Here is a 144,179-nt window from a genome sequence, read left to right as displayed (position 1 = left end):
GGTTGCTGCTGCCTTTCCAGGCTCAGCCACTGTAGCCAGTACTGGTCAGCGGCGAGCAGACATCTCTGAGACTAAGTCCTGCTTTTCCCCTTCTGAGCATGCCTAGGGTAAGTCCTCTCATTGGAGGTCGGGGGGTCACATGCTCAAGTACTACAGCAGCTCCCATTGGTCCTCTAGGAAGGTCCTGAAGTGGCTCAGGTACTGTAGCAGCTCCCATTGGTCCTCTAGGAAGGTCCTGTAGTTGCTGCAGCTATAAAAGGTTTGCATGGTCGCACGGCCATTCGCTAGTATCAACAAAGTTATGCGTTCTGCATCAGTGTGGTCATATGTATGTGGTTTCAGGGTTTGGCTGAAATAAGTCCCTAGAATACCGGCACCTCCGGTGAGGAGTTTTGTGTGAGTGGATTCAGGGCCCGGCTGAAATAAGCCCCTAGAATACCGGCACCTCCGGTGAGGAGTTTTGCGTGTGCTATTCTGACTGCATGACCACTGTTTGCTCTATTTGGTATCTGTGTTCCTCTTGAGGTTAACAGGGCACAGCGTTCTCTTGTCTTAAATGACTCTGTGAAGTAACAGAGTTCACTTATACCGCCATATAGTACCGTCAGTTACTAGCAGCGGGTTTTACTCCTGCACGGTGGACCCCGGGTTGAGAATACACCTATTACTATATAAATATATATTTGGTGCCTTCCGCCAAACCATAACATAATACTAGCAAACGGGTCTGGCTAGTAAATGGCAGATAAACAGCAATCTTTGCGGTGCATCCAGCAGCTGGAGGGTAGGTTGGCGGCTCTCGAGCGCTCAACCTCAGCAGTGGATGTTACCGCAGTTGCTGTTCAGGCTGCTAGTGTGGCTGCAGCAACCTTGTCCACTGCCACCCCTGTTCTGACTCTTTCTCGCCTCCCACTGCCAGAGAAATTTTCTGGACATAGTAAATCTTGTAGGGGTTTCATGAGCCAGTGCTCTATACATCTCAAGCTTCTGGCCGCACGTTTCCCCACAGAGCGGGCAAAGGTGGGATTTATAGTGACTCTCCTCTCGGACAGGGTGTTGCAGTGGGCTACGCCGCTGTGGGAGCGTGGCGATCATGTGGTGCAGAGTGCTACGCTGTTCCTGAGCACTCTGAAACAGGTTTTTTTAGGACCTCGAGTCACCCATGATACGGCGCTCCAACTGTTGACATTGACTCAAGGCTCGTCCTTGGTCAGCCATTTTGCCGTCCGCTTCCGTACCCTAGCATCTGAGCTGGAGTGGTCGGGTAAAGCCCTTATCCCTATATTTTGGAGGGGGCTGGCTGACCACGTGAAGGACGCTCTGGCCACTAGGGAGATTCCCGCCATACTGGAGGAGTTAATTACTGAGTCCACTTGTATTGACCTCCGTTTTCATGAGCGGAGGTTAGAGCGAGCCCATTGTAGGCAGAGGTTTTGGCTGGCTCCCATCTTCGCCAAACCTTTGGAATCTCCGGTCCTGGTCCCTGAGTCACATGAGGCCATGGAAGTGTCACGAGCGGGATCTAAGTCCCGCACCGCTCGTGCACTCACGGCCTGTCATGTTTGCCAGCAGTCAGGACATCTTGCCACCAGATGTCCCCAGCGGTCGAGGAAACGTCAGCGTCTAGTGGTAGTAGGTGGAGGTACACTAGACACGGCGACATTTGCCTCCAAATTGTCCTTTAAGGGGACAATTACTATAAGCTCATTCTCCCACTCGGTAGAGCTCTGCGTGGATTCTGGGGCGGATGGCAATTTTATTCTGCCTTCGCCCAACGTCATGCAATTCCCCTGCTAATGCTAGCTCAACCAGTTACCGTATGAGTGGTGAATGGGTCGACACTGCCCTCTCAGATAACACACCAGACCATCCCTTTCACTCTGTCCATGTCACCATCTCATCAGGCGATTATATCTCTGCTCGTCATTCCTGAGGGAATTGATGAGGTCCTGTTAGGGATACCTTGGCTACCGTACCACTCTCCTCATATTGAGTGATCCACAGGCAGAATTTTGGGATGGGGTGAATCTAGTCGGGGTAGATGTCAGAGGGAATGCGTTCAGGTTGCTCCTACTGAGGCACTCGCAGATCTATCCTCTCTCCCCAAGCAATATTGACCCTATGCTGACGTGTTCTCCAAAAGGGCTGCGGAGACCCTTCCGCCTCAACGCCCCTATGACTGTCCTATAGACCTCTTGCCTGGTGCTGAGCCTCCCCGGGGTCGCATCTATCCGTTATCTCTCCTGGAGACGGAGGCAATGTCACAGTACATCCAGGAAAATTTGGCAATGGGATTCATTAGGAAGTCAGCGTCACCTGAAGGGGCTGGGTTCTTCTTCGTGCAGAAGAAGAACGGGAACTACGTCCATGTAGAGACTACAGGGGTCTTAACGCCATCACCGTTAAGAATAAATATTCCCTGCCCCTGATATCTGAGCTCTTTGATAGGCTTCGGGGAGCAAGGGTATTTACCAAACTAGACCTGCGGGGTGCTTACAAGCTGATTCGCAACTGTGAGGTGGACGAATGGAAGACGGCTTTTAACACTAGGGATGGGCACTATGAACATCTAGTGATGCCCTTTGGGCTCTGTAATGCCCAAGCCGTTTCCCAAGACTTTGTAAATGATATCTTCCGGGATATGCTTTCCACCTCTGTTGTAGTCTATCTGGATAATATCCTCATCTACTCTCCAGATATTGACTCCCACCGGAGAGATAATTGCAAAGTCTTCAACCTCTTACAAGCTAATTACTTCTACGCCAAGTTAGAGAAATGTGTGTTTGAGCAGGAGTCGTTACCTTTCCTGGGCTATATCATCTCCGCCCAGTGATTGTCTATGGATCCTGCCAAACTACAGGCTGTGATGGACTAGCAAGAACCCCATTCTCTTAAAGCGGTGCAGTGCTTTATGAGGTTCATTAACTATTATCGCCAGTTCATTCCTCATTTCACAACTTTGGTAGCTCCCTCGGTAGCCCTCACCAAGAAGGGAGCAAATCCCAAATTGTGGTCTGTGGAGGTCTCCAGGGCCTTCACTTCTATTAAGTCCCATTTTGCTAGCGCTCCCATCCTACATCGCCCCGATGTAGATAAGCCGTTTATAATGGTTGTGGATGCCTCTTCCGTTGGTGCTGGAGCAGTCCTCTTTCAAAAGGATGCTCAAGGTCGGAAGCATTCTTGCTTCTTCTTTTCCAAGACCTTCACACCAGCGGAGAGGAATTATTCCATCGGGGACAGGGAGTTGCTAGCAATGAAGTTGGCCTTCTCTGAGTGGAGACATCTTTTGGAGGGGGCTCGCTTTCCTTTCCAAGTATTCACAAACCACAAGAATTTGGTTTACCTACAGACAGCCCAGTGGTTAAATTCTCGCCAGGCCAGATGGTCCTTGTTCTTCTCCCGGTTCCATTTCACCCTCCATTTTCTTTCCGGGGAGAAGAACATTCGTGCAGATGCTCTTTCTCGCTCCATTGTACCATCTGAGGAGGAAGAAGAGGAGCCTTGGCTTACTGTCCCTACCAAGAGTCTGAGAACTGTGGCCCCGGTTTCGCTAGAGTCTGTGCCTCCAGGCAAGACTTTTGTACCATCCAGTCAGCGTCCGGAGATTCTCTCTTGGGCTCACTCATCCAGGGTGGGTGGACATTTTAGGTCCAAAAGGACATCTGTACTACTGGCGAGGACATACTGGTGGCCGCATATGGCCCGTGACGTCGCAGACTATGTATACTCCAGTGCCAAGAACAAATCTCCTCATCAACGGCCAGCTGGGTTGCTTTACCCCTTGCCGGTGGCGGACAGGCCCTGGGAAATGGTCGGGATGGATTTTGTGGTGGGCTTACCCAAATCTCGTAGCTGCACCATTATTTGGGTGATCACCGACCATTTTTTCAAAATGGTGCACTTGGTGCCTCTTCCACAGCTACCTTCTGCACGGGCACTGGCAGCGTTGTTTATCAAACACATCTTTGGCCTACACGGTATGCCAGACAAAATTGTCAGTGACCGGGGTCCCCAGTTCGCATCTTGATTCTGGAGAGAGCTTTGTCATCTACTCAGCATTGAGTTGAATCTCTCCTCGGCATATCATCCCGAGACGAATGGGTTGGTAGAGAGGGCCAACCAGACTCTGGTCACATATCTATGTCATTTTGTTTCTGCCAGGCAGGATGACTGGGCATCCTTGCTACCGTGGGTGGAGTTTGCGCTTAACAATGCCATGGCCGACTCCACCGGTCAGACTCCATTCCTGCTTAATTACAGCCAGCATCTGCGTGTCCCTGTGCCCATGTCTTCCGCCGACTCCAGGCAGACTGGGCTGTGGAGGAACGGGACATTTGGGACCGCACTCAGGGTGCCATTCAGGCCTCCAAGGAGAGAATGAGGTCCTCCGCTGATACTCATCGGCGCCCCGCTCCGACCTTTGCTCCTGGCAACTTAGTGTGGCTCTCCGCCCGTAACATCAGGCTGTGTGTTAAGTCCACTAAGTTTACACCTCACTACTTGGGTCCCTTCAAGGTCCTCAAACAGGTTAACCCTGTGGTCTACCATCTGGCCCTTCCTCCACGCCTAGGTATCACCGACACCTTTCATGTGTCCCTTTTGAAGCCCCTATACATGTCCCGGTTCTCCGAATCATCTGCCGGGACATCGGGTTCGTCGATTATGAGGTGAATGCTATTTTGGGGTGCAAGGTGGTACGTGGCAAGAGATTTTATTTGGTGGACTGGAAGGGTTATGGCCCAGAGGACAGGTCTTGGGAACCTGCTGAGCACATTTGAGCTCCACAGCTCATTGCGGCCTTCGAGTGTAGAGAGGTCCAAGGAGGTGGGCCCTAGGAGGGGGGGTAATGTTAGGGGACAAGTTCCCACCTCTGCACAGGGGGAATCTCGAACCATTTCCGCTGCGGTCTCCCATTCTTCTCCAGCCGTAGTGGAGCCTGCTCAGCGGAGACATCGGTCCCAGCGTCTGGCTCAGCCTGATACGGTGCAGATGGTTACTGCTGCCTTTCCAGGCTCAGCCATTGTAGCCAGTACTGGTCAGCGGCGAGCAGACGTTTCTGGGACTAAGTCCTGCTTTTCCCCCTCTGAGCATGCCCAGGGTAAGTTCTCTCATTGGAGGTCGGGGGTCACATGCTCAGGTACTACAGCAGCTCCCATTGGTCCTCTAGGAAGGTCCTGAAGTGGCTCAGGTACTGTAGCAGCTCCCATTGGTCCTCTAGGAAGGTCCTGTAGTTGCTGCAGTTATAAAAGGTTCGCATGGCCGCACGGCCATGCACTAGTATCAACTAAGTTATGTGTTCAGTGCCAGTGTGGTCATATGTATGTGGTTTCAGGGTTCGGCTGAAATAAGCCCCTAGTATACCGGCACCGCCGGTGAGGAGTTTTGCGTGTGCTATTCTGACTGCATGACCACTGTTCGCTCTATTTGGTAAAGGGGTTCCTCTGTGAGATTAACAGGGCACAGCGTTCTCTTGTCTTAAGTGACTCTGTGAAGTAACAGAGTTCACTTATACCGCCATATAGTACAGTCAGTTACTAGCAGCGGGTTTTACTCCTGCACGGTGGACCCTGGGTTGCGAGCGCACCTATCTATATATATAACTGTCTAAGGGTTTTTCCGTCTGTCTGTCTGTCTTTCTGTCTGTCTGTCTGTCTGTCCTGGAAATCCCACGTCTCTGATTGGTCGAGGCCACCAGGCCTCGACCAATCAGCAACGGGCACAGCGACGATGATGTCATAAAGGACGTAAACATCTCACGTTTCTGATACAGCGACGGGCACAGTATCGACGTAGATGTCATAATGGTTGCCATGGCGATGATGATGTCATAAAGGTTGCCTCGACCAATCAGCGACGGGCACAGTCTGCCGCGAATTCTGGAATTATCATTGTCCATATACTACGGGGACATGCATATTCTAGAATACCCGATGCATTAGAATCGGGCCACGGTCTAGTTACTCTATAAATATATATTTGGTGCATTCCGCCAACCCTAACACCTACTTTCATATAATGTGCCAGAGTGCAAGAAATGGGTATCTTGCCCACAGCTGCCTCCCCGCACAACATAACAGTTTATTAGCCCTTAGTGGCAGTGGCAACATTTTCTTTCTGAGGTATGAACCTGTCTCAAGCTGTGATAGGATAAAAATACCATTTATTTAAAGGCAAAGTCATTAGGAAGGTGATTATACAATGTTATAAAAATACATATACAAGATTAATATACAATATACAGATATATGATCATGTGCCTATACATTAAAAATGCCAGTAAGGAAAGGTATTGGAGAATGACAGTGTGCAGAAAAAGTGCAGTAATTAGGCAGGTAAATAACAGGGTAAAAAAAAAAAAAATCACATTCATTAACCCCTTCACCACCTTGGGTTGTTTAGTTTTTGAGCTTCCATTTTTTGCCCCCCTTCTTCCCAGAGCCATAACTTTTTTATTTTTCCATCAGTATGGCTATGTGAGGGCTTGTTTTTTGTGGGACGACTTGTAGTTTTGAACGACACCATTGGTTTTGCCATAACGTGTACTGGAAAACGGGAAAAAAGTATTCCATTATTTTTGAACATGTTCACTAAATGCTAAAACTGACATACTCCAGGTCATGACGAGTTTGTATATATTAAGCATGTAAAGGTTCTTTTTATTTATATGGTAAAAAACAAATCCAAAGTTTCTCTAAAAAAAAGGTCGCAATTTGCCGAGACTTGTAGCGTTTCCATTTTTTGTGATCTGGGGCTGGGTGAAGGCTTATTTTTGCATGCTGTGCTGACATTTTTACTGATACCTGTGACGTCAGAGAAAGACGAAAAGAGAGTGGACCCTCTGGGTCACGGTACTGATACACCCAGGGGCGAGCGAACCCGAGATGACAACCCCTATACAGGGATAGTTGGGGAGCAGGCCCAAGGGGAACAATACCGTAACAGCCGGTACCAAGAGGGATGGCTCTGGAAGGGACAGGAGAGGAAGGACGGAAGCGGAGGGGAAAGATCCTGGGAATGAAAGGAAAAGGGAGCGGGGAGCAAGGGAAGGACCAAGGGAGACAGACTGGGAAAACGGAGGGAAAACAGGAGGAGAATAAGCCTGTGACAACAGACCAGACCGGAGCAGAAAAGGATCTGAACCAGACAGGGCCCAACGAACGTACAAACTGCACACAACAATCAGGCGCCTCCATTAAGGAGGAGACGCCTGATATAGCCCAAAGAAGTACCTGATTGGAGAAGACAGGAGCAGGGAGGATCCGAAGTGGTTAACTGGAGGAAGAAGTGCGCGCCCGCGTCCTAGGGCGCATGTGCGGAGCAGGTACAGGACGGGAGGAGAGAGGAGCGCGCACACCACGCCGAAATCCCCGAGCGGCAGGAAGAGGACGCGGTGAACCGGCGCGACGCTGAGAGCGGCAAGGAGAGAGAGCGGGACTGACAGAAGAAGCGGCCGCAGCGACAGAGAAGGCCGGTACGACAATACCATTTTGGGGTAGATACAATGTTTTGATCGCCTGTTATTGCCTTTTTATGCAATGTAGCAGCAATTAAAAAAATTTAATTCTGGAGTTTTGATTTTCTTTCTCGTTGCGCCATTTACCAATTGGATTAATTATTTTTATATAAAATTTTATAAAAATTATATAAAATTTATTTTAGAAATCGGGCATTTCTGAATGCGGCAATACCAAATATGTGTATTTTTTTTATTATTATTGCTTTATTTTGAATGGGGCAAATGAGAGTGATTTAAACTTTTATATAATTTTTTTTTTATATTTTTAAACCTGTTTTTCACTGTACACTTGCTTCAAAAGTCTCCATGGGAGACTAGAAGCTGCGATCATCCGATAGAAGAAATGCTCACTTGCTATGAGCGCTGACCACACGGCATACATGCAATAACATGGAATTAATTTTGGATGGAGTTAGGCAGAATCACTGTAATTGATGGCATCTGTGTACTACTATTTAAGGCCGGTTTCACACGTTCATTTATTTCTGGTACCAGAAAAAAACCGGTACCGGAGATATCCGTGTCTGTGAGTCCGTGTGTGTAATACTTGCGGCATACGGATGGCCGCCGGGGAAGAAGCGCTACAGTAAGCACTGTTCCCTGCCAGCTGGTGCTGAAGCCGTCTCTCATCATTCTCCCCTTCTCTGCTGGCAACCGGCGTGAGCAGAGGAGAATGATGAGAGTCCTAATAAAGTCTGAGCGATGACAGTAGGTGGGGTCTTTTGGGACCCTTACTCCCATCATCTAACATCTGCTGCCGCTAATAACAGTGACAGCAGGAGCGGAGGATCGGGGTATCCCTCAGCCACCACCTGCTATCTAATGAAATAAATGAATGAAAAACCTGAGATGGGTTCCCCCCTATTTTCTTAAACCAACCAGGCAAACCCCCCAGCTGTCAGCTTCAGCAAGGTTGGTGATCAGGAATAGAGGGGTTCCCACGCTATCTTTTTAATTATTTAAATAATTTTAAAAAATGGCGTATGGTCCCCCCCATTTTTGACAACCCAGCTGTGGCTGGTATTTTTAGGCTGGTAAGGGGCCGTGATATTGACCCCCCTCCCCAGCCTAACAACAGCAGCCCACAGCTGCCCAGAAAAGGCACATCTATCAGATGTACCTTTTCTGGCGCTTTGGCCGGCTCTTCCCACTTGCCATGTAGCAGGGGCAAGTGGGGTTAATATTTGTGGGGTTGATGTCACCTCTGTAATGTCAGGTGACATCAAGTCCACGACTTAGTAATGGAGAGGTGTATAAAGACATCTATCCATTACAAATCCTATAGTTACGGTATATGTTAAATAAAGATACAGCCAGAATAAAATCCTTTATTTGAAAAAAGGACACAGACTGCTTTAATATTCTAAATTAAACCATACTTACTGCAACACCTAATTTCCCGAAGCCCTCGATATCCTATAATAAAAATAAAATGAAAAAAACAACAATATACCATACCTGTCTATCGTTGTGTCCTAAGCTGTAATCCATATCTGGGGGCTAAATAGTTTTCAACCTGGACGGTGCCAAGAAGCGACCGTTCAGGCTGAAAACCACTGGTGAATGAGCTGCTAAGAGCACAGCATCATTGACCAGCGGTGACATCATCACTGGCATTTTCCATGGTCCTAAGGTCTCCGCAGTTCAGCCGGGCCTGCTGAAGCTGACAGCTGGGGGTTGCAGCCCCCAGCTGTGAGTTTTGCCTGGTTGGTTCAAGAAAATAGGGGGGAACGCACCTTGGGTTTTTCATTCATTTCATTAGATCGCAGGCAGCGGCTGAGGAAAACCCCAATCATCCGCTCCTGCTGTCACTGTTATTAGTGGCAGCAGGTGTCAGATGATGGGAGTAAGAGTCCCAGAAGCCCACCTGCTGTCATCGCTCGGACTTTATTATAACACTCATCATTCTCCTCTGCTCGCGCCAATCACCTGCAGAGCAGGGGAGAATGATGAGAGCCTACTTCAGCACCTGCCGCCGGAGAACAGCACTTATATTAGCGCTTCTTCCCCGATGCCGATGCGTGTCACACAGAGGACATCAATGTGTGCTCTCCGTGTGCACGTGGGTGGGACGTTTTGCCGCCCGTGCTGACAGTAAAAACGGACATGTCAGCGTGTTTTGCTCACGGACACACGGTCCGTTGAAACACACTGACATGTGCACAAACCTATTCATTAGAATGGGTCTAAGTGTGTACGTATCTCCGGTACTTGTGGAAACTGTCACCACATGTACCTTGAGACACGGACGTGTGAAAGAGGCTTAGGGCTCACACTCATATGTGAGAAAAAAACGGTCCGTAATCTGGACTAAAAAAACAGACGAGTGGCATGCGAGTACAATGTGATTTTCACACCTAGCATCCGATTTACATCCGAGTGCATTGCGATTGCAATGCGATTTTAACATGAGTTTTTACATACAGCAGTTCTCTATGTTATTTACACATAGTTTTCAATGGAAATATTCATCAAAACATACACACACACACACACACACACACATATACAGTACAGACCAAAAGTCTGGACACACCTTCTCATTTAAAGATTTTTCTGTATTTTCATGACTATGAAAATTGTACATTCACACTGAAGGCATCAAAACTATGAATTAACACATGTGGAATTAAATACTTAGCAAAAAAGTGTGAAACAACTGAAAATATGTCTTATATTGTAGGTTCTTCAAAGTAGCCACCTTTTGCTTTGACGACTGCTTTACACACTCCTGGCATTCTCTTGATGAGCTTCAAGAGGTAGTCACCGGGAATGGTCTTCCAACAATCTTGAAGGAGTTCCCAGAGATGATTAGCACTTGTTGGCCCTTTTGCCTTCACTCTGCGGTCCAGTTCACCCCAAACCATCTAGATTGGGTTCAGGTCTGGTGACTGTGGAGGCCAGGTCATCTGGCGTAGCACCCCATCAATCTCCTTCTTGGTCAGATAGCCCTTACACAGCCTGGAGGTGTGTTTGAGGTCATCGTCCTGTTGAAAAATAAATGATGGTCCAACTAAGCGCAAACCGGATGGAATAGTATGCCGCTGCAAGATGCTGTGGTAGCCATGCTGGTTCAGTATGCCTTCAATTTTGAATAAATCCCCAACAGTGTCACCAGCAAAGCACCCCCACACCAGCACACCTCCTCCTCCATGTTTCACGGTGGAACCAGGCATGTAGAGTCCATCCGTTCACCTTTTCTGCCTCGCACAAAGACACGGTGATTGAAACCAAAGATCTCAAATTTGGACTCATCAGACCAATGCACAGATTTCCACTGGTTTAATGCCCATTCCTTGTGTTCTTTAGCCCAAACATGTCTCTTCTGCTTGTTGCCTGTCCTTAGCAGTGGTTTCCTAGCAGCTATTTTACCATGAAGGCCTGTTGCACAAAGTCTCCTCTTAACAGTTATTGTAGAGATGTGCCTGCTGCTAGAACTCTGTGTGGCATTGATCTGGTCTCTAATCTGAGCTGCTGTTAACTTGTGATTCCTGAGGCTGGTGACTCGGATAAACTTATCCTCAGAAGCAGAGGTGACTCTTGGTCTTCCTTTCCTGGGGCGGTCCTCATGTGAGCCAGTTTCTTTGTAGCGCTTGAAGGTTTTTTGCAACTGCACTTGGGGACACTTTCAAAGTTTTCCCAATTTTTCGGACTGACTGACCTTCATTTCTTAAAGTAATGATGGCCACTCGTTTTTCTTGCCATAATACAAATTCTAATAGTCTATTCAGTAGGACTATCAGCTGTGTATCCACCAGACTTCTGCTCAACACAACTGATGGTCCCATCCCCATGTATAAGGCAAAAAATCCCACTTATTAAACCTGACAGGGCACACCTGTGAAGTGAAAACCATTTCTTGAAGCTCATCAAGAGAATGCCAAGAGTGTGCAAAGCAGTCGTCAAAGCAAAAGGTGGCTACTTTGAAGAACCTAGAATATAAGACATATTTGCAGTTGTTTCACACTTTTTTGTTAAGTATTTAATTCCACATGTGTTAATTCATAGTTTTGATGCCTTCAGTGTGAATGTACAATTTTCATAGTCATGAAAATGCAGAAAAATATTTAAATGAGAAGGTGTGTCCAAACTTTTGGTCTGTACTGTATACAGTTAGGGCCAGAAATATTTGGACAGTGACACAAGTTTTGTTATTTTAGCTGTTTACAAAAACATGTTCAGAAATACAATTATATATGTAATATGGGCTGAAAGTGCACACTCCCAGCTGCAATATGATAGTTTCCACATCCAAATCGGAGAAAGGGTTTAGGAATCATAGCTCTGTAATGCATAGCGTCCTCTTTTTCAAGGGACCAAAAGTAATTGGACAATGGACTCTAAGGGCTGCAATTAACTCTGAAGGCGTCTCCCTCGTTAACCTGTAATCAATGAAGTAGTTAAAAGGTCAGGGGTGGATTCCAGGTGTGTGGTTTTGCATTTGGAAGCTGTTGCTGTGAGCAGACAACATGCGGTCAAAGGAACTCTCAATTGAGGTGAAGCAGAACATCCTGAGGCTGAAAAAAAAGAAAAAATCCATCAGAGAGATAGCAGACATGCTTGGAGTAGCAAAATCAACAGTTGGGTACATTCTGAGAAAAAAGGAATTGACTGGTGAGCTTGGGAACTCAAAAAGGCCTGGGCGTCCACGGATGACAACAGTGGTGGATGATCGCCGCATACTTAATTTGGTGAAGAAGAACCCGTTCACAACATCAACTGAAGTCCAGAACACTCTCAGTGAAGTAGGTGTATCTGTCTCTAAGTCAACAGTAAAGAGAAGACTCCATGACAGTAAATACAAAGGGTTCACATCTAGATGCAAACCATTCATCAATACCAAAAATAGACAGGCCAGAGTTAAATTTGCAGAAAAACACCTCAAGAAGCCAGCTCAGTTCTGGAAAAGTATTCTATGGACAGATGAGACAAAGATCAACCTGTACCAGAATGTTGGGAAGAAAAAAGTTTGGAGAAGAAAGGGAACGGCACATGATCCAAGGCACACCACATCCTCTGTAAAACATGGTGGAGGCAACGTGATGGCATGGGCATGCATGGCTTTCAATGGCACTGGGTCACTTGTGTTTATTGATGACATAAGAGCAGACAAGAGTAGCCGGATGAATTCTGAAGTGTAACGGGATATACTTTCAGCCCAGATTCAGCCAAATGCTGCAAAGTTGATTGGACGGCGCTTCATAGTACAGATGGACAATGACCCCAAGCATACAGCCAAAGCTACCCAGGAGTTCATGAGTGCCAAAAAGTGGAACATTCTGCAATGGCCAAGTCAATCTCCAGATCTAAACCCAATTGAGCATGCATTTCACTTGCTCAAATCCAGACTTAAGACGGAAAGACCCACAAACAAGCAAGACCTGAAGGCTGCGGCTGTAAAGGCCTGGCAAAGCATTAAGAAGGAGGAAACCCAGCGTTTGGTGATGTCCATCGGTTCCAGACCTAAGGCAGTGATTGCCTCCAAAGGATTTGCAACAAAATATTGAAAATAAAAATATTTTGTTTGGGTTATGTTTATTTGTCCAATTACTTTTGACCTCCTAAAATGTGGAGTGTTTGTAAAGAAATGTGTACAATTCCTACATTTTATATCAGATATTTTTGTTCAACCCTTCAAATTAAACGTTACAATCTGCACTTGAATTCTGTTGTAGAGGTTTCATTTCAAATCCAATGTGGTGGCATGCAGAGCCCAACTCGCGAAAATTGTGTCACTGTCCAAATATTTCTGGCCCTAACTGTATATATACTAGAAATAGGCCCGATGCTATCGCATCGGGAGTGTGGTGAAACTGACATACTGCACGGGTAGAGTGTGCAGTTGTGGCTGTTACTAACTGCGCCTGCACAAGCGACACTGCTGAGGTGCCTTATGAGATTCGGGGACAGCGTCCGGAAGTCCCAACTGGCGAGTATTATATTAGATGAATTACCGTATTTACTCGAGTATAAGCCGACGCGAGTATAAGCCGAGGCACATACTTTTGCCACGGAAAACTGGGTAAACTTAGTGACTCGCCAGCTATGCATTGTCCCCTCATCACTGTCCTGGTATTAACTGTCCCATCATACCTGTCCTGCTATGCGATGCTCCCCTGTCCTGTCCTGGTATGTGTCTCCCCCGTCCAGTTCCTGGTATGTGGCTCCCCCATCCTTTCCTGCTATGTGTGGCTCCCCGGTCCTGGTATGTGGCTCCCCTGTCCTGTCCTAGTATGCGTGGCTCCCCTGTCCTGTTCTGGTATGCGTGGCTCCCCCGCCCTGTCCAGGTATGTGGCTACCACGTCCTGTCCTGGTATGCATGGCTCCCCCGTCCTGTTCTGGTATGCGTGACTCTCCATCCTGTCTAGCTATGTGTGGCTCCCCCGTCCTGTCCTGGTATGTGGCTCCACTGTCCTGTCCTGGTATGTGGCTCAACCGTCCTGTCCTGGCATGCGTGGCTCCCCAGTCCTGTCCTGGTATGTGTGGCTCCCCAGTCCTGTCCTGGTATGTGGCTCCCCGTCCTGTCCTGCTATGTGTGGCTCCCCCGTCCTGTCCTGGTATGTGGCTCCCCCATCCTGTCCTGCTATGCATGCCCTCTCCATCCTGTCCTGGTATGTGGCTCCCCGTCCTGTGCTGCTATGTGTGGCTCCCCCATCCTGTCCTGGTATGTGGCTCCCCCATTCTGTCTTGCTATGCATGGCTCCACCATCCTTTCCTGGTATGTTGCTCCCCATCCTGTCCTGCTATGTGTGGCTCCCTCGTCCTGTCCTGGTATGTGGCTCACCAGTCCTGTCCTGGTATGTGGCTCCCTCGTCCTGTCCTGGTATGTGGCTCCCCCATCCTGTCCTGGTATGTGGCTCCCCATCCTGTCCTGGTGCATGGCTCCCCTGTCCTATACTGCTATGCGTGGCTCCCCATCCTGTCCTGGTATGTGGCTCCCCATCCTGTCCTGCTATGCGTGGCTCCCCCGTCCTGTCCTGGTATGTGGCTCCACAGTCCTGTCCTGCTATGCGTGGCTCCCCCATCCTGTCCTGGTATGTGGCTCCCTGTCCTTTCCTGCTAAGCGTGGCTCCCCCGTCCTGTCCTGGTATGTGGCTCTCCAGTCCTGTCCTGGTATGTGGCTCCCCCGTCTTGTCCTGGTATGTGGCTCCCCCATCCTGTTCTGGTATGTGGCTCCCCATCCTGTCCTGGTATGTGGCTCCCCTGTCCTTTACTGCTATGCGTGGCTCCCCCATCCTGTCCTGTTATGTGGCTCCACATCTTGTCCTGCTATGTGTGGCTCCCCCATCCTGTCATGCTATTCGTGACTCCCCCATCCTGTCCTGGTATGTGGCTCCCTGCCCTGTCCTGCTATGCGTGGCTCCCCCGTTCTGTCCTGATATGTGGCTTCCCATCCGTTCCTGCTATGCGTGGCTCCCCGTCCTGGTATGTGGCTCCCCTGTCCTGGTATGTGGTTCCCCTGTCCTATCCTGGTATGTGTGGCTCCCCGTCCTTTCCTGGTATGCGTGGCTCCTCCGCCCCGTCCTGGTATGTGGCCCCTCTGCCTTGTCCTGGTATGTGGCTCCCCCATCTTGTCCTGATATGCATGGCTCCCCCATCCTATCTTGCTATTTGTGGCTCCCCTGTCCTGTTCTGAATGTGTGGCTCCCCCATTCCTGTCCTGGTATGCATGGCTCCCCCGTCCTGTCCTGGTATGTGGCTCCCCGTTCTGTCCTGGTATGTGGCTCCCCATCCTGTCCTGGTGTGTGGCTCCCCCGTCCTGTCCTGGTATGTGGCTCCCCCATCCTGTCCTGGTATGCGTGGTTCCTCCGTCCTGTCCTGGTATGCATGGCTCTCCATCCTGTCCTGGTATGCATGGCTCCCCTGTCCTGTCCTGGTATGTGGCTCCCCCATCCTGTCCTGGTATGCGAGGCTCCCCCATCCTGTCCTGGTATGCGTGGCTCCCGGTCCTGTCCTTGTATGTTGCTCCCCCGTCCTGTCCTGCTATGCGTGCCTCCCCCATCCTGTCCTGGTATGTGGCTCCCCATCCGGTCTTGCTATGCGTGGCTCCCCCGTCCTGTCCTGGTATGTGGCTCCCCATCCTGTACTGCTATGTGTGACTCCCCTGCCCTGTCCTGGTATGTGGCTCCCCATCCTGTCCTGCTAAGCGTGGCTCCCCCATCCTGTCTTGGTATGTTGTTCCCCATCCTGTCCTGCTAAGCGTGGCTTCCCCGTCCTGTCTTGGTATGTGTCTCCCCAGTCCAGTCCTGGTATGTGGCTCTCCCATCCTGTCCTGCTATGCGTGGCTCCTCCATCCTGTCCTGGTATGTGGCTCCCCATCCTGTCTTGGTGTGTGGCTCCCCCGTCCTGTCCTGGTATGTGGCTCCCCCATCCTGTCCTGGTATGCGTGGTTCCTCCGTCCTGTCCTGGTATGTGGCTCGCTCGTCCTGTCCTGGTATGTGGCTCCCCCATCCTGTCCTGGTATGGGGCTCCCCTGCCTGTCCTGGTATGTGGCTCCCCTGTCCTGCTATGTGTGGATCCCTCGTCCTGTCCTGCTATGCGTGGATTCCCCTGTCCTGCTATGTGTGGCTCCCCCTGTTGTATGCATGGCTCCCTCGGTCCCGAGTTGCTCAACTCCCCAGGTCCTGCATGGCTCGGCTTCCCCGATCCCACATGGCTTGGCTCCCCCGATGCCGCTTTGCTCAGCTCCCCCGATCCTGCATTGCTCAGCTCCTATGTCCGCATTGCTCAACTCCCCTGGTCCTGCATTGTTCAGCTCCCCTGGTCCACATGGCTCAGTTCCCTCGATCCCACATGGATCGGCTCCCCCAGTCCAGCATTGCTCAGCCCCCCCGATCCCGCATTGCTCATCTCCCCCAGTCCCACATTGCTCAGCTTCCCTGGTCCGCATGGCTCAGCTCCCCTGGTTCTGCACTGCTCAGCTCCCTCAGTCCACATGGCTCGGCTCCCCCTCTTCCCCTGGTAGTATGAATAGCTCACATTGCTCCCCTACCCATCATACTCACCCTCCTCGCACCTGAATCTGTGTTGTCCCGGCGGCTCTCCTCTCCTCTGCTCAGCAGTCACATGGTACCGCTCATTATGGTAATTAATATCCACTCCATTCCTATGGGAGTGGAGACGCGTCCATATTTATGACCTTTATGAGCAGTACTATGTGACCGCTGAGCAGAGGAGAGGAGAGCTGCCGGGAGAATGGAAATGCAGCAACGGAGCGTGAGTATGATGGGGAGGGGGGGCAATGTGAGCTATGCACACTACCAGGGGAGGGGGGAGCCGAGTCATAAGGGACTGGGGCAGCTGAGCCATGCAGGACCGAGGGAGCCGAGCTATGTGGGATCAGGGGAGCCAAGCCATGCGGGACTGGGGGAGCTGAGCTATGCGGGACTGGGGGAGCCGAGCCATGCGGGACCAGGGGAGCCGAGCCATGCAGGACCTGAGGAGCCAAGCCTTGCGGCCACGAACTGCACCTGCGCAACTGACACTGCTGCGGTGCCTTATGGGATTCGGGGACAGCGGCCAGAGGTCGCAACTGGGGATTATATTAGATATATACAGCTCTGGCAAAAATTAAGATACCACTGCACAGTTTTATAAAAAAAATCATGTCTGACAGCCATTCTATTCCAGTGTCAGTTGAATTCCAACCAGAGTACACCTCATTCTACTTAATCCCTTAACCCCCAAGGGTGGTTTGCACGTTAATGACTGGGACAATAATTACAATTCTGACCACTGTCCCTTTATGAGGTTGAAAGTCTGGAAAGCTTCAATGGATCCTGATGATTCTGACAATGTTTTCTCATGACATATTGTACTTCATGATAGTGGTAAAATTTCTTTGATATTACTTGCGCTTATTTGTGAAAAAAAAGGAAATTTGGCGAAAATTTTGAGAATTTCGCAATTTTCCAATTTTGAATTTTTTTGCCCTTAACTCACAGAGATATGTCACACAAAATACTTAATAAGTAACATTTACCACATGTCTACTTTACATCAGCACAATTTTGGAACCAAATTTTTTTTGTTAGGGAGTTATAAGGGTTAAAATTGACGAGCAATTTCTCATTTTTTCAACACCATTTTTTTTAGGGACCACATCACCTTTGAAGTCACTTTGAGGGATCTATATGATAGAAAAAAACCAAGTGTGACACGATTCTAAAAAACGGCACCCCTCATATGCTCAAAACCACATTCAAGAAGTTTATTAACCCTTCAGGTGTTTCACAGGAATTTTTGGAATGTTTTAAAAAAAAATGAACATTTAACTTTTTTCACGAAAAATTTACTTAAGCTCCAATTTGTTTTATTTTACCAAGGGTAACAGGAGAAATTGGACCCCAAAAGTTGTACAATTTGTCCTGAGTACGCCGATACCCTATATGTGGGGATAAACCACTGTTTGGGGGCATATGGCAGAACTCGGAAGGGAAGGAGCGTCGTTTGACTTTTCAATGCAAAATTGACTGGAATTGAGATCGGATGCCATGTCGCGTTTGGAGAGCCCCTGATGTGCCTAAACATTGAAACCCCCCCAAGTGACACCATTTTGGAAAGTAGACCTCCTAAGAAACTTATCTAGATGTGTGCTGAGCACTTTGACCCACCAAGTGCTTCATGGAGATTTATAATGTAGAGCCTTAAAAATAAAAAATCATATTTTTTCACAAAAATGATCTTTTCGCCCCAATTTTTTATTTTCCCAAGGGTAACAGAAGAAATTGGACCCCAAAAGTTGTTGTGCAATTTGTCCTGAGTACCCTGATACTCCATATGTGGGGGTAAACCACTGTTTGGGTGCATGCAGAGCTCGGAGGGGAAGGAGCTCCGTTTGACTTTTCAATGCAAAATTGACTGGAATTGAGATGGGAAGCCATGTTGCATTTGGAGAGCCCCTGATGTGCCTAAGCATTGAAACCCCCCACAAGTGATGCCATTTTGGAAAGTAGACCCCCTAAGGAACTTATCTAGATGTATTGTGAGAACTGTTAATCCCCAAGTGTTTCACTACAGTTTATAACGCAGAGCTGTGAAAATAAAAAATCCTTTTTTTTCACAAAAATTATCTTTTAGCCCCCAGTTTTGTATTTTCCCAAGGGTAACAGGAGAAATTGGACCCCAAAATTTGTTGTCCAATTTGTCCTGAGTACGCTGATACCCCATATGTGGGGGTAAATCACTGTTTGGGCGCATGGCAGAGTTCGGAAGGGAAGGAGCTCCGTTTGACTTTTCAATGCAAAATTGACTGGAATTGAAATGGGACTCCATGTTGAGTTTGGCGAGCCCCTGATGTGCCTAAACATTGAAACCCCCCACAAGTGACACCATTTTGTAAAGTAGACCCTAAGGAACTTATCTAGATGTGTGGTGAGCACTTTGACCCACAACGTACTTCACAGAAGTTTATAATGTAGAGCTGTAAAAATAAAAAAATCATATTTTTTCACAAAAATTATCTTTTTGCCCCCAATTTTTTATTTTCCCAAGGGTAACAGAAGAAATTGGACCCCAAAAGTTGTTGTGCAATTTGTCCTGAGTACGCTGATAACCCATATGTGGGGGTAAACCACTGTTTGGGGGCATGGCAGAGCTTGGAAGGAAAGGGTCGCCGTTTAACTTTCCAATGCAAAATTGACTGGAATTGAGATGGGACGCCATGTTGCGTTTGGAGAGCCTCTGATGTGCCTAAACATTGAAACCCCCACAAGTGACACCATTTTGGAAAGTAGACCCTCTAAGGAACTTATGTAGAAGTGTTGTGAGCACTTTGACCCATCAAGTGCTTCACAGAAGTTTATAATGTAGAGCTGTAAAAATAAAAAAATCATATTTTTCACAAAAATGTACTTTTCACCCCAATTTTTTTATTTTCCCAACGGTACCAGAAGAAATTGGACCCCAAAAGTTGTGCAATTTGTCCTGAGTATGCTGATACCCCATATGTGGGGGTAAACCATTGTTTGGGTGTATGGCAAAGCTCGGAAGGGAAGCAGCGCCATTTGACTTTTCAATGCAAAATTGACTGGAATTGAGTTGGGACGCCATGCCAGGTTTGGAAAGCCCCTAATGTGACTAAACATTGAAACCCTCCACAATTGACACCATTTTGGAAAGTAGACCCCCTAAGGAACTTATTTAGATGTGTTGTGAGAACTGTGAACCCCCAAGTGTTTCACTACAGGTTATAACGCAGAGCCGTGAAAATAAAAAATCTTTTTTTTTCACAAAAATTATTTTTTAGCCCCCAGTTTTGTATTTTCCCAAGGGTAACAGGAGAAATTGGACCCGAAAAGTTGTTGTTCAATTTGTCCTGAGTATGCTGACACCCCATATGGGGGGGAACCACCATTTGGGTGCATGGCAGAGTTCAGAAGGGAAGGAGCGCTTTTTGGAATGCAGACTTAGATGGATTGGTCTGCAGGCAACACGTTGCATTTGCAGAGTCCCTGATGTACCTAAACAGTAGAAACCCCACACAAGTGATGCCATATTGGAAGCTAGACTCCCCAAGGAACTTATCTAGATGTGTTGTGAGAACTTTGAACCCCCAAGTGTCTCCCTACAGGTTATAACGTGAAAATGAAAAAAAAAATTAAAAAAAAAATGTTTTCACAAAAATTATATTTTAGCCCCCAGTTTTGTGTTTTTCCAAGAGCAAAAGGAGAAATTGGACCCCAAAAGTGGTTGTCCAATTTGTCCTGAGTACGTTGATACCCCATGTGTTGGGGTAAACCCCTGTTTGGGCGCACGGCAGAGCTTAGAAGCGAAGGAGCGCCGTTTTACTTTTTCAACGCAGAATTGGCTGGAATTGAGATCGGACGCCATGTCGCGTTTGGAGAGCCCCTGATGTGCCTAAACAGTGGAAACACCCGAATTCTAACTGAAACCTTAACCCAAACACAACCCTAACCCCAACACACCCCTAACCCTAATTTCAACCCTAACAACACCCCTAACTCCAACACACCCCTAACCCTAATCCCAAACATAATCCTAACCACACCCCTAACCCTAATCCTAACCCTATTTCCAACCGTAAATGTAATCCAAACCCTAACTTTAGCCCCAACCCTAACCCTAACTTTAGCCCCAACCCTAACCCTAACTTTAGCCGAACCCTAACCCTAACTTTAGCCCCAACCCTAACATTAGCCCCAACCCTAACCCTAACTTTAGCCCCAACCCTAACTTTAGCCCAACCCAAACCCTAACTTTAGCCTCAACCCTAACCCTAACTTTATCCCCAAACCTAACCCTAACTTTAGCCCCAATTCTAACCCTAACTGTAGCCCCAAACCCTAACTGTGGCCCCAACCCTAACTGTAGCCCTAACACTAATTTTAGCCCCAACCCTAACTTTAGCCCCAACCCTAACCCTAAACTGAGAACCAACCCTAACCCTAACCCTAATGGGAAAATGGAAATAAATACATTTTTTAAATTCGATAATTTTTCCCTAACTAAGGGGGTGATGAAGGGGGGTTTGATTTACTTTTATAGCGGGTTTTTTGCGGATTTTTATGATTGGCAGCCTTCACACACTAAAAGATGCTTTTTATTGCAAAAAATAGTTTTTGCGTCTCCACATTTTGAGAGCTATAATTTTTCCATATTTTGGTCCACAGAGTCATGTGAGGTCTTGTTTTTTTGCGAGACGAGTTGACATTTTCATTGGTACCATTTTTGGGCATGTGACTTTCTTTATCGCTTTTTATTCCGATTTTTGTGAGGCAGAATGACCAAAAACCAGCTATTCATTATTTTTTTTATTTTTTATTTTTTTTGGCGGGGGGGGGGGGGGGGGGGTTTATACCATTCCACGTTTGGTAAAATTGATAAAGCAATTTTATTCTTCGGGTCAGTACGATTTCAGCGATACCTAATTTATATCATTTTCTATGTTTTGCCGCTTTTATACAATAAAAACTATTTTATATAAAAAATAATTATTCTTGCATCGCTTTATTTTGAGGACTATAACTTTTTTTTATTTTTTTGCTGATGATGCTGTGTGGCAACTCATTTTTTGCAGGACAAGATGACGTTTTCAGCGGTACCATGGTTATTTATATCCGTCTTTTTGATCGCGTGTTATTCCACTTTTTGTTTGGCGGTATGATAATAAAGCGTTGTTTTTTGCCTCATATTTTTTTATGGTGTCACTGAAGGGGTTAACTAGTGGGACAGTTTTATAGGGCAGGTCATTACGGATGTGGTGATACTAAATATGTGTACTTTTATTGTTTTTTTTTAATTTAGATAAAGAAATGTATTTATTGGTACAATATCTTTTTTTTCTTTATTTAGGAATTTATTTTTTTTACACATGTAAATATTTTTTTTTACATTTTTTTACTTTGTCCCGGGGAGGGGGGGGGGGACATCACACTATAGTGTCAGATAGCTGATCTGACACTTTGCAAAGCAGTGTGTCAGATCAGCGATCTGACAGGTACTGCAGGGAGGCTTCCCGACGCCTGCTCTGAGCATGCGCTTGAAAGACACCTCCCTGCAGGACGTGGAAGACCCCCGCGGCCATTTTTGATCCGGGCCTGCAGGGAGGAGGAGGTAGGAGACCCTCGGAGCAACGCAATCGCATTGCGTTGCTCCGAGGGTCTCAGGGAAGCTCGCAGGGAGCCCCCTCCCTGCGCGATGCTTCCCTGTGCCGCCCGAACGCTGCGATCATGTTTGATCATAGTGTTCCGGGGGTTAATGTGCTGGGAGCAGTCCGTTACCACTCCTGGCACATAGTGCCGGATGTCAGCTGTAATAATCAGCTGACACCCGGCGGCCATCGGCTGCGCTCCCCCTGTGAGCGCGGCTGATCATGCTAAACGTACTATCCTGTCACTGGGAATTAAGCCCCAGGTCACCTCGACGGGATAGTACGTCCAATGGGATTAAGGGGTTAATGTGCTTCTGATTAGGTGTTCACCTGAACTAAATCTTATTTAATGAAGGAAAATATAAAAAGCACTGCTGTGGTGTTCACAATCCTCTTGCAATAGGTCAAGCTGGATTGCAAAACAAGTGCTAGTAATATCCCAAAAGTAATAGGAATGAAAAAATAACTTTTAACCATGCCAACGGAGTTGAAAAGAAAAGTCTTAAATGAGGAAAAGAAGGGCTCAATTCTTGCTTTACTAGCAGAGGGACACAGTGTTGCCTCCATCCTTAAAATTTATAAGATGGCAGTCCATTACAACAAGATGAAGCAGCATACATTGGGGACAACAAAGCTGCAGACCGTCAGAGGACGAAAATGACTCTCCACTGACTGGCATGACCGTCATCTTATTCGAATGTCACTCAGCAACCACAGGATGACATCAAGTGATCTACAAAAGGAACTGGCAGCTGGGGTGAAGTGCACGGCAAAAACAGTTTGTAACAGGCTCCTAGAGGCAGGACTCAGTCATGTAAAGCTAGAAAAAAGCCTTTCATCAATGAGAAGCAAAGGAGAGCCAGGCTGAAGTTTTCCAAAGACCATAAGGATTGGAGCATGGAGGACTGGAGTAAGGTAATCTTCTCTGATGAGTTTAATTTTCATATTCACCCAACACCTGGTCATCTAATGGTTAGAGGGAGACCTGGAGAGGCATACAAGTCACAGTATTTTGCACCCACTGTGATATTTGGCGGAGGATCGGTGATGATCTGAGGATGCTTCAGCAAAGCTGGAATTGGGCAGTTTAATATCTTTGCGAAGGACGTATGAATCAAGCCGCATAAAAGGTTTTCTTGGAAAAACAGTTGATTCATTCTGCTCAGGCAATGTTCCCCAACTCTGAGGACTGGTTTTTCCAGCAGGATAATGGCCATGCCACACAGCTAGGTCAATCAAGGTGTGGATGAAGGACCACCACATCAAATCCCTGTCATGCTCAGCCCAATCCCCAGACCTGAACCCCATTGAAAACCTCTGGAATGTAATCAAGAGGAAGATGGATAGTCACAAGCCATCAAACAAAGTAGAACTGCTTACATTTTTGTACCAGGAGTGGCATAAGGTCACCCAAAAGCAGTGTGGAAGACTGGTGGAAAGCTTGCCAAGACACATGAAAGCTGTGATTAAAAATCATGGTTATTCCACAAAATATTGATACCTGAACTCTTCCTGACTTAAAAAATTAGTACTGTTCTTTCTAAATGATTATGATTATGAACTCATTATTTGAGGTCTGAAAGCACTGTTTTTTTTTATTATTTTGACCATTGCTTGGAACTTCGGAGACATGTTGTTAGCAGTTTATAGAATAAAAGAACAATTTACATTTTACTCAAAAATATACCTATAATAAGAAAAGTCAGACAAACTAAAAATTTTGCAGTTGTTTCTTAATTTTTGCCAGAGCGCTGTGTATATGTATGTGTGTATATATTGTAGCATGGCTAAAGGGTTTGTAGTCGATGGGAGGTATGTGCCACATAAGTGCCTGGTTGCTGTAATGTAGCCCGGAGTATTCCTTTCTTGCACATAATCTTGTATATGTGTTTCAGGACCTGTGGTGATGTCAGACCACATGGCTGATCATGTGATGGGTTACTGGGTGGGGTTAGCTCTTTATAAGACTGGCTAATCCTTTACACAGCAGATATGTGTGGAGGTGAAACCCTCCTGAGTGTGTTACGGCTTCAGGACTGAGCCGGATGAACTGGACACTTGCTTTTCTTTGCCTGAACCAAAGGCCCATTTTGCTTTCTGTTATTTGCCACATGGTTTATGAAGCAATAAACCCAGTGAACTTTAAAGGAACACGTCTCCTGAGTGTCAGCCGTCGCAGCTGAGTGAGTGGAACCCCTACAATTGGTGGAGAATGCGGGCAGCGTTCCCAGCGGAGACGTGAGTTTATTTTTGAATGTCCTGGGTCAAGGCTGTTGCAAGCCAGCAAGCATTGCCGGAGAAAATGGAGGACCTGCTGAAACACTTGGTCCAGATGCAGTCACAGCAGGAGCAACGGCAGCAGATGCAGCAAAACCAGCAGGAGCAACGGCAGCAGATGCAGCAGAGCCAGCAGGAGCATCAGCAGCAGATGCAGCTTCTGGCAACCGCCATCCAGGGCAAGGCGAGCGCCCCAACCCCAGGTTTGGCTGATGACACCCACGTCCGGAAGACGGTAAGACGCGCATTGCAGAAAATGACTCCCGGGGATGATGTTGAGGCCTTCCTGACGGTGTTTGAGAGGGTCGCTGAGAGGGAAAAACTTCCGCCAGAGCAGTGGGCAGAGGTACTTGCGCCATACCTGACGGGAGAACCCCAGAAGGCGTACTATGATTTGACCTTGCAGGATGCCAAAGAGTATCACAAATTGAAAGCCGAGATTCTCGCACGTTTGGGGGTGACACTGACTGTCAGGGCACAGCGAGTTCACTCCTGGGGCTATCACCGGGACAAACCACCTCGTTCCCAAATGTTTGATCTGTTGCACCTGGTCCAGAAATGGCTGCAGCCAGAATCCTCTGCGCCTGCACAGATGGTAGAACGGGTGATGATGGATCGGTTTGTCCATTCCCTCCCGAGGCCTATACAGTCTTGGGTTGCCGAGGGTGATCCCCAGAATGCCGACGAGCTGATCGGACTGGTTGAGAGATACCAAGGGTTGGAAGGCTCCTTTGGGAGGCAGCCCATGCCGTACTGGGGGTCCCAGAAGGCAGCTGAGTCCCAAAAAGGGGTGGTGCGTCCAAGGTCACAAAGGGCGGGGGAGGTGGTGCCCAAGGTCCCCACGGGTGATATTATTTGTTGGAGGTGCCACAAGCCAGGACATATAGCTGCCCGTTGTTCCCAAACCACTGAGCAGATGGACTGCAGCATGGGACGCCGTTGTTCATACTATGCGTATCCAGCCTGTAGTGTGAACTCTCCATCCAACGAGGGACCTCAAGCGTGTCCCGTAAAGGTGAACGGTCGAGCAGTAACGGCACTATTAGACTCGGGGAGCCTAGTGACCCTGGTGAGGGCCACTTTTCCTCTCCACCTGCTCCCAGGAAAGAAGGTCGGAGTGCGGTGCATACATGGTGATGCAAAGGACTACCCTATGGCCAGGGTGGACATTGAAACGGCATGTGGCACTGAGTCCCACATAGTCGGCGTGGTTCAGGACTTGTTGCACCCTATAATTATTGGCCGGGATTTCTGTTTGTTTTGGGATTTGTGGGGAAATGGTTCTGAGCTGCCTGGCAGGGAACCAGTGAACCCTGGAAGGGTATCGCCACACCCAGAGGCAGACAGTTTTCCTTTTTGTGTTCTGGTTGGGGATGAGGAGGAAGTATCCCCTACATCTGACATTCTGGAGTTAGAAGTTACCGGTGAAAATTTTGGGACTGCCCAACATAGGGACCCCACTCTGAGGGAAGCCTTTAATAATGTCACAGTTATTGACGGGGTGGTACAGGAGCCGGGGGCAGACACAAGATTTCCCCATTTTCTGTTGAGGGGGGAGTTGTTGTACCGTGTCACGAAAATACGGGAGGAGTTGGTAGAGCAGTTGATAGTGCCGGGTCCGTATAGACGGAAAGTGTTGGACATGGCCCATTCACACATCTTGGGTGGACACCTGGGGGTGGAAAAAACGCAGGAACGGGTTGTGCAGAGGTTCTATTGGCCTGGGTGTCACCGGGAAATAGTGAACTATTGCAGGTCCTGCCCTACATGTCAGCTAACTGCTCCTACTCCTCATTTCCGGAACCCCCTTGTGCCACTGCCCATTATTGAGGTACCGTTCGAGAGAATTGCCATGGACTTGGTCGGTCCCTTAGTTAAATCAGCTCGGGGCCATCAGTATATATTAGTCATCCTGGACTATGCCACACGCTATCCTGAGGCAATTCCCTTGAGAAATTCTTCCTCAAAAAGCATAGCCCGCGAGTTGGTCCATGTCTTTTCCCGGACAGGTCTGCCAAAGGAGATCCTGACTGACCAGGGTACACCTTTCATGAGCAAGGTGATGAGGGAGTTATGCAAAGCCCTGAAGATTTCCCAGTTGAGGACCTCGGTGTACCATCCCCAGTCAGATGGCCTTGTTGAGAGGTTTAACAAGACACTAAAGAGCATGCTGAGAAAAGCTATAGAGAAAGACGGTAGAGACTGGGATTGTCTCTTACCCTATCTGATGTTTTCCATTCGTGAAGTTCCACAGGCCTCCACAGGGTTCTCACCGTTTGAGCTTCTATATGGCCGACATCCACGAGGACTCCTGGATATAGCCAAGGAAACCTGGGAGGCCGAAGTCACACCCCACAGAAGCGTCATTGAGCATGTGGCCCTGATGCAGCAGAGGATTGCAAAGGTGATGCCTATCGTGAAAGAACACCTTCTCCAAGCACAAGAAGCTCAAGCCAGGGTCTACAACCGGTCTGAAAGAGTGAGGCAGTTCAATCCGGGAGACCGAGTTCTTGTGTTAGTTCCAACGGTGGAAAGCAAGTTCTTGGCCAAATGGCAAGGGCCATATGAGGTTGTCGAGAAACTTGGGGAGGTAAATTATAAAATTCACCAACCAGGAAGACGGAAACCATTCCAAGTTTACCATGTCAACCTCATCAAGCCATGGCAAGATAGAGAGCCGACAGCAACTCCGTCATTGTTAAGCAACCCAGAAGGTGAGGTTGGAGCGGTTACTATAGCAGAGACGCTATCAAAGACCCAGAAACAGCAGTGCCGGGAGTTACTCCAGAAAAACAGGGACCTGTTTTCAGAATTGCCAGGATACACGAAGGTCATAGAGCACGAGGTCCTAACAGAGCCACATGTGCGGGTGAATGTGAAACCTTATCGTATTCCTGAGGCTCGTCGAGAAGTTATCTCCAAGGAAGTGGAGCGTATGTTGAGGCTTGGGGTCATTGAGGAATCCAAGAGCGGTTGGTCGAGCCCAATTGTCCTGGTCCCAAAACCTGATGGAGAGTGGAGGTTTTGCAACGACTATCGGAAGTTGAATGAAGTCTCCAAGTTCGACGCTTATCCCATGCCCCGTATTGATGAGCTCATCGAAAGGCTTGGGCACGCCAGATATATATCCACCTTGGATTTGACAAAGGGGTATTGGCAGATCCCCATGGCACAGGAAGCCAAGGAGAAGACGGCCTTTTCGACACCTGATGGATGCTTCCAATATGCCCGGATGCCGTTTGGCCTACAGGGAGCTCCGGCGACCTTCCAGAGGGCTATGGATAGAGTCCTTGCACCCCATAAGGCCTACGCTGCTGCGTACCTAGATGATATCGTCATCTTTAGCCCGGACTGGGAGAGCCATCTGGAGAAAGTCCAAGCGGTGTTGGATGCTATAAGAGAGGCCGGATTTACTATAAACCCGAAGAAGTGCGCCTTGGGTAAAGAAGAAGCTAAGTACCTTGGATACATAGTGGGTCATGGAGAAATAAAACCCCAAATCAATAAAGTGGAGGCAATCCAAACATGGCCAAAACCAGTTTCCAAGAAACAAGTTAAAGCCTTCCTGGGAATCGTGGGATATTACAGGAGGTTCATCCCAAACTTCGCCACGATGGCTGCGCCTCTGACTGACCTGCTAAAAGGGACAAAATCAGTAATGGTTAAGTGGTCCGAAGAAACAGAGTCAGCCTTCCAAGAAATGAAAAACGCTTTGTGTAAGCAACCCGTTCTGATGGCCCCAAACTTCAAGAAAGAGTTTATTCTTCAGACAGATGCCTCAGATGTTGGGGTGGGAGCAGTCCTTTCCCAAGAACTACATGGGGAGGAGCATCCTGTTCTCTATCTGAGTAGGAAGCTGTCCTCATCTGAAAAGAACTACTCAGTCGTTGAGAAGGAGTGCTTGGCCATAAAATGGGCAGTGGACACATTGCGGTACTATCTGCTGGGACGTAAATTTAGACTGGTATCTGACCATGCCCCGCTTAGGTGGATGAGAGAAACGAAAGGGAGAAATGCCAGAGTCACCCGTTGGTTCTTAGCCCTGCAGGACTTCAGTTTCCATGTGGAACATAGGGCCGGAAAGCTGCACGGTAATGCGGATGCCCTATCGAGAATCCCTTGTTTAGTGGGGGAAAGTGCCAAGCCCCACGGCTTTAGGCAGAGGGGGGAGGTATGTAGCATGGCTAAAGGGTTTGTAGTCGATGGGAGGTATGTGCCACATAAGTGCCTGGTTGCTGTAATGTAGCCCGGAGTATTCCTTTCTTGCACATAATCTTGTTTATGTGTTTCAGGACCTGTGGTGATGTCAGACCACATGGCTGATCATGTGATGGGTTACTGGGTGGGGTTAGCTCTTTATAAGACTGGCTAATCCTTTACACAGCAGATATGTGTGGAGGTGAAACCCTCCTGAGTGTGTTACGGCTTCAGGACTGAGCCGGATGAACTGGACACTTGCTTTTCTTTGCCTGAACCAAAGGCCCATTTTGCTTTCTGTTATTTGCCACATGGTTTATGAAGCAATAAACCCAGTGAACTTTAAAGGAACACGTCTCCTGAGTGTCAGCCGTCGCAGCTGAGTGAGTGGAACCACTACAATATATATATATATATATATATATATATATATATATATATATATATATATATATATACATACCGTCTATACTCGAGTATAAGCAGAGAATTTCAGCCCATTTTTTTAGGCTGAAATTGCCCCTCTCGGTTTATACTCGAGTCATACCCAGGGGTCGGCAGGGGAGGGGGAGCAGCAGCTGTGTAATAATACTCACCTGCTCCTGGCGCGGTGCCTGGTTCCCCGACGCCGCAGCTTCTTCCTGTAGTGAGCGGTCACATGGTACCGCTCATTACAGTAATGAATATGGACCCCACTCCACTCCCATAGGGGTGGAGCCGCATATTTATTACTGTAATGAGTGGTACCATGTGACCGCTCACTACAGGAAAAAGCTGTAGCGCCAGGGAAACCAGGGACTGCGCCAGGATCAGGTGAGTATAACGCAGTGCGCGATATTCACCTGCTCCTCGTTCCACCGCCACCAGCCGCCGCGTCCTCCCCGTCCTCTGCACTGACGCTCAGGTCAGAGGGCGCGGTGATGCGATTAATGCGCGCTGCCCTCTGCCTGATCGTCAGTGCAGAGGATGGAAGACACAGCGGCGCCTGGCGGCGGTGGAACGAGGAGCAGGTGAATATAGCCGGGGGCCTGAGAGGTGAGTATGTGATTTTTTTTTATTCCAGCAACAGCATATGGGGCAAATATCTGTATGGAGCATCTTATGGGGCTGTAAGCAACTTTTGTGGAGCATTACATGGGGCAAATGACTGTATAGAGCATCTTATGGGGCCATAAGCAACGTTTGTGGAGCATTACATGGGGCAAATGACTGTATACAGCATCTTATGGGGCCATAAGCAACTTTTGTGGAGCATTACATGGGGCAAATGACTGTATAGAGCATCTTATGGGGCCATAAGCAACGTTTGTGGACCTTTATATGGGACAAATATTTTTATGGAGCATCTTATGGGGCCATAATCCGCATTTGTGCAGCATTATATGGGACATATTTTAATATGGAGCATCTTATGGAGCCATCATAAACTATATGGAGCATTATATGGGGCTCCTGATTCAATATGGATATTCAAAAACACTTAACCTACTGATGTCTCAATTTTACTTTTATTGGTATCTATTTGTATTTTTGACATTTACCGGTAGCTGTTGCATTTTCCACCCTAGGGTTAAACTCGAGTCATTAAGTTTTCCCAGTTTTTTGTGGCAAAACTATACTCGGGTCGACTTATACTCGAGTATATATGGTATATATATATATATATATATACAGTATATATATATACACACACAGTGCCTTGTAAAAGTATTTGGCTCCCTAGAACTTTTCAACCTTTTCCCACATATCATGCTTCCAACATAAAGATACTGAGTCACCCGCCAGGGCAGTGGGGTACTCGATACCGGGTCTGGTCGCACTTAAAGGGGATGTCACGGTGGCCGCGACAAGGTCCGTGGCCCTGGGCGCCCAATTAAAGGGGAAATGTCCTTTAAGGGAAATTGTAGTTTGTATTTGTGACGCCACCTGTGGTTCTCGGTCAGTAGGGACCAACGCTGCTTATAGGGGTCTTCTGGGGTGATGTAGCATAGATGGTGACGTTTCCCACAGGTGAAGCGGGGTCCCCAGGGCTCCCAGTGTGCTGGGCAGAGATGGTGTATACCGGCAAATAAATGGAGGACACAGAGTTGTAACGTCCTTACCTGGTTTACTGATGGTAGCAGTCCACAGTCCAGGGTACCAGGAACAGGTGGTGATGTGGTCCGGCCAGCCTGGAGGCAAAGGTGGATCCCTCTCCCAGGTGAGGTCCATAAGCCTTTGCTACTCGCGCTCGTATGCGAGGTCCTTGCTGCCTGCGGCTTTCGTACAAAGTCCTCTCTCTCCTGTCCTTGGACAGTTACCAGTATGGTGGGCAGTGTGAGCCTTTTTATAGGGTCTCTATCATGACCCGGGCTCCTAGTGTACTGATGCACCTTCAGGTGTGGGTGCAGGCATATTACATAAAGTCCTATGCCCTCTGGTTCTGCCGTGCGACTTGGAGTACAACACAGCCTCGGGCTTCCGGTGCCTGGTTCCTGCTTTTCGGCTCTGAGGGTACCCGGTCACAGTTCCCCACTAAGCCCCTTTCCTGCTCCTGTTGCTTCTTTCCTCTGATGCTTCACTACATTCAACCCCTCGGGTTCACTTCCTTTCCTGGAGCTGCAGCTCAGTCCTGGCTGCATGGCTCCACTGTCTGCTCTCTACTCCTCTCCCTTTACTGTCTGCTTCAGACTGATCTGTTTGGTCTCCCTGGACCAACTGACTAACTCCTCCTCCAGACCAGAACACTTAAAGCTGGGGAAGCTCCCTGAAGCCGGGTTCGGAGCTCCCCCTTCTGGCCTGGATTCAGAATGTGTTGTATGTAGGTGCGTTACCTGGTAAAGGGAATCCTCCTTGCCTCCAAACATGATATTGCCCTCCTCGAAAGGAAGGCAACATCACTGTAACAATCATTTACCTGAGGTGTTACACTACCAAATTTTTGGTGAAGAATCAACAAGTGGAACACAACTGTTAAGTTGAATGAAATTTATTGGTTATTTTAAATTTTTGTTGAAATTTAAAAACTGAAAAGTGGGGTGTGCAATATTATTCGGCCCCTTTAACTTAATACTTTGTTGCGCCACCTTTTGCTGCAATTACAGCTGCAAGTTGCTTGGGGTATGTCTCTATCAGTTTTGTACATCAAGAGACTGAAATTCTTGCCCATTCTTCCTTGGCAAACAGCTCAAGCTCAGTGAGGTTTGATGGAGATTGTTTGTGAACAGCAGTTTTCAGCTCTTTTCACAGATTCAGGTCTGGACTTTGACTTGGCCATTCTAACACCTGGATACGTATAATTGGGAACCATTCCATTGTAGATTTTGCTTTATGTTTGTGATCATTGTCTTGTTGGAAGACAAATCTCCATCCCAGTCTCAGGTCTTTTGCAGACTCAAACAGGTTTTCTTCAAGAATGGTCCTGTGTTTGGCTCCATTCATCTTCCCATCAATTTTAACCTTCTTCCCTGTCCCTGCTGAAGAAAAGCATCCCAAACCATCATGCTGCCACCACCATGTTTGACAGTGGGGATAGTGTGTTCAGGGTGATGAGCTGTGTTGCCTTTACGCCAAACTTATCGTTTGGCATTGTTGCCAAAAAGTTCAATTTTGGTTTCATCTGACCAGAGCACCTTCTTCCACATGTTTGGTGTGTCTCCCAGGTGGCTTGTTACAAACTTTAAACTACACTTTTTATGGATATCTTTGAGAAATGGCTTTCATCTTTCCACTCTTCCATAAAGGCCAGATTTGTGCAGTGTACGACTGATTGTTGTCCTATGGGCAGACTGTCCCACCACAGCTGTAGATCTCTGCAGTTCATCCAGAGTGATCATGGGCCTCTTGGCTGCATCTCTGGTCAGTCTTCTTGTTTGAGATGAATGTTTAGAGGGACGGACGGGTCTTGGTAGATTTGCAGTGGTATGATACTCCTTCCATTTCAATATGATCACTTTCACAGTGCTCCTTGGGATGTTTAAAGTTTTGGAAATCATTTTGTATCCAAATCTGGCTTTAAACTTCTCCACAACAGTATCACTGACCTGCCTGTTGTGTGCCATGGTCTTCATGATGGTCTCTTTGCTTCAAACAGAACCCTGAGACTATCACAGAGCAGGTGCATTTATGCGGAGACTTGATTACACACAGGTGGATTATATTTATCATCATTAGGCATTTAGGACAACATTGGTTTATTCAGAGATCCACAATGAACTTCTGGAGTGAGTTTGCTGCACTGAAAGTAAAGGGGCCGAATAATATTGCACATTCCACTTTTCAGTTTTTGAATTTCCACAAAAATTTTAAATAACCGATAAATTTCATTCAACTTCACAATTGTGTTCCACTTGTTGATTCTTCACCAAAAATTTACATTTGGTATCTTTATGTTTGAAGCATGATATGTGGGACTTAAGAAGCACAACTGTTTGACAATCAATTTCACATGCTGTTGTGCAAATGGAATAGAAAACAGATGGAAATTATTGGCAATTATCAAGACACGCTCGATAAAGGAGTGGTTCTGCAGGTGGGGACCACAGACCACTTCTCAGTACCAATGCTTTCTGGCTGATGTTTTGTCACTTTTGAATGTTGGTTGTGCTTTCACACTCGTGGTAGCATGAGATGGACTCTACAACCCACACAAGTGGCTCAGGTATTGTTGCTCATCCAGGGTGGCATTTCATTGCGAGCTGTGGCAAGAAGGTTTGCTGTGTCTGTCAGCGTAGTGTCCAGAGGCTGGACGCACTACCAGAAGACAGGCCAGTACAAATAAAATCAAGCTCACAGACAAAATATGGGTTTCATATGGTAAGTAATATCCCAGTGGTTTTATATATCCACCCATAAGGTACTGAAAAGGTTAGTGTATACTCCCAATACACATTTACAACACCAAAAAATGGAGTTCCATACACCAAGTAAAAATTGTATAAAGTTTATTGTAAATATACATAAATAATCAATCCTAAATTAGTAAACAAAGAAACAAAAAAGAGACCCTAGTAAAGAAACAAGTGAAACCTGGGCATAAGTATCACTAAAAATCACCATGGTATTAATAGTTTATCATTGCCAATCATATGAACTACCAATGCATCCAGCATGAATTATAACATGGTTCACATGCCTATCTGTATTACTCCTGGAACTATGTGTCATCAGTACCAAGTAATCCCCTCAGATTATCCTATAGATCAGTGCCATCGTTGAGAAGAGTAAGTAAATATTGACACTTCTAATGAAGCAGGAGCTTACCCATGGTGAGTGTGATGCAGTGCCCAGGGACCGGATCCACCCCTTGACACGCGTTTCCTGTAAGCTTTTTCAAAAAGGGATTGTAGAGGGGGTAGTAGGGGGGCAACAACCCAGCAGCAGAACCGCTACCTCAGCCTTTGTGCAAGGAGGGACAAGAGGAACACTGCCAGAGCCCTGTAAAATGACCTCCAGCAGGCCACAAATATGCATGTGTCTGCCCAAACGGTTAGAAACCGATTCTATGAGGATGGTCTGAGTGTCCGACGTCCACAGATGGGGGTTGTACTCACAGCCCAACACCGTGCAGGACAATTGGCATTTGCCACAGAACACCAGGATTGGCAAATTCGCCACTGGCGCCCTGTTCTCTTCACAGATGAAAGCAGGTTCACACTGAGCACATGTGACAGACGTGACAGAGTCTGGAGACTCCGTGGAGAGCGATCTGCTGCCTGCAACATCCTTCAGCATGACCGGTTTGGCAGTGGGTCAGTAATGGTGTGTGGTGGCATTTCTTTGGAGGGCCGCACAGCCCTCCATGTGCTCGTCAGAGGTATCCTGACTGCCATTAGGTACCGAGATGAGATCCTCAGACCCCTTGTGAGACCATATGCTGGTGCGGTTGGCTCTGGGTTCCTCCTAATGCAGGACAATGCCAGACCTCATGTGGCTGGAGTGTGTCACCAGTTCCTGCAAGATGTAGGCATTGAAGCTATGGACTGGCCCGCCCGTTCCCCAGACCTGAATTTGATTGAACAGATCTGGGACATCATGTCTCACACCATCCACAGTCATATTGCACCACAGACTGTCCAGGAGTTGGCGGATGCTTTTGTCCAGGTCTGAGAGGAGGACCCTCAGGAGACCATCCGCCGCCTAATTAGGAGCATGCCCAGGCATTGTAGGGAGGTCATATAGGCACATGGAGGCAACACACACACAACTGAACATCATTTCCTTGTCTTGAGGCATTTCCACGGAAGTTGAATCAGCCTGTAATTTGATTTTCCACTTTGATTTTGAGTATCATTCCAAATCCAGACCTCCATGGGATATTCATTTTGATTTACTGTACATTGATCATTTTTATGTTTTATTGTTAGCAGCAAATTGCAGCATGCTGTGATTTTTTTCTCAGTCCGATTTCAGCTGAGAAAAAAATCGGAGATGAGATGTAACTCATTGAATAACATTGGCCAGAGTGCAATCCGATTTTTTATCTGATTGCATTAGTCTGTTTAGCTCGCAAATGAGTATGAGCCCTTAGTAGTATAAATGTAATTGGCTAATTCTGAACATAACCACATGCCCACCTATTTAGACGGTGTTCACACTTATGCAGCCACATTATTTAAGTTTGGTTACTTTTATTCCCCCTCAAAATGATTTCTGTTTCTTTTTCAATGGATTTATTCACTTTATACGAGACATTAAAGGTAAAAAAAATGATTTGTCTTGGTATGGTTTATTTTTCCTTACAAAAAATAGCATTTTAACAGAAGTCAGTAAACTTTTTATATCCACAGTATACATTTAACCCCTTAACGACCGCCGATATGCCTTTTAATGGCAGTAGTTAAGGGTATTTAAACCACAGGGCCGTTAATTAACGGCGCTGTGGAAAAAGTGTATAGTGCCCCCCAGAGTCGGATTTTCTCTGGGGTCTCGGTTGCTGGGGGTAGCCGAGACCCCAGAGAACATGATTCGGGCCGGTTTTTACCGAGCCCCGGGTTGTGATCGCCGGTATTAACCATTTACCACCATTTAATTTCTCTGTCCTCCGATTTGATCGCACATCAGATGACAGAAAAATAGGGTCCCCTATCCCCCCTGGGTACCTCCTGCTGCTCCTCGGCCTTCGTGATTCCCCCCCATGGGCGCCGCCATCTTCTTCCGGCCCCCGGCAGATCTTGGGGTCTCAGCTGCTGGGGGTAGCAGAGACCACCAAAGAACATGATCCGGGTCAGTTTCTACCGACCCCTGTTTTGCGATTGCCGGTATTAACCATTTACCTGCGACAGCAAAAACAAAATCTGATGTGCCATTCAATGTCTCTGTCCTCTGATGTGATTGCACATCAGAGGACAGAGAAATAGGGTCCCCCTGATACTTACCAGTGTCTCCCGGTGTCCCTAGGTCCTTCTGCTTCCCCTCACGGCCGCTGGCGTCTTCCTCCGGTAAGAAAATGGTGGGTGCATGCGCAGTGCGCCCGCCAAGATCTGCTGGCCAGCACCTGGCAACAAGAGGAAGATTTTTCGTCTTGTTTCATTTTGGTCAGTGTGATAGACCCTATAACAGTGATCAAAATTAACCCCTTCCCGACCTTTGACGCCACGTAGGCGTCATGAAAGACGGTGCCAATCCGACCTGTGACGCCTATGTGGCGTCATGGAAAGATCGCGTCCCTGCAGATCCGGTGAAAGGGTTAACTCCCATTTCACCCAATCTGCAGGGACAGGGGGAGTGGTAGTTTAGCCCAGGGGGGGTGGCTTCACCCCCCCGTGGCTACGATCGCTCTGATTGGCTGTTGAAAGTGAAACTGCCAATCAGAGCGATTTGTAATATTTCACCTATTATAACTGGTGAAATATTACAATCCAGCCATGGCCGATGCTGCAATATCATCGGCCATGGCTGGAAACACTAATGTGCCCCCACCCCACCCCACCGATCGCCCCCCCAGTCCTCCGATCGGTGCTATGCACCGCTCCGTCCTGTGCTCCGCTACCCCCGTGCTCTTGTCCGCTCCCCCGTGCTCCAATCACCCCTCCATGCTCCGATCCAACCCCCCTGCACTCCGATCCACCCCCCCCGTGCATCATCCACCCCCCCGTGCTCCGATCCACCACCCCCGTGCTCTGTTCCACCCCCCCGTGCTCCGTTCCACCCCCGCGCACTCCGATCCCCACCCCCATGCTCCGATTTCCCCCCCCGTTCTCCCTCCCACCCCATCATACCTACTGATCCTGCCGGGGTCCGTCGGTCTTCTCCCTGGGCGCCGCCATCTTCCAAAATGGCGGGTGCATGCGCAGTGCGCCCACCGAATCTGCCGACCGGCAGATTCGTTCCAAAGTGCATTTTGATCACTGAGATATCATCTATCACAGTGATCAAAATAAAAAAAATAATAAATGACCCCCCCCCTTTGTCACCCCCATAGGTAGGGACAATAAAAAAATAAAGAATTTTTTTTCCTACTAAGGTTAGAATAGGGTTAGGGTTAGGGCTAGGGCTAGGGTTAGGGCTAGGGCTAGGGTTAGGGCTAGGGCTAGGGTTAGGGTTAGGGGTAGGGTTAGGGGTAGGGTTATGGGTAGGGGTAGGGTTAGGGTTAGGGTTAGGGGTAGGGTTAGGGGTAGGGTTAGGGTTAGGGTTTCGGTATGTGCACACGTATTCTGTTCCTCTGCGGATTTTTCCGCTGCGGATTTGATAAATCCACAGTGCTAAACCGCTGCCGATTTATCGCGGATTTACCGCGGTTTTTCTGCGCATTTCACTGCGGTTTTACAACTGCGATTTTCTATTGGAGCAGTTGTAAAACCGCTGCGGAATCTGCAGAAACAAGTGACATGCTGCAGAATGTAAACCGCTGCGTTTCTGTGCAGTTTTTCTGCAGCATGTGCACAGCGATTTTTGTTTCCCATAGGTTTACATTGAACTGTAAACTCATGGGAAACTGCTGCGGATCCGCAGAGTTTTCCGCAGTGTGTGCACATACCTTTAGAATTAGGCTATGTGCACACGGTGCGGATTTGGCTGCGGATCCGCAGCGGATTGGCCGCTGCGGATTCGCAGCAGTGTTCCATCAGGTTTACAGTACCATGTAAACCTATGGAAAACCAAATCCGCTGTGCCCATTGTGCGGAAAATACCGCGCGGAAACGCTGCGTTGTATTTTCCGCAGCATGTCAATTCTTTGTGCGGATTCCGCAGCGTTTTACACCTATTCCTCAATAGGAATCCACAGGTGAAATCCGCACAAAAAACGCTGGAAATCCGCGGTAAATCCGCAGGTAAAACGCAGTGCCTTTTACCCGCGGATTTTTCAAAAATGATGCTGAAAAATCTCACACGAATCCGCAACGTGGGCACATAGCCTTAGGGTTAGGGTTGGAATTAGGGTTGTGGTTAGGGTTGTGGTTAGGGTTATGGCTACAGTTGGGATTAGGGTTAGGGGTGTGGGGGGGTTAGTGTTGGGGTTAGTGTTGGAGGTAGAATTGAGGGGTTTCCACTGTTTAGGCACATCAGGGGTCTCCAAACGCAACATGGCGCCACCATTGATTCCAGCCAATCTTGTATTCAAAAAGTCAAATGGTGCTCCCTCACTTCCAAGCCCCGACGTGCGCCCAAACAGTGGTTTACCCCCACATATGGGGTATCAGTGTTCTCAGGACAAACTGCGCAACAATTACTGGGGTCAAATTTCTCCTGTTACCCTTGTGAAAATAAAAAATTGCTTGCTAAAACATCACTTTTGAGGAAAGAAAAATGATTTTTTATTTTCACGTCTCTGCATTGTAAACGTCTGTGAAGCACTTGGGGGTTCAAAGTGCTCACCACATATCTAGATAAGTTCCTTTCGGGGTCTAGTTTCTAAAATGGGGTCACTTGTGGGGGGTTTCTACTGTTGAGGCACACCAGGGGCTCTGCAAACGCAACGTGACGCCCGCAGACCATTCCATCAAAGTCAGCATTTCAAAAGTCACTACTTCCCTTCTGAGCCCCGACGTGTGCCCAAACAGTAGTTTAACCCCACACATGGGGTATCAGCGTACTCAGGAGAAACTGGACAACAACTTTGGTGTCTAATTTCTCCTGTAACCCTTGGGAAAATAAAAAATTCTGGGCTAAATAATTATTTTTGAGGAAAGAAAACGTATTTATTATTTTCACGGCTCTGCATTATAAACTTCTGTGAAGCACTTGGGGGTTCAAAGTGCTCACCACACATCTAGATAAGTTCCTTTCGGGGTCTAGTTTCCAAAATGGGGTCACTTGTGGGGGGTTTCTACTGTTTAGCCACATCAGGGGCTCTGCAAACGCAACGTGACGCCCGCAGAGCATTCCATCAAAGTCTGCATTTCAAAACGTCACTACTTCACTTCCGAGCCCCGGCATGTGCCCAAACAGTGGTCTACCCCCACATATGGGGTATCAGCGTACTCAGGAGAAACTGGACAACAAATATTGGGGTCAAATTTCTCCTGTTACCCTTGGGAAAATTAAAAAATTCTGGGCTAAATAATTATTTTTGAGGAAAGAAAATGTATTTATTATTTTCACGACTCTGCATTATAAACTTCTGTGAAGCACTTGGGGGTTCAAAGTGCTCACCACACATCTAGATAAGTTCCTTTCGGGGTTTAGTTTCCAAAATGGGGTCACTTGTGGGGGGTTTCTACTGTTTAGCCACATCAGGGGCTCTGCAAACACAACGTGACGCCCGCAGAGCATTCCATCAAAGTCTGCATTTCAAAACATCACTACTTCACTTCCGAGCCCCGGCATGTGCCCAAACAGTGGTTTACCCCCACATATGGGGTATCAGCGTACTCAGGAGAAACTGGACAACAAGTATTGGGGTCAAATTTCTCCTGTTACCTTTGGGAAAATAAAAAATTGCAGGCTAAAAGATCATTTTTGAGAAAATAATTTTTTTTTTTATTTTCATGGCTCTGCGTTATAAACTTCTGTGAAGCACTTGGGGGTTCAAATTCCTCACCACACATCTAGATTAGTTCATTTGGGGGTCTAGTTTCCAAAATGGGGTCATTTGTGGGGGATCTCCAATGTTTAGGCACACAAGGGCTCTCCAAACGTGACATAGTGTCCGCTAATGATTGGAGCTAATTTTCCATTTAAAAAGCCAAATGGCGTGCCTTCCCTTCCGAGCCCTGCCGTGCGCCCAAACAGTGGTTTACCCCCACATATGGGGTATCAGCCTACTCAGGACAAACTGGACAACAACATTTGGGGTTCAATTTCTCCGATTACCCTTGGCAAAATAGGAAATTCCAGGCTAAAAAATATTTTTTGAGGAAAGAAAAATTATTTTTTATTTTCATGGCTCTGCGTTATAAACTTCTGTGAAGCACCTGGGGGTTTAAAGTGCTCAATATGCATCTAGATAAGTTCCTTGGGGGGTTTAGTTTCAATAATGGGGTCACTTGTGGGGGAGCTCCAATGTTTAGGCACACAGGGGCTCTCCAAACGCGACATGGTGTCCGCTAACAATTGGAGCTAATTTTCCATTCAAAAAGTCAAATGGCGCGCCTTCCCTTCCGAGCCCTGCCGTGTGCCCAAACAGTGGTTTACCCCCACATATGAGGTATCGGCGTACTCGGGAGAAATTGCCCAACACATTTTAAGATCCATTTTATCCTATTGCCCATGTGAAAATGAAAAATTGAGGCGAAAATAATTTTTTTGTGAAAAAAAAGTACTTTTTCATTTTTACAGATCAATTTGTGAAGCACCTGAGGGTTTAAAGTGCTCATTATGCATCTAGATAAGTTTCTTGGGGGGTCTAGTTTCCAAAATGAGGTCACTTGTGGGGGAGCTCCAATGTTTAGGCACACAGGGGCTCTCCAAACGCGACATGGTGTCCCCTAACGATGGAGATAATTTTTCATTCAAAAAGTCAAATGGCGCTCCTTCCCTTCCGAACCTTACCATGTGCCCAAACAGTGGTTTACCCCCACATGTGAGGTATCGGTGTACTCAGGAGAAATTGCCCAACAAATTTTAGGATCCATTTTATCCTGTTGCCCATGTGAAAATGAAAAACTTGAGGCTAAAAAATTTTTTTGTGAAAAAAAAGTACTTTTTCATTTTTACGGATCAATTTGTGAAGCACCTGGGGGTTCAAAGTGCTCACTATGCATCTAGATAAGTTCCTTAGGGCGTCTAGTTTCCAAAATGGGGTCATTTGTGGGGGAGCTCCAATTTTTAGGCACACGGGGGCTCTCCAAACGTGACATGGTGTCCGCTAAAGAGTGGAGCCAATTTTTCATTCAAAAAGTCAAATGGCGCTCCTTCCCTTCCAAGCCCTGCCGTGCATCCAAACAGTGGTTTACCCCCACATATGAGGTATCAGCGTACTCAGGACAAATTGGACAACAACTTTCGTGGTTCAGTTTCTCCTTTTACCATTGGGAAAATAAAAATATTGTTGCTAAAAGATAATTTTTGTGACTAAAAAGTTAAATGTTCATTTTTTCCTTCCATGTTGCTTCTGCTGCTGTGAAGTACCTGAAGGGTTAATAAACTTCTTGAATGTGGTTTTGAGTACCTTGAGGGGTGCATTTTTTAGAATGGTGTCACTTTTGGGTATTTTCAGCCATATAGACCCCTCAAACTGACTTCAAATGTGAGGTGGTCCCTAAAAAAAATGGTTTTGTAAATTTCGTTGTAAAAATGAGAAATCGCTGGTCAAACTTTAACCCTTATAACTTCCTAGCAAAAAAAAATTTTGTTTCCAAAATTGTGCTGATGTAAAGTATACATGTGGGAAATGTTATTTATTAACTATTTTGTGTCACATAACTCTCTGGTTTAACAGAATAAAAATTCAAAATGTGAAAATTGCGAAATTTTCAAAATTTTCTCCAAATTTCCGTTTTTATGACAAATAAACGCAGAATTTATTGACCTAAATTTACCACTAACATGAAGCCCAATATGTCACGAAAAAACAATCTCAGAACCGCTAGGATCCGTCGAAGCGTTCCTGAGTTATTACCTCATAAAGGGACACTGGCCAGAATTGCAAAAAACGGCAAGGTCTTTAAGGTCAAAATAGGCTGGGTCATGAAGGGGTTAAAGAAAATTGTAAATAAACCCCTCCTTTATCACCCCCTTAGTTAGGAAAAAATAATAAAATAAAAAAGGTATTTATTTCCATTTTCCAATTAGGGTTACAGCTGGGCTAAAGTTAGGGATAGTGTTGGGAGTAAAGTTAGGGTTAGGGCTAGGGTTGGGGCTAAAGTTAGAGTTAGATTTGGGATTAGGGTTAGGATTGGGATTAGGGTTTGGATTAGGATTAGGGTTGAGATTAGGGTTAGAGTTGGGATTAGGGTTAGGTTTGGCATTAGGGTTATGGTTAGGGTTGGGATTAGGGTTAGGGGTGTATTGGGATTAGGGTTGAGATTAGGGTTAGGTTTGTGGTTAGGGTTGGGATTAGGGTTAGGGGTGTGTAGGGGTTAGGGTTGTGATTAGGGTTATGGTTAGGGTTGGGATTAGGAGTGTGTTAGGGTTAGGGTTGTGATTAGGATTATGGATCAGGTAGGGATTAGGGTGGGGTTAGTGTTGGAGTTAGAATTAGAGGGGTTTCCACTGTTTAGATACATCAGGGGTCTCCAAACGCGACATGGCTCCACCATTGATTCCAGTCAATTTTGAGTTCAAAAAATTCAAATGGTGCTCTCTCCCTTCTGAGCTCTGCCGTGCGCCCAGTGGTTGACCCCCACATATAGGACATCAGCGTACTCAGGACAAATTGGGGGGTTAGGGTTGGGGTTAGGGTTGGAGTTAGAATTAGAGGGGTTTCCACTGTTTAGATATATCAGGGGGTCTCCAAATGCGACATGGCTTCACCATTGATTCCAGTCAATTTTGAGTTCAAAAAGTCAAATGGTGCTCTCTGCCTTCTGAGCTCTGCCGTGCGCCCAGTGGTTTACCCCCACATATAGGGCATCAGCGTACTCAGTACAAATTGGACAACAACATTTGGGGTCCAGTTTGCTCCTGTTATCCTTGGGAAAATAAAAAAATTGGGGGATAAAAAATCATTTTTGTGGAAAAGAAAATGATTTTTTATTTTCATGACTCTGCATTATAAACTTCTGCGAAGCACTTAGTGGTTCAAAGTGCTCACCACACCTCTAGATAAGTTCCTTAAGGGGTCTAGTTTCCAAAATGGTGTCACTTGTGGGGGGTTTCCACTGTTTAGGCACATCAGGGGCTCTTCAAACGCAACATGGCGTCTGATCTCAATTCCAGCCAATTCTGCATTGAAAAAGTCAAACGGAGCTCCTACACTTCCAAGCTCTGCCGTGCCCCTAAACAGTGGTTTACCCCCACATATGGGGTATTGGCGTATTCAGGAGAAATTACACAACAAATTTTGTGGTTCATTTTCTCTTTTTACACTTGTGAAAATAAAAAAAAATAGGTTCTGAAGTAAAATGTTTGTTAAAAAAAGTTGTGTTAATTTTTTCCTTCCACATTGTTTCAGTTCCTGTGAAGCACGTAAAGAGTTAACAAACTTCTTGAATGTGGTTTTGAGCACCTTTAGGGGTGTAGTTTTTAGAATGGTGTCACTTTGGGGTATTGTCTGTCAAGTAGGCTCCTCAAAGTGACTTTAAATGTGAGAAGGTCTCTAAAAAAATGGTTTTGTAAATTTTGTCGTAAAAATTAGATATCGCTGGTCAACTTTTAACCCTTATAACGTCCTAACAAAAAAAAAATTGGGTTCCAAAATTGTGCTGATGTAAAGTAGACATGTGGGAACTGTTATTCATTAACGATGTTATGTGACATATCTCTCTGATTTAAGGGCATAAAAATTCAAAGTTTCAAAAATTGCGAAATTGTAAAAATTTTCGCCATATTTGCATTTTTTTCATAAATAAACGTAAGTAATATTGAAGAAATGCTACCACTAACATGAAGTACAATATGTCACAAAAAAACAGTGTCAGAATCAACGGGATCTGTTAAAGCGTTCCAGAGTTATAACCTCATAAAGTGGCAGTGGTCAGAATTGTAAAAATTGGCCTGGTCATTAAGAACCAAATTGGCTCTGTCACTAAGAGGTTAATGTATGATCTGACACACAAACAACTTAATCATTAATAAACACACTTGCACTGAAATTACATAATATAGTAACATAGTTAGTAAGGCCGAAAAAAGACATTTGTCCATCCAGTTCAGCCTATATTCCATCATAATAAATCCCCAGATCTACGTCCTTCTACAGAACCTAATTGTATGATACAATATTGTTCTGCTCCAGGAAGACATCCAGGCCTCTCTTGAACCCCTCGACTGAGTTCGCCATCACCACCTCCTCAGGCAAGCAATTCCAGATTCTCACTGCCCTAACAGTAAAGAATCCTCTTCTATGTTGGTGGAAAAACCTTCTCTCCTCCAGACGCAAAGAATGCCCCCTTGTGCCCGTCACCTTCCTTGGTATAAACAGATCCTCAGCGAGATATTTGTATTGTCCCCTTATATACTTATACATGGTTATTAGATCGCCCCTCAGTCGTCTTTTTTCTAGACTAAATAATCCTAATTTCGCTAATCTATCTGGGTATTGTAGTTCTCCCATCCCCTTTATTAATTTTGTTGCCCTCCTTTGTACTCTCTCTAGTTCCATTATATCCTTCCTGAGCACCGGTGCCCAAAACTGGACACAGTACTCCATGTGCGGTCTAACTAGGGATTTGTACAGAGGCAGTATAATGCTCTCATCATGTGTATCCAGACCTCTTTTAATGCACCCCATGATCCTGTTTGCCTTGGCAGCTGCTGCCTGGCACTGGCTGCTCCAGGTAAGTTTATCATTAACTAGGATCCCCAAGTCCTTCTCCCTGTCAGATTTACCCAGTGGTTTCCCATTCAGTGTGTAATGGTGACATTGATTCCTTCTTCCCATGTGTATAACCTTACATTTATCATTGTTAAACCTCATCTGCCACCTTTCAGCCCAAGTTTCCAACTTATCCAGATCCATCTGTAGCAGAATACTATCTTCTCTTGTATTAACTGCTTTACATAGTTTTGTATCATCTGCAAATATCGATATTTTACTGTGTAAACCTTCTACCAGATCATTAATGAATATGTTGGAGAGAACAGGTCCCAATACTGACCCCTGCGGTACCCCACTGGTCACAGCGACCCAGTTAGAGACTATACCATTTATAACCACCCTCTGCTTTCTATCACTAAGCCAGTTACTAACCCATTTACACACAATTTCCCCCAGACCAAGCATTCTCATTTTGTGTACCAACCTCTTGGGCGGCACGGTATCAAACGCTTTGGAAAAATCGAGATATACCACGTCCAATGACTCACCGTGGTCCAGCCTATAGCTTACCTCTTCATAAAAACGGATTAGATTGGTTTGACAGGAGCGATTTCTCATAAACCCATGCTGATATGGAGTTAAACAGTTATTCTCATTGAGATAATCCAGAATAACATCCCTCAGAAACCCTTCAAATATTTTACCAACAATAGAGGTTAGACTTACTGGCCTATAATGCTTTTTTTTTAATCAAAAAGTAGAATTAAAGAATTCACAACAACATGAAAAATGCAAATTTCTTGTGACTTCTAGTTTCCATATTATCCTACTGTGGCACAAGTATTTCAACACTTGTATATACTATATATTGTATATATATGCTGCCTCATCACTATCGAAGCTACCGCCTCACCAACACCGGAGCTACCGCCTCACCAACACCGGAGCTACCGCCTCACCAACACCGGAGCTCCTGCAACCCTCAACCTACTGTCTCCTTCCCCATAATCCTGTAGAATGTAAGCCCGCAAGGGCAGGGTCCTCGCCCCTCTGTATCAATCCGTCATTGTTAGTTTGTTTACTGTATGTGATATTTGTAACTTGTATGTAACCCCTTCTCATGTACAGCACCATGGAATCAATGGTGCTATATAAATAAATAATAATAATAATAATATACAATTTCTTGTGTGTAAACAGTATGTTAATAGAGAGATACACTTATTCATTTAATGAAACGTCCTTGTTTATTGGCTACATTTACTTTTTGCCTTCTTGCATCATTTTGCTCCCAGCAGGTCAGATTATCACAAGTATCACCATTGTTTATGTCACACACATCCCATAAACAGTGCTCCAAGAGGCATTTACTAGCATAGACCTCTATCAACAGTTCCATGCAGTATTTTTCTTCCATGTCACTGCTAATCTGAAAGTGCAGGAAAAAACAGATCTAAGGTATAGAGTTAAAAGCAAAAGCCAAGGTTCCCCTCAAATGGTAATATACTTCAGTGTAAACAGCAAGCTTCATTTGCTACAGAGGAAATGCTTTGGACATTTGGACTTCTCACCTGCTTGCAAGAGACACTACAGAGCAACTCCTAGGAATCTGAGACTCTGATCCCACTTGCTTCATAAACTCCTTTCTGGCAATACATCTTCACAACTGCCAGTCGGCAGATTTAGGCCTAGAGCTTAGCTTGCCATGGCAGTGTTAATTCCCAGTGAGGTTCATGATGAGGAGTTGTGGATCCTTTGATCTCCAAGTGAGGATGGTAGTAGGTGAGGATTCCCAGCTCATCAGGGAGGTGTCAATTCTTCCAAGCTAATTAATTCTCCCAAATCCAGGAGGACATGGTGGGAAATAGATGCTGTGAACAAGCCAGTTTCACACTAAGCTAACCCAGCATTTTTATTGATAATGAGCCACCTAGATCCTTTCTGTGAGCTTGAATTACAAAAGTGCTAATTTCATTTCACACCTCTATGTGGTAAATCATTGTGCTCCAGACAGCTTCTTCCAGTAGAAGTGAGTACCCCCAATATGATCATTTGCTGATAATTGAGGGACATAGTAGTGAAACCTCTGTTTCTTAACTCTGTACAATATATTAAGTGATAACAGCAACATTTACACTATATCTCATTAGATTAAGGCATTCATCAAAGAAATTTGGCCAGAATTGTAGCATAAATTGCCCAAATTTTTGTGTTGTTCAAAAATATTGCGACTTTTGTAGTTTTCACGCCACTTTCTCCCAGCTCCACGAATTCATGATGTGCGGTGTCATTCCCTAAGCCAGAAATCTAGGCGAGGATTGAAGTAAGATTTCTGTTGTGGCACATGCCACTTGTTAGACGCATGTGCCTCTTTATGAAGCAAGATTGCCTGACTCCACCATATCCCTCATCATTACCAGCAAGAAAATTGCCAGTCTTGATGAATTCGGGCCTAAATCTACAATATGCAGTTTACAAAACTTCAATTTTTTTTTTAAAAAGTGCTAAAATTATGCTCACATATGTATATAAGGAGATTCTCTAAATTGGAGTTATTCAAGATTAAAGTGGCAAATAAAATCCTATTATACAGCGGAGAGGGGAGCATGTTTACCCTGGACTGATATCCTGTTTACACTTTTCATGCATACGGAATGATTGCTAATAGATACACCCGGGGTCAAAATTGTTGGTACCCCTCAGAAAAACCCACAATGGTCACAAAAATAACTTGAATCTGACAAAAGTAATAATAAATAAAAATCTATGAAAATGAACAAATGAAAGTCATACATTGCTTTTCAAGCATGCTTCCACAGAATAAAAGAAATAAAACTCATGAAATAGGCCTGGACAGAAATGATGGTACCCCTGAAAATAATGTGACAAAAGGGACATGTTAAATCAAGAGGTGTTCATAGTTGTCAACAATCTTGGAATCAGTATTAGGCCTGTATATATGGCTACAGACACTGTGCTATTTGGTGACATAGTGTGTATCACACTCAGCATGGACCAGAGGAAGTGAAGGAAAGAGTTGTCTCAGGAGATTAGAAAGAAATTTATAGACAAACATGTTAAAGGTAAAAGTTATAAGACCATCTCCAAGCAGCTTGATGTTCCTGTGACTACAGTTGCACATATTATTCAGAAATGTAAGATCCATAGGACTGTAGCTGCCAACCTCCCTGGACATGGCCGCAGGAGGAAAATTGATGACAAATCAAAGAAACGGATAATATGAATGTAGCAAAAGAGCCAAGAAAATATTCTAAACAGATTAAAGGTGAACTTCAAGCTCAAGGAACATCAGTGTCAGATCGCACCATCCGTCGTTTTATGAGCAAAAGTGGACTTCTTGGGAGATGATCAAGGAGGACGCCATTGTTGAAAAAAATCATAAAAAAGCCAGACTGGAATTTGCCAAACTACATATTGACAAGCCACAAAGCTTCTGGGAGAATGTCCTATGGACAGATGAGACAAAAATGGAACTTTTTGGCAAGGCACATCAGCTCTATGTTCACAGATGGAAAAAGGAAGCATATCAAGGAAAGAACACTGGCCCTACTGTGAAACATGGAGGAGGCTCTGTCATGTTCTGGAGCTGCCTTGCTACATGGTGTCTAGAATCTGTGCATGGTACAATGAAATCTCAAGACTATCAAGGGATTCTAGAGAGATATGTGCTGCCGAGTGTCAGAAAGCTTGGTCTCAGTCGCAGGTCATGGGTCTTGCAACAGGTAACGAACCAAAACACACAAGTTAAGGGTACCATCATTTTTGTCCAGGCCTATTTCATGAGTTTTATTTTGCAAAAATTCTGTGAAAGCAATGACTGACTTTCATTTGTTCATTTTCAGAGATTTTTTTATTTATTACTACTTTTGTCAGATTCAAGTTATTTCTGTGACCATTGTGGATTTTTCTGTCAATAAACGAGGGGTACCAAACATTTTGACCACGTGCTCATAGACTGCCATTGCTGTCGGCAGCATAAATCCTGGTTACACAGGATGATATGCTGCTAAGAACAATGATTTTAAAGCGTTTCTGGGAATGCGCGTTCACAATAAGCGGCCAGTGCATTTACACGTGCTGATTTACGGGAAATGAGTGCGTTTCCAAGAACGCTTGTTTACAATAATTGTTTACAATAATCGTCCAGTGTAAATGCTCTGACAAATTATTAAGGAGCATTTAGTAACTATTTACTTTTTGTAAACAGGATTTGTGCTGCCAAAAACATGCACATAGAACAATGTATTATTGATCGTTCTAGGCGGTCAGCCTATCTAAACAGGCTATGAAACGACTGTTGATTAGCAAACATGTTTCTGATCATCAGTTCTTTAACAGCATCATTGGCTAGTATAAGCCCATATTTTGACATTTCTTCAGGCTGGAAAGGCTCCTTAACTGCATAACATATGTTCTATGAATAATGTGACCACTAGGTGGCAATGTTTTACTGCATTCTGTATAAAGCGTAGCCTTTTTCCACTAGTCTACTATCAAGGCACCAATCATTTGTTTTAAATCATGAAAACATGCCACAATATACTTTTTTTTTCTCTATTAGATAAGATCAGTGGAAATTAGGCAGAAATCCTTATTAAAACTATAGAAATTCATAATTGTTGGACATCTAGTTAAGTAAATTATTGTTGCTATCTTTATTTGCAATGACTGTATATTAGGCTGTGTGCCCACGTTGCGTTTTTTATGCGTTTCTGCCACATTTTTTGCCACAGCGGAAACGCATAAAAACGCTTAAACGCATTCCCATGCAATCCTATGGGATTCCGCAGTTGCTGCGCCCATGCTGCGGATTTTCCCGCTGCGGAATCGCATAGCGGTAAAATCCACATTCATTATTATAAAATCCACATTCATTATTTCTGCGGGATCATGGCGATTCAACAGCCATAGGATTGTATTGAACGCTCACTTTACGCATGTGGCTATACCGACCATGCCTAAAGTGAGCGCCTCATGTGCGGCTGGTACCCGAGTCTGGAGAAGAGGAGACTCTCCTCCAGGCCCTGGGTACCATGTTTCTGTAAAAAAAGAATTAAAATAAAAACTATGGCTATACTTACCTTCTGATGGCCCCTGGAGTCCTCCCGCCTCTCAGCGGTGCACGCGTCCGCTTCTGTTCCCAGGGATGCATTGCGCGAAGGACCTGGAATGACATCATGGTCACGCAACTGTGATGTCACAAAGGTCCTTCGCACAAAGCATCCCTGGGAATGGAACGTACCGGGAGCGCCGCTGAGGAGATCAGGTGCCATCGGAAGGTGAGAATAACCATAATTTTTTTAAAATTATTTTTAACATTCTATCTTTTACTACTATTATTATTATCATTATTATTATTTATTGTTATAGCGCCATTTATTCCATGGCGCTTTACATGTGAGGAGGGGTATACATAATAAAAACAAGTACAATAATCTTAGACAATACAAGTCATAACTGGTACAGGAGGAGAGAGGACCCTTCCCGCGAAGGCTCACAAGCTACAAGGGATGAGTGAGAATACAGTATGTGAGGATAGAGCTGGTCGTGCAGCGGTTTGGTCGATCGGTGGTTACTGCAGGTTGTAGGCTTGTTGGAAGAGGTGGGTCTTCAGGTTCTTTTTGAAGGTTTCGATGGTAGGTGAGAGTCTGATATGTTGTGGTAGAGGGTTCCAGAGTAGGGGTGATACGCGAGAGAAATCTTGTATACGATTGTGGGAAGAGGAGATAAGAGGGGAGTAGAGAAGGAGATCTTGTGAGGATCGGAGGTTGCGTGTAGGTAAGTTCCGTGAGACGAGGTCACAGATGTATGGAGGAGACAGGTTGTGGATGGCTTTGTACATCATGGTTAGGGTTTTGTACTGGAGTCTCTAGGCAATGGGAACCAGTGAAGGGATTGACAGAGGGGAGAGGCCGGGGAATAGCGGGGGGACAGGTGGATTAGTCAGGCAGCAGAGTTTAGAATAGATTGGAGGGGTGCGAGAGTTTTAGAGGGGAGGCCACAGAGCAGGAGATTGCAGTACTCAAGGCGAGAGATGATGAGGGCATGGACTAGGGTTTTTGCAGATTCTTGGTTGAGGAATGAACGGATTCGTGAAATATTTTTGAGTTGAAGTCGGCAGGAAGTGGAAAGGGCTTGGATATGTGGTTTGTGGGACTGGGGAGAGTGGGCAGCCATTTACTGTAATGGATAGGTTCGTTGGGGGGGGGTCGCATGAGATGGGGGAAAGATGATGAATTCTGAGGTGGTGTGTGAGTGGGAGACGCTTAATGCCCGGTCTGTTAGGTATGATGAGATCCAGGATAGGGCCAAGTCTGTGATGCCAAGGGATGAGAGGGTCTGTAATAATAGGGAATGGTCCACTGTGTCAAAGGCAGCCAACAGGTCCAGGAGGAGGAGAACAGAGTAGTGTCGCTTGCTCTTGGCGGTTAAGAGGTCATTGGTGACCTTAGTTAGGGCAGTTTCAGTGGAATGGTGTGACCGGAAGCCAGATTGTAAGCAGTCAAAGAGGGAGCAAGAAGAGAGATGGGAGGACAGTTCAATGTAAACGTGTTGTTCCAGTAGTTTGGAGGCATAAGGGAGAAATGATATAGGGCGATAGCTAGATACAGAGGATGGGTCAAGAGAGGGATTTTTGAGGATAGGTGTGATGGAGGCATGTTTAAAGCTTGAGGGGAAAACACCAGTTGTTAGTGATAGGTTGAAGGGATGGGTTAGGGTTGGGATGAAGACTGTGGTGAGGTTTGGGATGAGGTGGGATGGGAGCGGGTCAAGTGCACAGGTGGTGAGATGCGATTTTGAGAGTAGAGTTGATCTTCTGTAATGGTGGAGAATTTGGTTTTGGAGGTGGAGGGCTGGGAAGTCGTGAGGAAGGGCTCTGGGGGTTGATGACCAAAACTGTCTCTGATGCTATCAATCTTCTGCTTGAAAAATGAGGCAAAGTCTTCAGCGGAGATAAGTGGGGAGGGAGGAGGTGCTGGGGGACAGAGGAGAGAATTGAAAGTGATGAATAACTGTTTAGGGTTGTGAGACAGAGAGGATATGAGAGATGAGAAGTAGGTTCGTTTAGCTGTGGCGAGTGTGGTCTTGAAAGTAGTGAGGCACTGTTTGAATGTGATGAAGTGCTCGTTGGAGTGGGATCTTTTCCATCTGCGCTCAGCAGGCCTGGAAGCTCGCTTCAGTTCTTTGGTCAGGCTGGTGTGCCAGAGCTGTCTGTTGATTTTGCGAGCTTTGGTATGTGTAAGTGGGGCAGCAGATTCCAAAGCTACAGCTATTGTGGTGTTATATAGAGCGGCAGCGTCATCCGCATTGTGTAAGGAACTTATGTCTGTGAGAGGGAGGAGGGATTCAGAGAATGAATGTAGGTCAAGGTGTTTAAGATCTGCGAGGGTGTGAAAGTTTGTGGGGTGGGGATTGTAGACATGGAGTGGAGAGAGATGAGAATGTGAGAAGGTTGTGGTCAGAGAGTGGAAAAGGTGATTTAGAGAGGTTAGATAGGGAGCAGAGGCGGGTGAAGATGAGTTCCAGTGTGTGACCGTCTTTGTGAGTGGCTGCAGAAGACCATTGAGTGAGGCCGAAGGAGGAAGTGAGAGATAGAAGTTTAGTGGCAGCTGGGAGGGAAGTGTCAATGGGGATGTTGAAGTTGCCCATGATGATAGCGGGGATGTCTGCAGAAAGGAAATGAAGTAGCCAGGTGGTGAGGGGTCAAAGAAGGTGGTGGCTGGCCCTGGGGGGCGGTAAATGACAGCCAGTTGGAGGTTGGAGGGGAAGTAGATGCGCACAGAGTGCACCTCAAAGGAAGGGAGGGTAACAGAGGGTGGCAGTGGGATTGGGGTGAAGGAGCAGTTATCTGACAGGAGAAAACCAACTCCTCCGCCATGCTTGCTGCTGGGGCGGGGTGTGTGAGAAAGGTGGAAGCCACCGTAAGAGAGTGCAGCAGGGAAGGCTATGTCAGAAGGGGTGAGCCAGGTTTCGTTGATGGCGAGGAAGGAAAGTTTGGTAGTAACAAAAAGATCATGGATGTAGGAAACCTTGTTGCAGACAGAGCGAGCGTTCCACAGAGCTCCTGTTAGTGGGACTGGGGAAGCGGGGGCTGGGTGAATGGGTATAAGGTTAGAGAGGTTACGGAAGTTGCCTAGCCTATGCAGCATCAATAGTAAAAAGTTGGTCACACTTGGCAAGCACTATGCATGACAAGTGTGACCAACCTGTCAATCACTTTTCCAAGCAATGCTTCATATCACTTGGAAAACACAAGCATTTTGCAAGCTAAAAACGCTTGCAAAACGCATGTGTTTTGTGGGAAAACGCATGCGAATTCTGCATGCATTTTACCCGTGTCAGGGAGTTGTGGAAATGCTGCGGACATTTCCACAGCATTTCTGCAACATGGGCACATAGCCTAAGGTTTCAGTCACGCATCTGTTTTTTTATTATAACCTATGGAACTGTTAACATGTCCATGTTCGCAAAAAAATCATAGAGATATGCCAGTTTTCGATGAGAGTCATGGATCCAAATTACCCACATACAAGTCTATGGATCTCTGAAAATCAAGGACAGCCCACGGATGCATACATGGAGTTCATCTATTCATTCATTGCAGTGTGCTGACACATCATGTATGTATGTGTTTGTGTATTGACCACATGTGTATTAGTGCACTTGCACATTAATTCAATACTAAAGGGTGGGCCCTATTTTTCTTTTTTTTTTGTAGTACACATTGGGAGATCTGGCCTCCTCCAGGGCTTAGCACACTTATCCACACATCTTTCTCACACAAGGTTTTATTTGCAAGCTGTTTACAGGCTGCCTGGACTCCACTGTCACCTATTGTCAGTACGCTGGACTGAAACTGACTGCCAACAGTAAACCAGGTAAAGACATTGCAACGCTGTGTCCTTCATTTATTCTGGCACCACACCACTCTGGCCAAACACAGCGGGAGCCCTGGGAACCCCGCTTCACATGTAGGAAGCGACACCATCTTTGCTGCAGCACCACTGCCACCAGAAGACCCCTTTAAGCAGCACTGGTCACCTCTGAACAAGAACCACAGGTGGCATCATGAACTTTTATTATTTTCACAACCCTTTTAAAGACTGTTCCCCTTTTACTTGGGTGCTCAGAGCTACGGACCAGGTTGCCGCCACCGTGACCATCCCCTTTAACAATGACTGGACTCGGTACCATGTACTGCAAGGCCCTGACGGAGCCACTGTGATAAACTGTATGGAAGCCGCCATTGCCAGGCAACGTGGAGAGCGAGGAGAAGAAGGGACGTACCTTCGTGGGCGGAGCCTGCAAAAGAGCGCAAAGAGGAAGCGAGCGCCGTGCACAGAGAGCTGCAAGTGAGGATGCCGAGAGCCATGGAAGCAGGACCAGGAGGAGCGCCTTACAGAGTGCAGGACTTTGGTGGCAAGACATCAGCCCTGCTTGAGGTTAGCACGGGGGAAGGGACATGTCCGACCCAGGAGGAGATCTGGCGGCGGTCACAGCCACAGACCCCATGATGCCCCCAGGTCCCACGGTGGTCGCAGCTGCAGGCCCCATGATGCCTCCAGGCGCCACATTGGAAGCAGCCGCAGGCCCCATGATGCCACCAGGCCCCGCGGTGCCCACAGCTCCTGCAATCCGGAAAGACCCAGCCGCAGTAACAGCTTCTATAATGCCACAGTCCTTGACCTATATACCAAGTATGGCCTGGCTGCCACAATATTCAGGGGAGTCCCATACGCTGAGTGACTTTAAAGAAAGGCTATGCAGCCTATTTGAAGTATATTCCCTGACAGAACATCAAAAGGCCAACATTCTAACTGGTCAATTAATTGGCCCAGCACAAAGAGAAGTGAAATCCTGGCTGGATATTGAAAAAAGAACTGTTAAGCAGAAATTTGCCAAACTTAAAAACACTTTTGACACCCTTACTTCTTCAAAAATCAAAATGAGGCTTTTGGGTGCAAACAAAGAGCACAGGATAGCATACGGGACTATGCCCTTAATCTCCAGGAAGCACTACAGGCCATTAAACAGGTTGATCCTAACAGCATGTAAGATGGAGACAAGCTATTAAAGGAGCAGTTCATTGAGGGACTCCTGTCCAGCACCCACAGGACACAGCTGCACATCCTGGCCTTGCAAAACCCTGACCTGGACTTTGCACAATTTAAAGGCAGGGCCACCCAGGTGCTAAATGAATCACCGCCCAGCCGCACAGTGCCCCCTAGGCATCCAGCAATCACTTACCACCAGGAGGAGGCACCCTGTCATTAGGTCCCCGTTGAGGCCAACGCACTGATCCTGGACGATGATCCCTCAAAAGGACTGCTCCACCAGGTCCAGGAACTGACTAAAAGCGTAGCTGCACTAGCCAGAACCGTGCAGTCCCTGCAGTAATCCCCAAAGGAGAAAATCCAGTCCATATGACGTCCCCTGGTGATGACAGAAGAGGATCCCACCAATCAGAGGAAAAGACAACCACCGCTATCATCAGGATGGACAACCCATCTGTTGTCACTTTAACCAGGTGGGACACATCGCAAGGTTCTGCCATTTAAATGAGCGACCCCTGGGGCAGAGGGCCAACCCCCAGGAGTAGGACGACCAGGCCCACAAAAATGGCGAGCCAAGTACGTCAGAAGACGACCGGTCCTCCCCATTGTGATCGGTATCCCGATGAACGCTTTACTGGATACCGGCTCTCAGGTGACGACTATGCCTTACATTCTCTACAAATGGTACTGGGCTGATATTACCCGTGGCCCAGATAGTGATTTGACAATAGTACTCAGTAATAGTCAGCCTTTACCACAGGTGGGGTACAAGGAGGTAACCATTAAGGTGGGGCGGGTAGAATTGAAGGCCCCAGGACTGGTGATTGTTGATATTGACAGGCGAGAATGTAACCCCATGATGATCTTAGGTACTAATGTCATAAAAAACTGACTTGCCAAGGTTATTGTCTTGTTACAACAGGTGTCCGAAACTGTTGGTTCCAGTGAGCAGCGTGTTCTGCAAAAAGAAATCAAAGCCCTGATGCAGAGGCAACAGGTAGAATTGTCTGGTGGAGAAGTTGGCCGTGTCACAGTGAGTGATCCGATCCCCATTGCAATACCCCCCAGGAGTGAAATGTTAATCTGGTGTCGAGCAGCAATAGGCCTCAGAGGTAAAGACTACCAGGCCCTTGTAGAACCTGTGTATTCAGATAGTAGGCCCACCATCCTGACAACCAGAGGAGTGGTTGATGTCCGCAAGGGGAGGGTACCTGTACATGTCCTTAACTGTGGAGAGAAAGAGGTCCACTTACCCAGATATGCCACACTTGCTAAACTGTTCACTCTTAATGATAATGCAATAAATGCAACAGAACTCTTGGTCCCGTCCGACCAGGCGGAGGACAATGGCTCTGCAGGACAGTTGGAGAATTTGTGCCAGAAGTTACACGTGGGCACTGAATCTACCCTTTCATACAAAAAACGGGGCTTACCGAGTGGTCCATGAGTATGAGCGGGTATTCAGCAAACACCTACTAGATTTTGGGCAGGTAAATGGGGTTCAACATCATATCCCCACTGGAGGTAATCTGCCCATTAAAGAGAGGTACTGGCTTGTACCCCCAGCTCACTACAGGAGATGAAGGAGGCTGGGGTGATCAGAGACAGTTGTAGCCCCTGGGCAGCTCCGTTAGTCCTCATTAGAAAGAAGGATGCTACAATGAGGATGTGTGTTGATTAGAAGCAGATAAACTGCATTACACACAAGGATGCCTACCCGTCACCCAAAATCGAAGACTCACTAGCTGCTTTAAAATCTGCTAACTATTTCTTCACATTAGATCTCACTAGTGGGTATTGGCAGGTTCCAGTGGCAGAGGCGGATAAGGAAAAGACTGCCTTCACGACACCGATGGGCCTCTCCGAATTCAACTACATGCCGTTAGGACTTTGCAACGCACCAGGGACATTCCAGAAAATGATGGAGTGCTGTCTCGGGCACAAGAATTTTGAAACCATCCTGTTGTACCTGGATGATGTCTTCGTCTTCTTCAAGACTTATGAAGACCACCTGAAGCACTAGGCCGAGGTGTTTGAAGCTCTGTCTAACATTGGCCTGAAGGTAAAGCCATCTAAGTGCCACCTGTTAAAGCCCAAAGTGCAGTACCTGGGCCATGTGGTAAGCGCTGAAGGAGTGGCACCAGACCCTGACAAGGTCACCGTGATCAGGGACTGGACGAAACCCAGCAACATCCATGAAGTCCGGCAGTTCCTCGGGTTGGTAGGCTACTACCGAATGTTCATTAAGGACTGCACTAAGTTAGCCGCACCCCTGCAAGACCTGTTAGTGGGACAATCCAAGAAGACCAAAAGCAAGGGTCCTCTGTTTGAGTGGAACGACAGGCTGGAAGGATCCTTCACTCGGTTGAAGCTGGCTCTCACGGGAAATGAGGTACTGGCCTACCCTGAATATGACCAACCGTTTGTGCTCTACACAGACGCCAGTAACGTGGGACTGGGAGCAGTGTTGTCCCAGGTGCAGAAAGGCAAAGAAAGAGTAATTGCGTATGCCAGCAGGAAGCTTCGTTAAATGAAAGGAACCTCGAAAACTACAGTTCCTTCAAGCTGGAGATTCTTGCCATTGTCTGGATGGTAGTAGTAGAAATTCACTGCACACTCTTGTTTGTCAGTTTGCAAGCATGTTTTCACAATTTTATTCCAAAGATAGTCTCAAACAGATAAATAAACCACAAGCAGTGCAGTGATATACTTGATATAAAACCCAATGTTTCGACCTTCCAGGGTCTTAGTCATGGGGTTACTTGGTTGTTGTAGCCAGAGTAGAGGGTAAAGAATGTGGAGAGGGACCCTTGGTGTTTAGGTACCCGAGACTGCTTGTTGCGTGGTATAGAGAGTAATAGAGCGGTGCATCCGCGCCCTGCTCAGTGTGCGACTGTTTGAGCCCAGTTTTCAGAGCAGCTTCCCTAGATAATATACATTCTGGTCTGGGGGGAGGAGTTAGTTAGTCTGGTGCAGACAAGGAACAGAGAAGTGTGACACCCCAGAGTCCTGGTTGTCACAGTGACATTACTTTCCTCACGGGTGGGGGGGGGGGGAGTGATGTCACGCTTGGAAGCGAAGGGAGATCTCTTTATCAGGTAATCATAAAGCACACAACATGTTCTCACTCCAGGCCAGAAGGGGGAGCTCTAAATCTGGTTTAGGGGGAACTTCCGTATTGATATATTCTGGCTTGGAGGGAAAGTGAGTAAGTTAGTGCCAGACAGCAGACTGGAGCAGTCTGAGGCAGAGAGAGGTGTTTGGGGCCATGCAGCTGGAGGTGCTGCAGCTCCAGTATTGAGAGAGCAAGAAAGAAAGAACAGTGTTTAGTGAGCATGCAGGAGAGTGAAGCACAGGAGAGTGACAGCAGGGAGGACAGCAGCGTTTGGACTGCCTCCCTAGCCAAGAGCAGATTCTGGTAGTCGGAAGACCGAGGCTGTGTCGGACTTTAAGAGGCACAGCAGAAACCGCCAGGACAGCTGGATTATTACTAGTAACCTGTCCGACCTAATACCCAGGGGGCGTGGTGGCACATAGAGCCCAGGTCGTGATAGAAACCCTATATAAAGGCTCGAGCCACCTGTCATACGGGTTTGTGTCCTAACCTTCATGAAGGACAGAGAAAACTGTGATGACCTTGCCAGAATCCATAGGCAGTAAGGGACTACATCATCACCGTGCTGATAGGAAGGCTTCTAACTCCACCTTGTAAAGGGGACTCTGAATTCGCTTCCAAGTCGGCCGGACCCTGCCTATACCTGTGATGTGGTGCTTTGGACTGCGGTTGCCTGAAGTCTTCAGTAAACCAGGTAAAGAGACTGCAAACCTGTGTCCTCCGTTCTGTACTGCACTACTCACCATCCTCATCTATGTACTGGGAGCCCTGGGGACCTACTTCACCTGTGGGAAGTACCACCATCTTGGCTGTCATAACATCACCCCAGAGTACCCCTTTAAGCAGCGTCGGTCCCCATTGACCAAACACTACAGATGGCGCCATGAACACAAACTTTATTAAACACTTAAAAGACCTTTCCCCTTTATTTGGGCGCCCAGGGCCACAGACTGGGTCGCAGCCACCGTGACATCCCCTTTAAGTACTGGACCTGGTACCGAGGTCCCCACGGCCCTGGTGGGCATTCCAGAAGGAGCACAGGAGAAGTCAGGAGCTAGAGGAGAGCTGCGAGTGGCCTCCCTCTAAGCTAGAGCACAGAAACCGGGCAGCAGGAGCCCAAGGCTGTGAGGAACTACAAGTCCCACGGCAAAACTGGAGGGCAGGAAACTGAAAGGGGCTTGCCCAAATAACACCTGAGGTACAGCAACAACCAGAGCCCGGAGTCACCGTGAATAGAGACCCCAAGGAAGCGGCTCGAGTTGCCTACCGTGCAGGTACTGTCCCAGGACCGGAGAGAAAGAGTACCTTGCCAGAAAGCCGCAGGCAGCACGGGACTATTATTCAGTGCATAGTGGAAGGCTCACAATCTGACCTGACCAAGGGGTTTGAATCCGTTTCCAGGCTGCCTGGACTCCACCGTTACATATTTCAAGTACCCTGGACTGAAACTGACTGCCAAAAGTAAACCAGGTAAAGATATTGCAACCCCGTGTCCCTCGTTTATTCTGGCACCACACCACTCTGGCCAAACACACCGGAAGCCCTGGAACCCCGCTTCACCTGAGGGAAATGACATAATCTTTCCTGCAGCGCCATAGCCCCCAGAGGACCCCTTTAAGCAGCCTCTGACCGAGAACCACAGGTGGCATCACAAACTTTTATTATTTTCACATCCCCTTTAAAGACTGTTCCTCTTTTACTTGGGTGACCAGGGCCAAGGACCAAGTCGCCTTTAACAACGACCGGACCCAGTACCGAGTACCCCATGGCCCTCGTGGGCGACTCATATATGTCGTAGCCCTGTGTATCAAATATGGTGTATATACTTCAGCCCCGATGTCTCTTATGGGTTGAATATACAGCAGTCTTGTGTCTCCTATGTGATGTATATACAGCAATCTTGGTGTCTCCTATATGATGTATACAGCAGTCTCGGTGTCTGCTATGTCATGTGTATATGGCAGTCTCGGTATCTCCTATGTGATGTATACTGCAGATCTCCCACTACTTGAGTTTTATAAAGAACCAGAAACACATACCCATATACCAGGTTTTTAAATACATCAGATAGGGATTATATGCATTAGGTAGGACTGCTCTATATGGGTATACCTTGATGATTGGTGGAGCAGCTTAGTATACATTTTTTTGCAAAAAAACGTATCAACTAAATACCCTGTTTTTTCAATCTTTTGACTAGCACTTGCTTATTACTGTGATATTTTTACAACAGAGTATTTTTGACCTCACTGTGCTCTTTTGTGTCTTCAAGTTTCTTGGTGGTGTGTGAACAGGTTCCTACTGACTTGTTCATTGTGCAAGGAGCCCATGTGTTTCTGGTTCTGTAATTGTTCTCTTGTTTCTACAAGACTAGGGAGTCTACCACTCCTTATGTGTCATTTGCATCAAAGCTGTTCCATCCAGCATGTCCACATGAAAATTCCCTCTCTGAACCCTGCTTATACAGGTACTATACAGATGATCAGGTTTTTAAATACATCAGATAGGGATTATATACATTAGGTAGGACTGCTCTATATGGGTATACCTTGACGATTGGTGGAGCAGCTTAGTATACATTTTTTTGCAAAAAAACGTATCAACTAAATACCCTGTTTTTTCCATCTTTTGACTAGCACTTGCTTATTACTGTGATTTTTTTTTACAACAGAGTATTTTTGACCTCACTGTGCTCTTTTGTGTCTTTGAGTTTTATAAATGTATTGTGAGAAGTGATAAATTTATCACTATGAGGAAATCTGCAGTGTAATAAACGTTTGTGGAACAACTTACTGCTGGTATCATCAGAAAGAGTCGCTTGCTCTCCAGACTTAGCCAAACCTGAAAAAGCAGTTGCGATTAGCAATATCGTCAATACCACCTAACATCATAGCTGCACCAAAGACATGTAGTCCAGTAATCACATTAGGGGTGAGTTAATTAAATGTTTGACCAAATATAGCAGAGTAATTTTCTGGTTGATAATTTTGTATGACTCCCCAAAAGATGGTATGCAGAAATAGATGCAGAAATAGATGCAGAAATAGGCAGAAAAAAGATTCCCCACCCCTGGTTCACAGCAATAATGGAGTTAATGTATTCATCAGTTGCAGTGTGCTTGCTGATGCATTGTGTATGTACAGTATATGTTATTATATTGGCCACATGGGGTATTTGTGCACCTTTACATTAATTCAATACTAAACATTTGTGTGGGCCCTATTTTTTCTTTATTTTTTATTTTTTGCCATCATCGTGCAGTCCGTGTGTTGCCGATAATTAACATTGTAATGGATAGGATCAGCTTTGTAATTTATTTATTTTTTCATCAGTAAAAATCACTGATGCAACGCTGATGGTAAAAACAGACACACTGACCAAACATGCTTGAACATGACAAGACATGCCTGAAAGGCACAAACACAATTGAAAGTGGGGAGCCGGCGTCTTAAATTGAATGCCGGCAGTCTGTATCATACAGCTGTTAATTTGACAAGCGGCTCAGAGAATGACCGAAGCCCACTGTCAAAGGAAGGCAGAATGTTGCCTGCGAGACACTTCAGACCACTGTGTAAGGAGGAGTACCAGAGCAGTGGTACCTTTTACACACCGGTTCCGGAACTGCCGGGGCTGTCACGCATGTTGCAGGGGGGAAGTTCTAGATTGCGGGCGCTGTGGCTGGTGTGAAGTCAGTGCAGCTGAATTATGAAGGCCGCCCCCACAGACCCTCGGCAGAGAGGTCCTTGACTGGTAGGCGACCAACTGACAGGCTCCTGCCACCCTCCTCGCCAGGAGATGACTCAGGACCAACTCCACAGACCGTGCCGTTAGTAGGACATCGTGTGGGACTCCTGGCCGGGCCAGTACCTGTTGTGCAAGGACCTGCACACACCGCAGAGTAAGAGTTCGTTTCGGCAGTACCTCACGTTGGACTCAGTACGGTGCCAGACACCATCGGGTATGGAGAAATCTACTCGCTTCTCAGAGACTGCGTCAATACGTCAAGTGCCGCTGTTATCAGTGCCACCGTTGGACCCTCACCTGCCACAGACAATACTGAGACACCACACGCCGCTGATGTCAGTGCCACTGTTGGAACCCTGAAACTCTGCATATCAGAAGACATCAGTCTGATAAGTGTCACCACTTTCATATTGAACTATCGATCGCCCCAACCCATTCTTCCTCCTTCACAGTTCTGCCCCCATTCCTACTTTCCCTCTGCAATCCCTCACTCCTGCGTGGAGTGCATTTATTGTTTAATAAAAAACCCTTAACTCTTGGTCTGCCTCCTGTCCATTGCATCATCTCTTATTCCAGTGATTTCTACAGCTATATTAGGTGGTCTGTCGACGCTACCCTGACATAGCGGCACTGGGGTTTGCATCACTACCTTCTTAAGCTATAATCCTTGGTTCTAATCCAATAATCCAACCTAGGGTTTTTTAGAAATATTTATTTTTTCATTTTTATGTGATTTTATAACCTTTGACCCAAGCGCATGATGTCATTTACTTGTCTTGCCTTATCATGTATATATATTCCTAATATTTGTTGCTGTAATTCGGCCTTAGGAAGGCATTGGTCCAGTGCTAAAACACATAACCTGATTAATTCTTTTACTTTCATTTCTGCCTATCGTCACTTCTTCATAATCTGCAGTGCCATCGGTTATACCCTTTTTTAACAATTAACTCTACCACTGGAGATTATTATGAAGGACCAGGATTCTGAGTCGAGCTGCTGCTGACTTGGCCTTGAAATAGCGTTGTGCCTGGTAGAAGTAGATCTGTATAAGGTGAACACTAGAGATGAGCGGTGTTCGAGTCGAACTGTTCGCCAGTTTCAAATTTCGAGTCGTTTTTTTGGAGCGAATTGCAGAGAGATAGGTTTAGGGAGTCGGGAGGAGTCGGGACTAGCTGTAATATCAGCCCTTTTCAGGGTAGGTTACAGCAGTTCATAGCACTGTTTGCCAGGCAGGTCTGTGCCAGTGCTGTGCAAGTGTTTGTCACAGCATTTGGTGTAATCTTGCTCAGCCAATCCTTTTGGGCTAGTAGCATAGTCTGATAGTCATCTGAGTAGCCCGCCCGTGAAGCTAGCTACACCGCCTGTGTATCTCAATTTTTACTGCATCTAACCCAGTTAATAGTTTTGGGCCTAGGAGCAGTGTCTGCACGTCAGCAGAGTAGCTCGCCTGTGAAACTAACTATACCGCCTGTGTATCTCAATTTTCACTGCATCTAATCCAGTTAATAGTTTAGGGCCTAGGAGCAGTGTCTGCAAGTCAGCCGAGTAGCCCACCTGTGAAACAAACTATACCGCCTGTGCATCTCAATTTTCACTGCATCTAATCCAGTTATTAGTTTTGGGCCTAGGAGCAGTGTCTGCACGTCAGCAGAGTAGCCCGCCTGTGAAACTAACTACATCGCCTGTGTATCTCTATTTTCACTGCATCTAATCCAGTTAATAGTTTAGGGCCTAGGAGCAGTTTCTGCACATCAGCAGAGTAGCCCGCCTGTGAAACAAACTATACCGCCTATATATCTCAATTTTCACTGCATCTAATCCAGTTATTAGTTTAAGGCCTAGGAGCAGTGTCTGCACGTCAGCAGAGTAGCCCGCCTGTGAAACTAACTACACCGCCTGTGTATCTCTATTTTCACTGCATCTAATCCAGTTAATAGTTTAGGGCCTAGGAGCAGTGTCTGCACGTCAGCAGAGTAGCCCGCCTGTGAAACTAACTACACCGCCTGTGTATCTCAATTTTCACTGCATCTAATCCAGTTAATAGTTTTGGGCCTAGTACCACAGTTTGGCCACTCAGTTCTGCTCGGTTTTCATCCATCGGTTGTTGTGCCAACAACTACAGATACAGAGTTGCCAATTAGTTAAGCACTAAAATGAGTGGCAAAAGGCCTGCTGCTGGTGGAAAAGGGAATAGGCGTGTTGGAAAGGGAAAAAAGGTTGTGTCCGTGGTAAAGCAACAGTAACATCTGCAGAAGAAAGACCATCTTCCAGCCAAAGTAAGATGTCTACTTCTTTTCGTAGACAATCTGATATGATCCCTTTCTTACAACCATCGCTACAAGCATCGCCAAAAATTCCAGATGAGGCACAAAAACAGCTGGTGCTTGAACGGATATCAAGTGCTCGTTCAAGTGGGCTCTCCTCTATGTCAACTTCAACATCACAACTACTCCAGTCCTCAGAGTTGTCACCCCAATTGCACTTGCTTCCTCACAGCTCCCAAGTCTCCAGCTGCCCGTCTGAGCATGGGGTAACACACATGGTTGAGTCTGTAGAGCTGTTTACGCATACTATAGCCTGGGAATCAGAGGTCTGCTCTAGAGCTTTTGTGAATCCAGACGAGGACTGCACTGCACTGATGCCCAGAATCTTTGTGAGTCGGATCCAGGCCCAGATGAAGAAGGTTCTGAGCATAATGTAGACTCTCGTTCCCAAACTGTAACTCCTGTTGGTGGAGACAATGAGGAAGATGATGATGAGACTGAGATACCTGATTGGAACGAAAACTTGACTTTTCGGTCAGGGCAGGAAGAGGTTGGCTTTGAGGATGACGGGTGTGAGAACACACAGGATGATGATGACAAGGTTGTAGACCCCACTTACTGTCAACCCCCAGTCCGCCAGTGCATGAGGTCAGCAGAAGAGGTGGAGGAGGATGCTAGTGACGAGTCTGACGATGAGGTAATGGTGCACCTTCCTGGACAGAGACGGAGTACTAGAAGCACGTCAACAACTGCATCCTCAACCCCAACTGTGCCTTAGACCAGAAGTCGTGTGGCTCTTCAGGTCACACGGGCTCTAAGCCTTGCATAGCCTGGGCATTTTTTGACATCGCAAAGGATGACCCAACTCATGTTGTCTGTAACATTTGTCAACAAAATCTAAGTAGAGGCCAAAAAATCACTAGCTTGAGTACTACATGCATGAATCGTCACATGGATATGAGGCATAAGTTGCAGTGGGAAGCTCACTGTGCTACAATGCGGCCTAGTGGGCCGGGTCAACCACCGTCTGCCCCATCAAGTGCATCCGTGTCCTCTTCATCCTCTGTGACTGTGGGGACAGCAGTCGCACATGGTTTTGGATGCAGACCTTCCACCTCTTTACTCACAACAGCCAGTGTGATTGGCAGGTCGTCAGGACATTTGCAAGTGGAAAAAGACATAGCACTCAACTTCAGGTAAGATGCAGCAGGAAAAATTTATTGTAGTAAATACAGGAAAACGTTTTGGTCAATTGGCACTGGCACAGGGCCCCTCATAGTACGGCAGTGTGTTTGACGGCAGGTGGCGCCTCCCATTGGCAGAGACACTTTTGCGTACTATGAGGGGCCCTGTGCCAGTGACGTCGCCAACGAGTATGCCCCACCACCTGATGAAGGAACCTGCACTTTCATCTGCACCTTCCTCTTTGTCCCTGTAAAAGGTGGTATAGTATGCGGGAAGGGGAACCTGACTTTCAGCAGGGTCAGATTCTGGCTGTGTAGAGTGGAAGGGGAATGTAGTGGTCTGGGTCAATGTACCAGCAGACTCATCTAGCAGTGGCTGGGCAATGGGCAGGATGAGGAGGAAACACAGATATAGGCCCAAATTAAAAAAGTAGGCTAAATGCAGTTCAAAATTGGTAACAGGACTAAACAGGCAGCATTGCTTTGTTCAGTGGAGGACAATTGTAATGAGTGGCAGACACAGTTAGTAGGCCCAGATATTAAAGTAGGCTAATTGCAGTTAAAAATTGGTAACAGGACTAAACAGGCGGCATTGCTTTGTTCAGTGAAGGACAACTGTAATGAGTGGGAGACACATTTAGTAGGCCCAAATACTAAAGTAGGCTAAATGCAGTTCAAAATTGGTAACAGGACTAAACAGGCGGCATTGCTTTGTTCAGTGGAGGACAACTGTAATGAGTGGCAGACACAGTTAGTAGGCCCAAATACTAAAGTAGGCTAAATGCAGTTCAAAATTGTTAACAGGACTAAACAGGCGGCATTGCTTTGTTCAATGTAGGACAACTGTAATGAGTGGCAGACACAGTTAGTAGGCCCAAATATTAAAGTAGGTTAAATGCAGTTCAAAATTGGTAACAGGATTAAACAGGCGGCATTGCTTTGTTCAGTGGAGGACAACTGTAATGAGTGGCAGACACAGTTAGTAGGCCCAAATATGAAAGTAGGCTAAATGCAGTTCAAAATTGGTAACAGGACTAAACAGGCGACATTGCTTTGTTCAGTTGAGGACAACTGTAATGAGTGGCAGACACAGTTAGTAGGCCCAAATATTAAGGTAGGCTAAATGCAGTTCAAAATTGGTAACAGGACTAAACAGACGGCATTGCTTTGTTCAGTGGAGGACAACTGTAATGAGTGGCAGACACAGCTAGTAGGCTCAAATATTAAAGTAGGCTAAATGCAGTTCAAAATTGGTAACAGGACGAAACAAGCAGCATTGCTTTGTTCAGTGGAGGACAACTGTAATGAGTGGCAGACACAGTTAGTAGGCCCAAATATTAAGGTAGGCTAAAAGCAGTTCAAAATTGGTAACAGGACTAAACAGGCGACATTGCTTTGTTCCGTGGAGGACAACTGTAATAAGTGGCAGACACAATTAGTAGGCCCATATATTAAAGTAGGCTAAATGCAGTTCAAAATTGGTAACAGGCCTAAACAGGCGGCATTGCATTGTTCAGTAGAGGACAACTGTAATGAGTGGCAGACACAGTTAGTAGGCCCAAATAATAAAGTAGGCTAAATGCAGTTAAAAATTGGTAACAGGACTAAACGGGTGGCATTTCTTTGTTCAGTGGAGGACAACTGTATTGAGTGGCAGGCACAGTTAGTAGGCCCAAATATTACAGTAGGCTAAATGCAGTTCAAAATTGGTAACAGGACTAAACAGGCGACAATGCTTTGTTCCGTGGAGGACAACTGTAATGAGTGGCAGACACAGTTAGTAGGCCCAAATATTAAAGTAGGCTAAATGCAGTTCAAAATTGGTAACAGGCCTAAACGGGCGGCATTGCATTGTTCAGTGGAGGACAACTGTAATGAGTGGCAGACACAGTAAGTAGGCTAAATGCAGTTCAAAATTATTAACAGGCCTAAACGGGCGGCATTGCTTTGTTCAGTGGAGGACAACTGTAATGAGTGGCAGGCACAGTTAGTAGGCCCAAATATTACAGTAGGCTAAATGCAGTTCAAAATTGGTAACAGGACTAAACAGGCGACATTGCTTTGTTCCGTGGAGGACAACTGTAATGAGTGGCAGACACAGTTAGTAGGCCCAAATAATAAAGTAGGCTAAATGCAGTTAAAAATTGGTAACAGGACTAAACGGGTGGCATTTCTTTGTTCAGTGGAGGACAACTGTATTGAGTGGCAGGCACAGTTAGTAGGCCCAAATATTACAGTAGGCTAAATGCAGTTCAAAATTGGTAACAGGACTAAACAGGCGACATTGCTTTGTTCCGTGGAGGACAACTGTAATGAGTGGCAGACACAGTTAGTAGGCCCAAATATTAAAGTAGGCTAAATGCAGTTCAAAATTGGTAACAGGCCTAAACGGGCGGCATTGCATTGTTCAGTGGAGGACAACTGTAATGAGTGGCAGACACAGTAAGTATGCAAAATACAGTTCAAAATTATTAACAGGCCTAAACGGGCGGCATTGCTTTGTTCAGTGGAGGACAACTGTAATGAGTGGCAGACACAGTTAGTAGGTCCAAACACTAAAGTAGGCTAAATGCAGTTCAAAATTGGTAACAAGACTAAACGGGTGGCATTTCTTTGGTCAGTGGAGGACAACTGTAACGAGTGGCAGACACAGTTAGTAGGCCCAAATATTAAGGTAGGCTAAATGCAGTTCAAAATTGGTAACAGGCCTAAACAGGCGGCATTGCATTGTTCAGTGGAGGACAACTGTAATGAGTGGCAGACACAGTTAGTAGGTCCAAATATGAAAGTAGGCTAAATGCAGTTCAAAATTGTTAACAGGCCTAAACGGGCGGCATTGCTTTGTTCAGTGGAGGACAACTGTAATGAGTGGCAGAAAACAGTTAGTAGGCCCAAATAATAAAATAGGCTAAATGCAGTTCAAAATTGTTAACAGGCCTAAACGGGCGGCATTGCTTTGTTCAGTGGAGGACAACTCTAATGAGTGGCAGACACAGTTAGTAGGCCCAAATATTAAAGTACGCTAAATGCAGTTCATAATTGGTAACAGGACTAAACAGGCGGCATTGCTTTGTTCAGTGGAGGACAGCTGTAATAAGTGGCAGACACAGTTAGTAGGCCCAAATACTAAAGTAGGCTACATGCAGTTCAAAATTGGTAACTGGACTAAACGGGTGGCATAGCTAGGTACAGGGGTGGGCTCGCCTGCTGAGTAGCAGACAGTGGCAGTAGGCGCAAAGTATTAACTGGTCTAAATGGAGGCCAGGGCCCCTGTACATTTTAACTATCATCTATCATTTCAACAAATTTGTATTGGCAGTGCCATTGAAGGATTTAACAGCACAGACTACACAGTGGTGGAGCAGGGAGAGGTAAGTATTGCAAGTGGTAGAGCACTGTTCGAGCTGGGGGGAACACTCTCTCGTCGTCGGCGGTGCTGGCACAGGGCCCTACATATTACAACGGTGGTGTGTCTGACGTTGGTTGTGCACCACCACCATCAGAGACCCTTCATTGTACTAGGAGGGACCCTGTGCCAGTGCCATCGCCCAAGAGTGGGCACACCCACCTGTCCAGGCAAACGGCACTCGCACGGGTGCTTGCGCCAGGTGGTGACCACGGCCATGTGGGGGGAGTCAGCCCATTTAGGGAGGTATAAAAATGGCCTATGGTGGACATTCAGCAGCTGCAAATGGAGGAATAGGAGAAGTCAGTAAGAGGAGGCCAAAAGCAAGACATTTTTCCGGCAAGCTACGTGTCAGCAGGGGAAGGTGGGGCAAAATAATTTGAAATCCATGATTGGTTAATTTTAATGAAGGTTAGATCATCAACATTCTGGGTAGCCAGACGTATCCTTTTTTCGGTCAGTATTGAACCAGCAGCACTGAAGACTCTTTCTCATAGCACACTAGCAGCAGGGCAAGCAAGCTCCTGTAATGCATATTCTGCCACTTCTGGCCAGGTGTCTATTTTTGATGTCCAGTAATCAAAGGGGAATGACCTGTGAGGGAGAACATCGATAAGGGAGGAAAAGTAGTTCGTAACCATACTGGACAAATGCTGTCTCCTTTCACTTTGAATCGATGCAGCAGTACCTGTCGTGTCAGCAATCTGCAAAATCACTCCACAAACTGGTCATAAAACCCCTGTGTCCAACGCCACTTCGGAATTGTGCACCTCTAACACCTCTGCCATGTTGCCCCCTACGGCTCGTGTGAGAACCATCACTGCCGCTGTGCTGGGAATGCCTGAACCAAACGGTCTACAAGAGTTGCTTGTTTGGTAGCCAATATTTGCTCAAGGATCTCATGTGGCATGATATTTTGTAATTTTCCTTTATATCGTGGATCCAGGAGGCAGGCCAACCAGTAATCGTCATCGGTCATCATTTTGATAATGCGGGGGTCCCTTTTAAGGATACGCAAGGCATACTCAGCCATGTGGGCCTATGTTCCAGGTGTCAATTCACTGCTTGTGCTGGGTTGAGGAACACTTTTTTGCAAATCAACATCAGTTGTGTCCCGCAAAAACCCTGTACCTGACCTTGCAACGCCACCAGTTTGTATTGCCCGCTGAGAAGCATCCTCCTCCAATAAATATTCATCCCCATCATCCTCTTCCTCTTCATCCGCCACCTCGTCCAGGAGGGTTCCCTGACCAGACAATGGCTGACTGTCATCAAGGCTTCCCTCCTCCTCGGCTGCAGACGCCAGCTCCTTAATGTGCGTCAAACTTTGCATCAGCAGACGCATTAGTGGGATGCTCATGCTTATGATGGCGTCGTCTGCACTTACCAGCCATGTGCATTCCTCAATACACTGAAGGACTTGACAGAGTTCTTGTAGCTTCGACCACTGCACACCAGACAACTCCATGTCTGCCATCCAAGTGCCTGCCCGTGTATGTGTATCCTCCCACAAATTTATTACAGCATGCCTCTGTTCGCACAGCCTCTGAACCATGTGCAGTGTGGAGTTCCACCTTGTTGCAACGTCGATTATTAGGCTTTGCTGGGGAAGATTCAGCGATCACTGATGGTTCAGCATACGGCTGGAGTGTACGGGCGACCGGCGGATGTGCGAGCAAAGTCTTCGCACCTTCAGGAGCAGGGCTGGTAACTCCGGATAATAATTGAGGAAGCACTGCACCACCAGGTTCAAGGTGTGAGCCAGGCAAGGTATGTATTTAAGTTCTGAAAGGGCTATGGCAGCCATAATATTCCTTCCGTTATCACTGACTACCTTGCCTGCCTCAAGATGTACACTGCCCAGCCATGACTGAGTTTGTTGCTGCAAGTACTCGTCCAGTACTTCCGCAGTGTGTCTGTTGTCGCCAAACCCTTCATTTGTAACACAGCCTGCTGACGCTTACCACTAGCTGTTCGATAATGGGACACCTCGTGTGCAACACTGGCAGCTGCGGATGGAGTGGTCGTGCGACTGCGCTCTGTGGACGAGCTTTCGCTTCTGATTCAGCAAGGAAAGCCAAAACTTTTTCCTTCTGCTCCGGCTTTAAAAGCTGTTTTCCAACTCTCAGATAAGGGAGCTTTCGAGGCCTTGTGTAACCAGACGATGACGCTGGCTCAACACCTCCAGCCTTAGGTGCTATTGTGCTTTTGCCACTACCACCAGATGCACCACCACCACCATCAGTACCAGCTGGCAACCCCCGCCCACGGGCTCTTCCACCAGACTTCCTCATTTTTTTGGAAAGTCTAAGCAAAATAACAACCTTTATATAGTACTGTAAAACAAGGTAGAAGGTATATATAAACTTGTTTAGAATTTAAATATCCCTTTTTTGGGGGGAGACTGAACCAAATCTCCGGCCCTGTGCATAAAACAACACAATGCAAGTGGCAGAAAGTGGCTGGCTGATATACTACAATCTAACAGGACTGAAATATATCCACTTTGTGATAATTTGAATCTCACTTATTTTTTTGGGAGACTGAACCAAACCTCGGACCCTGTGCATAAAACACAATGTAAGGGGCAGAAAGTGGCTGGCTGACATACTACAAACTAAAAGGACTGAAATATATCCACTTTGTGATAATTTGAATCTCACTTATTTTTTGGGGAGACTGAACCAAACCTCAGGCCCTGTGCATAAAACAACACAATGTAAGTGGCAGAAAGTGACTGGCTGATATACCACAAACTAACAGGACTGAAATATATTCACTTTGTGATAATTTGAATCTCACTTATTTTTTGGGGAGACTGAACCAAACCTCAGGCCCTGTGCATAAAACAACACAATGTAAGTGGCAGAAAGTGACTGGCTGATATACCACAAACTAACAGGACTGAAGTATAACCACTTTGTGAGAATTTGAATCTCACTTATTTTTTGGGGAGACTAAACCAAACCTCAGGCCCTGTGCATAAGACAACACAATGTAAGTGGCAGAAAGTGGCTGACTGATATACCACAAACTAATTGGACTGAAGTATATCCACTTTGTGATAATTTGAATCTCACTTATTTATTTTGGGAGACTGAACCAAACCTCAGGCCCAGTGTATATAACAACGCAATCTAGGTGGCAGAAAGTGGCTGGCTGACATACCACAAACTAACAGGACTGCAGTATATCCACTTTGTGAGAATTTGAGTCTCACTTTTTTTGGGAGACTGAACCAAACCTCAGGCCCAGTGCATAAAACAACACAATGTAAGTGACAGAAAGTGGCTAGCTGATATACTACAAACTAACAGGACTGAAATATATCCACTTTGTGATAATTTGAATCTCACTTTTTTGGGGGGAGACTGAACCAAAACTCAGGCCCAGTGTATATAACAACGCAATCTAGGTGGCAGAAAGTGGCTGGCTGACATACCACAAACTAACAGGACTGCAGTATATCCACTTTGTGAGAATTTGAGTCTCACTTTTTTGGGGGGAGACTGAACCAAAACTCAGGCCCAGTGCATAAAACAACACAATGTAAGTGGCAGAAAGTGGCTGGCTGATATATGAAAAAATACAAGGACTGTATTACAATTTCAATCTCCCTACAATGATCTCAGGAAAAGTATGGCAGCAATAAAAAGAACTGCTGCACACAAAAGTGTGGACAAATAAACAAGATAACTGTGCAGAAAGGAGCAATAGGATTTTTGCTTTAAAAAAAACAGTTGGTTTGCACAGCAGCGTGCAAACAGCAATGCAGCTATCAGGGAGCCTTATAAGGCAGCCTAATAAGCTACAGAGCTGATGCACAAAAATATAGCCTCCACTGTCCCTGCAAAAAAATGGTGGTGTTGGACAGTGGAAATCGCTACAGCACAAGTGGTTTGGGGGTAAATCTTCCCTCCCTAACTATATCCCTTCTTCTGATGAAGCTGCAGCAACCTCTCCCTATGTTAAGATGGGCAGAAGTAAGATGGTGGCCTTCGTGCTCGCCCTTTTATAGCCCCTGTGACGCCGCAGAAAGCAAGCCAATCACTGTCATGCCCTTCTCTAAGATGGTGGGGACCGAGCCCTATGTCATCACGCTGCCCATACTCTGCGTCCTCCTTCATTGGCTGAAAAATGGCGCTGAAAGCGTCATACGAAACGCGACTTTTGCGCGCAGATCGCTGACCTCATGGCCGATCCCACACTAGGATCGGGTCGTGTTTCATGAAACCGGACTTTGCCGAAAGTCGGCGATTTTTGAATTTGTCCGATCTGTTTCGCTCAACCCTAGTGCTCACTTCAGCCATTCGCATCCCGCAGCTCGACGACTTGCATCTCTACAGAAGTCGTTGGGCCTGCCAGTTCACCGGCTGAAATGCGATGTGTCCACACAGTGGAATTCAACTCTGCACATGTTGCAGCGACTGTGGCAGCACCGACGAGCCCTGGTGCAATACGTTATGACATATAGCCTGGGCCAACGAAATCAAGAGGTGGGGCAAATCACCCTGCAGGAGTGATCTCAGATCAGAGACCTATGCACCCTTCTGCACAGTTTTGAAATAGCAACGAAGATGTTTAGTGCTGACGATGCCATTATCAGCATGACCATTCCGGTGATTTACATGCTGGAACACACCTTACACAGTGTTCGGAGTCAGGTGGTGGAACAAGAGGAGGAGGAGGAGGAACAGGAGGAGGTGTATGCGGAAGGGATCATATCTCCAAGGTCAAGAAGGTTGGCAGCACCAAGGCGGCTGGCATTGGAGGCTGGGGGAGAGGGATCACCGTGGCACATGGTAGCAGGCAAACTGTTGAGGAAGGTGCAGGAGGCGAGGAAGAAGTGGAGGACGAACTGGCGCTGGGCATGGAAGACTCATCAGATGAGGGAGACCTTGACCAAATTTCTGTTGTGCGAGGTTGGGGGGAGAGGGCAGACGAAGGAAGCATGATTCTCACCTCGCCACCACCAAGACAACAAGGACTTGGTCCTCCTGGATGCGCAAGACACATGAGTGCCTTCTTGCTGCACTACCTGCAACATGACCCTCGGATTGTCAGAATCCGAAGTAATGCCGACTACTGGGTTGCCACACTCTTAGATCTCTGGTACAAAAGCAAATTTGGCGAAATAATTCCTGCCATAGAAAGGGATTCACGCATGCAGGAGTATCAGCAGAGACTGTTACAGAATCTAACATCTGCTTTTCCACAAAATACCAGTGGTGCACGTAGCGAATCTTTGCGTTCTAACTTGCCAATCGTGGGACTATCGAGTCATCACTCAAACCGTAACAGTAACATTGTATCTGGTGGTAACAGCAATTTTTTCCAATCATTTCAAGATTTTTTTAGACCATCCTTTGAAAGGCCACAGGAGACAATAAGTCTGACGCACAGCCAACGCCTAGAGAGGATGGTACAAGAGTATCTCCAAGTTAACATCGATGCCATGACTGTGGAACTGGACTCTTGCACATTTTGGGCTTCCAATCTTGAAAAATGGCCTGAGCTTGCCACTCACGCCTTGGAGATCTTGTCGTGCCCCGCAGCCAGCGTTCTCTCAGAACGTGTGTTCAGAGATGCTGGTGGTGTGCTGACAGATGAGCGCACGCGGCTGTCCAGTGACAATGTAGATAGAGTAACGTTCATCAAGATGAACAAATCCTGGATCCGCAAGGACTTGTCTACCCCTGTGTCATCTAGGGGAGACTAAAAGCTTGATGATTTTTGAAAATCACCTCACCAACCGTTTTAAAAAACTCTGGCGAAATTGATGCCACTTAAGTGGTGTCTGTGGCCGAATTTTTGGAAAAAATGGAGACTCTTTTATTTAGTCCCCTTGCTGAGTTTTACATGACGTTGCCAGTCAATTCCAGGTGGGTGGGGTCATCTGCAGAGTTGTTTCCTCATACTATGGCCTGGGATTCAGAGGTCTACTCAAAAGCTTCAGTGTCTGCTAGTCAGCAGAGTAGCCCAGCCACCCACTGCCTGTTTACCTAAGTACTATTTTTAACGGCATCTGGCCCAGGAAATCCTTTTGGGCCTAGTAGAATTTGGTGCTACTCAGCAGCGTACCCAACCCATGAAGCACGCTACACCGCCTATTTACCTAACTACTATTTTGTAGCGGCATCTAGCCCAGGAAATCCTTTTGGGCCTAGTAGAATTTGGTTCAACTCAGCAGCGTACCCCACCCATGAAGCAAGCTACACGGCCTGTTTACCTAACTACTATTTTGTAAGAGCATCTAGCCCAGGAAATCCTTTTGGGCCTAGTAGAATTTGGTGCTACTCAGCAGCGTACCCCACCCATGAAGCAAGCTACACCGCCTGTTTACCTAAGTACTATTTTTTAACGGCATCTAGCCCAGGAAATCCTTTTGGGCCTAGTAGAATTTGGTGCTACTCAGCAGCGTACCCCACCCATGAAGCAAGCTACACCGCCTGTTTACCTAACTACTATTTTGTAACGGCATCTAGCCCGGGGAATAATTTGGGGCCTAGTAGAATTTGGTGCTACTCAGCAGCGTACCCAACCCATGAAGCACGCTACACCGCCTATTTACCTAACTACTATTTTGTAGTGGAATCTAGCCCAGGAAATCCTTTTGGGCCTAGTAGAATTTGGTTCAACTCAGCAGCGTACCCCACCCATGAAGCAAGCTACCTCCTTCTTTCTTTCTCAATCTAACCCCTCGGCTCTGAGGTGTCCACTCTCCCTCCAGCTCTCTCCTTCTCACAGGTGGACTACCACGTGTTTTCACACTGTGGCAAACCTTTTGGGCCCAGGCATAAGAAGTCGTCAAGGTAATGGATAATATGTGCCACGTTACAAACGTCCATGACGACACATTCGAGGAAGCAACTAAACGCCTCAAATAATGAGCAGGATATGGAGCACCCCATGGGCAAAAAACGATCTATGTAGTATGCTCCTTCACAGAAGCAGCCCAATGGGAGGACACTATTCGGAGGCACAGGTAGTAACCAGAACACCCCCTAAATGTCTGTTTTGGCCATTAGGGTGCCCCTTCCCAACTTCTTGACCCGCCTGATTGCCTCGTCAAAGGAGGTACAGTACATAGTACTGTACTTCGTTCCTCGTCGATGTTGTCGTTTACTGACCTGCTCCTTGGATATGACAAATGGTGGATTTGTCTGAATGTATTGGGTTCATTTTTTGGCACAACTCCCAGCGGGGGTACCACTACGTCTTCTAAGGAAAGTGTTCTGAATGGACCCGCCGCCATTCTACCTAAAGATTTTTATTTTTTTATTTTTTTTGTCAAGACTAGAGTTGAGCGACTTTTACTTTTTTAGGATCGAGTCGGGTTTCGCGACACCCAACTTTCTCAAAAGTCGGGTCGGGTGAAATCGGACAATGATTGCGAAAAGTCGGGGCTGACCGAAACACGAAACACAATGCAAGTCAATGAGGAATCAAAGTCGGCAGTGAATGGAGTACAGGAAAACACTTACAGTGCCCATTTTAATGCCAAAAAGATCAATTCTTATTTCTTAAGCTTGTCAATCTTAATTTACTTTATAATAATAGTTAGGCATTGAAAGCAGGGGTCATTTGGCTATAGTTGTGGGGGAATAGGGCTGACTCAAGATTTTCGTGGGCCCAGGAAATGCGGAATACGCCACGGCGGTGGAGCAGGGAGAGGTAAGTATTTCAACTTTGCAAGTGCTGTGATCCTGAGCAAGCAGGGGGGGCCCACTAGTTGGCACTGGCACAGGGCCCCTCATAGTACGGCGGTGTGTTTGACGGCGAGCGGCGCCTCCCACTGCCAGAGACACTTTTGCGTACTATGAGGGGCCCTGTGCCAGTGCTAACGAGAATGGCCCCCCCCCACTTGATGAAGGAACCTGCACTTTCATCTGCACCTTCCTCTTTGTCCCCGTGTAAGGTGGTATAGTATGCGGGAAGGGGAACCTGACTTTCATCAGGGTCAGATTCTGGCTGTGTAGAGTGCAAGTGGAATGTAATGGACTGGGTCAATGTACCAGCAGACTCATCTAGCAGTGGCTAGGCAATGGGCAGGATGAGGAGGAAACACAGATATAGGCCCAAAATGAAAAAGTAGGCTAAAAGCAGTTCAAAATTGGTAACAGGACTAAACAGGCAGCATTGCTTTGTTCAGCGGAGGACAACTGTAATGAGTGGCAGACACCGTTAGTAGGCCCAAATAAGTAAGTAGGCTAAATGCAGTTCAAAATTGGTAACAGGGGTACACAAGTGGCATTGCTTTGTTCAGCGGAGGACAACTGTAATGAGAGGCTGACACAGTTACTAGGCCCAAATAAGTAAGTAGGCTAAATGCAGTTCAAAATTGAGAGGCTCACACAGACTTAGTAGTCCTAAAATAAAAAAGTAGGCTAAATGCAGTTCAAAATTGGTAAGAGGAGTACACAGGCGGCATAGCTTTGTTCAGCGGAGGAGGACATCTGTAATGAGAGGCTGACACAGTTACTAGGCCCAAGTAAGTAAGTAGGTTAAATGCAGTTCAAAATTGGTAAGAGGACTACACAGGCGGCATAGCTTTGTTCAGCGGAGGACAACTGTAATGAGAGGCTGACACAGTTACTAGGCCTGATATGGAAATTTGGGTTGGATAAATCTATCCTGTGTGTGCTGTGGCCGTTCCCAATAAGACTGAGTATTTTGAGCGCTCATCAAGAATGAGTCTGTACACGATTGTGACAGGAAAGCATTCCATCAATACTGATCCTTTATTTCCTGATACATAGTTTTATAATTGCAAATAGAAAGGAGTGGTTAGGGGTGGTTAGTTAATTAACATATTGTCTAGCTCCTCTGTTATTGGTTATCTGAATATATACAGTGGGGCAAAAAAGTATTTAGTCAGTCAGCAATAGTGCAAGTTCCACCACTTAAAAAGATGAGAGGCGTCTGTAATTTACATCATAGGTAGACCTCAACTATGGGAGACAAACTGAGAAAAAAAATCCAGAAAATCACATTGTCTGTTTTTTTATCATTTTTTTGTGTGCATATTATGGTGGAAAATAAGTATTTGGTCAGAAACAAACAATCAAGATTTCTGGCTCTCACAGACCTGTAACTTCTTCTTTAAGAGTCTCCTCTTTTCTCCACTCATTACCTGTAGTAATGGCACCTGTTTAAACTTGTTATCAGTATAAAAAGACACCTGTGCACACCCTCAAACAGTCTGACTCCAAACTCCACTATGGTGAAGACCAAAGAGCTGTCAAAGGACACCAGAAACAAAATTGTAGCCCTGCACCAGGCTGGGAAGACTGAATCTGCAATAGCCAACCAGCTTGGAGTGAAGAAATCAACAGTGGGAGCAATAATTAGAAAATGGAAGACATACAAGACCACTGATAATCTCCCTCGATCTGGGGCTCCACGCAAAATCCCACCCCGTGGGGTCAGAATGATCACAAGAACGGTGAGCAAAAATCCCAGAACCACGCGGGGGGACCTAGTGAATGAACTGCAGAGAGCTGGGACCAATGTAACAAGGCCTACCATAAGTAACACACTACGCCACCATGGACTCAGATCCTGCAGTGCCAGACGTGTCCCACTGCTTAAGCCAGTACATGTCCGGGCCCGTCTGAAGTTTGCTAGAGAGCATTTGGATGATCCAGAGGAGTTTTGGGAGAATGTCCTATGGTCTGATGAAACCAAACTGGAACTGTTTGGTAGAAACACAACTTGTCGTGTTTGGAGGAAAAAGAATACTGAGTTGCATCCATCAAACACCATACCTACTGTAAAGCATGGTGGTGGAAACATCATGCTTTGGGGCTGTTTCTCTGCAAAGGGGCCAGGACGACTGATCCGGGTACATGAAAGAATGAATGGGGCCATGTATCGTGAGATTTTGAGTGCAAACCTCCTTCCATCAGCAAGGGCATTGAAGATGAAACGTGGCTGGGTCTTTCAACATGACAATGATCCAAAGCACACCGCCAGGGCAACGAAGGAGTGGCTTCGTAAGAAGCATTTCAAGGTCCTGGAGTGGCCTAGCCAGTCTCCAGATCTCAACCCTATAGAAAACCTTTGGAGGGAGTTGAAAGTCCGTGTTGCCAAGCGAAAAGCCAAAAACATCACTGCTCTAGAGGAGATCTGCATGGAGGAATGGGCCAACATACCAACAACATTGTGTGGCAACCTTGTGAAGACTTACAGAAAACGTTTGACCTCTGTCATTGCCAACAAAGGATATATTACAAAGTATTGAGATGAAATTTTGTTTCTGACCAAATACTTATTTTCCACCATAATATGCAAATAAAATGTTAAAAAAACAGACAATGTGATTTTCTGGATTTTTTTTTCTCAGTTTGTATCCCATAGTTGAGGTCTACCTATGATGTAAATTACAGACGCCTCTCATCTTTTTAACTGGTGGAACTTGCACTATTGCTGACTGACTAAATACTTTTTTGCCCCACTGTATGGAATATTGTGATTAATGCACATATGACTGCTGATTAAGCAACTAAAATGAAGTTCTCTGCATCTGGGACAAAGTTGAGACAACTCTTCAGCACTTAATAGATCTGGAGTTCTTCTGCTTTTTGGGTGGAAAACACCGAACTGTCTGTCTGGCTTATATCAGTTTATGTCAGCCATTTTAAGCAATTGATTATAGTGTATATAGATATATTTGCGTTTATATGAGTATATATGATTATAGAGGAGTATACATGCAAGTGAGATCTACATGATATAAATATTTCTATCACAGGCCCAAGTAAGTTAGTAGGCTAAATGCAGTTCAAAATTGGTAAGAGGAGTACACAGGCGGCATAGCTTTGTTCAGCGGAGGAGGACAACTGTAATGAGAGGCTCACACAGACTTAGAAGGCCTAAAATAAAAAAGTAGGCTAAATGCAGTTCAAAATTGGTAACAGGAGTACACAGGCGGCATAGCTTTGTTCAGCGGAGGAGGGCAACTGTAATGAGAGGCTCACACAGACTTAGTAGGCCTAAAATAAAAAAGTAGGCTAAATACAATTCAAAATTGGTAAGAGGAGTACACAGTCGGCATAGCTTTGTTCAGCAGAGGAGGACAACTGTAATGAGAGGCTGACACAGCTACTAGGCCCAAATAAGTAAGTAGGCTAAATGCAGTTCAAAATTGGTAAGAGGAGTACACAGGCGACATAGCTTTGTTCAGCGAAGGACAACTGTAATAAGAGGCTCACACAGTTACTAGGCCCAAATAAGTAAGTAGGCTAAATGCAGTTCATAAGAGGAGTACACAGTCGGTATAGCTTTGTTCAGCGGAGGAAGACAACTGTAATGAGAGGCTGACACAGTTACTAGGCCCAAATAAGTAAGTAGGCTAAATGCAGTTCAAAATTGGTAAGATGAGTACACAGGCGACATAGCTTTTTTCAGCGGAGGACAACTGTTATGATCTGGTGGCCTTGGAGCAGCATGAGACGTACTCTGGAGAAGGTGGTCCCTGTACTGACCGCAAACCCTGAACCTAGCAGTGCAACTAGAAGTAGCCGTGGGGGGTACCTAACACTCCCTAGACCCCTCGGCACAGCCTAAGATCTAACTACCTCTAAAGACAGAAACAGGAAACCTATCTTGCCTCAGATAAAATCCCCAAAGGATAGATAGCCCCCCACAAATATTGACTGTGAGAGGAGAGGGAAATAACATACGCAGATATGAAATCAGATTTTAGCATAGGAGGCCATACTAGCTAAAAAGAAAGAATAGAACAGAGTACTATGTGGTCAGTATAAAAACACTAGAAAATATCCACCGCAGAAAATACGGATCACCACATCTGACTAAAGACATGGGGGGTATATCTGCATCTCCAGAGAAATAGCTAGGCTGCAAAAAATCCTTCACAGACCAAGCTGGACAAGACAAAAACATGAAAATGCACAGAACTATAAGGTCCACTGCAGGTGGACAGCAAAAACAAAGCCAGGACTTATCTTTGTAGAAAAACACAGCAAACTGGAGAGACCAGCAGGGAAGTGAATCCTTCAAGAACAATGGAAAACTGGCACTGACTAAAGGATCCAGCAAAGCTACTGTATATACCCCAGTCAGTTTTGCAATTAGTAGATACACCTGTCCACTCCTGCAGTCCAGGCACAACTGCATTACCCTCTACAACCACCGGAGGGAGCCCAAAAGCTGAATTCACAACAGTACCCCCCCCCCCTTGAGGAGGGGTCACCGAACCCTCACCAGAGCCCCCAGACCGATCAGGATGAGCCCGATGAAAGGCACGAACCAAATCAACGGCATGGACATCAGAGGCAGAAACCCAAGAATTATCCTCCTGGCCAAAACCCTTCCACTTGACAAGGTACTGAAGCTTCCGCCTTGAAAAACGGGAATCCAAAATCTTCTCAACAACATATTCCAACTCCCCATCGACCAATACAGGGGCCGGAGGATCAACAGAGGGAACAACGGGCTCCACATATTTCCGCAACAAAGATCTATGGAAGACATTATGAATAGCAAAAGAGGCCGGAAGCGCCAGGCGAAAGGACACCGGATTAATAATCTCAGAAATCCTATAAGGATCAATAAATCGAGGCTTAAACTTAGGGGAAGAAACCTTCATAGGAACATGACGGGAAGATAACCAAACCAGATCACCAACCCGAAGCCGGGAACCAACACACCGACGACGGTTAGCAAAACGCTGAGCCTCCTCCTGAGACAGCACCAAATTGTCCACCACATAAGCCCAAATCTGCTGCAACCTGTCGACCACAGAATCCACACCAGGAAGGTCAGAAGGCTCAACCTGCCCAGAAGAAAAACGAGGATGAAAACCAAATTACAAAAAAAAGGCGAAACCAAAGTAGCCGAACTAGCCCGATTATTAAGGGCAAACTCGGCCAATGGCAAAAAAGCCACCCAATCATCCTGATCAGCAGACACAAAGCATCTCAAATAGGTCTCCAAGGTCTGATTAGTTCGCTCAGTCTGGCCATTTGTCTGAGGATGAAATGCAGAGGAAAAAGACAAATCAATGCCCAGCTTGGCACAAAAGGCCCGCCAAAACCTAGAAACAAACTGGGAACCTCTGTCGGACACAATATTCTCCGGAATACCATGCAAACGTACCACATGCTGAAAAAACAACGGAACCAAATCAGAAGAAGAAGGCAATTTAGGCAAAGGCACCAAATGAACCATCTTAGAAAATCGGTCACAGACAACCCAGATAACCGACATTCTTTGGGAAACAGGAAGATCGGAAATAAAATCCATAGAAATATGCATCCAAGGTCTCTCAGGGACCGGCAATGGCAAAAGCAACCCACTAGCGCGGGAACAGCAAGGCTTAGCCCGCGCACAAATCCCACAGGACTGCACAAAAGAACGCACATCCCGTGACAAAGAAGGCCACCAAAAGGACCTACCAACCAAATCTCTGGTACCAAAAATCCCAGGATGGCCAGCCAACACAGAACAATGAACCTCAGAAATCACTTTACTAGTCCATCTATCAGGAGCAAACAGTTTCCCCACTGGACAGCGGTCAGGCTTATCAGCCTGAAATTCCTGAAGAACCCGTCGCAAATCAGGGGAGATGGCAGAAAGAATCACCCCTTCCTTCAAAATGCCGACCGGCTCAAGAACCCCAGGGGAATCAGGAAAAAAACTCCTAGAGAGGGCATCCGCCTTAACATTCTTAGTACCAGGAATGTACAAGACCACAAAATCAAAACGGGAGAAAAACAGGGACCATCGAGCCTGTCTAGGATTCAGCCGTTTGGCAGACTCGAGGTAAATCAGATTCTTATGATCGGTCAGGACCACAATACGGTGCTTGACCCCCTCAAGCCAATGTCGCCACTCCTCAAATGCCCACTTCATAGCCAACAACTCCCCATTGCCGACATCATAATTGCGTTCCGCAGGCGAAAACTTCCGAGAAAAGAAGGCACACGGTTTCATCAAGGAACCATCAGAATTCCTCTGAGACAAAACGGCCCCTGCCCCAATCTCAGACGCGTCAACCTCAACCTGAAATGGAAGAGAAACATCTGGCTGACGCAACACAGGGGCAGAAGTAAATCGGCGTTTAAGCTCCTGAAAGGCAGAAACAGCCGCGGAGGACCAATTCGTCACATCAGCGCCTTTCTTGGTCAAATCGGTTAGAGGTTTAACCACACTGGAGAAGTTGGCAATGAAACGACGATAAAAATTAGCAAAGCCCAAGAATTTCTGAAGGCTCTTCACAGATGTGGGCTGAATCCAATCATGAATGGCCTGAACCTTAACCAGATCCATTTCTATAGATGAGGGAGAAAAAATGAAACCCAAAAAAGAAACCTTCTGCACTCCAAAGAGGCACTTTGACCCCTTCACAAACAAAGCATTATGACGGAGGATCTGAAATACCATCCTGACCTGTTTCACATGAGACTCCCAGTCATTGGAAAAAATCAAAATATCATCCAAATATACAACCATGAATTTATCAAGATAACTCCGAAAGATATCATGCATGAAGGATTGGAACACAGATGGGGCATTAGAGAGTCCAAATGGCATCACAAGGTATTCAAAATGGCCTTCGGGCGTATTAAATGCAGTTTTCCATTCGTCACCCTGCTTGATACAAATAAGATTATATGCCCCTCGAAGGTCAATCTTAGTAAACCAGCTAGACCCCTTAATCCTAGCAAACAAATCAGTAAGCAAAGGCAAGGGGTATTGAAATTTAACCGTGATCTTATTCAAGAGGCGATAATACAGGGTCTCAAGGAGCAATCCTTCTTGGCAACAAAAAAGAACCCCGCTCCCAACGGTGAAGAAGATGGCCAAATATGCCCTTTCTCCAAAGACTCCTTAATATAGCTCCGCATGGCGGTATGTTCAGGCACAGACAGGTTGAAAAGTCGGCCCTTAGGGAACTTACAACCTGGAATCAAATCAATAGCACAATCACAGTCCCTATGCGGTGGAAGGGAACTGGATTTGGGCTCATCGAATACATCCTGGAAATCAGACAAAAACTCAGGAACTTCAGAAGAGGGGGAAGAGGAGATTGACATCAAAGGAACCTGATCATGAACCCCCTGACAACCCCAACTAGTCACAGACATGGATTTCCAATCTAACACCATATAATGTAGCTGCAACCATGGAAAACCCAGCACAATATCATCATGCAAATTATGCAACACCAGAAAACGACAATCTTCCTGATGGGCTGGCGCCATGCGCATGGTCAGCTGTGTCCAAAACTGAGGTTTATTTTTAGCCAACGGTGTAGCATCAATGCCCCTCAAAGGAATAGGGTTCTGCAAAGGCTGCAAGGGAAAACCACAACGTCTGGCAAATTCTAAGTCCATTAAGTTCAGAGCGGCGCCTGAATCCACAAATGCCATGACAGAAAATGATGATAATGAGCAGATCAAGGCCACAGATAACAGAAATTTAGGTTGTATAGTACTGATGGCAACAGAACTCGCGATTCTCTTAGTACGCTTAGGGCAATCAGAAATAACATGAACAGAATCGCCGCAGTAAAAACACAACCTATTCTGACGCCTGAATGTTTGACGTTCAGCTCTAGACAAAATCCTATCACACTGCATAGGCTCAGGGCTTCGCTCAGAGGACAACGCCACAGTGTGCACAATTCTGCGCTTGCGCAAGCGCCGATCAATCTGAATGGCCAGAGACATAGAATCACTCAGACCAGCAGGCGTGGGGAACCCCACCATAACATCTTTAACGGATTCAGAAAGACCCTTTCTGAAAATTGCCGCCAAGGCATCCTCTGTTGTGAATTCTGTGGCTGAATTCACTCCTGTGGTCACACGTGGTACTGCAGCTTCTGAGCTTCCTCCCTCAGGTGTTCTGGTGAGCTCGTTGGCTGCTTTGTTATTTAACTCCGCCTGATTCTGTCTTCCTTGCTCCTTGTCAATGTTCCAGTGTTGGATCTGAGCTTCTGGATCTTTCCTGTGGCCTGCTGCTCTGCTTAGATAAGTGCTTCTTTGCTTTTGTTGCTACTTTTTCTGTCCAGCTTGTCAATTCGTTTTGCTGGAAGCTCTGAGACGCAAAGGGTGTACCGCCGTGCCGTTAGTTCGGCACGGTGGGTCTTTTTGCCCCCTTTGCGTGGTTTTTTGCTTTAGGGTTTTTTGTAGACTGCAAAGTTCTCTTTGCTATCCTCGCTCTATCTAGAATATCGGGCCTCACTTTGCTGAATCTATTTCATCCCTACGTTTGTCTTTTCATCTTGCTAACAGTCATTATATGTGGGGGGCTGCCTTTTCCTTTGGGGGATTTCTCTGAGGCAAGTCAGGCTTGTTTTTCTATCTTCAGGCTAGTCAGCTCCTCAGGCTGTGCCGAGTTGCATAGGTAGTGTCAGGCGCAATCCACAGCTGCCTTTAGTTGTGTTTAGGATAGGTTCAGGTATTGCGGTCTACAGAGATTCCACGTCTCAGAGCTCGTTCTATTGTTTTTGGGTTATTGTCAGATCACTGTATGTGCTCTGATTGCTGGCACACTGTGTCACTGGATTGCCTACATAACAGTACAAGGAGCCACCTAATGATTCTCAATAGAGGGAAAAAAGAAGTTGACATCATTTTTTTTTCTCAGCTCTGTGTTCAGTCTTTTTTTTCCCCTAGTCATTTGGGTGTTTCAGGACACAGGTGTGGACATGGATATTCAGGGTCTGTGCTCTTCAATGGATAATCTCGTTATAAATGTACAAAAGATTCAAGATACTATTGATCAGAAATCTATGTTAGAACCAAGAATTCCTATTCCTGATTTGTTTTTTGGTGATAGAACTAAGTTTCTTAATTTCAAAAATAATTGTAAGCTATTTCTGGCCTTGAAACCTCATTCTTCTGGTAATCCTATTCAACAGGTTTTGATTATTATTTCTTTTTTGCGCGGCGACCCTCAGGACTGGGCATTTTCTCTTGCGCCAGGAGACCCTGCATTGAGTAATGTCGATGCGTTTTTCCTGGCGCTTGGATTACTTTACGATGAGCCTAATTCAGTGGATCAGGCTGAGAAAAATTTGCTGGCTTTGTGCCAGGGTCAGGATGATATAGAAGTATATTGTCAGAAATTTAGGAAGTGGTCAGTACTCACTCTGTGGAATGAATCTGCGCTGGCAGCTTTGTTCAGAAAGGGTCTCTCTGAGGCTCTTAAGGATGTCATGGTGGGTTTTCCTATGCCTGCTGGTTTGAATGAGTCTATGTCTTTGGCCATTCAGATCGGTCGACGCTTGCGCGAGCGTAAATCTGTGCACCATTTGGCGGTATTGTCTAAGATTAAACCTGAGCTTATGCAGTGCGATAGGACTATGACCAGAGTTGAACGGCAAGAACACAGACGTCTGAATGGTCTGTGTTTCTACTGTGGTGATTCCACTCATGCTATTTCTGATTGTCCTAAGCGCACTAAGCGGTTCAATAGGTCTGCCGTCATTGGTACTGTACAATCCAAATTCCTTCTGTCCATTACCTTGATATGCTCTTTGTCATCGTATTCTGTCATGGCGTTTGTGGATTCAGGCGCTGCCCTGAATCTGATGGATTTGGATTATGCTAAACGTTGTGGGTTTTTCTTGGAGCCTTTGCGGTGTCCTATTCCGTTGAGAGGAATTGATGCTACACCTTTGGCCAAGAATAAACCTCAGTACTGGACCCAGCTGACCATGTGCATGGCTCCTGCACATCAGGAAGTTATTCGCTTTCTGGTGCTACATAATCTGCATGATGTGGTCGTGTTGGGGTTGCCATGGCTGCAAACCCATAATCCATTATTGGATTGGAACTCTATGTCGGTATCCAGCTGGGGTTGTCAGGGGGTACATGGTGATGTTCCATTTTTGTCTATTTCGTCATCCACTCCTTCTGAGGTCCCAGAGTTCTTGTCTGATTATCAGGATGTATTTGAAGAGCCCAAGTCCGATGCCCTACCTCCGCATAGGGATTGTGATTGTGCTATCAATGTGATTCCTGGTAGTAAATTCCCTAAAGGTCGATTATTTAATTTATCCGTGCCTGAACACGCCGCTATGCGCAGTTATGTGAAGGAATCCCTGGAGAAGGGACATATTCGCCCATCGTCATCACCACTGGGAGCAGGGTTCTTTTTTGTAGCCAAGAAGGATGGTTCGCTGAGACCGTGTATTGATTACCGCCTTCTTAATAAGATCACTGTTAAATTTCAGTATCCCTTGCCATTGTTATCTGACTTGTTTGCTCGGATTAAGGGGGCTAGTTGGTTCACTAAGATAGATCTTCGTGGTGCGTATAATCTGGTGAGAATCAGGCAAGGAGATGAATGGAAAACTGCATTTAATACGCCCGAGGGTCATTTTGAGTATCTAGTGATGCCGTTCGGACTTGCCAATGCTCCATCTGTGTTTCAGTCTTTTATGCATGACATCTTCCGTGACTATCTGGATAAATTCCTGATTGTTTACTTGGATGACATTTTGATCTTCTCAGATGATTGGGACTCTCATGTGAAGCAGGTCAGAATGGTTTTCCAGGTCCTGCGTGCTAATTCTTTGTTTGTGAAGGGATCAAAGTGTCTCTTCGGTGTGCAGAAGGTTTCATTTTTGGGGTTCATCTTTTCCCCTTCTACTATCGAGATGGATCCGGTTAAGGTCCAAGCCATCCAGGATTGGACTCAGCCGACATCTCTGAAAAGTCTGCAAAAATTCCTGGGCTTTGCTAATTTTTATCGTCGCTTCATCTGTAATTTTTCTAGCATTGCCAAACCATTGACCGATTTGACCAAGAAGGGTGCTGATTTGGTTAATTGGTCTTCTGCTGCTGTGGAAGCTTTTCAGGAGTTGAAGCATCGTTTTTGTTCTGCCCCTGTGTTGTGTCAACCAGATGTTTCTCTTCCGTTCCAGGTCGAGGTTGATGCTTCTGAGATTGGAGCAGGGGCGGTTTTGTCACAGAGAGGTTCTGGTTGCTCAGTGTTGAAACCATGTGCTTTCTTTTCCAGGAAGTTTTCGGCTGCTGAGCGTAATTATGATGTGGGCAACCGAGAGTTGCTGGCCATGAAGTGGGCATTCGAGGAATGGCGTCATTGGCTTGAAGGAGCTAAGCATCGCGTGGTGGTATTGACTGATCATAAGAACCTTACTTATCTCGAGTCTGCCAAGCGCTTGAATCCTAGACAGGCCCGTTGGTCGTTATTTTTTGCCCGCTTCGATTTTGTGATTTCGTACCTTCCGGGCTCTAAAAATGTGAAGGCGGATGCTCTGTCTAGGAGTTTTGTGCCCGACTCTCCGGGTTCATCTGAGCCGGCGAGTATCCTCAAGGAAGGAGTCATTGTGTCTGCCATCTCCCCTGATTTGCGTCGAGTGGTGCAAAAATTTCAGGCGAATAAACCTGATCGTTGTCCGGCGGAGAAACTGTTCGTCCCTGATAGGTGGACTAGTAAAGTTATCTCTGAACTTCATTGTTCGGTGTTGGCTGGTCATCCTGGAATCTTTGGTACCAGAGAGTTAGTGGCTAGATCCTTCTGGTGGCCATCTCTGTCACGGGATGTACGTACTTTTGTGCAGTCCTGTGGGATTTGTGCTAGGGCTAAGCCCTGCTGTTCACGTGCCAGTGGGTTGCTTTTGCCCTTGCCGGTCCCAAAGAGGCCTTGGACACATATTTCGATGGATTTCATTTCTGACCTTCCCGTTTCTCAAAAGATGTCAGTCATTTGGGTGGTCTGTGATCGCTTTTCTAAAATGGTCCATCTGGTGCCCTTGGTTAAATTGCTTTCCTCCTCTGATTTGGTGCCTTTGTTCTTCCAGCATGTGGTTCGTTTGCATGGCATTCCTGAGAATATTGTTTCTGACAGAGGTTCCCAGTTTGTTTCAAGATTTTGGCGAGCCTTTTGTGGTAGGATGGGCATTGACCTATCTTTTTCCTCGGCTTTCCATCCTCAGACTAATGGCCAGACCGAACGAACCAATCAGACCTTGGAAACATATCTGAGATGTTTTGTTTCTGCAGACCAGGATGATTGGGTGTCCTTTTTGCCGTTGGCTGAGTTCGCCCTTAATAATCGGGCCAGCTCGGCTACCTTGGTCTCTCCATTTTTCTGCAATTCTGGATTCCATCCTCGTTTCTCTTCAGGACAGGTTGAGTCTTCGGACTGTCCTGGTGTGGATTCTGTGGTGGACAGGTTGCAGCAGATCTGGACTCAGGTAGTGGACAATTTGACCTTGTCCCAGGAGAAGGCTCAACTTTTCGCTAATCGCAGACGCCGTGTGGGTCCCCGACTTCGTGTTGGGGATCTGGTTTGGTTATCTTCTCGTCATATTCCTATGAAGGTTTCCTCTCCTAAATTTAAACCTCGTTTTATTGGTCCGTATAGGATTTCTGAGATTCTCAATCCTGTGTCTTTTTGTCTGACCCTCCCAGACTCCTTTTCCATACATAATGTATTCCATAGGTCGTTGTTGCGGAGATACGTGGCACCTATGGTTCCATCTGTTGAGCCTCCTGCCCCGGTTTTGGTGGAGGGGGAATTGGAGTATATTGTGGAGAAAATTTTGGATTCTCGTGTTTCTAGACGGAAACTCCAGTATCTGGTTAAATGGAAGGGTTATGCTCAGGAAGATAATTCCTGGGTTTTTGCCTCTGATGTCCATGCTCCAGATCTTGTTCGTGCCTTTCATGTGGCTCATCCTGGTCGGCCTGGGGGCTCTGGTGAGGGTTCGGTGACCCCTCCTCAAGGGGGGGGGGGGTACTGTTGTGAATTCTGTGGCTGAATTCACTCCTGTGGTCACAAGTGGTACTGCAGCTTCTGAGCTTCCTCCCTCAGGTGTTCTGGTGAGCTCGTTGGCTGCTTTGTTATTTAACTCCACCTGATTCTGTCTTCCTTGCTCCTTGTCAATGTTCCAGTGTTGGATCTGAGCTTCTGGATCTTTCCTGTGGCCTGCTGCTCTGCTTAGGTAAGTGCTTCTTTGCTTTTGTTGCTACTTTTTCTGTCCAGCTTGTCAATTCGTTTTGCTGGAAGCTCTGAGACGCAAAGGGTGTACCGCCGTGCCGTTAGTTCGGCACGGTGGGTCTTGTTGCCCCCTTTGCGTGGTTTTTTGCTTTAGGGTTTTTTGTAGACTGCAAAGTTCTCTTTGCTATCCTCGCTCTATATAGAATATCGGGCCTCACTTTGCTGAATCTATTTCATCCCTACGTTTGTCTTTTCATCTTGCTAACAGTCATTATATGTGGGGGGCTGCCTTTTCCTTTGGGGGATTTCTCTGAGGCAAGTCAGGCTTGTTTTTCTATCTTCAGGCTAGTCAGCTCCTCAGGCTGTGCCGAGTTGCATAGGTAGTGTCAGGCGCAATCCACAGCTGCCTTTAGTTGTGTTTAGGATAGGTTCAGGTATTGCGGTCTACAGAGATTCCACGTCTCAGAGCTCGTTCTATTGTTTTTGGGTTATTGTCAGATCACTGTATGTGCTCTGATTGCTGGCACACTGTGTCACTGGATTGCCTACATAACAATCCTCATTCCATTTAGTCAGTACAGACCATTTTCTAAATTTCTGGCAATACAATTCTGCCGCTTCTTGACCTTGACACAGGGCTAACAAGATTTTCTCAGCCTGATCCACAGAATTAGGCTCATCATACAACAACCCCAATGCCTGAAAGAACGAATCAACATTAAGCAAAGCAGGATTGCCAGATTCCAGGGAAAATGTCCAATCCTGTGGGTCACCACGCAGCAGAGATATGATGATTTTAACCTGCTGAATAGGATCACCAGAAGACCGGGGTCTTAATGCAAAAAACAGTTTACAGTTATTTTTGAAACTCAAAAATTTGGATCTGTCACCAAAGAATAAATCAGGAGTGGGAATCTTAGGTTCTAAGGCAGGAGTCTGAACAATGAGATCTGAAATACCCTGTACCTTAGCAGCAAGCTGATCCACCCGAGAGACTAACTCCTGAACATTCATGTTAATACTAGACTCCGTAGCCACCCAGAGGTAAAGAGGGAGGAACAGACCAAACAGGCTAAGGAAAAAAAATGGCTCAAAATCTTTCCATCTTTCTTCTGAGATGCAATTAACTGATTGTCGGCCAGTTGTACTGTTATGATCTGGTGGCCTTGGAGCAGCATGAGACGTACTCTGGAGAAGGTGGTCCCTGTACTGACCGCAAACCCTGAACCTAGCAGCGCAACTAGAAGTAGCTGTGGGGGGTACCTAACACTCCCTAGACCCCTCGGCACAGCCTAAGATCTAACTACCCCTAAAGACAGAAACAGGAAACCTATCTTGCCTCAGAGAAAATCCCCAAAGGATAGATAGCCCCCCACAAATATTGACTGTGAGAGGAGAGGGAAATAACATACGCAGATATGAAATCAGATTTTAGCATAGGAGGCCATACTAGCTAAAAATAGAATAGAACAGAGTACTATGCGGTCAGTATAAAAACACTAGAAAATATCCACCGCAGAAAATACGGATCACCACATCTGACTAAAGACATGGGGGGTATATCTGCATCTCCAGAGAAATAGCTAGGCTGCAAAAAATCCTTCACAGACCAAGCTGGACAAGACAAAAACATGAAAATGCACAGAACTATAAGGTCTACTGCAGGTGGACAGCAAAAACAAAGCCAGGACTTATCTTTGTAGAAAAACACAGCAAACTGGAGAGACCAGCAGGGAAGTGAATCCTTCAAGAACAATGGACAACTGGCACTGACTAAAGGATCCAGCAAAGCTATATACCCCAGTCAGTTTTGCAATTAGTAGATACACCTGTCCACTCCTGCAGTCCAGGCACAACTGCATTACCCTCTACAACCACCGGAGGGAGCCCAAAAGCTGAATTCACAACAGACAACTGTAATGAGAGGCTCACACTGACTTAGTAGGCCTAAAATAAAAAAGTAGGCTAAATGCAGTTCAAAATTGGTAACAGGAGTGCACAGGTGGCATAGCTTTGTTCAGCGGAAGAGGACAACTGTAATGAGAGGCTGACACAGTTACTAGGCCCAAGTAAGTAAGTAGGCTAAATGCAGTTCAAAATTGTTAAGAGGAGTACACAGGCAGCATAGTTTTTTTCAGCAGAGGACAACTGTAATGAGATGCTGATGGATCGCCCCCACGTAAGGGCAATGGGGTCCTCGGTACCGGGTCCTTCAGTTCCCTCAGCGAGGATGTCACGGTGGCCCGACCCGGACCGTGGCCCTATGAGGGGCGCCCAATAAAAGGCAGAGTTCATAGATAATGGTAGTGTTCGTGACGCCACCTGTGGTATTCGGTCAGGGTAACCGACGCTGCTCAGGGGTCCGCTAGGGTGGTGTTATGGCAGCTAGATGGTGTACCTTCCCACAGGTGAAGTATTTCCCCAGGGCTTCCCAGAAGTGTAGATGGTGATGGTGGATGATGTAAGGCACGGCGAATAACCAGGACACAATGGGTGCAGTCTCTTTACCTTTACTGAAGGCTTCAGCATCCACAGTCCACAGGGCCGGATGACAGGGTAGGCAGGGTCCGGCCCGTCTGATGGTAATTCCAGAGTCCCCTTATCCAGGTGGAAACCAGTAGCCTTCCCCTTGCGCACAGTAACGTAGTAGGTCCCTACTTGCATAAGCTACCATAAGGTCCTTACTGTTGTTACTTCTCTCTCTCTGTCCCCCAGATGGATAGGACAAACCCGTATGACGGTGATGGCCTGAGGCTATTTCATAGGGCCCCTAAGACGCCCCTCCTATACAATTGCCACCTTGTCTGCTTAGGTGTTTAGGTTGGACAGCCAATTTGGAATTGACTGCCCTGCTGGTCTCTGAAGTAAAGCGTAGAGTCTATTACTCCCTCGGTGTTCCGGCCACCGGATCTGCGCTTCAGATGTAGGCAGCCTGCTTCTAGCTGGTCTCCCACTGATGTTTCACTCCTGTTGCTATGACTTCTTTTCTCACTCACTACAGCACAATTCCTTTCGTGTCCTCTCCTAGGATGCTGCCGCAAGGGTTGCAGGCGCAGCTCCATGTCCTTCTTTCCTTCCTCCTCAGACTTCAGTCTGGATCTGACCAGGGATCACCCCAGCCAGCTCGACCGGGAAACCTTTCCTCGTCGGCCCCCAGCCAGGAACTCTCCTCTCCTCTGACTGACTAACTTCCTAACCAACCCACCAGTTTTACCCTGTGTGAGGAGTGGCCTAGTGGATTGAACCCTTAGCTCCCCCTGGTGGACTGGAGTGTGAAGTGTGTGTGGCTGTGATACCTGGCAAGGTGAACTCCTTTGGTGCCATCAAACGTAACATCACTCCCCCCTGGTGGAAGAATGACATTACTGCAATGACCAGGACTCTGGGGCGCTGCACCCCCCCCCCCCCCCCCCCTCCCGTTAAATCCAGCACTCTGGGGCTGGGTAAAGAACACAACAATTACAGGTTAGCAAAAGACATGCAAAATTTTTGAAATGCTTTAAAACTAATTAACTTAACAGTGCTTCCCCTTTATGGGAGGTGAGAACACTAGAACTTTACAAACAAGAACATATTTACATTGTGCGTATTACCTTTTAAGGCAAAATAGGAAAGAGACAATTACTATCTTACTATGGAACGTAATTACCCATTCAGGTATTCTCTCTGCTAAGTGCAATTACCCTCTAATGGTATACTATCATTAACCCTTAAAGTGCAAATCAACATTTTCCTTATCTTTCTTCTTCATATGCAGGACTATCTGTTTACCCCCACAGGCCTACTGCATCTTTCTTCCTAAGACCTTAATTTTATTTAAAGTACATCATGTAAATTATTTCCTATTCTGAACACTATAAAATATTCTATGCTAACTAGCTTCTGAAGGCGACATTATTACCCTTTAGCAAGGTGCAACACATGAACATTCCCTTTAAGAGGGAAACTCAAGTCTTTCTCCTGAGGTAGTGCAACCAATCAACAAGTCACTTATAAACTTTTAAGACAATAGAAACTTTCACGTCGTCATCAGGAACAGTTTCTTCGCAAAGTCTTCTTTCTTGTAAAACCAGTAGAGAGCACCTTTAAGAAGGTGCAAACTATGTACAACGGACAGTTTGTGAACCATTCACCGTCCATGATTCCAATGTACTTTAGAAACAATGATAAAACTTGTGCAAAACTTGAAACAATAGGGATCCCGGGTAAACAAAGGGATCCCTTTTAATGTTAACCCTGAACGGGTCTTGAAGCAGCAAAAGAGAATGTTTTTAAACTATGTACAGTTTTTCAGGGCTCCGAGGTTTATTGGAGTTCTGGAGGTAGCACTGGTGAAGGTAGCCCGGTTGGATACTGGCGGCTACCAGGTGCTACATAAGGGGCTCCCTCACTCCAGATGGGAGTCTGTGTACCCACAATGTTCTGTTCAGGAGCAGCTGAAGCATGAGCCACGCTGGGAGTTAGTTCTGTAACCACTACAGTGGTAGCTGGACATACGATAGAGGTGATGTTAATTTGCAGGACCCTCGGTGGTTCAACGGCTGTAGCAGTTGGGGTTGTTTCCTTAACACTAGGTGGCGCTGTTAATGGCGCACATCTCTTAACGTTTCGAGCGTACCATCCTTTTTCACCCCAGTCACGGGTGTAAGTCACCGAATCTCCGGGGCGCAAGTCTCGGTCCAGATGCCCCCTTCCAAGGTGAGACGCCACTTCTCTTCTGTCAACCCGAACCTTGGGCACTATCCCAGATTCCTGAATGAAACCCCTCCCTCTTTGGAGGTGGTAGGTCACCACTATGCCATAGCTCACCGGGGGCCTGTCGCCTCCCCGATTTTTAGCGGCCGGTGCATCACTTTGAGCATTCTGTTTATTCCGCTCCCCCCATTGCGACACTAGGCATTGTTTGTATTCTTCCCATGTGAGGATCACAATGTAGGAACCCTCTTGTTTGGACCCGTCTAGTCTAGTCCTTGGAGCGTCCCATTTTAAGATCACCCCCTCAGGGCTCACGTCCAGCGGTATGCCCATGGATGTCGGTAGCGGGGCAGCATCTCGTTGGTCGTGTTGGAAGCCGTCAGGACCCGAACGGTGGCTGGGGTTCGGTCACAGTCCAGGTGGGGAGCGGTCGGTGGGGTAGGGGCGCTTGCTGTACCTGCGCCTGATGTGGTACCACCGATGGCGATCCGCTCCGCTGATAAGGACACTGGAGTCGGCTGCCGCTTGAAATGCGATTCCTCCAGTGCGACCCTCCCGCTCAGCTCCGACTTCCATTCCTCCACTGCGGTCGGCTTTGCGTCCGGGAGCGAATGGCTCGGTTCCTCCAGTAGCGGCAAGTTCGGGTTCGCCTCCAGCTGCTCGAGATGGTCCTGTGTCACTTCGTCGTCGTTCCGGTACCCGCTGGTCGCCAACTCTGCTCCGGGACCTTCGGTAGCATACGCATGCTGCTCCTCCATTTTCTGGGGTCTGAGCTCCTGCATTCCTGAGCTCGTCATCCTGCAGCCGTAGTCGGAGGGGGCGGTCACCACTTTTTGTGCCACTTTCGCGGTCTCCTCCCATGGCACGCCCTCCTTCTTCTCCAGCGCTCCTCGTGGCGCGGTAATGGCGGCAGTTTTGGCAGGAATCTTGGCAGCAAACAGCAATACACAGTCTTTAAGCAATTCAAAGTTCTTAGGCGCACATGACCCGATTTTTCAGGCTTAAGTCCATCCATTTCGTGACGCCAAAATGTTTGATTGCCCCCACGTAAGGGCAATGGGGTACTCGGTACCGGGTCCTTCAGTTCCCTCAGCGAGGATGTCATGGTGGCCCGACCCGGACCGTGGCCCTATGAGGGGCGCCCAATAAAAGGCAGAGTTCATAGATAATGGTAGTGTTCGTGACGCCACCTGTGGTATTCGGTCAGGGTGACCAACGCTGCTCAGGGGTCCGCTGGGGTGGTGTTATGGCAGCTAGAGGGTGTACCTTCCCACAGGTGAAGTATTTCCCCAGGGCTTCCCAGAAGTGTAGATGGTGATGGTGGATGATGTAAGGCACGGCGAATAACGAGGACACATTGGGTGCAGTCTCTTTACCTTTACTGAAGGCTTCACATCCACAGTCCAGAGTGCCGGATGACAGGGTAGGCAGGGTCCGGCCGGTCTGATGGCAATTCCAGTGTCCCCTTATCCAGGTGGAAATCAGTAGCCTTCCCCTTGCGCACAGTAATGTAGTAGGTCCCTACTTGCATAAGCTACCATAAGGTCCTCACTATTATTACTTCTCTCTCTCTGTCCCCCAGATGGATAGGACAAACCCGTATGACGGTGATGGCCTGAGGCTATTTTATAGGGACCCTAGAGACGCCCCTCCTCCACAATTGCCACCGTGTCTGCTTAGGTGTTTAGGTTGGACAGCCAACTTGGAATTGACTGCCCTGCCGGTCTCTGAAGTAAAGCATAGAGTCTATTACTCCCTCGGTGTTCCGGCCACCGGATCTGCACTTAAGATGTAGGCAGCCTGCTTCTAGCTGGTCTCCCACTGATGTTTCACTCCTGTTGCTATGACTTCTTTTTTGACTCACTACAGCACAATTCCTTTTGTGTCCTTTCCTAGGATGCTGCCGCATGGGTTGCAGGCGCAGCTCCGTGTCCTTCTTTCCTTCCTCCTCAGACTTCAGTCTGGATCTGACCAGGGATCACCCCAGCCAGCTCGACCGGGAGACCTTTCCTCGTCGGCCCCCAGCCAGGAACTCTCCTCTCCTCCGACTGACTAACTTCCTAACCAACCCACCAGTTTTACCCTGTGTGAGGAGTGGCCTAGTAGATAGAACCCTTAGCTCCCCCTGGTGGACTGGAATGTGAATTGTGTGTGTGGCTGTGATACCTGGCAAGGTGAACTCCTTTGGTGCCATCAGACGTAACATCACTCCCCCCTGGTGGAAGAACGACATTACTGCAACGACCAGGACTCTGGGGCGCTGCACTGACACAGTTACTAGGCCCAAGCAAGTAAGTAGGCTAAATGCAGTTCAAATTTGGTAAGAGGAGTACACAGGCGGCATAGCTTTGTTCAGCAGAGGAGGACAACTGTAAGGAGAGGCTCACACTGACTTAGTAGGCGTAAACTGAAAAAGTAGGCTAAATGCAGTTCAAAATTGGTAACAGGAGTACACAGGCGGCATAGCTTTGTTCAGCAGAAGAGGACAACTGTAATGAAAGGCTCACACTGACTTAGTAGGTCTAAAATAAAAAAGTCGGCTAAATGCAGTTCAAAATTGGTAAGAGGAGTACACAGGCGGCATAGCTTTGTTCAGCGGAGGAGGACAACTGTAATGAGAGGCTCACACAGACTTAGTAGGCCTAAAATAAAAAGTAGGCTAAATGTAGTTCAAAATTGGTAACAGGAGTACACAGGCAGCATAGCTTTGTTCAGTGGAGAAGGACAACTGTAATGAGAGGCTCACACAGACTTAGTAGGCCTAAAATAAAAAAGTAGGCTAAATGCAGTTCAAAATTGGTAAGAGGAGTACACAGGCGGCATAGCTTTGTTCAGCGGAGGAGGACAACTGTAATGAGAGGCTGACACAGTTAGAGGCCCAAGTAAGTAAGTAGGCTAAATGCAGTTCAAAATTGGTAACAGGAGTACACAGGCGGCATTGCTTTGTTCAGTGGAGGACAACTGTAATAAGTGGCTGACACAGTTAGTAGGCCAAAATAATAAAGTGGGCTAAATGTCAGCCAAAAAAATGTTCATAAATAAACTGGTGGCACAGCTAAGTACAGGGCTTGGCTCCTCTGCTGAGTAGCATACAGTGGTAGTTGGCGCAAAGTATTAACTGGTCTAAATGGGGGCCAGGGCCCCTGTATATTTTTACTATCATCTATCATTGCAACAAAATGTATTGGCAGTGCCATTGAAGGATTTAACAGCACAGACTACACAGTGGTGGAAAAGACCACAGTACCAACCCATAGAGAAATAAATGATTGGCACAAGGAATGTAAAATTTAACAAATTTTATTTTAATAAACCATCAGTTACACATACATCATAATTACCTAGGTACCTCAAACCACAACTAGACGCCACTAGGCGTAGGGCACAAATAACCACAACTGCTATTTTTGTAAATAAGAGATAGAATCGTGCAGTATAACATATCACATACACATGGTACCTCCCTATGCCATACTTAGTTTAAGCCACTGGCACACACCTAAGTGGCAAAACAAGCCGAGGGAAACTGTTCACGCCCCCGGAAGAAGAACTGGCGAAACGCGCGTCGGGGTGGGCCGCGCATTAGGACGTGGGCACTATACAGGTAATACACCTTCATATACTTGCTATTGGAATACTTTTTTACTATGCAGGCAGCCTACTAAGCACATGAACAGTTTCCCTCGGCTTGTTTTGCCACTTAGGTGTGTGCCAGTGGCTTAAACTAAGTATGGCATAGGGAGGTACCATAAAAATATGAGAATTAGTATCACAAAAAAAACACATTTACATCCAGGTACCTGATAGATGACGTTGTTTCTGGAGTCGCCTCTTTCTTTTCATCTTCATATTGTCCAGATGCCATGAGGACTCTTCTCATTCACCGGCAGAGCTCGCTTCTGCAGACTTCCATCTTCTCCTGTCTTCTGCAGGACATCCCGACACAACACCCTTAAAGATAGCAGTGTTATTATAATGCTCCGGAATAAAAATATCTGCCCTAGGCTGAGCCCCTGAGTAAATAATTGCTCCTCACTTTATTCCCAGCACATAATATGACCCTCACTGTCCCTCTTATGGTACATGCCATCCACACTGCCCTCTCTCTTTTCCATACTTCACACTGCCTTCTCATACTGTGTCTCTCCTAGAGAGCCCAGTCTCTCTACTGTGCCCCTTCATTACACTCATCCTACTTGGCATACTGTCTCCTGGCTGTTACCCTCACACTACTCAGTATCTATTCTGTGCTTACTCACACTTTCCTCCCCCCATACTGTCTACACACTTTTCTAATAGCATCCTCATGTACATCCCCCCTGCTAACTATACTATCTCCTCACTTATTTACCTTTTTGCTTTCCATATTTCCTCCTCACACATTCCCCCGACTCCCCATCCTGTGTCCTCACACATCCCATCACCCTCGCTCCCAATACTGTGTCAGCTCACATTTTTCACTTCACTACTGTGTCCACCCCCATCTCACCACTCACCCCCACAGAATATATCCACTCCCCTTTCGACAGAATCCATCCCCCTCCACACAGAATAAATGCACCCTGCCCCACACATGCTAAATAAATTCCCACCCCCCCACATACACACTGAATAAATCTCCACACACACTGATTAAATCCCCCCCCCCACACTAAATAAATCCCCCCACCACACACACACACAATGAATAAATCCCTGAACCTCCCTTCCATACACTCTGAATAAATCCCTAATCACACACACACACTGAATAAATCCCTGACCCCCCAACACACTGATTAAATCCTGCCTCCCCAACACATACACTAAATAAATCTCTGTTGTGAATTCTGTAATCAAGCTCCCTCCTGTGGTCACGAGTGGTACTGCGGCTTCTGAGTTTCCTTCCTCAGGTGATGAGGTTAAGTCGTTAGGTGCTGCTCTATTTAACTCCACCTAGTGCTTTGATCCTGGCCTCCAGTCAATGTTCTAGTATTGGTCTTGCTTCCTCCTGGATCGTTCCTGTGGCCTGTCTGCTCAGCATAAGCTAAGTTTTGCTTGTGTTACTTTTGTTGCTATATTTTCTGTCCAGCTTGCTTTTTGGGTTTTGCTTGCTTGCTGGAAGCTCTGAGACGCAGAGGGAGCACCTCCGTACCGTTAGTCGGTGCGGAGGGTCTTTTTGCCCCTCTGCGTGGTTGTTTGTAGTTTTTTGTGTTGACCGCAAAGCTATCTTTCCTATCCTCGGTCTATTCAGTAAGTCGGGCCTCACTTTGCTAAATCTATTTCATCTCTGTGTTTGTATTTTCATCTTAACTCACAGTCATTATATGTGGGGGGCTGCCTTTTCCTTTGGGGAATTTCTCTGAGGCAAGGTAGGCTTATTTTTCTTTCTTCAGGACCAACTAGTTTCTCAGGCTGTGCCGAGTTGCATAGGGAGCGTTAGGCGCAATCCACGGCTACCTCTAGTGTGGTTTGATAGGTTTAGGGATTGCGGTCAGCAGAGTTTCCACGTCTCAGAGCTCGTCCTATGTTTTGTGGTTTTGGTCAGGTCACTTGTGTGCTCTGCAAATAATACAAAACCCGGCACTCAACTTTGTGGTGTGAAGAAACGAAAGATTTATTATCCCAAATCAGAAAACGTTTCGGTCCCACAACTGGACCTTCATCAGTAACTGAAATAAGTATGTACATACAATACAGCATAATTAAAAACCATAATTGGGAAAACATAAATAAAACTGTGAACAAAAATAACCAAAGTATATACAACATATGCAACATCCTATGCATATGACTATGTGTTGGAATAAGTTTAAATGCAACAACTCCATTCCTGTTGTAGTCTGCATTGAATGTCTATGAGTGTTCATTTGTCAGCTATGCTGTGATTGTTAAAGTTTGTACAAAAAGGTCAGAGGACTCTCACTGATTGCATCATTCTGCTGCTGTTTCCTTCACAGAGAGACATGTGTTACATGGACTAGATTATATCGGTAGTTACTGTCAAAGCTTTCTTATTTTGTTCCAGTTCAAGCTGCATATATTAAACACAGTTTGCCTTACGTTGGATTCTGCTGCTTATATGAAGTAACACGCGCTGCTGTGGTAATACTCCGGCTAACAGGTTATGGGCCCAGCCACCGGAAAGTAAATGGTAAAAAGCCCAGTCACCGGAATAAGCAGCGAGCCAAGCGCAGACAGCACAGAGGAACCCCCGGAATACAAGGACACCGGAACGCAAAGGTACCGCAGTGTACAGAGCACCGGACAGCGCAGCTTAAAGGGCCAGTAACAAAAAAAAAAAAAAGGTACAAGAGACAAGAATGTCTACAGAAAGGAATGCAGTGAAGTACACAGTGCCAAGTCTCACAAATCACAATTACAGCTCCTGGAAATTCAAGGTAAAGATGTTACTTATAAGAGAGGGTACATGGAAATGTATTGAACAGCCTGTGCCTGACCCAGTACCGGGTGATTGGCTAGAGACTGATCAGAAAGCACAAAGCACTATTTCCCTCAGCATAGATGATAACCAGATTGTACATGTATGCAAATGTGATACTGCAAAGAAAATGTGGGAAGAATTACAGAAAGTGCATGAAAGGTCAAATCTCAGCAATAAGCTATATCTTATGAGAAAGCTGTATCAGTCTAAATTAAGTGATGGCCAGCATATGCAGGACTATATCAGAAACACCCTAGAGATTGTGGAGCGCCTAAGGGGTATTGGTGAAGAAATTAAAGATTTTCATGTTGCTGCATTACTATTAAGTGGTCTTCCAGAAAGTTATGACACGCTTGTGACTGCATTAGATGCCAGACCAGATGATGAACTCACACTAGAATATGTGAAAGGGAAACTTGCAGATGAATACAAGAGAAAGTCAGAGACTATTAGCAATAATATATGCAAAGCAGAAGCAGCATTAAAGACACAGTACTTTTCTAAAGCTCAGAGTCATTTAAAGGAAACTCGTGAATGTTTTGTCTGTAAAAAGCCTGGTCACCTTAAAGCAGACTGCAGAGTGTGGAAAGCAAGAATGAATCAGTTTAAAAAGCAGGACAGTCATCAAAAGGTTAAAACAGCTGTAAAGAAGGAAGATGCATGTATTGCGACTGCATTTGGGGTCAGCACAAGCCCATATGCAAACCATGTTTGGTGTATTGACTCTGGAGCGACTGCTCACATGACACGTGATAAAGATTTCTTCATTAATCTAGATGAAAGCAAGTCTGAAAAGGTAATTTTAGCTAATGGTCACTATATGACATCAGAAGGAATAGGAGATGGTTATCTCCATTGTCAAGTTCAATCCTCAGCACAAGTCAGAAAAATCCCAGTTAAAGACGTGCTGTATGTTCCCAAACTTGAAAGTAACCTTTTATCTGTAAAGAAGCTTGCACAACAGGGAAATATAGTTACATTTAAGGATGACAGATGCATCATTTCAAAGAAGGGTCATACCCTTGCCGAAGGAAAAATCAAAGATGAACTTTATCAGCTGAAATGCAATGAAACTGTTTACAGTGCTAGACAAGATTTTCATAAGGACTGTATTCATGTGTGGCACAGACGCCTAGGCCACAGAGATCCAGAAGCAGTAAAGAAACTAGCTCAACTTGCAAATGGTATTGCAATCAACCAGTGTAATCAAACAATGAAGTGCACAAGTTGCCTAAAAGGGAAAATGTCCAGAAAATCGTTTCCTAAAGTAAGCACTACTAAATCTGCACAGATACTGGATTTGATACATACAGATGTGTGTGGTCCAATGAGTGTTCTTACTCCCAGCAAGAAGAGATATTTTCTCACATTCATTGATGATTATTCCAGATATACTGTTACTTACCTACTTCAAAGTAAAGATGAAGTTCCACAGAAACTTGAAGAATATCTTGCTGCAGTTCTTAACAAATTTGGAAGAATACCAAAGGTACTGCGAGCAGATAATGGAACTGAATATACAAGTGGTAAAGTGCAAACCATCTTGAAAAAGAATGGAATCGTGTTCCAGACAACCGTTCCATACAACCCAGAGCAGAATGGCACAGCAGAGAGAAAGAACCGAACTCTTTGTGAAAGTGGAAGAAGTATGCTATTTGATGGAAACCTACCTACAACATATTGGGGAGAAGCCATCATGACTGCTACCTATCTTCAAAATCGACTGCCAAGTAAAGCTACAAGTAAAACTCCATATGAGCTATGGAACTGTGAGAAGCCCAACCTGAAGCATCTCAGGATATTCGGAAGCAAAACTTTTGTGCATGTTCCCAAAGAAAAACGTTCTAAGTGGGAATCTCATGCAAAGGAAGGAGTTCTTGTGGGGTACAGTGAAACTCAGAAAGGATACAGAATCCTGCACCCACAGACCAACACAGTAACAATCAGCAGAGATGTAGTGATTGATGAAAACTCAGTATCGCTCAAATTTCATGAGGTTACGCAAATAATTCAACCTAAGGAACAAGAATTTCAGTCAGTGATTCCAGACATTGAAGAGAATCTCAAAGAAAATACTGAAGTCTGGATATGCTCTGAAAGTACTGAAAAAGAAACAGAAGAACCAAGCCAACCTCAGGAGATCAGAAGATCAGAAAGATCAAATAAAGGAATTCCAGCTAAACGCCTTTCTTATATGGTCAGATCAATTCCAGAAGAAGAGCCACAGTCATGGCAGGAAATGCAAAAACTGCCTATTCATAAGAAGCAAAAATGGATAAAAGCTGCTGATGAAGAAATGGAATCCCTTCATAAGCTCAAAACATGGGAGCTCACAGAGCTACCTCAAGGCAAGAAAGCAATTGGATGTAAGTGGGTCTTTAAGAACAAATATGACTCCGAAGGTAATGTTCACCGTTTTAAAGCAAGATTGGTCGCAAAAGGATATTCACAAAAATATGGTGAAGATTATGATGCTACTTTTGCTCCAGTTGCCAAGCAAACTACATTCAGAACTTTATTATCCATAGCTGCTGTTCAGCAGATGAAAGTAAGACATTTTGACATCAAAACAGCCTTTCTACATGGAGACATTGAAGAAGAGCTGTACATGACTCAACCAGAAGGCTATGTTAAAAGGGGTAAAGAGAACCTTGTTTGCAGAATGCAAAAATCTCTCTACGGCCTTAAGCAATCAGCAAGAGCATGGAACACTAAGATGAACAAAGTGTTAATCGACGAAGGATTTAAAAGGTCTCAAGCGGATCCATGTTTGTATACAAAAGGTGTATCACAAGATTGGATGTATGTTATTCTATATGTGGATGATGTAATAATAGCGCATCAAGAAGAGAGAGAAATTTCAAAACTAGGTCAAATTCTGAACAAGCATTTCGAGACCAAGGACCTTGGAGATGTGACATACTATTTGGGAATCCAAATCCAGAGAGAGGAAGATGGAAGTTTTCTTCTTAATCAAAATTCTAAAATCTCCACAGTTCTAAACCAGTTTGGAATGTCAGAAGCCAAAGGCATATCAACTCCAATGGATCCATCTTACCTAAAATTGGAAGGAGAAGAAGATCTGCTACCCACAAATGACAGTTACAGACAAGCAGTGGGGGCACTTCTATACATAGCAACCACAACCCGTCCAGATATCTCAGCCACAGTGGGAATTCTCTGCCGACGTGTAAGCAAGCCACGCCAAAGAGATTGGAATGCAATTAAGAGACTTCTTCAGTATCTTAAGGCAACCCAAGAGTTAAGTCTAAAGATTTCTGCATCAGGAGATCTAATTCTCAGAGGATATGTAGATGCAGATTGGGCTGGAGACTCAAGTGATCGAAGATCAACAAGTGGTTACTTGTTCAAGTTAGGACACACTTCAATCTCATGGTCCAGTAGAAAACAAGTGTCAGTTGCATTGTCTTCTACAGAAGCAGAATATACATCAGCTGCTCATGCAAGTCAAGAGTTAATTTGGTTGAAGCAACTTTTGGAAGAATTCGGCAAACCACTAGCTGAACCAACTGTTATCTATGAGGACAACCAAGGATGTATCAAGCTCGCCAGCAGTGAAAGGATAAGTGCAAGAACAAAGCACATTGATGTTAAACATCATCACTTGCGTGACTTAGTAGAGCGTGAAGTTCTAAAGTTTGTTTACTGTGAATCTGACAAGATGTTAGCAGATGTTTTGACAAAGCCATTGTCAAGAGCCAAGTTTGAAGAATTCAGAACTGCAATGGGACTAACAGGATAAGCAGTTGTTGAGTGGGGGTGTTGGAATAAGTTTAAATGCAACAACTCCATTCCTGTTGTAGTCTGCATTGAATGTCTATGAGTGTTCATTTGTCAGCTATGCTGTGATTGTTAAAGTTTGTACAAAAAGGTCAGAGGACTCTCACTGATTGCATCATTCTGCTGCTGTTTCCTTCACAGAGAGACATGTGTTACATGGACTAGATTATATCGGTAGTTACTGTCAAAGCTTTCTTATTTTGTTCCAGTTCAAGCTGCATATATTAAACACAGTTTGCCTTACGTTGGATTCTGCTGCTTATATGAAGTAACACGCGCTGCTGTGGTAATACTCCGGCTAACACTATGGCGAAAATGATGGTGGGTGGATACTAGTGGTATAAGAGAGTGACCTATGTCGTGGCACAGTGGTAGTACAGTGGTGGAGTTTTACATACCGTTTACTGGGACAATATATAGATTCAAGTGGCTATATGGCCTGCCTGGGAGGTGGAACATAAATCATAGTGAGAGAGTGGACTGAGGTACTATAAACGAGAAGACAAAAGAAGCAGGAGTGTATGGACACCTACCCGGAGGTAGCTACCAATATAGTATTGGATATCCAGAGAGAAAAGTTACAGCCTAGAAGAAATAGAACATCTATGACGGACCCTGATGGAGTTACATACTGGAGAGACGCTGAAGAGTGTAGCATGTAATTACCTATATGGGTGCTGTCATCGCGGCGTCCACCGCTGAATAGCAAGTGAGGAGAGAGGGCCGTGGGGCTGTTTATATAGTGGCAGAGACTGGGAGGATGTCAGCTGTGAGCATGAGAGCGGTGCTTAACCGCCCAGGAAGTGGGCGGAATTAGGCAGAAGTGACCTGCCAGGAAGAGCAGGCCACATGGACGGTGGTGTGCGGCCGCCATCTTGGAGGTGGCAGTGCTAAAAAGTAGATAGACTGTGCCTGACCACAGCCGCCATTGTGCGATACATAGGGCTATAAGGGCGGCTGGAGTTCGCATGTCCAGACGCTTACATCGGGTATGAGAGGCTATGTGCGCAGCGATTTATACACTACCTGGAAAAAAGACTGTAATGCGCATGCCTGTAACTGCCTGCATTAAGCTGTGTGGAAAAAAAAAAAAAAGAAAGTGCGGCAATAAAAATACTGCAAATAAATGAAAATGAGCCTGTTAAAAATGAAAGAAGGCTAATTAGCAAACGCCAGGCAGGAGTAAATTAACCGCATGTACATGTACCCAAATACAGGGATACTATAATGCCCATCAGGGGCCACGGGAAGGTTGTAGTGCAGTTGTAAGGTTAAAGATGGCAGAGGAGAGGTATGTGTAACCGTCATAGAAAGAGGGTGTATATAAACTGAAGCAGATTGGAAAAAAGGTATAAGGACCAAGATGCACCAACATACCGGCAGGCCAATGGTAGAAAGGATGGAAAAATGACAGCCGTCAGAGGAGAGAGCAGTAGTGGAAGTGTTTTGACCGATGACAAGAACAGTACTGAGATGGTGTTGATAACACATAACAATAATAGCTATAACAGGGGGACGTGAGTATCCTGAGCATAGTGATGACAAGTGGGTGGAACTGTGCTCGTGATCCATTATGCCGACAATTCAATATAGACGACTCTAAAAAAACAGAGAAAAGCGAGTTAGTAACAAAGTAGGGTAATATTGATATACATCATATAAACGCCATCAGCTCATAGTCCCGATTCAAGCCTTTCGGAGAGAGGGTTTCCAGAGTATGGATCCAGAAAGCCTCCTTCTTTTTGAGCAAAGTGATCCTATCACCACCCCGCCTTGGGGGTGGTACATGGTCAATGACCTGGTATTTTAATTGGGAAACAGAGTGTCCTTGAGTATGAAAGTGGTATGGGATGGGAAGGAGTAGGTTGCTACAACGGATGGTGGATTTATGTTTTGAAATCCTATCCCTGACCGGTTGTGTAGTTTCCCCTATGTAAAGTAAGCCACACGGGCATTTGATAAGGTACACTACATAGGTGGAGTCGCAGGTGAAGAAGTTCTTGATATGAAATGTTTTGCCAGATCTGGGGTGTTGGAACGTGTTCCCCTTTTGTATGTTATTGCACTGTGCGCAATGAAGGCACGGAAAGGTGCCAGTCTTTGGTCGTGAGAGGAAGATCTGTCGACGTGGGTCCTTAGGCCCAATGTCAGCTTTGACCAGATTGTCCCTTAAGTTGGGGGGTCTCCTAAAGCATGGTAAAAAGGGCTCCTTAAATTCTGGTATGTCAGGGTGGGCTGTAGAAAGGAGATGCCAGTGTCTCCTGATGGTTTTGTGAAGAATGAAGGAGAAGGGGTGATATGCATGCACGAAGGGAATGCGTTTTTCTGTGTTCCTCCTGGCTATTTGGGGTGGAGGGTCCCTAGACCGTGCCAGTATTGCCGAGGGATAACCCCTCTTAAGAAATTTCGTGGTCATACCCTGGAGACGTTCCTCACAGAGTATTGGATCCGGGACTATGCGTTTGACCCGTTGGTATTGTGATATAGGAATCGAGTGTTTCGTGGATGGTGGGTGGAAGCTCTGGTAGTGTAGCAAGCTATTCCTGTCCGTTGGCTTAGAGTATAGATCAGTAGTAAGTAGGCCCGCTGAATCTTTGAGCACCGTAGTGTCTAGAAAATTAATGGCGTTCTGGTCATGACTGATAGTGAATTTGATGCCTGGCCAGGCATCATTGAGGAAAAGGAAGAACTCCTGCAAGGACTCCAATGAGCCCCCCCATAGGCAAAAAACATCATCTATGTATCGTTTCCACACGGAAACGTTGTGAATAAACAAAGGATGTTTGTAGATGACGGACGTCTCGAATAATGCCATGTACGTGTTAGCGTACGGGGGCGCTACATTGGAGCCCATTGCGGTCCCCCGTCTCTGCAAGTAAAAGGAATCCTGGAAGAGAAAAAAGTTATTATAGAGTACCGTTGTCAGTAATTCAATACAAAGATTGATCTGGTCCGTATCAAGGCCTGCGGCGGTGAGGGACTGGTGTACCGCATTAATGCCGTTCAGATGCGGAATGGACGTGTACAAGTCCTTAACGTCTAAAGTTACCAGGAGGGTGTTTGGAGGTACCCTATGTAGATCCCTGATACATTGTAAAAAATCCCCAGTGTCCAAGATGAATGATGCTGATCTCTGAGTAATAGGTGTGAGGATTTTTTCCAGGTATCGTGATAGTGGGGAAATGATTGAATCTGTGGAGGCCACAATTGGCCTGCCCGGGGGATTAGACAGATTTTTGTGTATTTTTGGTAAGGTATAAAATACCGGTGTGATGGGGTTCTTCTTTCTCAGAAAATCACTTGTCTTAGGATCAATGATCCCTAGGTGTGAGTATTTGGTGATGATGCTATCAATTTTACCCCTAATCTCTGTAGAGGGATCTCTCGAGAGTCGGTCATAAATAGAGGTATCATTAAGCTGGCGATGGATCTCCGCTATGTATTGTGCCTTGTCCATTATGACAAGCGCGCCACCCTTGTCTGCTGGTTTTATGATGAGGTTGGGGTCTTTCTGTAGTGTGACTAATGCCTGATATTCCGTAGCAGAGAGATTAGATGGATAGTGTAGTCTACCTTTTTCAATATCGTCGCGTATAGGAACCTACCCGTGCACCTCATACGGTTGTGCACACGTGTTTCTAACTACGTTGTCTCCCCTTACGTGTGGCACACCTTTATGGCTATGACCTCCAATACTTTTTCATACAATAATGAAGAGTGTTCTTCTATTCTGGCACAGTCCACTCTCTCCTGTGACTTTCTGAAAATACCCCCACGTGAGACACGGGGACGTGACCTTGAACGAGCACTTAGGCACCAAGTCAACATAGAATTGCACTGCGCCACCCTCTCCGAGTACCTCCGTGTTAAGAGGATCCCCAGAGGGCTTCGAGTCCCCCTTCGTCCCACCCTGTTTAGTGACTGTTCTGATTATTGTCTGAGGTTTGAACAGATACTTAATAAATGTTCATCTGATCTGATAACACTCACCCTAGAACATCTTCACAAAGCAATTGATACCAACGCGGCCAAAATCAAAAGTATCGAAACTCAGCTATCTTCCACCGGTACAGCAGAGGAACTGAGCACCTTGAGGACCCAGATCCAGGAGCGGGTTGATCTACATAAAAGGGATACTGAGAACCGCAAACGCAGCAAATTCTCTCGTGACACGATTGACTACGAGACTAATCAAGTATACCGATGGCACGACAACTCGACATCAAGACGCCAACCTGCACGCAACCAGAGATCCTCTACAGACTATTCCACCTCGGGCTCAGACCAAGAGAGGAACGCCCTCCCCTCTACTTCAAGCCTTTTTTTAGGACAACGACGCCGATTTCCAAAAAGAAAACCCGACGGAGCGCCTCCAAGAAGGGACACCACGGATCAAATGCGGATCACGAGATCCAAGGTACAGAATCATTGGTGGTGAACATTTCTTCTAGATCCCTGGGGGTTGCAGAACTTGGGGTATTACAAAAGGGCTTGTCTTTCTGTCCCTCGTATCAGTGTAAAACATTTGATCTAGAGATGGACTTACAACTAGTGTTGAGCGATACCTTCCGATATCGGAAAGTATCGGTATCGGTTTGGATCGGCCGATATTCAAAAAATATCGGATATCGCCGATACCGATACCCGATCCCAATGCAAGTCAATGGGACCAAAATATCGGAATTAAAATAAACCCTTTCTTTCCTTGTAGGTTCATTCTACCTGAAGGAAAACAACTAAGAATAATGTAGGATGTATGGGGGAGGTGGCGGAGACATTAAAGGCAATGAGGATTAGTCCAATCAAATAGAATAGCATGTTTTTTTTTTTTTTTTAAAGAAGTTCGGATTGAAAAAGATATTGAGTATGTAAATTTTTTTTATTTTGTCAGATATTGATGTTTCACTATTCCACGCCCTTCCCCTTCTTTTTTTTCTTTTTTTTTTTTTTCTTTTCCCACACTTTCATCTTCATCATCATCAGCATCCTTGACATCAACTTCTTCACCTTATTCATCTTCTTCTTCATCTTCTACCTATTTTTTTTTTTATTACATTCTTCATATTCATTTTCTTCAACTATTATTATTCTTCCTATTCTACATATTCTTTTTATTCCACTGTTATTATTCTTCCTATTCTACTTCTTCATCATATTCTCATTTGTGACAGGCATTCCCGTAGTTGTTATCTATAAAAGTTGGAAGATTACACCTTCCGTTCTGCCAGTCACAAAAGTTACATTTGTCCGCGTTCAGTTTGGCCTGCAGCATCAGGCTTTATCCAGGGGCACCACGAGGAGGAACGGACTCACCCCCATACACTGCTTAGTCTTCTTCTGCATATAATTTAGATAATATCTTTTGCTCTGATATTAAGTCTTATGCTTAATGTTCTTCTGCTCTTTGTTCTGCAGCCTCTTGTTCTTCTGCTTCTCGGTCTTCCATGTTGTCGTCTCCAGGGTCTTCGTCTCCAGTGTCGTCATCTCCGCCGTCGTCGTCTCAGCCGTCGTCGTCTCCGCCGTCGTCGTCGTCGTCGTCATCGGGGTGGTCTTCCGGGTCGTCGTCATCGGGGTGGTCTTCCGGGTTGTCGACGTTAGGGTCTTCAACTTGGAAATGTAGCAGAAGGTACAAGAAGGCTGAGAAAATGCCAAGAACCAGCTGATGGAACTGGAACTCGGATGGCTACCCGAAGGTTCAAGAGCCTATGGAACTACCGAGGACCAGCTGACGTTACTGGAACCCGGTTACTAAGCAGGAGGTACCCGTGCTAAAAAGCACTACCAAGGACCGCCTGACGTTGGCGGAACTCGGATACCCAGAAGGAGGCACCTAAGCCAAAGGCTCTGCCCGGAACCAGATGACGTTACTGGAACCAGGATGGGGAGCAGAAGGTACAAGAGCAAAAGACACTGCCGAGAACCAGCTGACGGTACTGGAACCCGGATGGGTAGCCGAATGTCCAAGAGCCAATGGAACTACCAAGGACCAGCTGACGTTACTGGAACCCGGTTACTAAGCAGGAGGTACCCGTGCCTGAAAGCACTACCAAGGACCACCTGACATTGGTGGAACTTGGATACCCAGAAGGAGGCACCTAAGCCAAAGGCTCTGCCCGGAACCAGCTGACGGTACTGGAACCAGGATGGGGAGCAGAAGGTACAAGAGCAAAAGACACTGCCGAGAACCAGCTGACGGTGCTGGAACCAGGTGGTGGACCCCAAGGCCCACAGGAGAGGAGAGAACAGCTAGGCCGCGAGGCAGCCGCAGTTACCGAACCCCAACAGTCCTACAGGGGGAGCTGGGCCTACTGGCACTACAGAACCAGCCTTGACTACCAGTTCACGCAGCCCACATAGGAAGCTCCTAAACTGGAGGCACCCTGGAGTTGGCTAACTCGACCGCCCCACGACGGGGCAAGCATAGGCGTCTCAGTGAAGTTGACACAACCCGGAAACAGCTGACGGTGCTGAAACCAGGCTTGGCACGAGGGAGTACCTGTGACAAGAACACTGCCGAGAACCAGCTGGCGGTGCTGGAACCCGGATGCGTTGCCCCAGTGTGCAAGAGCCAATGGCACGACCGAGGACCAGCTGACGGTGCTGGAACCCGGTTACTAAGCTGTAGGTGCCCGCGCTTAAAAGCACTACCAAGGACCGCCTGGCGTTGGCGGAACTCGGATACCCAGGAGGAGGCACCTAAGCCAAAGGCTCGGCCCGGAACCAGCTGACGGTGCTGGAACCAGGTGGTGGACCCGAAGGCCCACAGGAGAGGAGAGAACAGCTAGGCCGCGAGGCAGCCGCAGTTACCGAACCCCAACAGTCCTACAGGGGGAGCTGGGCCTACTGGCACTACAGAACCAGCCTTGACTACCAGTTCACGCAGCCCACATAGGAAGCTCCTAAACTGGAGGCACCCTGGAGTTGGCTAACTCGACCGCCCCACGACGGGGCAAGCATAGGCGTCTCAGTGAAGTTGACACAACCCGGAAACAGCTGACGGTGCTGAAACCAGGCTTGGCACGAGGGAGTACCTGTGACAAGAACACTGCCGAGAACCAGCTGGCGGTGCTGGAACCCGGATGCGTTGCCCCAGTGTGCAAGAGCCAATGGCACGACCGAGGACCAGCTGACGGTGCTGGAACCCGGTTACTAAGCTGTAGGTGCCCGCGCTTAAAAGCACTACCAAGGACCGCCTGGCGTTGGCGGAACTCGGATACCCAGGAGGAGGCACCTAAGCCAAAGGCTCGGCCCGGAACCAGCTGACGGTGCTGGAACCAGGTGGTGGACCCCAAGGCCCACAGGAGAGGAGAGAACAGCTAGGCCGCGAGGCAGCCGCAGTTACCGAACCCCAACAGTCCTACAGGGGGAGCTGGGCCTACTGGCACTACAGAACCAGCCTTGACTACCAGTTCACGCAGCCCACATAGGAAGCTCCTAAACTGGAGGCACCCTGGAGTTGGCTAACTCGACCGCCCCACGACGGGGCAAGCATAGGCGTCTCAGTGAAGTTGACACAACCCGGAAACAGCTGACGGTGCTGAAACCAGGCTTGGCACGAGGGAGTACCTGTGACAAGAACACTGCCGAGAACCAGCTGGCGGTGCTGGAACCCGGATGCGTTGCCCCAGTGTGCAAGAGCCAATGGCACGACCGAGGACCAGCTGACGGTGCTGGAACCCGGTTACTAAGCTGTAGGTGCCCGCGCTTAAAAGCACTACCAAGGACCGCCTGGCGTTGGCGGAACTCGGATACCCAGGAGGAGGCACCTAAGCCAAAGGCTCGGCCCGGAACCAGCTGACGGTGCTGGAACCAGGTGGTGGACCCGAAGGCCCACAGGAGAGGAGAGAACAGCTAGGCCGCGAGGCAGCCGCAGTTACCGAACCCCAACAGTCCTACAGGGGGAGCTGGGCCTACTGGCACTACAGAACCAGCCTTGACTACCAGTTCACGCAGCCCACATAGGAAGCTCCTAAACTGGAGGCACCCTGGAGTTGGCTAACTCGACCGCCCCACGACGGGGCAAGCATAGGCGTCTCAGTGAAGTTGACACAACCCGGAAACAGCTGACGGTGCTGAAACCAGGCTTGGCACGAGGGAGTACCTGTGACAAGAACACTGCCGAGAACCAGCTGGCGGTGCTGGAACCCGGATGTGTTGCCCCAGTGTGCAAGAGCCAATGGCACGACCGAGGACCAGCTGACGGTGCTGGAACCCGGTTACTAAGCTGTAGGTGCCCGCGCTTAAAAGCACTACCAAGGACCGCCTGGCGTTGGCGGAACTCGGATACCCAGGAGGAGGCACCTAAGCCAAAGGCTCGGCCCGGAACCAGCTGACGGTGCTGGAACCAGGTGGTGGACCCCAAGGCCCACAGGAGAGGAGAGAACAGCTAGGCCGCGAGGCAGCCGCAGTTACCGAACCCCAACAGTCCTACAGGGGGAGCTGGGCCTACTGGCACTACAGAACCAGCCTTGACTACCAGTTCACGCAGCCCACATAGGAAGCTCCTAAACTGGAGGCACCCTGGAGTTGGCTAACTCGACCGCCCCACGACGGGGCAAGCATAGGCGTCTCAGTGAAGTTGACACAACCCGGAAACAGCTGACGGTGCTGAAACCAGGCTTGGCACGAGGGAGTACCTGTGACAAGAACACTGCCGAGAACCAGCTGGCGGTGCTGGAACCCGGATGCGTTGCCCCAGTGTGCAAGAGCCAATGGCACGACCGAGGACCAGCTGACGGTGCTGGAACCCGGTTACTAAGCTGTAGGTGCCCGCGCTTAAAAGCACTACCAAGGACCGCCTGGCGTTGGCGGAACTCGGATACCCAGGAGGAGGCACCTAAGCCAAAGGCTCGGCCCGGAACCAGCTGACGGTGCTGGAACCAGGTGGTGGACCCCAAGGCCCACAGGAGAGGAGAGAACAGCTAGGCCGCGAGGCAGCCGCAGTTACCGAACCCCAACAGTCCTACAGGGGGAGCTGGGCCTACTGGCACTACAGAACCAGCCTTGACTACCAGTTCACGCAGCCCACATAGGAAGCTCCTAAACTGGAGGCACCCTGGAGTTGGCTAACTCGACCGCCCCACGACGGGGCAAGCATAGGCGTCTCAGTGAAGTTGACACAACCCGGAAACAGCTGACGGTGCTGAAACCAGGCTTGGCACGAGGGAGTACCTGTGACAAGAACACTGCCGAGAACCAGCTGGCGGTGCTGGAACCCGGATGCGTTGCCCCAGTGTGCAAGAGCCAATGGCACGACCGAGGACCAGCTGACGGTGCTGGAACCCGGTTACTAAGCTGTAGGTGCCCGCGCTTAAAAGCACTACCAAGGACCGCCTGGCGTTGGCGGAACTCGGATACCCAGGAGGAGGCACCTAAGCCAAAGGCTCGGCCCGGAACCAGCTGACGGTGCTGGAACCAGGTGGTGGACCCGAAGGCCCACAGGAGAGGAGAGAACAGCTAGGCCGCGAGGCAGCCGCAGTTACCGAACCCCAACAGTCCTACAGGGGGAGCTGGGCCTACTGGCACTACAGAACCAGCCTTGACTACCAGTTCACGCAGCCCACATAGGAAGCTCCTAAACTGGAGGCACCCTGGAGTTGGCTAACTCGACCGCCCCACGACGGGGCAAGCATAGGCGTCTCAGTGAAGTTGACACAACCCGGAAACAGCTGACGGTGCTGAAACCAGGCTTGGCACGAGGGAGTACCTGTGACAAGAACACTGCCGAGAACCAGCTGGCGGTGCTGGAACCCGGATGTGTTGCCCCAGTGTGCAAGAGCCAATGGCACGACCGAGGACCAGCTGACGGTGCTGGAACCCGGTTACTAAGCTGTAGGTGCCCGCGCTTAAAAGCACTACCAAGGACCGCCTGGCGTTGGCGGAACTCGGATACCCAGGAGGAGGCACCTAAGCCAAAGGCTCGGCCCGGAACCAGCTGACGGTGCTGGAACCAGGTGGTGGACCCCAAGGCCCACAGGAGAGGAGAGAACAGCTAGGCCGCGAGGCAGCCGCAGTTACCGAACCCCAACAGTCCTACAGGGGGAGCTGGGCCTACTGGCACTACAGAACCAGCCTTGACTACCAGTTCACGCAGCCCACATAGGAAGCTCCTAAACTGGAGGCACCCTGGAGTTGGCTAACTCGACCGCCCCACGACGGGGCAAGCATAGGCGTCTCAGTGAAGTTGACACAACCCGGAAACAGCTGACGGTGCTGAAACCAGGCTTGGCACGAGGGAGTACCTGTGACAAGAACACTGCCGAGAACCAGCTGGCGGTGCTGGAACCCGGATGCGTTGCCCCAGTGTGCAAGAGCCAATGGCACGACCGAGGACCAGCTGACGGTGCTGGAACCCGGTTACTAAGCTGTAGGTGCCCGCGCTTAAAAGCACTACCAAGGACCGCCTGGCGTTGGCGGAACTCGGATACCCAGGAGGAGGCACCTAAGCCAAAGGCTCGGCCCGGAACCAGCTGACGGTGCTGGAACCAGGTGGTGGACCCCAAGGCCCACAGGAGAGGAGAGAACAGCTAGGCCGCGAGGCAGCCGCAGTTACCGAACCCCAACAGTCCTACAGGGGGAGCTGGGCCTACTGGCACTACAGAACCAGCCTTGACTACCAGTTCACGCAGCCCACATAGGAAGCTCCTAAACTGGAGGCACCCTGGAGTTGGCTAACTCGACCGCCCCACGACGGGGCAAGCATAGGCGTCTCAGTGAAGTTGACACAACCCGGAAACAGCTGACGGTGCTGAAACCAGGCTTGGCACGAGGGAGTACCTGTGACAAGAACACTGCCGAGAACCAGCTGGCGGTGCTGGAACCCGGATGCGTTGCCCCAGTGTGCAAGAGCCAATGGCACGACCGAGGACCAGCTGACGGTGCTGGAACCCGGTTACTAAGCTGTAGGTGCCCGCGCTTAAAAGCACTACCAAGGACCGCCTGGCGTTGGCGGAACTCGGATACCCAGGAGGAGGCACCTAAGCCAAAGGCTCGGCCCGGAACCAGCTGACGGTGCTGGAACCAGGTGGTGGACCCCAAGGCCCACAGGAGAGGAGAGAACAGCTAGGCCGCGAGGCAGCCGCAGTTACCGAACCCCAACAGTCCTACAGGGGGAGCTGGGCCTACTGGCACTACAGAACCAGCCTTGACTACCAGTTCACGCAGCCCACATAGGAAGCTCCTAAACTGGAGGCACCCTGGAGTTGGCTAACTCGACCGCCCCACGACGGGGCAAGCATAGGCGTCTCAGTGAAGTTGACACAACCCGGAAACAGCTGACGGTGCTGAAACCAGGCTTGGCACGAGGGAGTACCTGTGACAAGAACACTGCCGAGAACCAGCTGGCGGTGCTGGAACCCGGATGCGTTGCCCCAGTGTGCAAGAGCCAATGGCACGACCGAGGACCAGCTGACGGTGCTGGAACCCGGTTACTAAGCTGTAGGTGCCCGCGCTTAAAAGCACTACCAAGGACCGCCTGGCGTTGGCGGAACTCGGATACCCAGGAGGAGGCACCTAAGCCAAAGGCTCGGCCCGGAACCAGCTGACGGTGCTGGAACCAGGTGGTGGACCCCAAGGCCCACAGGAGAGGAGAGAACAGCTAGGCCGCGAGGCAGCCGCAGTTACCGAACCCCAACAGTCCTACAGGGGGAGCTGGGCCTACTGGCACTACAGAACCAGCCTTGACTACCAGTTCACGCAGCCCACATAGGAAGCTCCTAAACTGGAGGCACCCTGGAGTTGGCTAACTCGACCGCCCCACGACGGGGCAAGCATAGGCGTCTCAGTGAAGTTGACACAACCCGGAAACAGCTGACGGTGCTGAAACCAGGCTTGGCACGAGGGAGTACCTGTGACAAGAACACTGCCGAGAACCAGCTGGCGGTGCTGGAACCCGGATGCGTTGCCCCAGTGTGCAAGAGCCAATGGCACGACCGAGGACCAGCTGACGGTGCTGGAACCCGGTTACTAAGCTGTAGGTGCCCGCGCTTAAAAGCACTACCAAGGACCGCCTGGCGTTGGCGGAACTCGGATACCCAGGAGGAGGCACCTAAGCCAAAGGCTCGGCCCGGAACCAGCTGACGGTGCTGGAACCAGGTGGTGGACCCGAAGGCCCACAGGAGAGGAGAGAACAGCTAGGCCGCGAGGCAGCCGCAGTTACCGAACCCCAACAGTCCTACAGGGGGAGCTGGGCCTACTGGCACTACAGAACCAGCCTTGACTACCAGTTCACGCAGCCCACATAGGAAGCTCCTAAACTGGAGGCACCCTGGAGTTGGCTAACTCGACCGCCCCACGACGGGGCAAGCATAGGCGTCTCAGTGAAGTTGACACAACCCGGAAACAGCTGACGGTGCTGAAACCAGGCTTGGCACGAGGGAGTACCTGTGACAAGAACACTGCCGAGAACCAGCTGGCGGTGCTGGAACCCGGATGCGTTGCCCCAGTGTGCAAGAGCCAATGGCACGACCGAGGACCAGCTGACGGTGCTGGAACCCGGTTACTAAGCTGTAGGTGCCCGCGCTTAAAAGCACTACCAAGGACCGCCTGGCGTTGGCGGAACTCGGATACCCAGGAGGAGGCACCTAAGCCAAAGGCTCGGCCCGGAACCAGCTGACGGTGCTGGAACCAGGTGGTGGACCCCAAGGCCCACAGGAGAGGAGAGAACAGCTAGGCCGCGAGGCAGCCGCAGTTACCGAACCCCAACAGTCCTACAGGGGGAGCTGGGCCTACTGGCACTACAGAACCAGCCTTGACTACCAGTTCACGCAGCCCACATAGGAAGCTCCTAAACTGGAGGCACCCTGGAGTTGGCTAACTCGACCGCCCCACGACGGGGCAAGCATAGGCGTCTCAGTGAAGTTGACACAACCCGGAAACAGCTGACGGTGCTGAAACCAGGCTTGGCACGAGGGAGTACCTGTGACAAGAACACTGCCGAGAACCAGCTGGCGGTGCTGGAACCCGGATGCGTTGCCCCAGTGTGCAAGAGCCAATGGCACGACCGAGGACCAGCTGACGGTGCTGGAACCCGGTTACTAAGCTGTAGGTGCCCGCGCTTAAAAGCACTACCAAGGACCGCCTGGCGTTGGCGGAACTCGGATACCCAGGAGGAGGCACCTAAGCCAAAGGCTCGGCCCGGAACCAGCTGACGGTGCTGGAACCAGGTGGTGGACCCCAAGGCCCACAGGAGAGGAGAGAACAGCTAGGCCGCGAGGCAGCCGCAGTTACCGAACCCCAACAGTCCTACAGGGGGAGCTGGGCCTACTGGCACTACAGAACCAGCCTTGACTACCAGTTCACGCAGCCCACATAGGAAGCTCCTAAACTGGAGGCACCCTGGAGTTGGCTAACTCGACCGCCCCACGACGGGGCAAGCATAGGCGTCTCAGTGAAGTTGACACAACCCGGAAACAGCTGACGGTGCTGAAACCAGGCGTGGCACGAGGGAGTACCTGTGACAAGAACACTGCCGAGAACCAGCTGGCGGTGCTGGAACCCGGATGCGTTGCCCCAGTGTGCAAGAGCCAATGGCACGACCGAGGACCAGCTGACGGTGCTGGAACCCGGTTACTAAGCTGTAGGTGCCCGCGCTTAAAAGCACTACCAAGGACCGCCTGGCGTTGGCGGAACTCGGATACCCAGGAGGAGGCACCTAAGCCAAAGGCTCGGCCCGGAACCAGCTGACGGTGCTGGAACCAGGTGGTGGACCCCAAGGCCCACAGGAGAGGAGAGAACAGCTAGGCCGCGAGGCAGCCGCAGTTACCGAACCCCAACAGTCCTACAGGGGGAGCTGGGCCTACTGGCACTACAGAACCAGCCTTGACTACCAGTTCACGCAGCCCACATAGGAAGCTCCTAAACTGGAGGCACCCTGGAGTTGGCTAACTCGACCGCCCCACGACGGGGCAAGCATAGGCGTCTCAGTGAAGTTGACACAACCCGGAAACAGCTGACGGTGCTGAAACCAGGCTTGGCACGAGGGAGTACCTGTGACAAGAACACTGCCGAGAACCAGCTGGCGGTGCTGGAACCCGGATGCGTTGCCTTGCCTATTAAAGATTGTCTTCCTAGAGCCCCAACTAGCGGTGTTGGAGCAAAGGGTAAGCAGGGGGAGATGAGTGTAGGCCGAAGCCTGCACTGGAGGCAGCTTTGTGTCTGCGTTGCGTTTGCAGGACACTTTGCCGGCTACACACTGGGGGAACAGCTGGCGTTGCTGAACCCCACTAACACAATGGCGTGTGTTTTTATCTGTGCAGCTAGCACTTGCGGGCAAAAACTTGCGATGTTAGAGCCCGTGTTGAAGCAGGAGGAGGAGGAGAGGAGCAGAGTGTAGGCCGAAGCCTAGTTGAACCAATTTCAAAGGAAACCTTTAACCCCCCCCTCAGGTGTTACAAAGTACAAGAGACACACCTTGTGCAGTATTAATGCTGCACAAGTGAAAGGTTGCTCTATTAATTTGTCTACTTGCACACGCTGAATGAAAGACATACACAATTTACCCCATTCTACAGTCAAACTGTAGTGGATGCGTGACTTGGTTTTTTGATGAGACGCAGCACAGGTGTCCAAAATAACGCCTTGGTGCTTGGCGCAGCTTCCTGAGCGTTGTTATTTGCTGTACAGGAGTCTGCGCTCTTGTGTTATCCCTTGGCAATGCCCTGTTAGCGCTGCCCATCTTATGACCTCATTTCATGTTGGCCGGTGCGGTTAACGATGGCCATAAATCCCAGACCCACAGTGTCTTTTCATAAAGCCACACTGCGGTGCTGGGATTCGTGGCCTTGAGCAGTAAATATTTTGGCCGCTCACACACGTCCTTACACCTGCTTCAGACTGGGCGGCCTCTGCTGATCCCTTCTCACATGCCGCGGCCATGAGGCTGCACAGTCTGAAGAAGGCGGAAGGAGATGAGTTAAGACAGGCGAAGATATGCACTGCTCGTGCCCATCAATCACACCCTCGCAGTCAAAATAATTAAGACAACGAGGAGCATTTTATTCAGGCAGGGCGGACGAACAGGCGCAAGTAGCCAACCAATGATGTCAGAAGACGGGAAGCGCTACCAAGGGGGGTGCTGCGTATCATTAGAAAGGAAAGTCACACCTCAGGGACAGTGGAATGGTCTCAAAGAGACACATTTTGTACGTGTTGAGTTCCACGTGGGCAAGGAGAAAACGTCAGCCACCTTGTACAAATGCAGCAGTACTGCTGTACAAGGTGGCTGTTATACATAGAAACACCTGGGGGTGGTGGCCAGGCTCCCTTCAATTTCAGTTCATGTGCCTGCGTGGCGTTTGCAGGTCACGTTGCAAGCTGCACAGCAGGGGAACAGCTGGCGGTGCTGAACCCCACTAACACATTGGCTGGTGTTTTTCTCTGTGCAGCTAGCATGTCCGGGCAGAAACTGGCGTTGTTTGAGCCCAGGGTCAGCAGGAGGAGGAGAGGAGCAAAGTGTAGGCCGAAGCCTGCACTGGTGGCAGCTTTTGTTCTGTTGTGCCAGCGTGGCTTGTGCTGGACACGTTGCCGACTACACAGCAGGGGAACAGCTGGCGGTGCTGAACCCCACTAACACATTGGCTGGTGTTTTTCTCTGTGCAGCTAGCATTTCCGGGCAAAAACTAGCGGTGTTTGAGCCCAGGGTCAGCAGGAGGAGTAGAGGAGCAGAGTGTTGGCCAAAGCCTAGTTGAACCAATTTCAAAGGTTACCTTTAACCCCCCCCTCAGGTGTTGCAAGGTACAAGAGCCACACCTTGAACAGCATTATTGATGCACAAGTCAAAGGTTGCTCTATTTAATTTTGCTCCTTGCACACGCTGAATTAAACACGTACACTATTTAGCCCATTATACTGTCAAACAGTAGTGGAGGCGTGACTACTAGTCTTTTTAAGGAGACGCAGCACAGGTGTACAAATTTACACCTAGGTGCTGTGCGCAGATTCCTTACCGTTGTTATTTGCAGTACAGGAAACTGCGCTCTTGTGTTATCCCTTGGCAATACCCTGTTAGTGCAGGCCGTCTCATGACCTCATTTCATGTTGGCCGGTGCGGTTAACGATGGCCATAAATCCCAGACCCACAGTGGCTTTTCCTAAAGTCACACTGCGGTGCTGGGATTCGTGGCCTTGTGCAGTAAATATGTTCGCCGCTCACACATGTCCTTACACCTGCTTCAGACTGGGCGGCCTCAGCTGATCCCTTATCGCATGCCGCGGCCATGAGGCCGCACAGTCAGAAGAAGGCGGAAGGAGGGGAGTGAAAACAGGGGAACATATGCACTGCTCGTGCCCATCAATCACACCCTCGCAGTCAAAATATATGAGACAACGGGGGGCGTTGTGTCGGGCAGGGGGGACGCACAGGCACAGCCAGCCAACCAATGATGTCAGGAGACGGGCAGCGCTAACAATGGGGGTGCTGCGTGTCATTAAAAAGGAAAGTCACACCTCAGGGACATTGTAATGGTCTGTAATGAGACACATTTTGTACTTGTTGAGTTCCACGTGTGCAAGGAGAAAAAGTCAGCCACCTTGTACAAATGCAGCAGTACTGCTGTACAAGGTGGCTGTTATACATAGAAACACCTGGGGGGGTGGGGGGCAGGCTCCCTTCAATTTCAGTTCATGTGCCTGCGTGGCGTTTGCAGGTCACGTTGCAAGCTACACAGCAGGGGAACAGCTGGCGTTGCTGAACCCCACTGACACATTGACTGGTGTTTTTCTCTGTGCAGATTGCATGTCCGGGCAAAAACTAGCGGTGTTAGAGCCCAGGGTCAGCAGGAGGAGGAGGAGAGGAGCAAAGTGTAGGCCGAAGCCTGCACTGGTGGCAGCTTTTGGTCGGTTGTGCCAGCGTGGCTTGTGCTGGACACGATGCCGGCTACACAGCGGGGGAACAGCTGGCGGTGCTGAACCCCACTAACACATTGGCTGGTGTTTTTCTCTGTGCAGCTAGCATGTCCGGGCAGAAACTGGCGTTGTTTGAGCCCAGGGTCAGCAGGAGGAGGAGAGGAGCAAAGTGTAGGCCGAAGCCTGCACTGGTGGCAGCTTTTGTTCTGTTGTGCCAGCGTGGCTTGTGCTGGACACGTTGCCGACTACACAGCAGGGGAACAGCTGGCGGTGCTGAACCCCACTAACACATTGGCTGGTGTTTTTCTCTGTGCAGCTAGCATTTCCGGGCAAAAACTAGCGGTGTTTGAGCCCAGGGTCAGCAGGAGGAGTAGAGGAGCAGAGTGTAGGCCGAAGCCTAGTTGAACCAATTTCAAAGGTTACCTTTAACCCCCCCCTCAGGTGTTGCAAGGTACAAGAGCCACACCTTGAACAGCATTAATGATGCACAAGTCAAAGGTTGCTCTATTTAATTTTGCTCCTTGCACACGCTGAATTAAACACGTACACTATTTAGCCCATTATACTGTCAAACAGTTGTGGAGGCGTGACTTGTCTTTTTAACGAGACGCAGCACAGGTGTCAAAATTTGCACCTAGGTACTGGGCGCAGATTCCTGAGCGTTGTTATTTGCTGTACAGGAGTCTGCGCTCTTGTGTTATCCCTTGGCAATACCCTGTTAGTGCAGGCCGTCTCATGACCTCATTTCATGTTGGCCGGTGCGGTTAACGATGGCCATAAATCCCAGACCCACAGTGGCTTTTCCTAAAGTCACACTGCGGTGCTGGGATTCGTGGCCTTGTGCAGTAAATATGTTCGCCGCTCACACATGTCCTTACACCTGCTTCAGACTGGGCGGCCTCAGCTGATCCCTTATCGCATGCCGCGGCCATGAGGCCGCACAGTCAGAAGAAGGCGGAAGGAGGGGAGTGAAAACAGGGGAACATATGCACTGCTCGTGCCCATCAATCACACCCTCGCAGTCAAAATATATGAGACAACGGGGGGCGTTGTGTCGGGCAGGGGGGACGCACAGGCACAGCCAGCCAACCAATGATGTCAGGAGACGGGCAGCGCTAACAATGGGGGTGCTGCGTGTCATTAAAAAGGAAAGTCACACCTCAGGGACATTGTAATGGTCTGTAATGAGACACATTTTGTACTTGTTGAGTTCCACGTGTGCAAGGAGAAAAAGTCAGCCACCTTGTACAAATGCAGCAGTACTGCTGTACAAGGTGGCTGTTATACATAGAAACACCTGGGGGGGTGGGGGGCAGGCTCCCTTCAATTTCAGTTCATGTGCCTGCGTGGCGTTTGCAGGTCACGTTGCAAGCTACACAGCAGGGGAACAGCTGGCGTTGCTGAACCCCACTAACACATTGGCTGGTGTTTTTCTCTGTGCAGCTAGCATGTCCGGGCAGAAACTGGCGTTGTTTGAGCCCAGGGTCAGCAGGAGGAGGAGAGGAGCAAAGTGTAGGCCGAAGCCTGCACTGGTGGCAGCTTTTGTTCTGTTGTGCCAGCGTGGCTTGTGCTGGACACGTTGCCGACTAGTCTACACAGCAGGGGAACAGCTGGCGGTGCTGAACCCCACTAACACATTGGCTGGTGTTTTTCTCTGTGCAGCTAGCATTTCCGGGCAAAAAATAGCGGTGTTTGAGCCCAGGGTCAGCAGGAGGAGGAGAGGAGCAGAGTGTAGGCCGAAGCCTAGTTGAACCAATTTCAAAGGTTACCTTTAACCCCCCCCTCAGGTGTTGCAAGGTACAAGAGCCACACCTTGAACAGCATTAATGATGCACAAGTCAAAGGTTGCTCTATTTAATTTTGCTCCTTGCACACGCTGAATTAAACACGTACACTATTTAGCCCATTATACTGTCAAACAGTTGTGGAGGCGTGACTTGTCTTTTTAACGAGACGCAGCACAGGTGTCAAAATTTGCACCTAGGTACTGGGCGCAGATTCCTGAGCGTTGTTATTTGCTGTACAGGAGTCTGCGCTATTGTGATCCCTTGGCCATGCGCTGTGAGCGCTTCCTGTCTTCTGACCTCATTTCATGTCGGCCGTTGCGGTTAGCGATGGACATGAATCCCAGACCCACAGTGTGTTTTTAAAAAATCACACTGCGGTGCTGGGATTTGTGCCCTGGTGCACTAAATATGTTTGCCGCTCACACATGTCCTTACACCTGCTTCAGACTGGGCGGCCTCATCTGATCCCTTATCGCCTGCCGCGGCCATGAGGACACCCAGTCTGAAGAAGGCGGAAGGAGATGAGTGAACACAGGCAAACATATGCACTGCACATGCCCATCAATCACACCCTCGCTGTCCAAAAAAATAAGACACCGAGGGCCGTTGTTTCGAGCAGGGGAGATGCACAGGCGCAGCCAGCTAACCAATGATGTCAAAAGACGGGCAGCGCTAACAAGGGTGGTGCTGCGTGTCATTACAAAGGAAAGTCACACCTCAGGGACATTGTAATGGTCTCTAATGAGACACATTTTGTACGTGTTGAGTTCCACGTGGGCAAGGAGAAAAAGTCAGCCACCTCGTACAAATGCAGCAGTACTGCTGTACAAGGTGGCTGATATACATAGAAACACCTGTGGGTGGGGGGCAGGCTCCCTTCAATTTCAGTTCATGTGCCTGCGTGGCGTTTGCAGGTCACGTTGCAAGCTACACAGCAGGGGAACAGCTGGCGTTGCTGAACCCCACTGACACATTGACTGGTGTTTTTCTCTGTGCAGATTGCATGTCCGGGCAAAAACTAGCGGTGTTAGAGCCCAGGGTCAGCAGGAGGAGGAGGAGAGGAGCAAAGTGTAGGCCGAAGCCTGCACTGGTGGCAGCTTTTGGTCGGTTGTGCCAGCGTGGCTTGTGCTGGACACGATGCCGGCTACACAGCGGGGGAACAGCAGGCGGTGCTGAACCCCACTAACACATTGGCTGGTGTTTTTCTCTGTGCAGCTAGCATGTCCGGGCAGAAACTGGCGTTGTTTGAGCCCAGGGTCAGCAGGAGGAGGAGAGGAGCAAAGTGTAGGCCGAAGCCTGCACTGGTGGCAGCTTTTGGTCGGTTGTGCCAGCGTGGCTTGTGCTGGACACGTTGCCGACTACACAGCAGGGGAACAGCTGGCGGTGCTGAACCCCACTAACACATTGGCTGGTGTTTTTCTCTGTGCAGCTAGCATTTCCGGGCAAAAACTAGCGGTGTTTGAGCCCAGGGTCAGCAGGAGGAGTAGAGGAGCAGAGTGTAGGCCGAAGCCTAGTTGAACCAATTTCAAAGGTTACCTTTAACCCCCCCCTCAGGTGTTGCAAGGTACAAGAGCCACACCTTGTGCAGCATTAATGCTGCACAAGTAAAAGGTTGCTCTATTTGTTTTGCTCCTTGCACACGCTGACTAAAACACGTACACTATTTAGCCCATTATACTGTCAAACAGTTGTGGAGGCGTGACTTGTCTTTTTAACGAGACGCAGCACAGGTGTCAAAATTTGCACCTAGGTACTGGGCGCAGATTCCTGAGCGTTGTTATTTGCTGTACAGGAGTCTGCGCTATTGTGATCCCTTGGCCATGCGCTGTGAGCGCTTCCTGTCTTCTGACCTCATTTCATGTCGGCCGTTGCGGTTAGCGATGGACATGAATCCCAGACCCACAGTGTGTTTTTAAAAAATCACACTGCGGTGCTGGGATTCGTGCCCTGGTGCACTAAATATGTTTGCCGCTCACACATGTCCTTACACCTGCTTCAGACTGGGCGGCCTCATCTGATCCCTTATCGCCTGCCGCGGCCATGAGGACACCCAGTCTGAAGAAGGCGGAAGGAGATGAGTGAACACAGGCAAACATATGCACTGCACATGCCCATCAATCACACCCTCGCTGTCCAAAAAAATAAGACACCGAGGGCCGTTGTTTCGAGCAGGGGAGATGCACAGGCGCAGCCAGCTAACCAATGATGTCAAAAGACGGGCAGCGCTAACAAGGGTGGTGCTGCGTGTCATTACAAAGGAAAGTCACACCTCAGGGACATTGTAATGGTCTCTAATGAGACACATTTTGTACGTGTTGAGTTCCACGTGGGCAAGGAGAAAAAGTCAGCCACCTCGTACAAATGCAGCAGTACTGCTGTACAAGGTGGCTGATATACATAGAAACACCTGTGGGTGGGGGGCAGGCTCCCTTCAATTTCAGTTCATGTGCCTGCGTGGCGTTTGCAGGTCACGTTGCAAGCTACACAGCAGGGGAACAGCTGGCGTTGCTGAACCCCACTGACACATTGACTGGTGTTTTTCTCTGTGCAGATTGCATGTCCGGGCAAAAACTAGCGGTGTTAGAGCCCAGGGTCAGCAGGAGGAGGAGGAGAGGAGCAAAGTGTAGGCCGAAGCCTGCACTGGTGGCAGCTTTTGGTCGGTTGTGCCAGCGTGGCTTGTGCTGGACACGATGCCGGCTACACAGCGGGGGAACAGCAGGCGGTGCTGAACCCCACTAACACATTGGCTGGTGTTTTTCTCTGTGCAGCTAGCATGTCCGGGCAGAAACTGGCGTTGTTTGAGCCCAGGGTCAGCAGGAGGAGGAGAGGAGCAAAGTGTAGGCCGAAGCCTGCACTGGTGGCAGCTTTTGGTCGGTTGTGCCAGCGTGGCTTGTGCTGGACACGTTGCCGACTACACAGCAGGGGAACAGCTGGCGGTGCTGAACCCCACTAACACATTGGCTGGTGTTTTTCTCTGTGCAGCTAGCATTTCCGGGCAAAAACTAGCGGTGTTTGAGCCCAGGGTCAGCAGGAGGAGTAGAGGAGCAGAGTGTAGGCCGAAGCCTAGTTGAACCAATTTCAAAGGTTACCTTTAACCCCCCCCTCAGGTGTTGCAAGGTACAAGAGCCACACCTTGTGCAGCATTAATGCTGCACAAGTAAAAGGTTGCTCTATTTGTTTTGCTCCTTGCACACGCTGACTAAAACACGTACACTATTTAGCCCATTATACTGTCAAACAGTTGTGGAGGCGTGACTTGTCTTTTTAACGAGACGCAGCACAGGTGTCAAAATTTGCACCTAGGTACTGGGCGCAGATTCCTGAGCGTTGTTATTTGCTGTACAGGAGTCTGCGCTATTGTGATCCCTTGGCCATGCGCTGTGAGCGCTTCCTGTCTTCTGACCTCATTTCATGTCGGCCGTTGCGGTTAGCGATGGACATGAATCCCAGACCCACAGTGTGTTTTCAAAAAATCACACTGCGTGGCTGGGATTCGTGGCCTTGTGCAGTAAATAGGTTTGCCGCTTACACATGTCCTTACACCTGCTCCAGACTGGGCGGCCTCAGCTGATCCCTTATCGCCTACCACGGCCAGGAGGCCGCACAGTCTGAAGAAGGCGGAAGGACATGAGTTAAGACAGGCGAACATATGCACTGCTCGTGCCCATAAACCACACCCTCGCTGACAAAATAAATATGACAACGAGGGGCGTTGTTTCTAGCAGGGCGGATGCACAGGCGCAGCCAGCTAACCATGATGACAAAAGACGGGAAACGCTACCAAGGGGGGTGCTGCGTATCATTACAAAGGAAAGTCACACCTCAGGGACAGTGGAATGGTCTCAATGAGACACATTTTGTACGTGTTGAGTTCCACGTGGGCAAGGAGAAAAAGTCAGCCACCTTGTACAAATGCAGCAGTACTGCTGTACTAGGTGGCTGTTATACATAGAAACACCTGGGGGGGTGGGGCCAGGTTCCCTTTTAATTTCAGTTCCTGTGCCTGCATGGCGTTTGCAGGTCACGTTGCCGGCTACACAGCAGGGGAACAGCTGGCGTTGCTGAACCCCACTAACACATTGGCTGGTGTTTTTCTCTGTGCAGCTAGCACTTCCGGGCAAAAACTAGCGGTGTTTGAGCCCAGGGTCAGCAGGAGGAGGAGAGGAGCAGAGTGTAGGCCGAAGCCTGCACTGGTGGCAGCTTTTGTTCTGTTGTGCCAGCGTGGCTTGTGCTGGACACGTTGCCGACTACACAGCAGGGGAACAGCTGGCGGTGCTGAACCCCACTGACACATCACCTAGTGTTTTTTTCTGTGTAGACAACACTTCCAGGTGGCAACTGACAGTGTTGAAACCCAGGGAATCAAAGAGGAGCAGAGTGTAGGCTGAAGCCTGCAGTGGAGCAAGTTGAAAGGGAACCTTTAACCCCCCCCCCCAGGCATTTGTTGCTGAAAGAGCCATCTTGTACAGCAGTAATACTGCACATGGAAAATGGTGGCTCCGAAAATTATGCTCCTTGCAAACGCTGAAGTACACACTCATATAATGTGTCCCCTCACACCATCAAACCATCCCGGAAGTGGGACTTTCCTTTGTAATGTGACACAGCACAGCCGTCATTCCAACCCCCTTGGTGCCGGGCACCACCTCCTCAACGTTGTTTGGTTCTGTCACGGAGCCCGCACTGTAATGTTATCCCTTGGCCATGCACAGTTAGCGGTGCCCGTCTTCTGACATCATGTAGGTGTCAGGCTGGCAGTGCCTGTGCGTCCAAGCTGCCCGAGATCCAACCTTGCAGTGTCATCTAATGTAGTCCCACTGCGGGCCAGGGATCCATGGGCATGCGCAGTGCATATCATCGCCTCTCACTCACCTCCTTCCTGCTTCTTCAGACTGTGCGGCGTCACGGCCGTGGCATGCTATTAGGGATCAGCTGACGCCGCCTAGTCTGAAGAAGCGTGAAGAAGGGGAGTGAGAGGCTAGTATATGCACTGCGCATGGCCATGGATACCAGGCCCACTGTGGGATCACATTAGACGACACTGCGAGGTGTGATTTCGGGCAGCGTGGACGCACAGGCGCAGCCAGGACGACAACAAATGATGTCAGAGGACGGGCAGCGCAAACTGTGCATGGCCAAGGGATAACATAACAGCGCAGGGTCCATGACGGAATCAAACAACGCTAAGGAGGCAGCGCACGGTGCCAAGGGGGTAGCAATGACGGCTGTGCTGCGTCACATTACAAAGGAAAGTCCCACCTCCGGGACGGTTGGACGGTGTGAGGGGACACATTACATGAGTGTGTAGTTCAGCGTTTGCAAGGAGCATAATTTCAAGAGCGACCTTTCCCTTGTGCAGTATTAGTGCTGCACATGGTGGCTCTTTCAGTAACAAACGCCTAGGGGGGGGGGGGGACAGGTCCCCTTACATTTTAGTTGTGCCAGCGTGGCGGTCGCATGACACGTTGCCGGATACACAGCTGGGGATCAGCTGACGTTACTGAACCCCAATAACAGAGGAGCGACTGTTGACTGTGCACACAGCACTTCCAGGCACCAACTGGCGGTGTTAGAGCCCAGGGACAGCAGGAGGAGCAGATTGGAGGTATTGCCGCACACACAGCTGGGGATCAGCTGACGTTACTGAACCCCAATAACAGAGGAGCGACTGTTGACTGTGCACACAGCACTTCCAGGCACCAACTAGCGGTGTTAGAGCCCAGGGACAGCAGGAGGAGCAGATTGGAGGTATTGCCGCACACACAGCTGGGGATCAGCTGACGTTACTGAACCCCAATAACAGAGGAGCGACTGTTGACTGTGCACACAGCACTTCCAGGCACCAACTGGCGGTGTTAGAGCCCAGGGACAGCAGGAGGAGCAGAGGAACAGAGTGTAGGCCGAAGCCTGATTGGAGCAAGTTGAAAGGAAACCTTTAACCCCCCCCCCCAAGACGTTTGTAGCTGAAAGAGCCATGTTGTGCAGCACTAAGGATGCAAAAGGAAAAGGTTGCTCTTTTAATTATGCTCCTTGCAAACACCGAAGTAAACACTAAAAATGTGTCCCTTTATACCGTTAAACCGTTCCGGAGGTGCGAATTTCCTTCGTAATGGGACACAGCACAGCTGTCATTCCTATCCCCTTGATGCCGTGCGCTGCCTCCTCAGCGTTGTTTTAAGCTGCCACGGAGCCTGCGCTGTTCTGTTAGCCCTTGGCCATGCCCAATTAGCGCTGCCTGTCTTCTGACATAATTTGGTGTCAGGCTGTCAGTGCCTGTGCGTCCACGCTGCTCCAGATCCCACCTCGCAGTCTCATCTAACGTAATCCCACTGCGGGCCTTGGAACCATGGGCATGCACAGTGCATAACCTCGACTCTCACTCCCCTCCTTCCCTCTTCTTCAGACTGTGCGGTGTCACGGCCGTGGCATGCTAGGGATCAGCTGACGGCGCACAGTCTAAAGAAGGCGGAGGGAAATGAGCGAGAGCCCGAGGGGAAGATATGCACTGCGCATGCCCATGGATCCCAGGCCCGCAGTGTGACTCAATCAGAAGACACTGCGAGGCGGGATCTCGGGCACCGCGGCCGCACAGGCGCAGCCAGCCTGACACCAAATTATGTCAGAAGACAGGCAGCGCAAATAGGGCATGCCCAAGGGATAACAGAACAGCGCAGGCTCCGTGACAGCTTAAAACAACGCTGAGGAGGCAGCGCATGGCACCAAGGGGGTAGGAATGACGGCTGTGCTGCGTCACATTACGAAGGAAAGTCCCAGCTCCGGGACGGTATAACGGTATCAGTGAACACATTTTATAAGTGTTAAGTTCTGCGTGTGCAAAGAGCTAAAAAAAAAGAGCTACCTTTTCCTTGTGCAGCATTACTGCTGCACAAGATGGCTCTTTCAGTAACAAACGACGGGGGGGGGGGGGACAGGTTCCCTTACATTTAGGTTGTTGTGCCAGCGTGGCGGTCGCAGGACACATTGCCGGCTACACAGCTGGGGATCAGCTGACGTTACTGAAACCCAATAACACTGGGTCGTATGTTTTTACTGTGCAGCCTGCACTTCTGAGCCGCAACTGGCGGTGTTGGAGCCCAGGAATAGCAGTTCAGGTGGTAGAAAGATGAACACAGCAGGAGACCTGGATGACACCCAATTACTTAATCAGGCAGAGGAGTGGCAAATTCCTGCGAGATCCAGGCCTGGTTCATTTTCAGGAAAGTAAGCCGGTCAACGTTATCGGAGGATAGTCGCATGCGACGGTCTGTTAGTACACCACCTGCGGCACTAAAGACACGTTCCGATAAGACACTAGCCGCAGGGCAAGCCAGCACCTCCAATGCATACTGGCTTAGCTCTGGCCATGTATCCAGCTTAGAGACCCAAAACTTGAACGGGGAAGAGCCGTCTGGGAGTACAGTAAGAGGGCAAGCCATGTAGTCTGTCACCATCTGACGGAACCGTTGCCTCCTGCTGACTGGAGCCGCCGGTGATGGTGTAGACATTTGGGGCGGGCACACAAAAGTGTGCCAGAGTTGTGCCATACTGGGCTTGCCTTGGGCAGAGGCACTGCTTCTGCTCCCTCTTTGGGCAGAGCCTCCCCCACTGCCTCGACGCACTGAGCTGCTTTGTAAAGCACTAGCAGCACTCCTCTCAGTTGGACAGGAGAAGATGATGGAATTCACCAGTGTGTCGTGGTACTCCCGCAATTTACGCTCCCGGGTCAACGCAGGGATGAGGTTTTGGACGTTGTCCCGGTAGCGAGGATCGAGGAGGGTGAACACCCAATAATCAGGCATGTTGAGAATGTGGTCGATGCGGCGGTCGTTTCTCAGGCACTGCAGCATGAAATCCACCATGTGCTGCAGAGTGCCAACCGGCCCAGAAACGCTGTCCCCTGCTTGAGACATGATCTCTGCCCGCTCGTCATCACCCCACCCTCGCTGTACACACTGACCACTGGACAATTGTGTCGCTCCCTCCTCTGGACGGAGCTCTTCCTCCTCCATTGACTCCTCCTCATCCTCCTCACAAATTGGCCCCTGCGTACCCCTTTGTGAGGAACCACGTGGCGCTGACTCTCCAGAAGCTGATGGAAAAGGTGACTCCTCATCCTCCACCTCTTCCACCACATCATCCCTTAACCCTTGCAAAGTTTGCTGAAGCAGGCAGATAAGGGGGACAGTCATGCTGACTAGTGCATCATCTGCACTTGCCATCCGCGTGGAATAATCAAAAGGACGCAAAACCTGGCAGACGTCCTTCATAGTGGCCCACTCTGTGGTTGTGAAGTCTGATCGGCGCTGACTGCGACTTCTTTGCGCCTGATGCAGCTGGTACTCCATAACTGCTTGCTGCTGCTCACACAACCGCTCCAACATATGTAACGTGGAATTCCACCGGGTAGGTAGGTCACATATGATGCGGTGTTCCGGAAGGCGGAATCGGCGCTGCAGAGCAGCAATGCGGGATCTGGCCAAGCTGGAACGCCGCAAGTGAGCACACTCTAGGCGGACCTTGTGCAGCAGGGCATCAAGATCCGGATAGTCCCTCAGAAAACTCTGCACAACCAAATTGAGCACATGTGCCAGACATGGGATGTGAGTGAGGTTGCCAAGGGCCAAAGCTGCCACCAGATTTCGGCCATTGTCACACACTACCATGCCTGGCTGGAGATTCGCTGGCAGTAACCACACATCGCTCTCCTGCTTTATGGCATTCCAGAGCTCCTGCGCTGTGTGGCTTCGATGCCCCAATGAAACTAGTTTCAAGACGGCCTGCTGACGTTTGGCCACGGCTGTGCTCATGTCGGTCATAGGTAAACGTTCACGGGTCCATGTGGGGGTGGACTGTGACGGATCCTGCAGAGAGGAATCAGAGGAACTGGTGTAAGAGGAGGAGTCGATGCGTACAGACTGGATTCCTGCAATCCTTGGAGTGGGCAGGACACGTCCTGCGCCACTCGCACGATCTGTACCTGGCTCAACAACATTAACCCAATGGGCAGTGAGGGAAACATATCGCCCCTGTCCATGCTGACTGGTCCACGCATCGGTGGTGAGGTGGACCTTGCTACTGACGGCGTTCAGTAGCGCATGTTTTATGTTTGCCTCAACATGCCTGTGCAGGGCAGGGACAGCCTGCCTGCTGAAGTAAAAGCGGCTGGGCACCTTGTACTGTGGGACTGCCAATGCCATCAAGTCACGGAAGCTGTCAGTCTCCACCAGCCTGAACGAGAGCATTTCCAGGGACAACAGTTTGGCAATGCCTGCATTCAGAGCCTGTGCTCGGGGGTGGTTGGCCGAGAATGCCCGCCTTTTCTCCCATGCCTGTACTACCGATGGCTGTAGAGTAGACTGGGAGTGTGAGGATGACTGGGAAGGTGGTGCTGTGGGTGGAATTACACAAGGTCTCTGGGAGGAAGCCAAACCAGCTGTGCGTGAGCTGGAGGAAGAGGCAACACGAGCTGAAGAGGTGGTAGCTGCCGCTGTTGGTTGGCCTACATCTTCAGTGTGTTTCTGTAACTCCACCGCGTGCCTGGTCCGCACATGTTTCCACATATTTGTGGTATTGAGGTTGCTGACATTTTTCCCTCTTTTTACTTTATGATGACACAGCTTGCATTTGACAAAACAAATGTCATCTGCAACTGTGTCAAAAAAGGACCAGGCACTGCAAGTCTTGGGAGCGCCCTTTTTGGCTTTGGAAAGAGACAGGCTCCTAACGGGTGCCAAAGTGGAGGCTACAGGCTCCGCAGTCTTCCCCCTCCCTCTCCCTCTTTGGCCCGTAAGAGGAAGCTCTTCCTCTGAGCTGCTCCCACCACCTTCCTGTTCCTCACGCCACGATGGGTCAAGGACCTCATCATCTCCACTACCCTCTGCCACCAACTGCTCCTCCTGGGTAGTCTCAGCAGCACAGTACGCACGAGAAAGCGGCACCTGAGTTTCATCATCAGATGCGTACTGCGCTGTGGTCACCGGAGGCACTGGCCCACCTGCCTCTTCAGAGTCAGAGAGAAAAAGGTGTTGGGCATCACTGCACACTGCCTCTTCTTCCATTTCTCCAATGCTGCTTGGCTGGCCCCCTGTTTCCAAGCCAAGAGATTCAGAGAACAGAAGTAGAGACGGCTCCTGTCCTGGGCTCTCTGACTGCCTGGCCAATTTGGCAGGTGGTGAAGAGACAGATGGCTGCTCTCCAGTGCTCTGTGCCTGAGAGGATGTGGCACTAACTGAAGTCGATGCCGAGGCGTTAGCTGCCATCCACCCGACAACGGCTTCAATTTGGTCTTCACGCAGCAGCGGTGCACGGCGCTCTCCGACAAAGCTGCGCATGAAGGACTGTTCCCTGCTGAAACTGAGTGACGACGAGTCACCGGCGCCCGCAGCAGGCACAGAATCACCACGTCCTCTCCCTGCTCCTCTCCCTGCTCCGCGCCCACGCCCACGTGCCTTACTCCCTGCCCTCTTCATCTTGGTTGACAGATAAAGATAAGCAGAAAAGTACTAAGGCCTTAGTGTGCTTATTCCTGTAATGCTCCTCCTAACAGGTGTAAGAAACACTAATGTTGTAAATTGTGGACTAAACTTTATTATTTTTCAAATGTGGCCTACACAAGTGTAAGTTGTGTTTGGTGAACTTAACCTTTTTTTTGGTGCAGATCGGGCTACAGAGCTAGTTTAAATCACACGGAGACCGTGCAGACAGCCGTAAACGGCGCTGCAAGGCCAAGAAACCCTCCTCTAGGTTATCCTATATAGTGTTTTTCCACTATTTAGCTGGATACAAGTGGAAAGACACTAATAGGAATTTTTTTTTTCAAATTTTAAACTGGCTGCACTATTTGAAAAAAAGGAAATTGTTTTTCAAGGTATGAGGCAGTAACGCACCCTGAGCTGAATCCAACCGGCTATGGCTGCACACAGACTACAGGGCGAGCTGCGCTCACACAGAGACCGTGCAGACAGCCGTAAACGGCGCTGCAAGGCCCCCAAAAAAACCTCTAGGTTATCCTATGTAGTGTTTTTCCACAATTGAGCTGGAGACTGGTGGAAAGACACTAATAGGAATTTTTTTTTTCTTCAAATTTTAAACAGGCTGCACTATTTGAAAAAAAGGAAAATTTTTCTCAAGGTATGAGCCAGTAACGAACCCTGAGCTGAATCCAACCGGCTATGGCTGCACACAGACTACAGGGCGAGCTGGGCTCACACGGAGACCGTGCAGACAGCCGTAAACGGCGCTGCAAGGCCAAAAAACCCTCCTCTAGGTTATCCTATATAGTGTTTTTCCACTATTTAGCTGGATACGAGTGGAAAGACACTAATAGGAATTTTTTTTTTCAAATTTTAAACAGGCTGCACTATTTGAAAAAAAGGAAAATTTTTCTCAAGGTATGAGCCAGTAACGAACCCTGAGCTGAATCCAACCGGCTATGGCTGCACACAGACTACAGGGCGAGCTGGGCTCACACGGAGACCGTGCAGACAGCCGTAAACGGCGCTGCAAGGCCCAAAAACCCCCCTCTAGGTTATCCTATGTAGTGTTTTTCCACAATAGAGCTGGAGACTGGTGGAAAAACACTAATAGGAAATTTGAGAAAAAATGTGCAGCAGGCTGCACTAAGAGCAAAAAAGAACAACTGTGTGAGGCAGTGTGAACCCCCCCTGAGCTGAATACAACCGGGTATATGGCTGCACACAGACTACAGAGTGAGCTGCACACACACACACACACAGAGACCTTGCAGAACGCTGTTAAAACAGCGCTGCAAGGCAAGAGCAAGGTGAACAGTGAAGAACACACAGCGTTTTGCTAAATTAGCCTTTGGAAAGGAAAATAAAGCAATTAGCTAGCTCGACTGGCCCTCAGTTAGAAAACAGCGTCCTGTCCCTAACTGAAATCACAGCAGAGTGAGCGCAAAATGGCGGCAGCGCTTTCTTATAGTGCAGAGTGACATCATTTCAGCAGCCAATCCCAGCCTTGCCAGTACTTACATGCCCACCATGCTAAACAGGATGTGCCCACACTTTCATTCATTCCTCATTGGCTGCTGCGTTCAATTTGAATTCTGGGAACTTCCGATTCCGGTATCCGATACGCGGGAAGTATCGGAATTCAGTATCGGAATTCCGATACCGCAAATATCGGCCGATACCCGATACTTGCGGTATCGGAATGCTCAACACTACTTACAACGCTTTTTTCGTTTACTAAGACTTAAGACCCATTTTGCCTCTTCTCCAATCAACACCCCACCCCCCTGTACCAACCCTATGTCTATTGTGACATTAGGCCTACGGGACAAAAGTTCCTTCCGCCCACCTCAGGGCTCCCACGCTGTGGAGACATTTATTGGCTTCGTCCAAGAGTCGTTCCACACTATACGCGACGATATTGAAAAAGGTAGACTACACTATCCATCTAATCTCTCTGCTACGGAATATCAGGCATTAGTCACACTACAGAAAGACCCCAACCTCATCATAAAACCAGCAGACAAGGGTGGCGCGCTTGTCATAATGGACAAGGCACAATACGTAGCGGAGATCCATCGCCAGCTTAATGATACCTCTATTTATGACCGACTCTCGAGAGATCCCTCTACAGAGATTAGGGGTAAAATTGATAGCATCATCACCAAATACTCACACCTAGGGATCATTGATCCTAAGACAAGTGATTTTCTGAGAAAGAAGAACCCCATCACACCGGTATTTTATACCTTACCAAAAATACACAAAAATCTGTCTAATCCCCCGGGCAGGCCATTGTGGCCTCCACAGATTCAAACATTTCCACCCAATAACACGATACCTGGAAAAAATCCTCACACCTATTACTCAGAGATCAGCATCATTCATCTTGGACACTGGGGATTTTTTACAATGTATCAGGGATCTACATAGGGTACCTCCAAACACCCTCCTGGTAACTTTAGACGTTAAGGACTTGTACACGTCCATTCCGCATCTGAACGGCATTAATGCGGTACACCAGTCCCTCACCGCCGCAGGCCTTGATACGGACCAGATCAATCTTTGTATTGAATTACTGACAACGGTACTCTATAATAACTTTTTTCTCTTCCAGGATTCCTTTTACTTGCAGAGACGGGGGACCGCAATGGGCTCCAATGTAGCGCCCCCGTACGCTAACACGTACATGGCATTATTCGAGACGTCCGTCATCTACAAACATCCTTTGTTTATTCACAACGTTTCCGTGTGGAAACGATACATAGATGATGTTTTTTGCCTATGGGGGGGCTCATTGGAGTCCTTGCAGGAGTTCTTCCTTTTCCTCAATGATGCCTGGCCAGGCATCAAATTCACTATCAGTCATGACCAGAACGCCATTAATTTTCTAGACACTACGGTGCTCAAAGATTCAGCGGGCCTACTTAGTACTGATCTATACTCTAAGCCAACGGACAGGAATAGCTTGCTACACTACCAGAGCTTCCACCCACCATCCACGAAACGCTCGATTCCTATATCACAATACCAACGGGTCAAACGCATAGTCCCGGATCCAATACTCTGTGAGGAACGTCTCCAGGGTATGACCACGAAATTTCTTAAGAGGGGTTATCCCTCGGCAATACTGGCACGGTCTAGGGACCCTCCACCCCAAATAGCCAGGAGGAACACAGAAAAACGCATTCCCTTCGTGCATGCATATCACCCCTTCTCCTTCATTCTTCACAAAACCATCAGGAGACACTGGCATCTCCTTTCTACAGCCCACCCTGACATACCAGAATTTAAGGAGCCCTTTTTACCATGCTTTAGGAGACCCCCCAACTTAAGGGACAATCTGGTCAAAGCTGACATTGGGCCTAAGGACCCACGTCGACAGATCTTCCTCTCACGACCAAAGACTGGCACCTTTCCGTGCCTTCATTGCGCACAGTGCAATAACATACAAAAGGGGAACACGTTCCAACACCCCAGATCTGGCAAAACATTTCATATCAAGAACTTCTTCACCTGCGACTCCACCTATGTAGTGTACCTTATCAAATGCCCGTGTGGCTTACTTTACATAGGGGAAACTACACAACCGGTCAGGGATAGGATTTCAAAACATAAATCCACCATCCGTTGTAGCAACCTACTCCTTCCCATCCCATACCACTTTCATACTCAAGGACACTCTGTTTCCCAATTAAAATACCAGGTCATTGACCATGTACCACCCCCAAGGCGGGGTGGTGATAGGATCACTTTGCTCAAAAAGAAGGAGGCTTTCTGGATCCATACTCTGGAAACCCTCTCTCCGAAAGGCTTGAATCGGGACTATGAGCTGATGGCGTTTATATGATGTATATCAATATTACCCTACTTTGTTACTAACTCGCTTTTCTCTGTTTTTTTAGAGTCGTCTATATTGAATTGTCGGCATAATGGATCACGAGCACAGTTCCACCCACTTGTCATCACTATGCTCAGGATACTCACGTCCCCCTGTTATAGCTATTATTGTTATGTGTTATCAACACCATCTCAGTACTGTTCTTGTCATCGGTCAAAACACTTCCACTACTGCTCTCTCCTCTGACGGCTGTCATTTTTCCATCCTTTCTACCATTGGCCTGCCGGTATGTTGGTGCATCTTGGTCCTTATACCTTTTTTCCAATCTGCTTCAGTTTATATATACCCTCTTTCTATGACGGTTACACATACCTCTCCTCTGCCATCTTTAACCTTACAACTGCACTACAACCTTCCCGTTGCCCCTGATGGGCATTATAGTATCCCTGTATTCGGGTACATGTACATGCGGTTAATTTACTCCTGCCTGGCATTTGCTAATTAGCCTTCTTTCATTTTTAACAGGCTCATTTTCATTTATTTGCAGTATTTTTATTGCCGCACTTTCTTTTTTTTTTTTTTCCACACAGCTTAATGCAGGCAGTTAAAGGCACGCGCATTACAGTCTTTTTTCCGGGTAGTGTATAAATCGCTGCGCACATAGCCTCTCATACCCGATGTAAGCGTCTGGACATGCGAACTCCAGCCGCCCTTATAGCCCTATGTATCGCACACTGGCGGCTGTGGTCAGGCACAGTCTATCTACTTTTTAGCACTGCCACCTCCAAGATGGCGCCCGCACACCACCGTCCATGTGACCTGCTCTTCCTGGCAGGTCACTTCTGCCTAATTCCGCCCACTTCCTGGGCGGTTAAGCACCGCTCTCATGCTCACAGCTGACATCCTCCCAGTCTCTGCCACTATATAAACAGCCCCACGGCCCTCTCTCCTCACTTGCTATTCAGCGGTGGACGCCGCGATGACAGCACCCATATAGGTAATTACATGCTACACTCTTCAGCGTCTCTCCAGTATGTAACTCCATCAGGGTCCGTCATAGATGTTCTATTTCTTCTAGGCTGTAACTTTTCTCTCTGGATATCCAATACTATATTGGTAGCTACCTCCGGGTAGGTGTCCATACACTCCTGCTTCTTTTGTCTTCTCGTTTATAGTACCTCAGTCCACTCTCTCACTATGATTTATGTTCCACCTCCCAGGCAGGCCATATAGCCACTTGAATCTATATATTGTCCCAGTAAACGGTATGTAAAACTCCACCACTGTACTACCACTGTGCCACGACATAGGTCACTCTCTTATACCACTAGTATCCACCCACCATCATTTTCGCCATAGTCATATGCATAGGATGTTGCATATGTTGTATATACTTTGGTTATTTTTGTTCACAGTTTTATTTATGTTTTCCCAATTATGGTTTTTAATTATGCTGTATTGTATGTACATACTTATTTCAGTTACTGATGAAGGTCCAGTTGTGGGACCGAAACGTTTTCTGATTTGGGATAATAAATCTTTCGTTTCTTCACACCACAAAGTTGAGTGCCGGGTTTTGTATTATTTGCTGATAGGTTTGGGAACCTACCCGTGCACCTCATACGGTTGTGCACACGTGTTTCTAACTACTTGTGTGCTCTGAACTTTAAGGTCCATTGTGGTTCTGAATTACCTCTTCATAACAGTACTGGAGGCCCAAAGTACTATGCTTCTCAATAGAGGGAAAAAAGAAGTTCTGAGACCATTTTTTTTTCTTTGCACTGTGTTTTGCCTTTTTTTTCCCCTAGACATTTGGGTGGTTCAGGACACAGGTGTGGTGATGGACATTAAAGGTCTGTCTTCATGTGTGGATCTTCTCACTGCAAAAGTACAAAATATTCAAGACTTTGTGGCTCAGAATTCTATGTTAGAACCAAGAATTCCTATTCCTGATTTGTTTTCTGGAGATAGAGCTAAATTTCTGAGTTTCAAAAATAATTGCAAACTGTTTCTGGTGTTGAAACCTCGCTCCTCTGGTGACCCAGTTCAACAAGTTAAGATCATTATTTCTTTATTACGTGACGACCCTCAAGACTGGGCATTTTCCCTTGCGCCAGGAGATCCTGCATTATGTAATATTGATGCGTTTTTTCTGGCGCTCGGATTACGGTACGATGAACCTAATTCAGTGGATCAGGCAGAGAAAAATTTGCTGGCTCTGTGTCAGGGTCAGGATGAGATAGAGATTTATTGTCAGAAGTTTAGAAAGTGGTCTGTGCTCACTCAATGGAATGAATGTGCTTTGGCAGCAATCTTCAGAAAGGGTCTCTCTGAAGCCCTTAAGGATGTCATGGTGGGATTTCCTATGCCTGCTGGTCTGAATGAGTCTATGTCTTTGGCCATTCAGATCGGTCGACGCTTGCGTGAGCGTAAATCTGTGCACCATTTGGCGGTATTATCTAATGTAGCGATTTCACTCACTCAGCTGCGACCGCTGACACTCAGGAGACGTGTTCCTTTAAAGTTCACTGGGTTTATTGCTTCATAAACCATGTGGCAAAACAACAGAAAGCAAAATAGCCTTTGGTTCAGGCAAAGGAAAACAAGTGTCCAGTTCATCCGGCTCAGTCCTGAAGCCGAATACACTCAGGAGGGTTTCACCTCCACACATATCTGCTGTGTAAAGGATTAGCCAGTCTTATATAGGACTAACCACACCCAGTAATCTATCACATGATTAGCCATGTGGTCTGACATCACCACAGGTCCTGAAACACAAACATATGGTTATATAAAACAACGCAATATTCCGGGCTACATTACAGCAACAAGGCACTTATGTGGCACATACCTCCCATCGACTACACACCCTTTAGCCATGCTACATACCTCCCCCCTCTGCCTAAAGCCGTGGGGCTTGGCACTTTCTCCCACTAAACAAGGGATTCTTGATAGGGCATCCGCATTACCGTGCAGCTTTCCGGCCCGATGTTCCACATGGAAACTGAAGTCCTGCAGGGATAAGAACCAACGGGTGACCCTAGCATTTCTACCCTTCGTTTCCCTCATCCACCTAAGTGGGGCATGGTCGGATATCAGTCTAAATTTACGTCCCAGCAGATAGTACCGTAATGTGTCCACTGCCCATTTTATGGCCAAGCACTCCTTCTCAACGACTGAGTAGTTCTTTTCAGATGAGGACAGCTTCCTACTCAGATAGAGAACAGGATGCTCCTCCCCATGTAGTTCTTGGGAAAGGACTGCTCCCACCCCAACATCTGAGGCATCTGTCTGAAGAATAAACTCTTTCTTGAAGTTTGGGGCCATCAGAACGGGTTGCTTACACAAAGCGTTTTTCATTTCTTGGAAGGCTGACTCTGTTTCTTCGGACCACTTAACCATTACTGGTTTTGTCCCTTTTAGCAGGTCAGTCAGAGGCGCAGCCATCGTGGCGAAGTTTGGGATGAACCTCCTGTAATATCCCACGATTCCCAGGAAGGCTTTAACTTGCTTCTTGGAAACTGGTTTTGGCCACGTTTGAATTGCCTCCACTTTACTGATTTGGGGTTTTATTTCTCCGTGACCCACTATGTATCCAAGGTACTTAGCTTCTTCTTTACCCAAGGCACACTTCTTTGGGTTTATAGTAAATCCGGCCTCTCTTATAGCATCCAACACTGCTTGGACTTTCTCCAGATGACTCTCCCAGTCCGGGCTAAAGATGACGATATCATCTAGGTACGCAGCAGCGTAGGCCTTATGGGGTGCAAGAACTCTATCCATAGCCCTCTGGAAGGTCGCCGGAGCTCCCTGTAGGCCAAACGGCATCCGGGCATACTGGAAGCATCCATCAGGTGTCGAAAAGGCTGTCTTCTCCTTGGCTTCCTGCGCCATGGGGATCTGCCAATACCCCTTTGTCAGATCCAAGGTGGATATATATCTGGCGTGCCCAAGCCTTTCGATGAGCTCATCAATACGGGGCATGGGATAAGCGTCGAACTTGGAGACCTCATTCAACTTCCGATAGTCGTTGCAAAACCTCCACTCTCCATCAGGTTTTGGGACCAGGACAATTGGGCTTGACCAACCGCTCTTGGATTCCTCAATGACTCCAAGCCTCAACATACGCTCCACTTCCTTGGAGATAACTTCTCGACGAGCCTCAGGAATACGATAAGGTTTCACATTCACCCGCACATGGGGCTCTGTTAGGACCTCGTGCTCTATGACCTTCGTGTATCCTAGCAATTCTGAAAACAGGTCCCTGTTTTTCTGGAGTAACTCCCGGCACTGCTGTTTCTGGGTTTTCAATAGCGTCTCTGCTATAGTAACCGCTCCAACCTCACCTTCTGGGTTGCTTAACAATGACGGAGTAACTGTCGGCTCTCTATCTTGCCATGGCTTGATGAGGTTGACATGGTAAACTTGGAATGGTTTCCGTCTTCCTGGTTGGTGAATTTTATAATTTACCTCACCAAGTTTCTCGACAACCTCATATGGCCCTTGCCATTTGGCCAAGAACTTGCTTTCCACTGTTGGAACTAACACCAGAACTCGGTCTCCCGAATTGAACTGCCTCACTCTTGCAGACCGGTTGTAGACCCTGGCTTGAGCTTCTTGTGCTTGGAGAAGGTGTTCTTTCACGATAGGCATCACCTTTGCAATCCTCTGCTGCATCAGGGCCACATGCTCAATGACGCTTCTGTGGGGCGTGACTTCGGCTTCCCAGGTTTCCTTGGCTATATCCAGGAGTCCTCGTGGATGTCGGCCATATAGAAGCTCAAACAGTGAGAACCCTGTGGAGGCCTGTGGAACTTCACGAATGGAAAACATCAGATAGGGTAAGAGACAATCCCAGTCTCTACCGTCTTTCTCTATAGCTTTTCTCAGCATGCTCTTTAGAGTCTTGTTAAACCTCTCAACAAGACCATCTGACTGGGGATGGTACACCGAGGTCCTCAACTGGGAGATCTTCAGGGCTTTGCATAACTCCCTCATCACCTTGCTCATGAAAGGTGTACCCTGGTCAGTCAGGATCTCCTTTGGCAGACCTGTCCGGGAAAAGACATGGACCAACTCGCGGGCTATGCTCTTTGAGGAAGAATTCCTCAAGGGAATTGCCTCAGGATAGCGTGTGGCATAGTCCAGGATGACTAATATATACTGATGGCCCCGAGCTGATTTAACTAAGGGACCGACCAAGTCCATGGCAATTCTCTCGAACGGTACCTCAATAATGGGCAGTGGCACAAGGGGGTTCCGGAAATGAGGAGTAGGAGCAGTTAGCTGACATGTAGGGCAGGACCTGCAATAGTTCACTATTTCCCGGTGACACCCAGGCCAATAGAACCTCTGCACAACCCGTTCCTGCGTTTTTTCCACCCCTAGGTGTCCACCCAAGATGTGTGAATGGGCCATGTCCAACACTTTCCGTCTATACGGACCCGGCACTATCAACTGCTCTACCAACTCCTCCCTTATTTTCGTGACCCGGTACAACAATTCCCCCCTCAACAGAACATGGGGAAATCTTTTGTCTGCCCCCGGCTCCTGTACCACCCCGTCAATAACTGTGACATTATTAAAGGCTTCCCTCAGAGTGGGGTCCCTATGTTGGGCAGTCCCAAAATTTTCACCGGTAACCTCTAACTCCAGAATGTCAGATGTAGGGGATACTTCCTCCTCATCCCCAACCAGAACACAAAAAGGAAAGCTGTCTGCCTCTGGGTGTGGCGATACCGTTCCAGGGTTCACTGGTTCCCTGCCAGGGAGCTCAGAACCCTTTCCCCACAAATCCCAAAACAAACAGAAATCCCGGCCAATAATTATAGGGTGCAACAAGTCCTGAACTACGCCGACTATGTGGGATTCAGTGCCACATGCCGTTTCAATGTCCACCCTGGCCATAGGGTAGTCCTTTGCATCACCATGTATGCACCGCACTCCGACCTTCTTTCCTGGGAGCAGATGAAGAGGAAAAGTGGCCCTCACCAGGGTCACTAGGCTCCCCGAGTCTAACAGTGCCGTTACTGCTCGACCGTTCACCTTTACGGGACACGCTTGAGGTCCCTCGTTGGATGGAGAGTTCACACTACAGACTGGATACGCATAGTATGAACAACGGCGTCCCATGCTGCAGTCCATCTGCTCAGTGGCTTGGGAACAACGGGCAGCTATATGTCCTGGCTTGTGGCACCTCCAACAAATAACATCACCCGTGGGGACCTTGGGCACCACCTCCCCCGCCCTTTGTGACCTTGGACGCACCACCCCTTTTTGGGACTCAGCTGCCCTCTGGGACCCCCAGTACGGCATGGGCTGCCTCCCGAAGGAGCCTTCCAACCCTTGGTATCTCTCAACCAGTCCGATCAGCTCGTCGGCATTCTGGGGATCACCCTGGGCAACCCAAGACTGTATAGGCCTCGGGAGGGAATGGACAAACCGATCCATCATCACCCGTTCTACCATCTGTGCAGGCGCAGAGGTCTCTGGCTGCAGCCATTTCTGGACCAGGTGCAACAGATCAAACATTTGGGAACGAGGTGGTTTGTCCCGGTGATAGCCCCAGGAGTGAACTCGCTGTGCCCTGACAGTCAGTGTCACCCCCAGACGTGCGAGAATCTCGGCTTTCAATTTGTGATACTCTTTGGCATCCTGCAAGGTCAAATCATAGTACGCCTTCTGGGGTTCTCCCGTCAGGTATGGCGCAAGTACCTCTGCCCACTGCTCTGGCGGAAGTTTTTCCCTCTCAGCGACCCTCTCAAACACCGTCAGGAAGGCCTCAACATCATCCCCGGGAGTCATTTTCTGCAATGCACGTCTTACCGTTTTCCGGACATGGGTGTCATCAGCCAAACCTGGGGTTGGGGCGCTCGCCTTGCCCTGGATGGCGGTTGCCAGAAGCTGCATCTGCTGCTGATGCTCCTGCTGGCTCTGTTGTAACTGCTGCCGTTGCTCCTGCTGGCTTTGCTGCATCTGCTGCCGTTGCTCCTGCTGGCTCTGTTGTATCTGCTGCTGGCTCTGTTGTATCTGCTGCATCAACAGCCTGTTGGTCTCTTGCTGCCTTTGCTCCTGCTGGACCAAGTGTTTCAGCAGGTCCTCCATTTTCTCCGGCAATGCTTGCTGGCTTGCAACAGCCTTGACCCAGGACATTCAAAAATAAACTCACGTCTCCGCTGGGAACGCTGCCCGCATTCTCCACCA

Source organism: Ranitomeya imitator, chromosome 5, assembly GCF_032444005.1.
Source record: "Ranitomeya imitator isolate aRanImi1 chromosome 5, aRanImi1.pri, whole genome shotgun sequence".
Classification (NCBI taxonomy): domain Eukaryota; kingdom Metazoa; phylum Chordata; class Amphibia; order Anura; family Dendrobatidae; genus Ranitomeya; species Ranitomeya imitator.
Note: the sequence above shows the minus strand (reverse complement) of the source record.